The 134,309-nt window shown below is 33.9% G+C and overlaps 10 protein-coding genes, 1 long non-coding RNA gene and 3 pseudogenes across 12 annotated transcripts; 8 read left to right on the forward strand and 6 right to left on the reverse strand.

The window, feature by feature from the left end:
* Positions 1–10,083: 10,083 nt before the first annotated feature.
* On the forward strand, positions 10,084–12,553 carry LOC120185384 (ethylene-responsive transcription factor WRI1-like). The gene is made up of 6 exons (XM_039189619.1): positions 10,084–10,274; positions 10,346–10,428; positions 10,547–10,555; positions 10,638–10,726; positions 10,816–11,017; positions 12,033–12,553. The coding sequence occupies exons 1-6, from the start codon at positions 10,084–10,086 to the stop codon at positions 12,551–12,553; spliced, it is 1,095 nt and encodes a 364-aa protein (XP_039045550.1).
* Positions 12,554–12,882: 329 nt separating this feature from the next.
* Positions 12,883–14,384, reverse strand: LOC120185498. Its single transcript, XR_005522127.1, has 2 exons — positions 14,199–14,384; positions 12,883–13,168 (listed from the first exon to the last, which is right to left on the reverse strand). It is a non-coding gene; the product is annotated as an uncharacterized LOC120185498 (long non-coding RNA).
* Positions 14,385–15,273: 889 nt separating this feature from the next.
* On the forward strand, positions 15,274–18,253 carry LOC120185493 (protein RBL-like). The gene is made up of 5 exons (XM_039189693.1): positions 15,274–15,434; positions 15,516–15,614; positions 16,196–17,277; positions 17,351–17,600; positions 17,884–18,253. The coding sequence occupies exons 1-5, from the start codon at positions 15,416–15,418 to the stop codon at positions 18,081–18,083; spliced, it is 1,650 nt and encodes a 549-aa protein (XP_039045624.1). The 5' UTR covers positions 15,274–15,415; the 3' UTR covers positions 18,084–18,253.
* A 1,644-nt stretch (positions 18,254–19,897) lies between these two features.
* LOC120185496 (nuclear pore complex protein NUP1-like) lies at positions 19,898–21,590 on the forward strand. Its single transcript, XM_039189696.1, has 3 exons — positions 19,898–20,089; positions 20,206–20,487; positions 20,566–21,590. The coding sequence occupies exon 3, from the start codon at positions 20,710–20,712 to the stop codon at positions 21,367–21,369; it is 660 nt and encodes a 219-aa protein (XP_039045627.1). The 5' UTR covers positions 19,898–20,089; positions 20,206–20,487; positions 20,566–20,709; the 3' UTR covers positions 21,370–21,590.
* Positions 21,591–22,249: 659 nt separating this feature from the next.
* LOC120185494 (uncharacterized protein At3g28850-like) lies at positions 22,250–23,439 on the forward strand. Its single transcript, XM_039189694.1, has one exon. The coding sequence runs from the start codon at positions 22,302–22,304 to the stop codon at positions 23,433–23,435; it is 1,134 nt and encodes a 377-aa protein (XP_039045625.1). The 5' UTR covers positions 22,250–22,301; the 3' UTR covers positions 23,436–23,439.
* A 607-nt stretch (positions 23,440–24,046) lies between these two features.
* Positions 24,047–24,749, reverse strand: LOC120185497 (LOB domain-containing protein 1-like). Its single transcript, XM_039189697.1, has 2 exons — positions 24,576–24,749; positions 24,047–24,405 (listed from the first exon to the last, which is right to left on the reverse strand). The coding sequence occupies exons 1-2, from the start codon at positions 24,729–24,731 to the stop codon at positions 24,091–24,093; spliced, it is 471 nt and encodes a 156-aa protein (XP_039045628.1). The 5' UTR covers positions 24,732–24,749; the 3' UTR covers positions 24,047–24,090.
* Positions 24,750–25,860: 1,111 nt separating this feature from the next.
* LOC120185385 (UDP-glycosyltransferase 79B6-like) lies at positions 25,861–26,786 on the reverse strand. Its single transcript, XM_039189620.1, has 3 exons — positions 26,620–26,786; positions 26,177–26,583; positions 25,861–26,108 (listed from the first exon to the last, which is right to left on the reverse strand). The coding sequence occupies exons 1-3, from the start codon at positions 26,784–26,786 to the stop codon at positions 25,861–25,863; spliced, it is 822 nt and encodes a 273-aa protein (XP_039045551.1).
* A 2,240-nt stretch (positions 26,787–29,026) lies between these two features.
* LOC120185495 lies at positions 29,027–31,273 on the reverse strand (annotated as a pseudogene).
* A 17,170-nt stretch (positions 31,274–48,443) lies between these two features.
* LOC120185472 (protein tesmin/TSO1-like CXC 2) lies at positions 48,444–54,180 on the forward strand. 2 transcript variants are annotated; one of them, XM_039189676.1, is made up of 11 exons: positions 48,444–48,589; positions 49,414–49,577; positions 49,639–50,377; positions 50,541–50,628; positions 50,720–50,870; positions 50,951–51,025; positions 51,877–52,057; positions 52,749–52,844; positions 52,923–52,989; positions 53,275–53,410; positions 53,692–54,180. In XM_039189676.1, the coding sequence occupies exons 1-11, from the start codon at positions 48,524–48,526 to the stop codon at positions 54,023–54,025; spliced, it is 2,097 nt and encodes a 698-aa protein (XP_039045607.1). In that variant the 5' UTR covers positions 48,444–48,523; the 3' UTR covers positions 54,026–54,180. The 2 variants fall into 2 exon arrangements, with proteins under 2 accessions (XP_039045607.1, XP_039045608.1); XM_039189677.1 differs by having other exon boundaries at positions 50,544–50,628.
* On the forward strand, positions 54,054–56,456 carry LOC120185386. The gene is made up of 6 exons (XM_039189621.1): positions 54,054–54,093; positions 55,513–55,662; positions 55,777–55,857; positions 55,983–56,108; positions 56,203–56,277; positions 56,365–56,456. The coding sequence occupies exons 1-6, from the start codon at positions 54,054–54,056 to the stop codon at positions 56,439–56,441; spliced, it is 549 nt and encodes a 182-aa protein (XP_039045552.1). The 3' UTR covers positions 56,442–56,456.
* A 1,350-nt stretch (positions 56,457–57,806) lies between these two features.
* Positions 57,807–61,503, forward strand: LOC120185387 (annotated as a pseudogene).
* Positions 61,504–82,107: 20,604 nt separating this feature from the next.
* Positions 82,108–83,957, reverse strand: LOC120185433 (annotated as a pseudogene).
* Positions 83,958–87,408: 3,451 nt separating this feature from the next.
* LOC120185469 (probable prefoldin subunit 4) lies at positions 87,409–89,208 on the forward strand. The gene is made up of 3 exons (XM_039189675.1): positions 87,409–87,532; positions 87,634–87,747; positions 88,861–89,208. Exons 1-3 carry the CDS (start codon positions 87,524–87,526, stop codon positions 89,119–89,121), a joined length of 384 nt encoding a protein of 127 aa, XP_039045606.1. The 5' UTR covers positions 87,409–87,523; the 3' UTR covers positions 89,122–89,208.
* A 3,898-nt stretch (positions 89,209–93,106) lies between these two features.
* On the reverse strand, positions 93,107–101,907 carry LOC120185388. The gene is made up of 4 exons (XM_039189622.1): positions 101,845–101,907; positions 94,141–94,265; positions 93,647–94,008; positions 93,107–93,231 (listed from the first exon to the last, which is right to left on the reverse strand). The coding sequence occupies exons 1-4, from the start codon at positions 101,905–101,907 to the stop codon at positions 93,152–93,154; spliced, it is 630 nt and encodes a 209-aa protein (XP_039045553.1). The 3' UTR covers positions 93,107–93,151.
* Between the last annotated feature and the right edge of the window lie 32,402 nt (positions 101,908–134,309).

Consider the following 134,309-nt stretch of genomic DNA (forward strand, 5'->3'; position numbering starts at 1 on the left):
CATCTCCAAACCGTACGTTGGATAGTTCTTTTCGTGCGGTTTTAATTATCTCGATGCATAAGCCACCACTTTATCTTCTTGCATTAACACACATCCCTAGCCATTATGAGACGCATCACTATACACTACAAAGTTCTTGCCATACTCAGTTTGAACCAACACTGGAGCTTCTGTCAAAATCTTCTTTAACCTTTCAAAACTCTCTTGGCACTCCGGAGTCCACACAAATTTTATCTCCTTCCTCAATAATTTAGTTAGGGGTAATGCTATTATCGAAAAGTTTTAACGAACCTTCGGTAATAGCCAGCTAACCCTAAAAAACTCTAGACTTCTGACACATTCTTTGGAACTTCCCACTCTAAAATGGCTTTAATCTTTTGGGGATCCACTCGAATTCCTTCTGCAGAAATCACATGTCCAAGAAATGTCACTTCCTTAAACCAGAATTCATATTTGAGGAGTTTAGCATAAAGTTTTTTTCTCTCAAAATCTATAGAACAATCTTTAAATGTGAACTATGTTCTTCTTCTGACTTTGAATACACTAAAATATCATCGATGAACACCACTATGAATCAATCCAAATAGGGTTGAAATATTCTATTCATGAGATCCATGAAAGCAGTCGGTGCATTTGTAACTCCAAATGGCATAACAATAAATTCATAGTGCCCACATCTCGTTCTAAATATCATATTTGGAATATCTTTATCTTGAATCTTCAATTGATGGTAACCAGAATCTAAATCAATCTTCGAAAACACTGAAAGTCCCTTTAACTGATCAAATAAATCATCAATTCGAGGGAGGGGATACTTGTTCTTGATGGTCACTTTATTGAGTTGTCTATAATCAATGCAAAGACGCATGGATTCATCATTCTTTTTTACGAACAAAACTGGAGCTCCCCATGGTGAGACACTTGGTCTGATAAACCCTTTGTCCAGTAATTCTTGTAATTGGATCTTTAATTCTTGTAACTCTTTTGGGGCCATTCTGTATGGTGACATGGCAATAGGTGCAGTTCCCGGCATTACTTCAATCTGAAATTATACCTCTCTGTCTGGAGGCAAACCCGGTAACTCTGCAGGAAAAACGTCAGAAAACTCTCTGACTATAGGAATTTCTTCAATCCCCTTCTCTTTAGCTCTCACATCCAGCACACTAGCAATAAACCCTTGACATCCCTGTAGCAATAACTTATTTATCAATATCACTGATATTACATTAGCTAATGGGTTCCATCATTCACTAATTACAATAACTTCTATACCTTCTGGACTTCTCAACGTTACTCTTTTCAGTCTACAATCAACATTAGCATAATAACGATATAACCAGTCTATTCCCAGTATCACCTCGAATTCATCAAAAGGTAATTCCATCCATATTAGTAGGGAATTCAATTCCCTGAATCCATACGGGACACCCATGACACATCATATTGACTCGAGCATTGTGCCCTAACGGATTAGTCACTACCACCTCATTGCTAGTAGTTTCTAACGGAATATTCAATTCTCTCACTAACTTATTGCAAATATAAGAATAAGTAGACCCCGAATTAATCAGTATAAACACATTCTTTTCATACAACTGAAACATACCTACTATTATCTTTGGGTCATCTCTATCCTCGTTAGTCTTGAGATTATACACACGAGCTGTAGAACTTATCCCTTGTGGAGCCGATGACTCTGAGTGACTTCTTCCTCTGCCTCTACCTCTTCCCCTCTGGGTAGTCGAGGCAGACCTTTCTAGCTGAGCAAATTCACCAGCTAACATGGGACAATCCTGAACAAAATGCTCGATGTCTTCACATTTAAAGCAGGATCCAGAAATCATCTTACATATCCCCAAGTGATTTTTTTCGCAATGTGGATATTGTTTAACTTGACTCGAATTAGATCTCCCATCTCCAGATCCCACTGATCGTGTTTGTCGTCCCCTCATCGAATTTGATCCCCTCATGGAGGATGCCATAGACTCTGATCTCGCTTGGGGTCAAGAACCAACATCTCTACCCCTTTTTGATGGTGCAACACTCGATGATGCACCCGATCTTTTCGATGTCTGCGCTCAAAAATCTCTGAACCTCTCATTCTGAGCTCTTTCGAGAGCTTTAGCACGATTCACCACTTCTTGAAATAAAGATAAGTTCAACATAATAAGCATATCTTTCAAACGAGGACGTAATCCCTCAACAAACCACTCACAAGCATCCTTCTCTGTAGGAATTAATTCAGCAACGAAGCGGCTTAACTTGTTGAATTCACATTCGTACTCATATATTGTATGATTCCATTACTTCAGATTCATTCACTCTTGCTTCATCTGTCGAATAAATTGATATTTGATGTATTTATGCTTGAACTCTTCTAAAAACAATGACCAAGTTATTTGATCACCATATATTCTCAATGTAACGTTGGTCCACCAAATCTTGGCTTGCCCTCGGAGCAAAGAGACTACTCCATCCATCTTGTCAGCATCAGAACAATGAAGTCCCTCAAGCATAATTTTCAAGTCATTCAGCCAAAGGTCCGCAGCAACATGACCTTCTTCAGCTTCACCTCTAAACTCTGGTGCTCCTAAACCCTTCAACTCCTTTACAACATTCATTTTTGGAATTGAAGTAGTAGGAGGTTGGAAACACGCCAAGACAGCGTCCAACATCCTGAAGAACATATCTTGATCACTCACAGGGACTCCAGAAGGTGCATGTTCTTCACCTTGCCTGGCCAGGGCAGGTGAATTGCTACTTTTAGTGGGCATGCCATCTTCCGCTTCACTTCTAGAACTACCGTGTCTGGACATCTATAAAACATAACCATATCGTTCTATTAGCAAAACAACATACTTACTATTATATCATATCAGAAGTTTTACTATTTTGTTGGCATGTATACTATATAGGATACTCTAGACTTCGGTTTATACTGAGAATCGACTAAATCGTAGCTCTAATACCATTAAATGTAATACCCCCAACCCGTAGCCGACCCGGATACGAATCTGAGGTGTCACATTGACTTTTCAAACTTTGACTCTTGACGAAATTCAAGGAAATTTAAAACTTTCATTAAAATAAAAGTAGTTTATTTACATAAGTTGAACAAAATAAGCAAAATCAATTTGAGCATTCATAACTGACACATTTCTTTCATGCCAACATACTATACACAATTAACATATATACTTTATCAGTTACTTCTGATCTGATCTTCTAGTAGTGACGTTGTCCTTGCCACTCCTATTTCTGTTCTTCTTATTCCTTGGTACCTACGTATAAATTACTTACACGCTAAGTCACGGATTTAGTGAGGTATAAAATAAACATATAACAATATTATCATGACCATACACTACTATCAATCCACTAGTATATTACCATGCACATGTAGATATCACATCATGACATATGAGTATGATATGTATGAATGAACACTTATGTTTCATAAGAACTTTCTTTAGTTTATCTTGGGTGCCCATGTACATTATTGAGAACAGGAGGTACGTAAGTACATTGAGGTTATGCACAATGATGTCACCACAGCTCGAATAAAATCTCACTAGGAGCACTGAATATTTGTTCCGAATGACCACTATGTCCCGAAGGACCGCTAGTAATCCCTCGACTCTTGGATGCCAATTATACCTACAGCTCTCACATTAAGTAACATGGGCTTAATTATAATACAATTCTCATTTTCATATCTCTTCTATCACTTTTCACATAAACACATAATTCACTTCATATGAATACACATGATCATTTTCATTATTTCTCATACCTTAATGGATTCTCATATAATTGCATTCATTCAAATAAGTTCATATTAAAGCATGAATGAATTATGCATGAAAGCACTATAGAATTAATACATATATAAATATGCAGTACATGAATGTGAAATCATAAGTTTAACTATAACAGATAGACTCATCGTAAGTCTTATCTCAATACAATTTCATATAAGATATGCACTCACCTTAGCCTTGCTTGACTCGATTCTAATCTTTCGATTGTTCCAGAACAAGATTATGCTCTAAATATACATAGTAATACATTGATACTTATCAGTATACGAATTGATATATTCTAAACTATCACTCTTTAGGCTAAAAGGAAAGTTATTTTCATCTTTTAATGAAGGTATGTTCGATGCACTCTATAGTGTATCGATGCATTCATTAATGTGTGCATCGATGCACTATCTATGCATCGGTACACAAATCACATTAGATGTTTTCATCTTAAGAGGGTGTATCGATGCACTCCCTATGCATCGATGCACTAATAGCATTTGATGTTTATTTATTTGAGAGTGCATCGGTACACATTGAAAATGTACCGATGCACACAGCCCATAATTTTCCCTTTGAGCATGAAAATCACTTCATTTCCAGCTCAAAACTTCATATTTCACCTCCTTTTATATCTCTAACTTGCATATACCTACTTAAACTAATTTATACCTATTCAATATCTCTTAAACTTCAAAATTCAATCCTCCACATAAAATTCAAGAATCTCACTCAAATTCAAACATGTTCTAAATCTAATTCTAACACTTCATATTCCTTAATCAAGTTGGTGACAAGTCAAGTTCAACTTCCAATTCTCATTATGAACTTTATTTCAAAATTTCATTCAAGAACTCCTAACCTTTAATTCTTCCTACACTCTTCATCTTGTTTTTTTTAAGATAAATTAAGTTTTCCTTAAGTTTAATTAGCATCTAATGAACAAAAACAAACTTAAATCTCAACTAATAATCAGCTAATAAGAATTCTTACCTTTACCTTGGCTCACACGCACAAAGAAGAAATGAGGAGAAGAGTTGTCTGGAAGCTTGGATATTTGCTTCCTCTCATACACGTGGCCTCCATATATATCTAACCAAATTTAATTATTTTCCTTGCAAATGACCATTTTATCCTTCTATTCCTCATTCTTTTCAATTTGATCCTACACAATATTTTTCATATAAGTCTTTAAACTAATCAACTATTCTACTTAAATCACCAACTTCTGTAACTTTACAATTTAGTCACTAACCTGGTATTGAGGATGTTACACATATAGACCTGAAACTACTAGCATGGAATTTGGGGTGTTAAATATTCATTACTATCTTTATTCTCATTCTTTTTTTCCTAAATGATGATAAAAACATTCACATGCACGTGCATTAGGAATTTTTAATTTTTGATTATTTTGTTTTATAAATTTTAAATTTAATCTTAATCTTATCTAGAGGAGAGGAGAATGATAACTCTAGGGAAAACAAGGGAAGTACTCCTAGCAATTCTAGAATCCATGACCTAAAGGAATATGAGGGAACAAAGATGAGTAGCTTAATCAATATTTCAAATGTTCATACTCTCTATCTATATCTTTTTAATATTTAAAGTTAGGACTTATAGAACATATATGGCTGAAATTAAAAATTTAATATAAAAATTTTGGGTAAACTACACATTTAGAATTTATACTATTACTTTTGTTACATATTGATATCCAAACTATATTTTTTTTAAATAATATCTAACATTTAGTTTAGGTTTCAATTTGATATTGCATTATTAAAATTAACAAAATACTAATGTGGCATTTTTTTTCATTTTTCATTTTTTCAATGATAATGTGGAATTTTCTTATGGTGACACGTCAACATCACTGTTAAGATTTTGATTATGAGATGTTTAAATGAAATTTAAACTAAACATTAGATATGATTAATAAAAAAGGAAAATCTAAGCACTAAAATGGAATAAAAGTAATACATTAGGTCCAAACGTGTAGTTTACCCTAAAAGTTTTTACCTTTTTTTAGGATGGAATATTCGATATTTTAGTATGATGGAGTCCCTCCTCGTTAAAAATGTTTTTAAAAATTATTATTTTAAAGAGATTAAGTACTTTTAATATGGATGATTTTACCTAAAAATCACTGTGACATGTTTTAATTACCTGTCAAACATTTTTTCAGAAAATGTTACCGATCTAACATCATTTGCATCATCCGCGCCTTACCATGACGTGGCACCAACTCGGATAAATCGTTGAAGATGATTCGCGCCTTTTTGGGATGAGTGTTAGATCTGTAAAATTTTATGAAATGGTGTTTGACAAGTAATTAATTTCTGTTAGGGTGATTTTTGTATAAAAACACCATAAAATATTAAAGAAGTAGCTTTGTTTTTTTTTTGAAAAATATAAAATTTAATTAGCGATCATTTTCATTTTTCATCTTCTGGAAAATTAGGTCCTATGACCATAAAGAAAATCACTTGCCTTTCACACTTATCATTTTCTTCAAATAATTATTTTTTCTTTTTCTAATAATTTTTTTATTAAATCCTGAAAAAAAAGATAATAAAATACATTTTTTTCTTCAATAATAATAATAATAATAATGAAAAAATAGTGTCAATAAACTTTGTCTCGTCTCTTGATTTTGTCATTATTTAACTAACATTTTTATGTGAATACTTTTTTAAATTTAATTGAGCTTCAAATTTATTCTTAAATACGTTGAGATAATATATATATCGAGTATAAAATTCGTATAAATATATATTTTAATATGTTTCTGATACGATGATTGAATGGATAATTAGTGAATTCTTATAAACCACTGATGGTTTAAGAGGATACGCTACTTAAGGGGATGATGCACATTTAAATGTTCACTAACATTAACTCATTAAATTGTTATTAATGTGTGATGCTAGTAAAAGAATACAAATTAATGACTCAATTATCAAAATAAAATGAATTAAAAATATAATAATAATAATAAACAATTTTAAAAAAATCAATGATGAAAAACGCAATTATCAAGGTCAGCACTGGTCTAATATAGGGTAAACATCACTAGTTTATTGGTTAAATAATGGTAAAATCAAGAGACAAAATAAAATTTATTGGCACTATTTTATTATTATTATTATTATTATTATTATTATTATTATTATTATTATTATTATTATTATTATTGAAGAAAAAATGTATTTTATTATCTTATTTTCAAGATTTAATGAAAAATTTTATTAAAAAAATTATTTGAAGAAAATGATAAATGTAAAAGGCACATTATTTTCTTTATGGTTATAAGATTTAATTTTTAAGATAAGAAATGAAAATGATTATCTAATTAAATTTTATATTTTTTTCAAAAAAAACAAAATAAAGCTACTTCCTTAATATTTTTTTTGGTGTTTTTACAAAAAAAAATCATCCTAACAAAAATTAATTATTAAAATTTTATGAATTTAGCATCTATCACAGAAATATGCAGATATCATCCGTGCTTTATTCGAGTTGACGTCATGTCAGGATAAGACACGGATGATGATCAGTGCCTTTCTATAAAGGATACTAGATCATTAAAAAAATTTAAAACGATATCTCATAGATAATTAAAACCTGCCAGTGTGATTTTTTTTTTATGTAAAATCCCCTTTAATATGAATATACACATGTAATTAATGGTCCACTAATGAAATGTATTAATGATCAACTGATGGAACCTTTCCTAATAATTATCACATCTTTTCTATAATTGATTTCTGTACTTCTTTTTACTATTTTTTAATTATATTATATTTTAGATGACACAAAAATGTCAACAACACGTGGATTAGGTATTTTTTATTATTTCGATATTATATCATACTATATTTCATTTTTTATATTTAATTTAACTTAAAACTTATTAATTTGTCTGTTATAATTCTGTTAAATAATATTTTTAAATTATATTATATCAATGAAATATATTTGTCAAGTTAGAATTTTTATAATTCAATTATATAAAAAAATTAACCGATATTGAAAATTGAAAAAAAAATATAACTAATAAAAAATCAATAACTATAATTAATTAATTAATTTGATTTAACCGATATTTTAAAAAGCACGCGTATTACTTTTAAGATAATCATTGATGAAATTATTAGAAGGGTAAAGTATATAAATGGTCACTTAACTATTTAAATTCTTGTATTTAGGTCCCCAAACTTTTAAAACTTACAATACAGTCACCAAACATTTAGTTCGTTTGCAATATGGTCCCGACATAACGGTTGCTTCACTGCCATTAGGGTAAATTATATAAATGGTCATTGAACTTTTAGGCACTTGCATTTAGGTCCCCCCAACTTTTAAAACTTGCAACACAATCATCAATTACATTTTAAATCCTAAATTCCAAAATGCTTCAATTACATTCTAAACCTCAAATTCCAAAAATACTTCAATTACATACCCAACCCCAAATTCATAATCCATTTCAAAATCTACCATAACAAATTGAACTTTAAGCTACAACCTTAAACCCTCAAAATATAACCCTAAATACTAAATTTCCCCGCCAATTAACCCAACATAATCAATAACATTTAGTTCATTTTGGGTCCATAACAATAAGTGATTATGTTGGGTTTAGGATTTAAAAGTTAGATTTAACCAACTATAAGTGAACAATACTCAATTCGATTTGAAAAAATTATTTTTCGACTTGAAATGATTCAAAAAAATTGATACAAATTGACTTTGAGTTGTAATTTCATAAATTCAACATAAAAAATTTTAAGTTAAAATCAAGTTGTAAAATACAACACTAATATCTCAAAATTTTTAGTAATTAGTGGACTAATTTTAAGTTTGAGTTAAGTCCCTTGACTCTATATGATATATGTATATCACATATGAAAAAAATATGAAGAAATATATGTTGTATATGGTTAAGAAACTATTTAATTAGAATCAAATAATGTTATAGTATTATAAATATTTATAATTAAATTTAAACAAAAAATTGAAAATTCAATTCAATTCGACTTGATTTAAATTTTATAAACTCAAAAAAAAAATCTAGTCAACTATTTTATAAACTGAACTGAATTAGAACCAAATAATATTATAATATGATAAATATTTATAATTAAATTTAAATAGAAATTCGAAAATTCAATTCAATTCGACTTGATTTGAATTTTACAAACTCAAATCGAAAAACTTTTGAGTCAACTATTTTATAATCTGAATCGAGTATTTAGGTCCAACATAACTCTAAACCCAACATAATCTCTTGTTGTTCACTTATAGTTGGTTAATTTTTTTTGAAATGGTTATGTTCTGAGGGTTTAGGGTTGTTGTTTCAAGTTTAGTTTGTATTGGCATATTTTGAGAATAGATTATGAATTTGGGGTTGAGCATGTAATTGAAGTATTTTGGAATTTTAGGTTTATAATATAATTGAAGCATTTTGGATTTTGGGGTTTAGAATGTAATTGATGATTGTGTTGTAAGTTTTAAAAGTTGTGGGACCTAAATGCAAGTGCCTGAAAGTTCAGTGACCATTTATATAATTTACTCTAATGGAAGTGAAACGGCCGTTACGTCGGGGATCATATAGCAAACGAACTAAATATTTGGTGATTGTATTGCAAGTTTTAAAATTTGGGGAACTTAAATGCAAGCATCTAAAAAGTTCAGTGACCATTTATATATTTTACCCTTATTAGAATAGTTTATCGTCGTTTAGAGGAACAAGAGGATTCGCGATGGGATTCATTGGACAGACAGATTCTTCAAAGGTAAACATATAGTTTTGGTATTCGTGTATTTAATTTTTAAAATTAAAAATTTGGATTTAACTTTAAAATCGATACAACTTAATTTTTTTAATTTAAATTAGTACAAATTGATTTATTAATTTAAATTGATTTAAAAAGTAAATTCTAATAAACGTTTCTCAAATATTTTATTAGACCAAATTGTGTATTTTATGGATATAAATAAACAGAACATTCGACGATTTATTTGTGAAATGTTATAGAATAGTTGTTTATTAAGTTAAAAAAATGACTAATTTTTTTTTATGTTCATTTAATAAACAAAATTTATTCGGTTCGTTTATGTTCACAAATATATTCGTTTTTTTAAGCCAAATCTTATCGCATCATCAATATGTATGCATAAGTAGAATGTCATTAACAGGTAACCCTCAATCGTCTTAAGCTTATACATTGAACAGCACTCATTTTGTGCAGGGGGAAAAAAGAAAGAAGAAATGAAGAGGTCTCTAGATCGTTCTTCTAATGCTTCCATTGCTTCACCTTCGTCATCATCTTCAACTATACCCGTAATAATATCAGAGAAACCCAAGAGTAAAAGGGTTAGAACACACCAAAACACTCACGAGAAATGTAGCTCGAAAGCTAACTCTGCTAGAAGAAGCTCTGTTTACAGAGGAGTCACCAGGTGCGTAGAATTATGGGTTTTTTGGGGGGTTGATTTTGAATTGCATGTCTGATATTTTGATGTTACAAAAGGCATAGATGGACTGGGAGGTTTGAGGCTCACCTCTGGGACAACTCTTCATTGAATAACATCCAGAGCAAGAAAGGAAAACAGGGTAAGGAATTTTATGGTTCAGTTTCATTTCTGGTCCGTCAGTTCAGATTATTGACTCTGTTTCCTATTTTTATTGCCCTGTTCCATGTGAACGTGCATTTACACATTTGTGGCCTCAGTTTATTTGGGTAAGTCCTCCATCTTTCTAAATAATTCAGTAAATAAATTCACGGGGAAACAAAAAAAAAAGTGAATTGTGCTGATGTGCAGGGGCTTATGATAGCGAGGAAGATGCAGCACGGACCTATGATCTCGCAGCTCTCAAGCATTGGGGCACCCAAACCACTTTGAATTTTCCGGTATTTTTAAACATTTTACTTTTGGATTTGGTGTGTGGAAAAAAGCAAAGGAATTGCGAAAATGATGTGATTATATATATATAAACCAGATAGATCGATATGAGAAAGAGATTGAAGAGATGAAGAAGGTGACGAAGGAAGAGTACTTGGCTTGCCTACGGCGGCAGAGTAGTGGATTCTCGAGGGGAGTCTCGAAATACAGAGGGGTGGCTAGGCATCACCACAATAGTAAATGGGAAGCGCGAATTGGTCGAGTTTTCGGCAACAAATATCTCTATTTAGGAACTTACGGTCAGCTACTATTCCCTATCCCATTCTTCTATCCCCGTAATTCCCTTTTACTCATCATCTCACTCACCTATATTTTCCATCTCGGTTTCATTGTCCAATTCCTTTATTTTCTTAAAATCATATATACCATTATCATGCGTAAGATTATATTTTACTAGAATAGTGAATAACTAAATATATAATTTACCGTAACTTTCATAGATAAAATAATTTTACGAGAGTCTTCCCATGAAACGTGGTTTAAATTATTTAACTAAGAGATTCTTGGGGTAGGTAAATTTTAAATGTCTGTCCAGTTCAGTACGCCCGTTGGAGAAAGACATTTACCAAGCTGGTCAAAAATATACTAAAAATAGGGCTATACAAAATACACGTGTGTTAAGCACGTAACATCACTTTCCCATTTAAGCTCAAGCCGATGAAAATTGGGATACGACAACTTTTAATCCTGAATTTGGTTTTCTTTTTTAATTTAGTACCCAAATATTTTCTTTCCACGTTAGAACATATATATTTAGTATTTTTAACGATGTGACACTTTAATATTATATTAAATAATAAATCTCAGAATATCACATCATTAAAATAATAAAAATCTTATTTCAAAAAATAATAATAAAAATCTCAAATTCAAAATTAATATGGACAAAAAATTTGGGGCCTAGTTGGAAAATTGTCAATTTTAGTAATTAAGAGATGGCCAGCGGAGTTCGAAGCGGGGCAGAGATCACGTGCCTTGGGAAACAAAATGGGACCGATTTTCGAAAAACAAGTTTTCCAATTAAATTCGGGTTTTTTTGTTAGGTCGGGTCGGGTTTATGTCTTCCAAGCATGATTCCTTGTAGCAAGTTAATCCCGAGAGTTTTTAGTCAACATAATTAGGTATCGCATTGATTTAATAGGCATACAGACGTGTAAATGAGGGTTTAAAAAGTACATATAGTCATATACAGTATTTAATCGAGATTATTTTATCAATAGATTAAATATGTATACTGTAATCTCTGTTTTGAAGACACACAAGAGGAAGCAGCAGCAGCATATGACATGGCAGCATTGGAGCACCGGGGGGCTAATGCCGTCACCAATTTCGACATCAGCCGTTACATAGAACGTTTGAAGCAGAAAGGGATTTTGTTTCTTGATCAACCGCAAGGACAGAGTCCCGAATCGGCAGAAGCTCGACCGATAGAACCTGAAGAAAAAGAACAACCGCCGCAGGAACAGCAACAACAGCAAGGATTAGAAGAAGCTGTTGATATAACTCAGCTTTTTCAGTACATGCAAACGCAGCTGCCTCTATGTGTTGAAAACGCGACCATGTTCAGAACGGACACGACCGATGGCAACGAGCTAGCATGGAGTTTCTGCATGGATTCAGGGTTGACATCTTTTTCCGCTCCGGATTTCACTCTCGAGAAAGCTGGCAAATCACCAAACCTGTTCGATGATATAGCGTTCAACGATAACATTGACTTGATATTCGACTTGAGGCATGAAGATAACGCAGCCAAGTGGGAATGGCCCGTCGGATGAGGCAAGTTGAAGTAGGATTATATTCGTGTTCATTTGTTTATATTTGAAGGTGTTAATGTTCGATTCGTATTCGTTTAATTTTTCAATATCATGTTCGTGTTCGTTCATTTATTTTCAAAGGTATTCGTATTCGTTCATTTAACGCTCGTGAACGTGTTCGTGAACATGTTCGTTTAGAGTTCGTTTACACGTTCATGAACATGTTCATTTAGCGTTCGCGAATATGCTCGTTTATCGTTCGCGAACATGTTCATTTAACGTTCGTGAACATATTCGTTTGGCGTTCACGAAAATGCTCATTTATATATGTTCAAAATTGGTACTAAATACATAGAAAAAAATAAATTAAAACAGAATCACCTAATAAAACTTATATACTAATCCACAATAACAAAATACAACCTTAAAACATACTAGCAATGTTTAGAAACATCCATGAACATTTCCGCCTTAAAAAATAATTGAAAATAAAATGGAACAACCAAATCATACGAGTAGCAGCTTAGCAAAACGTCATCCGTCACATATCGAACAACACAGTCAAAACAACAAAATAAAATGGCAGGCACAACCAAAATATCCCTCCTAAATCGTTAGTCAATTCACCTGCAGAACCTAAGAAATAAAAACAAACATCAAGAATGGTCAAACAAAATTTGCAGCAACATAGACAATTATAAACATTTAGGGTATAAACAATTAGCAGTAACATAAACATTTAAAGTAAAGAATTGTAAAACGAAATCAGCAGTAACATAAACATTAAGAATAGTAAAACGAAATTAGCAGTAACATAAACATTTAAAGTTAGAGCACATAAGAGAATTATAAACAATTATAAAATGAGTTAGTATAATAATAATTACTAAAGAACTTCAACCCAAGTAATCTTTCTTTCACTGTTAAAAAAATTATCAAGAGATGCAACAAATCCTTGAGTTGAAGATGAAGTTAATTTTAATCCCAATTGAACCGATCTTGACTTCTCACTGTCATTCAATAAGATAATTGATGTTATGTAAATCAAACAATCGAATCAATCTCTACTTAATCATTTGCAAGCATCGCTGAGCAAAGAAATTTTACACTACATTTTACAATCTGTACTTAATCATTCAATAGTCAGAATTCAGAACCTAAAAAAATACATGAAGTAATCCAAAACTAAAAAATTCTAAAAACCTAAAATAAATTTTAGACACTAATAATTCGAATTAAAAATACGTGAAATAATTAGACACTAATCATTCAATGAGAAATTTTACATCACTGAGCAAACTAAAAAAATACGTGTAAGTAGTTAGATTATTATTTTAACCCGATTAGAACCTAAAATAATTCGAACTCAACAGGATTAAAAACTGAAATTTTTGAAAACAATAGCTAATCAGACTCGAACTGAACTAATTCAAAACTAACAAACTCCTCCAATTGAAAGATTAAAGTGTTATTTCAAATATGAATGGATCAAAAATCTAAAAACAAACGAGCTCAAAAAAGAATTTGTTCAACCCTTTGACTATTTACTTGCCCCAATATCAGTTTCCGGTCAAGGCATTAAGGCCAAAACTACTGCTCCAAATATGAATGGATAAAAAATATAAAAACAAATGAGCTTTGGCTTTTCGATTTTTACTATACATACCTAAATTTGTTTCTGTTGAAGACGTGTATCGTTGCAGCAGCTCAAATTCGTACAGTAGTCGACGACCGATTTGAGAGAAACGGGTAAAACACCGACGGTGTACAACACGACCTCACAGAAAGATCCAGGGTTTAATAAATTTCGTGAAAAAAATTAGGGAAAACAGAAAATAAACTTTTTAGAGAAGAGCGGCAGGCTGAAGGGAAAAGAGAGGAGAAAAGAATTTTGGAGTTATAATTAGGAGTAAATGGTAAAACTACACAGTTGGTGCTTAAACTTTTTAGGGTTCATAGTTTATAATTTAAGTTTTATCATGTATTCAATTTAGAATATATTTTCACTAATATTTAAAATGTAAAAAAATTAAACGAGCTTATTCATGAACATAAACGAACGATTTAATAAACGAGCTTGTTCATGAACATAAATGAATCGAACACACATTTGTTCATGTTCGTTCGTTTATTAAACGAATATTAAATTTTATTCATACTCGTTCATTTAACTTCATAAATGAACGTTAATTGAATGGTTTATGAACAATTCACCAAACACTCTGTTCATTTACACCTCAAGTTATAACACTCCTTAACTCGACACAATCACAAATTGAATAAAAAATGTCACATCAAACAATCAGAATTATAACTTCATCGAAATCATAACTGATTGAAACATCCTATCGAACGTTGGCTTAATACAAAAATAAGCGCTTAAAAATGTCTCGAAAAACGTTTGTGTCTAAAGAATTTTTCGTTAAAAATAGGCGTCTAAAGTTTTCTACGTTATATTATTAGGTGCCTACAGTTAAAAAAACATATAAGTGACATGTGTCACGTCTAAATTTTTTTTAAATATATTTTAAAATATTTTTAGCGAAAAATGTAACGGATAAAATTTCAATCACCTATTTTTAACGAAAAATTCTTTAGGTACTAAAAATTAATTTTGAGTATAATTTAGGGACTTATTTTTATATTAAGTCATTAACATTTGAAGGGCTAAGCGTCAACATACCAAACATATAGACTAAATTCTATGACGCACTATTGATCAAATAACATTCGATAGAGAATAAGGTAAACGTTAGGGTAAACAATTTTCAATATTCTTCCAAATTTAAGGGGAAAGGGTTTATTCAGTTGTTCTTCGAAAATTCATTCCTCTTTGGGTGTCTGTCTCAGTAGGAGCTTCAACCCCATCAAAAGCAGCAGAAGATGAATGCCCCAATTATTGGTAAGGCTTCTTCTCTCTTTTCAAAAATTACTTTTTTCTTGTTATTTTCGGCTTTCTAAAATTGGGTTTTATTTGGAGAAGATCCATTGCAAGGAGATTTCCCAGAGGTGATAGAAGAGTATCTGGAGCATGGGGTTATGAAATGCATTGCCTTTAATCGCCGTGGAACCCTTCTCGCTGGTATCTCTCTCTCTCTCCCCCCCCCCTCTGTCATTCTTTTAAAAGAAATTAACTGCTATGTATGTTGAGTATTTTTTTTATTGAAGTGCTATTTTCCCCTTATTCTCAAATGGGTGTGTTTCCTAGCGAATTCAGCTAGTTGGAGTTGCAAATTATATTCTTTTGGTGTTAAAGCTTACTTGGTTTCTATTGTTAACTACAATTTGCAGGAGGGAAAGAAAATCCATCAGTAATTGTTAATAAACATAACACTGTTTTTGAAGAAGAAAAACAGGGAAAATGTGATATCTTTCCCTCGTATATGATTTTGCTCAAACAGTATTTGCTTATGTTCTATATTCTTTCCAAGTTTTCATTTGATTCGGTTTCCTAATTTATGTTTAATTTGATAAGTTTATTTATAGCTGAAATGCGGGATATTTAGTTGGCTGGGGAAAGGATGATGAATTGCGGTTTTTGGTATTTTGAAGTATCACTCTTCTGACCCTTTTTCTGCCGAACCTGCGATTATGCGTTTAAGAAAATCATGCCTGTAATTCTCATGTCGTGTATATGTTTGTGGTTTTTGCGTTTTATGCCAGCTGGTTGCTCTGATGGAAGTTGTGTTATTTGGGATTTTGAGACCAGGGGCATCGCCAAGGAGCTTAGAGATAGAGACTGTACTGCTGCCATAACGAGTATCTGCTGGTCAAAGTATGGTCATCGAATTCTTGTGTCTGCTGCTGACAAGTCGTTGACACTTTGGGATGTAGTCAACGGTGAGAAGATTACTCGTATTGTTCTGCAGCAAACGCCTCTACAAGCTCGTCTACATCCGGGTTCTTCAACGCCATCTGTCTGCTTAGCTTGCCCCCTATCATCTGCGCCAATGATTGTAGACTTAAGTACCGGAGGCACAACTGCACTCCCAGTCACTGTTTCTGATATGGGAAACGTTGCTCCACTCTCTCGCAACAAGTTCCCTGATGGAACCTCTTATACACTGACTGCTGCCTGCTTCAACAAGAATGGAGATCTGGTTTATGTGGGGAACTCGAAAGGTGAAATACTTATAATAGATCAAACAAATGTTAAAGTACTGGCTATGGTTCCAATTTCCGGTGGTGCTATGATAAAAAACATTGTTTTCAGCAGAAATGGACAATATCTCCTTACAAATTCAAATGATAGAATTATCAGGATTTATGAAAATATTCTGCCTTTAAAAGATGGACTTGGAGCTCTTGATGACCTCAATAAGACCATCAAAGAGGAAGATACACTCGAGAAGCTGAAGGTTGTTGGATCCAAATGCTTGATTCTTTTTCGGGAGTTTCAAGATTCAATCACGAAGATCCATTGGAAAGCACCTTGTTTCAGCGGTGACGGTGAGTGGGTAATAGCTGCTTCTGCTATCAAAGGAGAGCATAAGATGTACATATGGGACAGGGCTGGTCATCTTGTAAAAATACTTGAAGGTCCAAAGGAAGCTGTGTTTGATTTAGCGTGGCACCCTGTCCACCCTATAATTGTTTCTGTTTCCTTGACTGGCTTGGTTTACATTTGGGCTAAAGACTACACTGAAAACTGGAGCGCATTTGCTCCTGATTTCAAAGAACTTGAAGAAAATGAGGAGTACGTAGAACGAGAAGACGAGTTTGATCTGGTGCCTGAAACTGAAAAGGTGATGTAAAACAAAGATTGTGCATGAATATTTTGCTCAACTTTTTGTTTCTAAAATGTTCTTTCTGTTGCAGGTGAAAGAATCGGATATAAATGAAGATGATGAAGTTGATATTGTGACAGTGGAGAAGGATCCCTTCAGTGATTCCGACAAGTCACAAGAGGAGTTACGCTTCTTGCCTGTCATTCCTTGTCCCGATGATCCCCGGCAGCAGGGCAAATGCGTGGGAAGTTCATCGAAGTTGATCGATAGTAATCATTCCGAATCCCCTCTCTCAGAAGAGAATGGACAAGCAGCCCACAATGCCTCGAGTCCACTTGAAGGTAAATCTCCCCCCTCAAATGTGATAAATGTTTTAATGTTCTTAGTCCAGATTAACCGGAATAGTATGATGGCTGTATAGAATAGTCGAGTTCATTGGTAGAATAGGTTCTCGAGTAATTGAGTTTAAAATCCAAATGAGTTGTTGGCCAACCTTTCGGGTTACTCTTAAGTTAGCAGTGTCGATGCCAACTTCATAGAAAATAGAATTCCCGACTTTGTGTTTTGATAAGTAATTATGTGTGTGGATTATGCTTAACACTATTATTTGTGTGTTTGTTACAGAGGACACAGGCGGAGGCAATCAGTCGAAAAGAAAACGGAAGCTGTCAGAGAAGGGGTTGGAGTTGCAGGCAGAGAAGGTGCAGAAGCCAATGAAACCCTTGAAATCTTCTGGTAGGTTATCAAAAGCAAAAAATAAATCTGTTGTTGATCAGGATTATGGCAATGGTTTATTTGCGGATGATGGATCTGATGATTACTAGGTTATCATAATTGTCCTTCGAAGGGAAAACTTGTTGATGGACAGCTTAGAGCTATGTATATCAATTTTCCCATTTTAAGAGATTGGCGAATGAGTTTACTATCCGTAGATGCACATATCACCTACACAAATGCTATGGTACACATGGTCAGGGCAACACTTGTTTTTGCTATGGTGGACATCAATACCTTAACACCAGCAGGCTGTTTGTCTTATAATCACATTTTAACAAATTTTGTACTTTTAGTATTTCTTTTCAAAAATTATACAATATTTTTTATTAATCCCAAGAATGAAGCTCTGGAGCAGAATCTCGACCCCGAATTCAACCGCTTCTTGCTCGAACCTGACAATCTCCACTCCCACCTGACTGTCTTGCTTTACCACATTGTGGCATCTACCACTTCCTAATTTTTTGGTAAAATGTTGCACGAATTCCATCGATCCCAGGTGATTTTAATGGAGGCATATCGAAGAACACAGCTCGCACCTCCTCATCTGATAGGGGCATGGCTAGTCTGTCCAACTTACCTTGCGATACACAAGGGAAAAGTCCTCGAGCATGGAAAAGTCTAGTATTCTGGTCACCCAAAGAGCCTAGTTCAAACCTGTTTTTCTTCGTCATAAGCTTTCTTCCTGATCTAAAACCACTTCTAAATATGTCCGAAGTCTAGTTTCAAGCTCACATAAGAAATCAGAGTGATAACTTTGTAACACTCTCAATATCGCTAATCCTGGCTATCAATAACCTTTTATTGTTTCATTTTTAATCCCTGTAGTAAACTTTTGCAAGTTTTTGACAAGATCTTTTTCCTCACGCCACATTGATTGCAAGAAATCGTGGAATTGCAGATGTTCGTTCCAGGCTGCAATGTATCGGAACGGGCGGTTTCGACCAATATTGAGCTCAACATCATGCTGAAGGAGAATCAGTCGATGGTCTGGTCCCATGCGATCGAGGTGCCAAACATGAAAGTTGGGGTATAAAATGCAAAATTTTCCTTTAGCTAAGTAATCTTGATTAGGTATACGACAGTCCTTGGTAACCCATATTGACGAAACCGTTTTAGAAAAGGGAGCGGTCTCGTTTCAAAATAATTTGATGAACGGTTAAAGATAAAATGTGGTTCGAGAAGTCGCCACTAATCTTTTATTGGGGTGTGATTATATATTTTTAAAAATTGAGCGATTTCTCTATGATGATCCCAACTTATATACTGATATATTTTTAAAAATTGTCATCACAGGATACTTTTCTTGTGCAAAGAACCAACATGGAACGTGAGAATCCCAGTAATCACACTGAGGAAGGTGGATTTGCTGAACTTGAGGAAATTTTGAAGCGCAAGACATTTACCAGACAAGATGATCTTTAATTGCATTCAATTGATGTCAAGCTGAAATGCATGGTTAATTGTGCAACTTTGTTTTAAGATACCTTTGCTAAATCAAGTTGGTGGCATTTACTCTGATAATTTGTAGTTTTTGATTGCATGCTCTTGTGCATAAGGATCCTGGAATTTCCTTCTCTCAGATTCCTTCACATGGAAGAAAAGCTGAGAATTTGAATCCGATTATATCTTTTCATGCATATGCTTATTCTAGTTATTCTTGCAACCTTCTGCTGTACTACCTTATTTCCAATCCACACACGCTGGTGTCATGCTCTGTGATTTTCTTTCATGTTTCCGCTTTGATGGGAATAAACTTTACCTGCCTTATTTTGGTGGGCTTATCATATTTCTTTATTTTTGACTAGTAATTCTTTCAACATGTATTTTCTTAGTTCCATAATGATTATTATTAGTCTTTTGCAGATCTGAAATTGATCATTTGACGAGTTTACTACATTCAAGAACTGTTGATTTTCCTGGTGGAAATGAAGAAATTGTGTCTAATGGGAAAACAGTTGTACAATATGGCAAGAAAGAAAAGTTTCCAGAGACCCCAGTTAGAGAAAATGGTACTGAGAACCATCTTATTTCCACACCTATTGTCAACTCAACTGTAAGTAGTTCTCTTTCCTTCATTTTGCTTTTGGGTAAAATATCCTTTAGTGTCTTTTTCTAAGTTTATTATTTTAAATTAAAAGATGGAAATAAAAAACTTCGATGGTGTTACAGGTCCTTGACTGCTGAGCTTGCAAAAGCTTACATGGGCAGTAGGCCTCAATATGTATCTGTGTCTATGCTTAGATTACACAAGCAAGTGCCTAAAGCAGATTCAGCTTTGCTTAACAATAAAAGTTTCCCTTCTAAGTCACCCATAAGGTCTTTTGTGCCAAGATCAGGCCATGTTGGGAGTCCTGGAAATGGTTTTGCGACCCCAAGATCATGGGGCAGGTCTGCAATATATAGCATGGCACGAACACCTTATTCCAGGTTAACTCAGCACTTGTCCTCAAGGTTCAACACTCAACAATCAGTTTCTCTTTCATAATTTCTTATTGTATTTCTTATTATAGTTGTTAACACCTTCCCAAGGGTGCTGGCACTTCAAGTGGTGCTTCTGGTGGACCATTATCATCGTCTCAAAGTGTATGGAAGCAAAATAGAATATCTGGCAGTTTCGTGTTTGGGTCATGAGCATCTGTAGCTAAACCTTTTGGTTCAGAGGCCACTTTTGGAATGAATTCTTCCTCTTCAGAAACAAATTCTTTGAGTTCTGGCAGTGGCATTGCTTCTGGCACATTTGGTTTCAGTTGGCAAGCCCCTAAGTCGCCCATATTTGGTTCATCATCATCGGGATTTTCCTTTGGATCATTGGCTTCTGTTACTGCCCCCAGCAGTGCACCTAGCCTCTTTGGGTCATCCACTGGTGCCTCCTCAAACTCCTCATTTTCTTTCACTTCAGCTGCAGTTGCTACTCCATCACAGCCTGTGTTTGGTAACTCCAGTCCAGGCGTGGTGTTTGGGTCAGCCCCAGCTGTATGTGCTACCCCATTGCAGTCTGTGTTTGGTATCTCCAGTCCCAGCTTGGTGTTTGGATCAACCCCATCCAGGAGTAATGATCAAATGGAGGATACGATGGCAGAGAACACTGTTCAGGCTTCACCGGCTGTTTCGACATTTGGTCAACCGCCATCTGGGTCTCCTTTCAGTGCATCAAACCCAGGAGGATCGACGTTTCAATTTGGAGCCCAACCAACCACACCTCATAATCCATCACCATTTCAGGCTTCTAGCAATCAGGAGTTAGGTGCCGGAGGGAGCTTCTCATTGGGGTCTGGTGGTAGTGACAAGTCCGCCAGAAGATTTGTGAAGGCCCGCAGGCAGCGGAAGAAGTAAAAAGGCACACGATGATCGTTGCTATGAGTTGTAACCATGTGAACTGCTGGCAGGATTGTTAAGGCAGTCTAGAACTTCGACTGCTCTGAGTATGCGTAAGCATATACAGTTTTCCAGTGTTTTGTTAGGGTTGTGGCAGAATCTGTCACCATTTTATATGGTGTTCCGAGTGAGCAGTACATTTGTACCAAGTTTTAATTAGGCGATATGAGAGCTTTTTCAGGTTTCAGCAATTGTGAATTGCTGTGTACCCTCATCTTTATTGTAAACATAAAAACGAGGGTACTATGCTTATGAATTTCATTTTTAGATCCCTCCACTTTCTTAATTGGCCCCAACTGTTTATTTCTTCCACTGTAATTTGGATAACTTTGTGTTTTTTAAACTAATTTAGTACTTGAACTTGCTAATTTTTTTATTTTACAAATGTGCTACTTTTACTGGTATTTATAGTTTTTGTACTGGTATTTGTCAAACATCAAACAACATAATTATACTAAATGTTTTAAATTATAACATGAAATTCACAATATACTTTTAAATATTAATTAATATATATACCAAAATATAATAATTTTTTAATTAAAATATTAATGTAACCAAATCAAAAAACGGAAAGCTAATGGAATAGGGTAACACACCCTCACAGGATCAAAGCAAATTATGACCGTTACTCACTCATTAACCCCATCTATATCTATGTCCCACGTGGAACAATCTTACGGCTGCAGTTGACCTTCCAGAGCATCGGATTCCAGTTTCCGAAATTTTAAAAATATATTCTAGCCGTTGGAAACTGGGGCCCCTTCTTGAAGCTTGTGTGTTTTGTTAGATTGATTGGAACACCAAAATCATCGATTTAGGTTGCCTTTTGTCAGGTAAATTGAGCATCTGGATCTTTTCTGGAGTGGAAAAATCAAAAAGGAAGAAGAATGAAGAGTGTGAAAGGAAAGCTCTTGAAGAAGCTTAAATCAATCAAACCAGTTGGTTACCTAAAGCCAGATCGTGTTCTTCAAGTGTTAGCAATAGATGGGTTTATGGATTCTTTCCCAAAATCATCGATTCCCGATGAACAACCCAAGTTGTTCACCAAACCATCAGTATCAGAGCAAGAAAACATCAAACAGAGCTCTGCAAGTGCTGTCGAGAATCAGCCTGAAGTCATTGATGTAACGGAGCTGATGAAAGATCTTGAAACCGACGACGATGATGAAGAAGAAGAAGCAGCAGAAATGGATTTGAATGAAGAGGTTGACGATAAAGAGAATATTACGCCACATGCTGAGAAAGAGAATGCGAATGTGAATTGTAGGCAGAGTACTCCCGCCCCGTTATCGGAGATCGACGTGTCGTGTTTTCGGAAGCCGGATTTGAATTCTTGTACCCTCTTCGACCCTAACCTACTGGCTGCATTTGAACAAGCCGTAAAGGAGCATATGAAGATGAATGAAGAAGAGAGGAGAGCAAGAATAGAGGAGGAGAATGTACTCGAGAAGAAGACAATAACCCTGGAAGACAACGATGAAAGCAGTAGAAAAGAAGCGGAGAAAAAGGCAAGAATCGATGACGATGATGCAGATGCCGATCCTCTATTACGATTCGAAGAGAAGTGTCCGCCCGGAAGCGACGGTTCCGTCATCCTGTACACGACAACTCTGAAAGGAATACGAAAGACCTTCGAGGACTGCAACAGCTTGCGGTTCCTGCTGGAGAGTTTCAGAGTGATATTCTACGAAAGAGACGTATCGATGCACGAGGAATACAGGGAGGAATTATGGAGGGTTTTGGGCGGAAAGGTGATGCCTCCGAGGTTGTTCATTAAAGGTAGATACATCGGCGGAGCCGACCAAGTTCTTACGTTGCATGAGCAAGGCAAGTTTAAGGTGCTCTTCAATGGCATACCTTTGGATACTCGTAACGGCTCTTGTGAAGGATGTGGTGGTGTTCGGTTTCTGCTTTGTTTCGCCTGCAATGGCAGTCATAAGATCATTTCCGATGATGGTTTGTCCTGTAAATGCACGCAGTGCAATGAGAATGGTCTGATTGTTTGCCCTCTTTGCTGCTGAATTTTTGTTTTGGGAGGTGTTATTTGTAAAACATTGTTTCTCCGATTCCTTAATTTGTTGTCTTTGAACATTGATGTAAAATTAAATCATAAATATATACTTATTTAAATTGTAGTTGTCATCGTGTTTTCGATTCTGTTACATTTATTACTATTGTATTAGAAATAGTTATTGCGGCAATTGTAAGTACGATTGTGGAGTAACAACAAAGACTAAAATGATTATTCATATTTTTAAGTGATTGAAAAAGAGACTAAAAATGATTAGGAAGTGTGACTATAAAAGGATTTTTCTATTTAAAAAAAGTAATTTGAGATTATTTTTAGATTGATTTGAAATTTAACTTAACGAAAGAGATGGTCAAAAGCTAGTTTGACAAATAAATGAATTTAATTTTTGAATTTTGATTATTTGAAGTCAAAGAAAAAAAATAGGTCACCTAAAAGTTGTTAAAATTTCAATATTGAGCATAGAAATACAACTTGAGCAACAAGGGGGCATATACTACTGCCTTGCCTCTTACTGTATGTTCCGGATGCATACATACAAGTATATATATTGTTTATATTATAAATCAATGGAGATGAGCTAAATATACTGATAACCCTCATATTAGTTCATTGTCTTTCAACTTTGTCCTCCTTTGGAGCATTCATCAAGTCCAAAGAGGCTCCCAAAGCGAGCCTAAGTAGTTGTGGTGGTCGTCTTCCATAAAGCTTGGGTGGGTTACGGAAGCGTCAACATGGGATTGCTGGGAATTGGGTTGAGGAGAGGAGTGTCCCATCTCCACCTGCAATTGCATGTTGACCACTTCAGCTTGAGCTCTGGCCAACTGTGCTTGCAGCTCATCCACTTGCTTTTGCAACTGGCAAATCGTCCCCGCACACCCATAGACCGGGTCACGGATCCTTGCGCTTGCCTCATAAACCATGCTGCTCACCGCATCCGACCTTTGACCCTCTGGAAGTTCCTGATAAACACACGAATGATTTACAAACTTTGATGTTACCTGTACCTTTAACAGCTAAAAGAAATATCTATCTGTCCATCATACCCAAAAGTAAAACAAATACATATGGTGTATAATTCTATTCATACGAGGGAATGTTAACTTGCAGGAGGAGACGATAAGTAAAGCACCTGCACGAACTTGATGATGTTGCTAGCCCCAAAGACACGATGAGCAATGGCGAACTTCGCTGGTTCGGTAGGAGGAAAATAAGGTGCCAATACACATTTATCGGCACACCTTCTCCTTAAAATCTTGCAAGCGGCACAAGGGCTAATAACCACCATCGGCTGAGGAGGGGGAGAAGGAGATTGAGAATAACATGTAGTGTTAGTAGTAAGATGAGAAATAGGAGTTGGATCGATGCATCCCATCCTAGAAATGAGATGAAAAGAGTTGAGTTGGCTATATTTATACTGCTAATGAAGCAAAAATTTGGTAGGCCATGTGGTATGAAAACATGACATCATGGATTACAGTATGAGATATGATTATAATATAAAAATCTAAGTGAAAAAATTATTAGATGGACCTGACTCACTACGTCATTTGTGGTCTTAACTAATTAGATTTGTCCACGTTATTTTTTTTAAGATGAATTTTCATATATTTTCTACATGTAAAATAAGAGTATGTAGTTATTTAAAAGTTACCTTTAAGATGGATGTACCTTATTAGTTGGGATTACGAATGACGTGGTGAACCTCATTCATCAAATAATTTCTCATCTAAGTGGGGCACGTACGTAACTACTTGTTGATGGCCTAGCCTTTCCCCAGAGACCACGTAGCCTAATGAGTCGCGGTTGTATCGGCAAAGTTATTGGGCTTGCTTGCCTTGCTTCTGCCAGCTCTCCCTATCGTTAATGACAACGACACAAGATCATTATAATTAAACAAATACTTGTTAAATACAAATTCGTTCAATTCAACTCGAATTTATACACGTTTTATCTAAAATCCGACGTGCATGAACCCTTATTTGGGCAAATCATACATTTAGTATCTAAACTATAATTTTTGTTTCACTTTGATACTCAAATTTTATTCTTTCAAAATTATACGTAACGTTTGATTTAGGTTTCAGAATTGTGCATATATAAAGTTAAAACAAAATAAAATTTGAGTACCAAGATGGCACTAAAACAATAGTTTATGTACTAAATATTTAGTTTATCCTAAAAACAATGATAGCTGTCTTTAAAAATATGATAATTTGAATTTTGGTACGAGAAATATTTTGTTTTACTTATGCTTTTATTAAAGTCAAGATGATAAGATATATTAATTGGTTGAGTAATTAAGGATGTTCACGATATCTTCTCATCTTATGCGAGTTCAAAGAGTAAAGGATCAATCTTTTCCTTGTTTGGGTATTATTTATATATCCATCTTGTTTTGCAAGTTAAGACTACTTTTAGACAAGATGATGCAGAGCTTGAATGAAATTGTTGATATATTCTTCATGAAGATAACTGCTACAAAGTGTTTGCGTAAGCTTGACATGGTTTGCCCTCAACATCTTAGCAGATTCATTGTCCTTGTCCATTACCAACTTGATGGCTTCATTCAATGACTCCTTTGAGACCCGTCTGTTTTTACCTCTCTCAACTTCACCACCGATCTTGAGTTCATTCACCGTCCACCTTTTGTTCAGGATTTGATCTGGAATTTGAGGAATCAACATGACCAGACAGTCACTAAGCAAAACTCCCACATCGATCCATACCCACAGTGGTTGACGAAACACCCGATGTTAGGGTGGTGCAACAACAGCTGTTGTGGAACCCAATAACCATGAACCAACCCTCTTCCTTCAACCCTCTCTACAAACCCCTCAGGAAGTGCTGCTTCAACAGTCGAGCATCCTTTGGGTGGCTTTAAAGCTACCAAAAACGGCAGCCCACATGACTCGAACCCCAGAACCAACTCCTGGAACTCATCTCTCTGCAACTCACTCTTGCTTCCGAATGCGCAAAACACCACAGACCCTAGCTCGAACTGGCTTAGCCAACAAACCCATTTCTCATCGAATCGTTGGATCTTTGTTTCAGGCAAACAAGGCCCCGATAACAAGACAGGCTTCCCAGATTCTTGAGTGATGTAGTCAAGAAATTGTCCCTCGAGTTCACGGTAAGTCCTGAAGGCAAGAGCGTCACTTTCAACCGAACTTCACCTCATCCGTTCTCCACATGACAGTCCACTCCCGAAATCCTCAGTGACAAACGACAATAAAGGAAGCTCTTCAGCTTTGAATCTCACAGTGGAAGAAGGGCTAAGCGCCTCTTCTACCGTCATTTCCTTGGTTATTTCCTTAGGGCTAAACGCACTCCCCATCCCCATTGAGCAAGCCACTGCATAGAATATGGGGATGATCCCGAGTTGGCGAACCAAGTCAGGGATCCAAAACCAGAAATCATAAAAAAAACACGCTAGGTTTCAGAACCTAGAAGATGGATTCAACTTTATCTTTGGTTTGGTCAACGGAAAAAGCAAGGTGCTTTTGTTGGTTCATGGGAACAACAGATGTTGTTTCAGCACCTGGAGGGAGGCCATCCACTTGAGGGACAAGGAGAGGGAATAATTGAATCAGGCTGGGGAATCGGTTCATGTTTTCAAGCTTCGGCTGAACTCCTTTAGGCAAAAGGAAGGATATTTTATGGCCCTTTTGAGCAAGCTTATTTGAGAGATTAAGGAAGGGGATGAAGTGACCATAGGCAACCCATGGAAACATGGCCACGTGAATCTTTGGAAAAATCAGACTTGCTCATCTTTTTTGCTGATACAATGGGTGATACGAGGCTAATCTGGTTGGCCTAAATTATAAACCCCAAGTTCTAGATTGCACAACAAATGCCATTTATATAAAGGGTAAAAAACACAAATGGTCCTCAACTATAAGGGTACTGCTTTGTTGAATCTATTGAATATTAAAAGTTACAAATTTATCCTTCTACTATAGGGAGCTATTTTGTTGAGTTCATCGACTATTAAAAGTTATAAAATAATTATCTATTCATATATTCTAAACTCATCTTTTTCCGCTAAAAAATTAGCAATCTCTGAGTTGAACGTTAACTTGTTGATTGAGATATGATAAAATATGATCTTAAGATTGTTTGAGTTGTACTTTGTAGATCAAATATTTGTTTATATTATATCGTCGAGCCAGTGTTTTAAATATTATGTCATCGAGTCAGTGCTTAAAAGCAACGGTGGTGGCAATAAACATCATTAAAATATGATTATATCAAATCTCAATCAGTAGGTTAACGTCTAGACGACTATCAATTTTTTAATAGAAAAGGACGAATTTGAAATATATGAATAGTTGGGTGACCATTTTATAACTTTTAATAGTCAGATAACTTAACAAAACAATGTTATAATGTCATATAGTCGAGAGATATTTTTATAACTTTTAATATTTGAAGTACTCAGCAAAATATCACCCTATGACTAGGGACTATTTATGTACTTTACCTTATACATATTAGTTAATTAATAAATTAAATATTAATAAAAATTAAATTATAAAAATTAAATTTAATATAATAAAATGTCCTCGTTAAATTAAAAATTTTATAAACATGATTAAGTAAAAAATTAGTGATTAAAATTAAAAATTAATTAAATAATAATGTCTTTATTTTATTTATAAAATCATAAATGATATATTAAATCAATAATTTATTATTATTATTATTATTATTATTATTATTATTATTAAACTGCCAAAAACATCTTTCATAACTTAATTTATTATAAATTTTTTTATTTATCAATCTAGGATAACTTTGTCAATGATAAATTGGTATCTTTTTAAACACTAAAGTCACTTGATAGGTTCATAAATTAGTTTTTATAAAGAAAAATATCTAAATCCATTCTTAATCTTACCTAGAAGGGAGGGAAAATAGGACTTTAAGGGGAAGAAGGGAAATATTCCTTGTGGATCTAGAACCCATGGTCTAAATTAGTGTTTTTTGAATTAATGTATTGATAAATTGCTTAATTAATGAGTGACATCAAAGTTCATTATAACTTTAATTATAGGAATAAAAACCTTAAGTATTAATGAACCAAATTGAAATCTGTTGTTTACACACCTAAAGCCTTCGAGTGAAGTGAATTTGAACCACCCAAATTTTGGGGCCCAAATGTATTATTCTTTTATACACGAGCCACAAAATTATTTTTTACTCTTCATTAAATTTCTCTTGGTGAGGTTGGTTAACAGTGAGTTGAATGGTAAAGAGTATTACCATGGTCTATTTGTCTCCCACTCTCAAAGCACAATGCAAACGCATATAGTGGAAGAAATTTTGTTGAATTTTAATCCAAATGTCAAAACTGAGCAGTGCATGCAAGATTGTGGGACTGATGTAAGCAAGATGCCAATGCATTATCTTGCTGAATTTCAAATTGGGTTTTGTCCATTTTCACTTAAATTTTGACTAAACAATCCATTCAAAAAATCAAATTTAAAGATCCATAAAGTTTTTTTTCTAAATGTAAAAATAAAACATTTTTCTTGTCTGCCATTTATAATCAGCCTATTTCAAGAAACTACAAAACCCCCAAACTGGAAATCAGTCTCCTGCATCAGTCACACCAGGGCTGTCCATTTCATAATCTTTTTTGCATAGAATAAGATATGTTGGCAAGAACATACGAGTAACAGGAAAAGCTTTTCCTAGAGCAAGGGAGAAAACAATATTCTAAATTAGACCTTACTTTGTTTGATTCTGAAACCCTCTCTGATCTTCTCGGCTTTGTTCAGGGTTCCATCTCGTTATCGTCCGTTCTTCGACAGTGTAGTGCTCTAAACATGAAGGAGAGTTCGCACCGAGGCCATAACTATTCACGATAACAATCAATAATGTTTTTGCAACACTTCCACAAAGGCGAACTGTACAATGAACATCTGACCACACTCTCAATCGACCATTTAGATCATTATCTCCTTCTGGTAGTGCCAGCACCGCATACTCAGAATGGACAAGACCCGGGTGGTGACGGTAGGCAACAAAGTCCACACCATACTGCAATCCTAATCTTACAACCCAATTTTTATGCCGAAGATGAGAATAAGCTTTGTAATGAATAGGAAACACAGGCTTTTTTGATTTGAAGTACTCCCACAGCTCTTCATTGCCTTTTAATGATCCGTCTTCACCGATGACTTTGAGGCATTTGAGTGAAAAGCACAAAAAAAGTTTCCTCCATATCCAGTTGAAACCATTGTTTGTCCTTTTGTGCTGTAATTCTGGGTCGACCAAAACATGCACGGTTGAGAAGATCAGCTAATTCAGCATCCACTTCAATGAGTACACTGCAGCTCGAGAGCAAACCACAAGTCTTGGTTTGGATCAAAGAGGAATGGAGTTGTGAGACAATTCTAGACATGGGATCAACACTAGTTTTGGCTTCTGAGCCTTTTCCTTTCCATCTAGGCTCATTTAGTCCTTCAATATATATAACAAAAACATAAAATGATTAGGATTCATGCTCACTTGAACATTTTTTCCTTTTTGATTATAGGAAATTTTGGACTCTCTGAACTAAATAAGAAAGTAATTCTCTCCAATATTGCTCTAACTCCTTAATTCTTCTTGAAGTTCTTGTGTCCAATGCATATCTAGAATGGATACATGGATATGAATGAACCTTGAAATACGTAGATAAACTTACAAGTGCTGAAAGGAGAGACTAAAGAATTATATATTCCTGTAAATAGTGATCAGTGACTTCTCTTGTTATGATAACCTTTAATATCAACAGCAGCATCAGTCAATGAACTCTAAAAAATCTTTATTCGTATATTTTATATTCGTATTTAATTGACGAATCTAGTGTTATAGCTACTCTTAAGAATCTCTCTGATCTCAGCACCCACATTTACATTCCTCTCAGTAGTATTTTTCCCTTCGTCAAAACATTAAGTGATTAATGTTTGAACTTAGGTAGCCCCTGCATTTTTTGTGTTTAAGCTCTTAACTTGTCACAGCTCAAAGGGATGCGATTTATGTCGATCAGTCATTACAAGGTAAGTGTTTTTCCAGTTGATGTGTTATATTTCTCTTATTCACTTGTGTTCATTTAAAAACCAGAAGAAATCAAGCCAAACACAGATATAAGTTCCAGTTCCATAAACGACGAAGAAAAAGTTCACATCTATGAAAAACATACCTGATTTTTCAGTGAAAGATGGATAACTCCTGAGATTTTGAATGGGTTTAACTGCTGCAACTCAAGTGAACTCAAATCTGCGTGCATTGGGAAATAGTTTCATCTCAATTAGTCCCACGAACCCATAATTAAAACACATTAATAACGCAATACAGCTTAAACACAGAGGTTCTAATGAGCTTCTGATTTTCTAATCTTCCACAAGTTTGACTTGGTCTTAGTAAACAAAAAACCACAGCGAACGACAGTACAACGAATAAAATCTTAACATTGAACACTAAACTTGAAATTAAATATAAAAGAAGGTACCGCCAAGATCTCAATGGATGAGCCTGTGCTTATGATGTGACAAAGATGAATTTTTGAAGGGACATAGACAGAAGTGGTAAAAGAAGAAACCGGGGTACAAGACATTGCTTTTGGGTTCCTATTAGAACAGATTGAAAAGGTTTCAGTGTTTAGAGTTTGATTTGGGTTTCAAATCTCTATCCATAGTTGATTCCATTGCAGTCGAGTCATGGATGAGTTTTTGGAGTTCTTTAAAAGGGAAAGAAAAAACAAACAGACAGCCGCAGAGAAGATGAACGGAAAATATAAATTTACCGGAGATACTGTCATCGGTGAGATACTGTTTCTGGGTATTTATATGCATTGAAGTAAAAATCAGATTATCTCTTATCGAATTGAAAAAACCCTAATTTAATTCAACTTATCGAATTGAAAGAACATAAATAGTTCACCAACTATATGATTTTATTTTATTGTGTCCTCTAACTATTATAAGTTATAAAGTGGTCCTCTAACTATAAGATATTTTTATAAGTCCCTTGACTATTAAAAGTTATAAAATAGACACCCGACTATTCAATATATTCCAAACCCGTCTTTTTCTGTTAAAAAAATGATGGAAATTTGAGTTGGATGTTAACCTTCTAATTGTGATATGATATAATATGGTCCTAGAATCTAAAACAATTATCATATCTCAGTCAGCAGGTTAACGTTCTACTCAAACTATGATTAATTTTTTAACGAAAAATGACGAGCTTAGAACACAATGAATAGTTGGTTGACCATTTTGTAACTTTTAATAGAAAGGAACTTTAAAAAACAATGTCTTATAATCAGAGACAATTTTGTAACTTTTAATAGTTAGAGGATTCAATAAAGTAATAATATATAGTCAAAAGACCATTTGTGTACTTTATTCTATATATTATATAATTCTTAAAGCTACCCTCATCAAATAAAATATAAATGTTATTTTTAAACATAATTAAAAAAATTAATTGATTATTAACAAACATTAATCTAATCGTAAATTTATTTAGAATAGATTTAATACAAATATAAGTCCTTAAATTATATTAAAATTAACTTTGGTGCCTAAATAATTTTTTATTAAAATTTGGTGCCTAATATTTTTTCCGTTATACTGTTAGGTGACTATCGTTAAAAAATTGTTAAGTGATACGTGTCACGTTTATATATTTTATTTTTTAAAATAAAATATTATTTAATTTTTTTAAAAAAAATTGAACATGAAACGTTTCACTAAACAATTTTTTAACGATATATACTTAAAAGTGTAACAAAAAAAATATTAGACACTTAGTTTTAACGAAGAAAATTTTACATACCAAAAGTCAATTTTGAGTATAGTTTAAACACTTACTTTTATATTAATTTAAAATATTAAGTTATTTTAAGACATGGTGTAAAAATAAGTGTCCAAATTATATTCAAAATTCACTTTAGGTGCATAAAAAAATTTCGTTAAAAATATGTAGCTAACGTTTCAATATTATATTTTAGGTGTTGGATTTTAAAATAATGTAAAATTCAACCGTTAAAGTGACACGTGTCATTTTAAAAATTAAATTTTATTTAAATTAAAATTTTAAAAATATAGTAATATTTAAAAAAATTCCCAAAATTTTATAAAATTACAAAGAAACCCTAAATCCTTAAAATATTTAATTTCAAACTCTTTTAGCTTCGTCGGCCTTTGTCAACGCTCTCGATTTCGCTGTCAGTCAAAACTCTACTGAATGAAACCGATATTATTGTTAAAATCCCTAAATCTTCTAAAAATCAAAACTCAAATTTCAAAATCCCACTTGGATTGGGAAATCTACTTACAATGTTCGTACGCGGGGTTAGCAGTCAAAAACGAGAAGAATGGGAGGGAAAATTACCATCGAGGGAGGATGAATTGCGGCTGGGGTGGGCAGGCACGGGGTTTAGGGTTTTTCTTATTAACTTTTTTAAAATTGATATTTTGTTTTTAAAAAGATAAAAATTTAAAAAAAATATAAGCATGACATGTCACTTAGGGTGCGTTTGGTTCACGGAATGTAAGATTACCAGTGAGAATATAAGATTGTCAGGGAATAAGATTACTGAGAATATTGTATTTTATGTTTGGTTGGTTTAGCAGGAATATAAGATTACCAGTGGGAATATAAGATTACCAGGGAATAAGATTACTGGGAATATTGTATTTTGTGTTTGGTTGGTTTAACATGAATGTAAGATTACATGTTTGGTTAAAAGAATAAAAGATTATTGGAATGTATATTTGACCAAATTATCCTTATTATATATTTGTTTTTTTAACAAGTTGGAAAATATTTATATATTTTCTTTAAAAAATTTAAATTCATAAAATTTATATATATATATTTTTTACAAAATTAAAAATATAAAAAAGTTTAATGAAAAGGTAAAATTTTATTTTAACCCCTGAGCTTTATATAAAATTTTAATTATAGACTTTTTTTGTAAATCTAAAATAGTTTAAGGATAAATTTGTAATTTAACATTCGTAGAATTTTTATTATTCAATGACAGAAGAATGATATTTTTGAAAAAAAAAATTAAGGGCATTTTAGTCCAAAACGCCGGTAATCCAACAATACCTAAAGAAAGGGAAGTGATGACATTCCCGATAATATACCCAAAAAAATATACTATTGATAATAAAACATTACTGGAATGAGATTCTCGGCCAACCAAACATGGGAATGTGGATTTCATTCCCATGGGAATCTCACATTCCTTGATACAAACACCCCCTTAATGATTTTTGATGACTAACTAGGGTTCATTTATGAGTAGTGGTACTCTAATCGACCTTATCGTACTTTCCCTCAGAACCTCTTGATTTGGAAAGGACGAATTTCTCTTTCTAGGTTCACTGACATTCTCAAAATTCATACTTTTTGCTACCATCAAATCTGACATAATCATCGTACCGCTTATCGGATATCTCCTGTGATGATCCTCAGTCCCAACTATTCGCATACGTCCTGGATTGAAGATGCTTTGACGTATTACGCTTAATATGGTTACACTTGATGTGCTCTGCTCTTACGAGTGTTTCTAGGTATTCTTGGTCATTTATGTCCCTCAAGGACTAGGTCTTACTATTATGGATCGTACTTGCTTTTATGAGCCTTAAATGAGTCAAAATTGAGCCTTAAACGAGTCAAAATTGACCATCCAAAATGAGTATTATCGATAGTCTACTTGGAGTATCGATATCCCTATGGGTATCTGTTAGGATTTTCGGAAGCTCGAAACGACAACCGGAACGATTTGCAAAGAGGGGTCGGAACGGTTTTGTGTTTAGGGAGTAAGGAGATTGAAAGATAGAGAATTGCACAACGATTTATAGTGTTCGACTTTCTCAATCAAAGTCTACGTCCACTACCTTAGCTCCTAACCAAGGATTTTCCAACAAATTCACTAATTTGTTCTTTCTTTTGAGGATAAAGAGTAACCTTACAAATTCCCTAGTTTTTCCGGGCTAAACTAGAACCTTTCCCTAGCTTTTACACGGGATTAGCTAGAACCTTTCCCCTTTACAAAAGGATAAAAGATGTAAACAAGAAAACCTCTCTAAGGTAGGTGTTTACAAGATTGAGCTCACAAGAACAAAATATTTACAAGAGAAAGATGAAATAAGAATGAAAAACTATTCTCTTGTGTTTGATTGCTTGGATAGTTGTTCTCTTACTTCTTCAAGTGTCCTTAGCTTGTATTTATAGCTTGGAATGTGTTTGAAGTCATATCTAGCCGTTGGGGATGTTTTGGAGCCGTTTGGGAATGATTTTTCTGCAAAAATAGGCTGCCCAGAATGGGGGGAATCGATACCCCTTCATAGGGAATCGATACCCCTTCATAGGGAATCGATTATTATGACCGTTGGGCTGATGAACAGTGAGGGAATCGGTACCCCCTTGGGGGGAATCGGTTCCCCTTTTACATACTGGAATTTTTGAGCCTCGGGGGTACTGTTCAAACAGTAATTTACTGTTCAAATAGTAAAATACTATTCATAAAAACATTTTTGTGCTCAATTTTAAATTAAAAGAACTTTGAATTATTTTTGTAAATTTTGAATAAATTCAATTAAGTCCAAATACATTTTGTAAATTCAATTCAAGTCCAAAAACCATTTTGCCTTAAATTGTTATATCGAAACATAGTTCAACGGTATCATTACCAAAAATGCATTCCGTTGAGAAAATAGGGCCTCAATATCGATACTCAAACCTTGAAATGGTTTATTTAGGCTTGAAAATTACTCATAAGCCATATCAAATGACTTGATTTGGTTTCTAAACTTATTTTAAAGCTTTAGTAAGATGTTTAGGGTCTTAAGGTATCATAAAAACATATTATTAACTCCTAAAACATGTTTTGCTTGAAAAATCAAAGATAAATCCTAAAATGTCCAACTCACCAAATCTTAGTAAATAATTGAAATTTATGAAAACTTAATACTCCAAAGGATTATAAATACACTACCTTGATGTTTGAATCCCGAAATGAACCTTATTTAGCTAGCAATCACCCTCATTTTTTAACTTGGTTGATTTTTCACCTTTTTTCCTCTAACCAACAAAGATGCAATAATTTATTAACATAAGAATGTTATAGGGAGTAAGAGGGACGAATTTGGAACTTATTAAAGTTGAGAAAATGAGATCTTACCACCACTTGATGTTATGGATACTTGGAGAGTGGAAGAAGAAGAGAAAGTAAAAAGTTGAAAGGAAAATGAGACACCCACATCCAAAATGAACTAAAACCCTAAATTTTATCTTCAAATTTATCTATGGTCTAATTACTCATTTGGTCCTTATAATTTGTCTCATATTTAAAAATCCCCTTTTTGTGACTAATTAAGCCCAAATCTAATCCAATTAAACCCAACTACTTAAATTATGAAATCTACAGGGTCCATTTACCTTTTAGGTAAACCCAAAACTACCAACTCATAATTTGGGGTGTTACACCACTAGAATTGTTTCACAGCCGCGATCAAAACCCAATCCCCCATCCACTGTGAAACTACGTCAATCGTCATGAAAAAAGCTGCGAATGATCGTCAGGTTTCTAAGTTTTTTGTAGTTTTCGGGTGATTTCGGCAGTTATAACCATTCGTACGTTATACGACTATCATCATTTAGTTCTTCGTCATGCTCTTAACAAAACCCGAACGGTGGTAACCCTTTGCTGCCGACAGTGAGAGGATGAGAAGGAAAGAGACGATGCAATAACATTTAATTCTTTTAATTTTTAATTTTCTTTTTTTAAAAATAATATTTTATTATTAAAATAATAATAATAATAAAAATATAACGGTATGCACCTAAAAGTGTAATGAAAAAAATGTAGTCACCTAAACTTGCAATAGAGAAAACGTTAGACACCTATTGTTAACAAAAAAATCTTTAGGCACCAATTCATTTTTTGAGGTATGGTTTAGACACTAAAAAGGTGTATTAAGCCTGACTTAATACACTTTTAGGTGCCTAAACTATACCTTAAATTGACTTCTGTGCCTAAAGAAGTTTGTCGTTAAAAATAGGCATAAACGTTTCCTCTATTACACTTTTAGGTGTCTACCGTTATATTTTTTGATTTTTCTAAGGCTTAATACACTTTTAGGTGCCTAAAATATACCTCAAACTGGCTTTTGGTACCTAAAGAAATTTTCATTAAAAAAAGTGTCTAACGTTTCCAATGTTACACTTTTAGGTGCCTAGACCGTAACAACAGTTAAATTTAGCCGTTATTTGGCACATATCTCACATATAAAATTTCAAAAAAATATTTAAAAAAGATTTAATATTATAATTAAAAAACAAAAAACCCTAAAATTCTATCATCGATCGATCACTATCGTTCCGTCGCCGTCATCGTTGACATTATCATAATCATCTCTCCGCCATGACCAAAACTAGTTCCCACTCACCATGAAACTGCGTCAATCATCATAAAAAACAACAAAGGGTCATTGGTTTTTAAAGTTTTCCTTTGCTATTTTTTACAATTTCGAGGGCAATAGTTGGCTGTACATCACACGACCGCTTGATTTCTTTTGATTAAAAAATAATATTTTTATTAGTAAAAATAATAAAAAATATAAATATAAACACCTAAAAGTGTAATAGATAAAACTTTAGACACCTATTTTTAACAAAAAATTCTTTAAACATCAAAAGTCAATTTGAGGTATAGTCTAGGCACCTAAAAGTGTATATTTTCAATATTTTTTTTAAATTTTATGATGTGATCCAATTCAGCGTCAAAAATGGACTTGCATCTCCAACCTTTCTCAATAATCAAATGGGGATTTTCTTTAACTTAATCTTTCTTTATACCATAGTTATGATAATAGCTTACATACATTATATTTATAGTTATGATGATATTATGAATGTATGAAGTTATTGTTATGAACACATATCTATATATTTATATTTTATATTACTTAGCTTATAAATGCTTTCTTTTGTAGGAATATGTTCGGCCACATGATGGAGATGACTTAAAGCTAGCATTGGAGTCAATGAGCTAAGGAAACATGACTAGGACGACTCCGGGACAGCTCAAGAACATTTTGGGACAAAGTTTCCAGCTGACCCCCGAGCTTATAGCTGACTTGAGCTGGACTTTTGAGCTAGCTAGAGGTCTCATTTCAGCTGGAGAGTTGCACTATCATCTTCACCACACAAAGCACTACATATATGGTCTAGGTTAAATTTTGTGGATTCGTACATTTTCGCGAAGAGTTTCCATTCCAAGAAGTGCCTTTTCACAAGGAGCTGCCCTAAGACTTATAAATATATCCTTCATCTATGGCCAGCTCAACTACAACTCAAACCCATGGGAAGTAGCTCAAATAATGAAAGGATGCTTCATACAAATGTGCCATTTCATAATTAGTTGTTGCCTCATTGATGACATGTCACCTAGACGTTAAATGGATGCCAAGTCACACCTAGTTGCTGATCATATTCAAGCCAAGGAGGAGCCACATCATAAACTCCCTATGCCGCCCATGTGAGTGCTTCATGACCAGCCCACACATGTGCCATGTGTGTGGATGAAATGGGTGCCAAAATAAAGAGGGTTCTCACTATTCGGCCAAAGCATCATCTTTGTTCAAAGTTGGCGCCAAGATGAAGAGCAAGGAGACCATTCAGCCAAGGACATCTCCATTCATTAAAACAACATGTATTTACTTTTAAAAGTTATGTATCTAGCCGAATGAACACCTATTTATTCGGCCAAACCTATGCAAGCCTATAAATAGGGCTTTGATATTCATTTGTAAGACAACCCTTTTTGATAATATAAAATCCTTGTGAGATTATTCTCTCTTCAAGTTCTTTTTAGAACTATGTCGATTAAAAAAGCTTTTCTAAAGTTTGTGGCGTCAATCCATTCCTTGATACTTCTGGTTCCTAGTTCATATAACTAGTGGGTCAAAGTCCTTACTACCATCCCTTATAAGACTTATAAGAAACGGGTCTTTGTTCTTTATAACATTAGTTTCTTCTTAGTTTTATAAGATACTATTTCCATTACCATATTTCCATCACCATCCTCCATCACCATTCGCGCCCATATCATCAATCATTCCATTACCATATCTTCACCATTAAATCATCCTTCATTCATCAACAAGGCATACTTCATTACCACTATTAGAGGCCGAAGTCAACATCACTTGAAGGAGATTTATTCAACATTTCCGCAGCCATCTTTGATAACATTCTATCCATTTCGATTCTTTCCATTTTCATTTTCATTTCTTAATTATCAAATTACTTAATCAATTCTTCTTATTTTTACAGATTACTTATAAATTTAAAGTGTAGCATTTGGTGTCTCTCCTAGATCGAGAAACAACAAGGTTGCCAACTTCTCTATTATTGAAGAAGCCTGGTTAGCCTTACATCAAGCGATAATCAGAGCTTTGTTGGATTGACAATCAAGTGCTGCAACAAAAACAACAAGAAAAAAAGAAAAAATAAAAAAATGCTCCTACAACAAATTTGGAGTGCAAAAGAAAGAAAAGAAAAAGAATAATCAAAAGCAGAAGAAAAAGTGAAGAAAAGTTGCAAAGTACACTCAAAGAGAAGCATATTACAATCTGCCCAACAACAAATTAGAAAGAGGTATCCTTGTTGTTTCTTGTGAAGGAAGATAGTAAGTGTTACAACTTGAGTTGTAAGTTATCTTCACTTTCTTATTATTTTATTTTCTTATTCTTTCATCTATTTTTATTCCATTACCTTATCATTTTCTTAAACCTTTTTCTATCCTACCCTATATCATAATCATTTATATCCCTAACTATTTCTAAACCGACGCACAAACTAAAGAGACTTTCTCAATCTTGAGTTAGTTCTTAAAAAGGACCCACAAGAGAGAATCGAGCAAAAAAAGGCATAAGAGAGGGTGAGATCAGAAGGGGGATAAAAAAAGCTAAGATATATATCCCCAAGTGCAAACACGAGTGTGAGTGGAGTGCAATCTGAAATTTTCTTTGGAGTGATCAAGTGAGGTTTTGTGAGTGTGCTGGTAAGGTTTCTAATTTAATTTGCACTAACCATGTCTCAAAGCCCCAGAGAAAATGCAGGAACACCAAACTTACAAATGCATGCACTCATTGGCGAAATGATGAGAATGTTTCGTGAAGAGTTTGATGCTCTTCATGAAAAGATAGATCAACGCCAGGATCTACCACCAGCACGTAATAATGGAGCCCATAGAAGACAACAACCACCACCTCCTAAAGAGATGTTCAAGAAAATGTAGACGATGGAGAACAAACAACATTCCAAGGCCCTAGACGTGCCATTGTTGATGACAATTTGAGCAATATCAAGATCAAAATTCCTCAATTCCAAGGAAAGACTGATCCTGAAGCCTATCTCGAATGGGAAAGCAAAGTGGAGCACGTTTTTAGTTGCCACAACTATTCTGAGATGAAGAAAGTGAGATTGGTAGCCATGAAGTTCATAGACTATGATTTAATATGGTGGGATCAACTTACCCTTAACCAAAGAAGGAATGGAGAAAGATCAGTCTCAACTTGGCATGAAATGAAATGTATTATGTGGAAATGATTTATTCCTGTTCACTATCACCGGAACTTGTTTCAAAAGTTACAGAATCTTAAATAAGGCCAGAGGAGTGTGGAGAACTACTACAAAGAAATGGAAGTGGCAATGATCCGAGTCAACATTGAGGAGGATTGTGAAGTAACTATGGCGAGATTCCTTGCTGGACTTAATCTCGAAATTACCAACACCTTGGAGTTGTATCATTATATCGAAATAGATGTGATGGTGCAAATGGCAATGAAAATTGAAAGGCAACTAAAGATGAGACATACATCTCGCAATATTACGCCCACACTATCCAAATGGAGTCCAAACAACATCAAGAAGCCAACTTCTCCTCCTGTCAAAGATCAAGCTGAATCTTCAAAGAATCAGCAAGTAAATAAAGACCCCAACCGAGGAAAGCAAACTACTAAATGTTCAAGAGACATTAGATGTTTTAAATGTCTTGGGAGGGACCATGTATCTATACAATGCCCTAACCGGAACACCATGCTTTTACTTGGAAATGGTGAAATAGAATCTGAATATGAGGAAGAACAAGAGGCATCCATTGAAGTCAATGAAGAAATCACTCTTGCAGATCCCGTTGATCAAGGAGAAGCCTTGGTAATTAAAAGAAGTTTGAATCTTCAAGTCACGGAAGACAATGCATAGCGAAAGAACATTTTCCATACCTGATGCCATGTGAATGAAAATGTATGTTTTGTTATTATAGATGGTGGAAGTTGTACTAACGTGGCCAGTACAATAATGGTGGAAAAGTTTGGTCTGAAAACAATGAAGCACCCGAATCCATATAAGTTGCAGTGGCTTAATGAACGAGGAGAACTCAACGTTAGCAAACATGTGTTAGTTCCTTTTTCCATTGGCAAATACAAAGATGAGGTTATGTGTGATGTTACCCCTATGCACACTAGCCATCTACTTCTTGGAAGGCCATGGCAATACGACAAAATAACTATTCATGATTGTTTTACCAATCAATACTCATTCAACCATAAAGGGAAAAAGATTATCCTTACTCCTTTAACGCCTAAACAAGTCCAGAATTATCAAGCCAAAATGAAGCAAAGTGTTGAGGCTATAAGGAAATGAAAAGCAACAACCATGGAGGAAACTGATTCGAGAACAAGTGCTTATTCTTCAAAGTGATTGATTCGAGAATGTTTATTGACAGAATGCAAGGTTAAAGATGATTATTCTAACTTTGAACATGCATATTTTTTATTTGACTTGCAGGATATACCAAAAGACGACATTTGCCAAAAGGAAGGTTTAGGAGACGTGACCTTTGGGAATTCAAAGGACGTGTCCATCGAACAGCAAAAGAACACCATTTTTCATTCAAAGAACGTATCTTTGGAAGAACCAATGGACGTGACCTATGAGGATTCAATGATCATGCCTATTGGAGTATTAAAAGACACCACTTTTGGGAAATCAAGGGACCTAAACATTCAAAGCAAAATTACATGGGCATATATCACTCAAAAGCCTATTGAAGGGATCTCAATTTCTAACGAAACAACAACTATGGAATAGAGGAATATTGAAAAGAAACAACCCTTCGATTTGAGAACAAATCGCTTTAAAGAAGAGGGGATGATGTGATCCAATTCAACGTCAAAAATGGACTTGCATCTCCAATATTTCTTAATAATCAAAGGGGGATTTTCTTTAACTTAATCTTTCTTTATACCATAGTTATGATAATAGCTTACATACATTATATTTATAGTTATGATGATATTATGAATGTATGAAGTTATTATTATAAACCACATATCTATATATTTATATTTTATATTACTTAGCTTATAAATTCTTTCTTTTGTAGGAATATGTTCGGACACATGATGGGAGATGACTTAAAGCTAGCATTGGATTCAATGAGCTAAGGAAACATGACTAGGACAACTCCGGGACAACTCAAGAACATTTTGGGACAAAGTTGCCAGTTGACCCCCGAGCTCATAGCTGACTTGAGCTGGACTTTTGAGCTAGCTAGAGGTCTCATTTCAGTTGGAGAGTTGCACCATCATCTTCACCACACAAAGCACTACAAATATGGTCTAGGTCGAATTTTGTGGATTCGTATATTTTCGCGAAGAGTTTCCATTCCGAGAAGTGCCTTTTCATAAGGAGCTGCCCTAAGACTTATAAACATATCCTTCATCTATGGCCAGCTCAACTACAACTCAAACCCATGGGAAGTAGCTCAAATGATGAAAGGATGCTTCACACAAATGTGCCCTTTCATAATTAGTTGTTTCCCCATTGATGACATGTCACCTAGACGTTAAATGGATGCCAAGTCACACCTAGTTGCTGATCATATTCACGCCAAGGAGGAGCCACATCATAAACTCCCTATGCCGCCCATGTGAGTGCTTCATGACCAGCCCACACATGTGTCATACGTGTAGATAAAATGGGCGCCAAAATGAAGAGGGTTCTTACTATTCAGCCAAAGCATCATCTTTGTTCAAAGTTGGTGCCAATATGAAGAGCAAGGATACCATTCAGCCAAGGACATCTCCATTCATTAAAACAACATGTATTTACATTTAAAAGTCATGTATCTAGCCGAATGAACACCTATTTATTCGGCCAAACCTATGCAAGCCTATAAATAGGACTTTGATATTCATTTGTAAGACAACCCTTTTTGATAATATAAAATCCTTGTGAGATTATTTTCTCTTCAAGTTCTTTTTAGAACTATATCGATTAAGCAAGCTTTTCTAAAGTTTGTGGCATCAATCCCTTCCTTGATACTTCTGGTTCCTAGTTCATATAACTAGTGGGTCAAAGTCCTTGCTACCATCCCTTATAAGACTTATAAGAAACAAGTCTTTGTTTTTTATAACATTGGTTCCTTCTTAGTTTTATAAGATACTATTTCCATTACCATGTTTCCATCACCATCCTCCATCACCATTTACGCCCATATCATCAATCCTTCCATTACCATATCTTCACCATGAAATCATCCTTCATTTATCAACAAGGCATACTTCATTACCACCATTGGAGGTCGAAGTCAACATCACTTAAAGGAGATTTATTCAACATTTCCGTAGCCATCTTTGATAACATTCTATCCATTTCATTTCTTTCCATGTTCATTTTCATTTCTTAATTATCCAATTACTTAATCAATTCTTCTTATTTTTGCAGATTACTTATCAATTTAAAGTGTAGCATTTGGTGTCTATCCTAGATCGGGAAACAACAATGTGGCCAACTTCTCCATTATTGAAGAAGCATGGTTAGCCTTACATCATTTTATATGCGTGACACATGTCAGATAACAACCAAATTTAATGGTGCTATGGTCCAAGCACCTAAAAGTGCAACGTTGGAAACGCTAGACGTCTATTTTTAGCGAAACCTTTTAGGCACGAAAAGCCAATTTGAAGTAGAGTTTATGCACCTAAAAGTGTATTAACCCTTAGAAAATTTTAAAAATATTACGGTAGACACCTAAAAGTATAACAGAGAAAACGCCAGTCACGTATTTTTAACGAAAAATTCTTTAGGTACCAGAAATCAATTTGATAGTTTAGGCACCTAACATTGTATCTTTTTAAATCTTTTTTTTAAAATTTTATATGTATGACACGTGTTAGATAATGATCAAATTTAATTTTCGTTACGGTCTAGATACTAAAAAATATAACGTTGGAAAGGTTAGACACTTATTTTTAGCAAAAAAATAGACATCAAAAATCAATTTGAAGTATATTTTAGACACCTAAAAATGTATTAAGTATTATTTAAAAGATCACCTGTACTAATATAACGATTAAGTTTGACAACACATGGACAACTAATTTTTATATAATATATTTAAGACAATTACATACACACATTAATATCAACAAACAAAAATATGAGGGTCTAAAGTATAGATAAAATTAAAAGCAAGTAAGATAATCAAACAAGCCCCAATAATATATGTGACGAAAAGTTTAATCCAAAGAAAAACCTACAAAAAAAACAAGACAAACTTATGAAAAGAACAAAATTTCACACTTTTTATTAGAAAAATAAAAAATTATTAAATAAAAATCTAAAATTTATAAAAAAATGCTAGAGAAATGAAAATGAGAAAAATAAGGAAATAATATAACGGGTGAGAAAATAATGAGAGACAAGACTAAAGCTTGATATATAATAAAAAAAAGTTTATGGGGTAAGTTGTAGTGTTTATTTTTTTTAAAGTAATTTACGTGATTATAAGATAATATTTATTTAGAGTTTTTCTAAAAATAACATATTATTTTTTACTACCGAGGTCATTCAATATATTTTTATTATAGTGTTTATGTTGGATATATTATTTTATAAACCCTTGTATATTGTAATAATAATAATATTAATTAAACTAATATTTGATTAACAGAGTGAATATATAATTAAATTTAAATAATAATATTTTTATTAAACTAAGGTGCTCCCTAAGTAATATATGGCATTATTAAATAAAAAACTCCAATTTATTATTTTATTGAAAAAACAACCATCAAACAACATTAATTAAAAAAATACATTTCAAACTGCACAAATAGGACTACCTCGCGTTCTACAAAACGTATTTTAAAGACCCCGCTTTCTACAAAACGTGAAATCCATTAACTTTTTAGATAATTTCATTTAATATTTGGATAAAAGACACAATAAATATATGTAACTTGCTATTTTGTAAAACGTTAGGTTTGACCTCGCTTTTCACAACAAGCAAGATCATCCTACGTGGATAGTTTATAGGTACCTTTTAATAAATGGGGGTTTTCATTTAATAATGTCGTAATTTATGCTCGAATGATTTTAAGTCATTTGATAATTAACGTGCTCAAACACCTCTATTTGTGGATGTTGGTGTTCATGCCTAAAATCTCTGCAAACAATAACTATCTTTTAGGCCCCGTTTGGTTCACGTTATCTTTCATTCTTGGGAGGAATGTTTTTTTCGGGGGTATTATTCCCATGTTTGGATGGGTCACATTCCCAAATACGGGTAATGAATGAATACCAACAGTGGTGTTTTGTTCCTGTTTTCACGGGAATGTCAATCCCCCATCTCCATTAGGTATTTACTTATTCTCGCCTCCGTTGTCTGAAATATCTTCTCCCATTTTCCTTCTGGCTGAAACAAAATCATATTCTTCTTCGATTTGGCCAGAGTTGTTGCAAGGAGATTCCATTACTGCTCCAACAAACTTCTTCTTCTGTGGAGCCGAGCAAGGAGAAATGAGGCCTCCGTTGTCTGAATCTTCTCCCATTTTTCCTTCTGGCTGAAACAAAATCATATTCTTCTTCGATTTGGCCAGAGTTGTTGCAAGGAGATTCCATTACTGCTCCAACAAACTTCTTCTTCTGTGGAGCCGAGCAAGGAGAAATGAGCCCGCAGACTGCTCAAGATGGATCTATTTCAATTACGTTAGTTGACCTTGAAGTTCTTGATTGTTCTATCTGTTACAAGGCCTTGAGTATCCCTATTTTTCAGGTTGGTCATTTAATTGTTGATAATTTGGTGGTTTGGGGTATGTGTTTCCTAGTCTTTGGTGAAAAACATTCAATTTTTTCGTTAATTTCTTTGTTTTATGGTGAAATGATTGGGTTTTAGGGTGGATTTTAATTTTTGGGACAAAATGGTTTCAGATTCCAGTGTTTCCTCTTTAATATGCAACTGGGTTTTCTTTATTGTTATTGGTGAAATGCTTCTAAAAGTTTGATTTTTGCTGATAGATTTTTGTTTGTTAGGGAAAACTTTTCAAATTTATCTATGTTTTCTCTTTTCAAATTGTTTGTTCTATAAATTTATATGAGATGAATCCTTTAACACTAGTTATTCATGCTAAACTTTGAATATTGACTTGGGGGATATGATTGGAGAGAAATTGCTTAGTTATAGACTTCAATTTATTAGTTGGTATAGTGGTTTTTATACTTTTTTTTTGTGAAGATAAGGTTTGTTCATTTAGCAAATCTGTTTAAATTCTATAATTGAATACTAGAATCAAAGTTTGTGACTGTTAAAAGGAACTATATAGATGGTGAAGAAAGTGATTGTTAGCTTCAGTGGCAGAGATGGTTAGTTAGTTGATAGATCATGAGAATTATGTGGAATTCAAATATTTATTGTTCCCTATATGAATTTGTAAGGGGAAATAAATGATATCGTTGTTCTGTGTTAAATCTAAGTTGCTATTTCAAAATGCATTGCAAGGTTTTTTATGTACTTGAAGGGTCTTTGGAGGGTCGTATCCATATGCTCATGTTGAATATATGTCGTATCCATAAGGTTTTATTCATTTGTTCATATATTAAATGCATCCTGATGAATTGTTGTGTTTGATTGGCAATTCAGTGTGAGAATGGGCATATAGCTTGCTCTACTTGTATTAAAATAAGGAATAGATGTCCATCCTGTTCGACTCCCATTGGCTATAGTCATTGCAGGGCAATTGAGAAGGTTTTGGAATCCGTCAAAGTGTCATGCCAAAACACAAAGTACGGGTGCAAAGAAGCATTTAGTTATAGCTTGAAGCAGAAACATGAAAAGGCATGTCCATTTGTGCCATGTTTGTGCCATTTGTGTATATAATATAGCCAATATATATGCTTAAGTTTAGAGTGTCATGGCTATTATCTTTTGTAAGTATGAACATTGTTGTTGCTTTTGATGGTTAATGTTATACTTAGTTTTGTTCTGTAAGTTAAACAAAGAATGTAAGCTTATCTCTTATATTTCAGTTTTCACTTTTGCTTTTCATTCTACTTGAACATGCTGCCTGCTAGTGTTCTCTGTCAGTCTATCTCATTTGAGATTTCTATCTGAAGGCTAAATTTATTGCTTCCCAGTGTTCCTCATAAATGTTGCATCCTAATTTATGTTATTGGGTATCAAGAATACCACAGGTTTTGTAAATATAAAAGAGATATTTCTATAGGAGCATTGTTCTCTGTCTAGTGATTTCTACGCATTAACTGGGATTCTGTGGCCCATTCTCTGGGCAAGCCAAGAGTGTTCTGGATCAATGTCGATGAATTTATGTACAAGGAACACTTCTGCTTGTTCGTTGTTCAGTTCTGTGCGGTTACGAAACCAGGTGACTTGAAGTGGAGATGACAATGTTCGAATAGAGTTGTACTAGCTCCAAAAATGTAGTCATGAACCACTGAAATGCTATGCTATTTAGACTCGAATGAAAATGTCGGATATTCGGATTCGATTTATCGATCAGTAGCTAAGTACCTGCCACCCTAGAAACCTGCAACTATAGAATGCACACCGATCTTCTGTTACCATGACTGCCACAGGTTGGCGTGAACCCTGGAAGAAAGAACAAAAAAAGTAATCAAATACCAACTATGTCTCATATTCATGTGTCGAATACGAGTGTTTAACATATACAGTTGGAAAATGTTCGTATAACGTTCGTTTATTAAGTTAAATGGAGGTGTCGGTTATTCGAACAACATTTAACTCGATTGATATATTTCCCATATTGTGACTTATCATTTATGTTCAGAACTTCTAAAACATTTGGCATAAGTGAGCATCATCTTACATTTTGGTAGGAGTAAAATGGTTCATCTATTAAAATTTTCATATGCTTATTTAGTTAAATGTTGATATAAAATTTTAATATATTTTTAGATAAAGAATGTAAAAATTAATATTATTTATAATTAAAATAATACATGATATATTTATTATTTTATTCTACCCATTTATCTTTTAAATTTTATAAAAAAATTATATATAAATTTTATTAAAAAGTATATAAATTTAAAAAAAAATATTTTCGATGATTTTTTTATATAAATATTTTCATTTAAATATTTAGAATTCCAATTGTTAAAACATATAGAACAAAGACAATTTGGTAAAATACATGTTCCAGTCATCTCTTATTCTATCAACTAAACACTGTAATCTTACATTCCTGCCGAACAAACCAAACATTGTAATGTAACATTCCCAGTAATATATTAGGTAATGTTACATTCCAGTAATATTATTCCCAAATATAATCTTACATTCCGTAAATCAATCGCGCCTTTAAAGTAACTTAGTTCATGCACCTATCAATTACATAACAATAAGTTGAATAATAAGAAAAATGGAATCGGAGGAGGAATAATAGTAATGAAAGCCCAAGATTCCCTCAATTCGTAGAAGACACTTCTCATCCAGAACAGACATATCACATTATGTCATGTGTGACGGGCTGCCCAATTTTGATTAGGTTTTCACAAGTTGAAAACAAAAAGAATTTGCTTTCATTTTCCCGCCTTCCCGCTTTCCCGATAAAAATTTTAGTTTGTTCAAAAAGAAAAGGATCATTGGGCATTTTCTCACTCTCTCGAGGCTCTGAGCTCTTAAGGCTTCCAGTTAGCCTTCAAAGAGCGCGGAAGTGAGATGAAGATGCGGCAACTTTGATGGAAAAAATGGATACACCAGATAAAACCCAGATCACTCCAACTTCTGATCTTTCCAAATTTGAGGTTTTTTCCCCCTTGTTTATTTTAAAAAAAATGAGTTTTTATTTCTTTTGTTCTTTTACTCATAAATGAAGTTAACACCCTTTGTTTTACGTGAAAGGTTTAATAAATTACATGCTAACTAAACTAGGTTTTTTTTTAATCTGTTGAAGTCTTTTTTGGTGTTACATTATAAGTTAAATTTGTACTCTTTTCATTTTCCGTGTTAATTTTGGATTTATTGGAGATTTTGCCTCCATTCTTGTTGTTATCCTTTACATCGAGTTTTGGGATAGATTACTGTTATAACTTTAGGTTGTTTGAGGGGAGGGGCACAAAATCCACGAAGGGAAGGTGGAATTTCTACTAATTTAACCAAACTTCAGTTGTGAAATGTTAGGGAAATTATTCAGTCTCAACCATTTATAGTGTTGGCATCAACCTGGAACTTGTTCGGAGTCATAGTAACTCAACAATTAATATTCATGGATGATAGAGATTTTGTAATTGACTAATTTTATACAAAGGAACTACAAGTGATTTGCACTTGAAAAGGTTGTGGATATTGGTATTTAGTTGCATGGAATGATATGGAAAGGATGTGTTCTTTCTAGTTTGGCTTTGATACCTTGTTTTCTAGTATGTTATTTTGAGTTTCATTTTTCTTGAAATTCCCATGTATGATACTTATTTAGACATAGATACAGAGATATGATCCTCCAAAAAACCCTCTAAATATGTGAGAGAACTTGAGTAACATAGTTTTCTAATGCTACCTGATCATTTGTTAATTAGGCTATTAAGGACTTGCGTGCTAAGTTTTAAACTTTTGTTTCTCCCTTTTGCAGGATTCACCTGTCTTTAAGTATATTGACAGTCTTTCACCTATTGAGCTAGCCAAGTCCAAGCAAACAGATAATGCTTTCAGTTCACTAGCATTTTTGTCCCCTTCATCTTTATTTCCTTCCCCACAGATCAGTATTCATAGGGAATCCCGTTTTTTGGTTAAAAGGTAAAACTAATCATTTCTGTTTGGTTCACGATTTCAAGTGTCTAATTGAGGTTTGTTTCAGGCATCATTTCTTGTCACCTTCAAATTCGAAAGCCCCCCAGAGAGGTCATGAATCTAATGCTAGTAAGGGGGCCTCAAAAGCTGATGAACGGTCTAACTTGTATGATGAACATCTGGGATGTCTCAAGAATGACTGTTTATCCAAAAGAACTAGCAGTGATCTACTCAATGTCCAACCGGATTTAGCAACAGAGTTTCCTAGAACCTTGAAATATGATTGCAGGAGTCCTGATGATAACATCGAGCTTCATGCTGAGATACTGAAAAATACAAGCATGGAAGTGGCAGGTGACGAGAGATCTCGTTTTCAACGCAATAGGGATGGATGGGAAAACAGGCAGGTTCAAGAAAGAGATTTGCGTAAAATATGCAGATTTCAGCATATTGAAAAATCAGCAGGATGCGACTGGGTAGCAGCTCTTTCTGATGTTGCTGATATGTTGACAATGAATTCATCTGTCATTCATGAAAATACTGATGGGCAGGATCAGAGAGCAGCAGATCCAGGGACAGCCTCTTTTATGTCAACTATCATGCAGTTCCCACTAGATAATGCCAATAAATTAGATATTGGAGAATCTGGTGATCCTAGTGGTTCTTGCAAACAAAATGAATTGGCAGAGCCAGTAACAGATCAGACGCAGAATATCCTTTCTACTTGTCTACTAGACAAACTAGTAGTTAGAGATTTAGGTTTGAAAAAGGATGATAAGGAGAACTGCAACCGGTCCAACCATCAGGTTAACTGAAAAAACCTATAAATTTTCTCATTCAAGTTCCTTATTGTTGTATGTTTATTAAGGATGTTTTCTATTAGTGCGCATCTTCTGAATTGTTTACACTATTTGTCCTTCTCGGTGCATTGGCACTTTTCTAGAATTGTACTTTACATTATTCTATCAGCAGGTTAGTATTCGACGGCGCTGTCTGGTGTTTGAGAAGTCACCTGGTTTTGGTTTGCACTTGAATTCACTTCTCAACATCACAAAAGGTTAAATTTCTTTAGTGTGAGGCTCTAGCATCTTAAAAGCAACTGAAATGCATGTCTGGGTCCTTGACTTCTTCTACTTATCTTACTGAAGATCAGAGTCATCTTAGTAAATCAACTCCAAGCTCTATGGACAGTGGTGGGGTTCCTGATGACAAGAGAGCTGCGGTTACAGAAAAATCTTCTGAGACACCTGCTACCTTTGGTGGAAATGAATTTGATCATAATAGTCCTGAAAAGAAGAGGCACGTATAAGATTACTAATTTTCTATATTTGCATGAAAATTACCTTGATATGCAAATTGATTTGAGTTTACTGGTGCAGGCAAAAGGTCGACCTTGTTGAGGAGAGTGCTGCATGCAAGCGATGTAATTGTAAGAGATCAAAATGCTTGAAGCTGTAAGTCTCATATTTATATAAACCTATATTTAGGGTCAGTGTGCATTTTCTTCTAGTGTTTCTCCAAGTCTATTTTGGGGGTAATTTCTCCTTTTCTGAGAATTAAAACTGAGGTGAACCAACAATTTATAACTTTATTTATGGTGCTAAAGATCTTTGGAACTTAGTTCTTACAAGCCTCTAACTGAAATATTTCTACCTTTCTAGGTATTTGTTTGATTTTTTTAGTGTCACATTGAATTTTTCACTTGTAAAAGTGAAGGGTTTAAAGGCTAGGAAATAAGGTGTTAGCCAGCTAAAGGTGGCTTACTGATTAGAAGTGCCAAGCTTACTGCTCATATATTGCTTTTATGGTTGTTTGAACAGATGTTGTTCATTTTCCTGGAAGTATCAATGTTCGACATTTGTGTCCAACACATTTTTGGACGTGTATGGGAAAATGATCCGAGGACTCTCTACTTACATAGAAAAACCTAAAAACATTAAACAGACCCGTGCAGATACATCAAGTAACAAAGGTTTACACCTAAAAAGAGGATTCAAGATTCTCAAAGCTACAATCAAGGGCTATAATTAATTTATAAAAAATACAAAACATTTTGGGTTAATGGTTAAAGCTAAATAAACAATCATTTTGGAAAACAAAACTTATTTTTGTTTGCCTTATTTATTCGTGCCCTCATTCTATTGCACATGAGTTGAATGATAAAAGTGTTTCATGTTGCTTTTGATTTCTAGAATTACTTAATGAATCAATTTTCAATAGCCTATTAAAATGAACACATGAAATGTAATTTGATGATCATGTTTACCTTGTTTTGAGTATGTAGATATTTATGTTTGTGATGCAGTTATTGTGACTGCTTTGCTGCTGGTCTATACTGTATTGAGCCTTGTGCATGTCAAGATTGCTTCAATAAGTCAATTCATGAAAACGTGGTTTTAGAGACTCGCAGACAGATTGAATCTCGCAATCCACTAGCGTTTGCTCCCAAAGTGGTTAGAAACACAGACGGTGTTTTGGAGTCCTTGGTTAGATTCTATCTTTATGAATATGCTTCTTGATAAAAAATTCTATGTTCTGACTTTTCATTTTTCTTAAGATACACCTTTTCAGACAAGGGTATGGTGACTCCTTCAACCACATAAATGAAAAAAAAAACTTGATATAGATTAGAGTCGTTAAGCTGCATTTTCATCACTTATTTTGGTATGTGACCTTTTTCTTGGTATATTGAATAAGGTGACTTGAGAAAAGGGTGATGAACCTTGCAGGTCGACACTCCTTTGGAAGATTAAAAACTTAGATGCTTTGATTCCTCCCCCCTGCGTGCGCATTCGCGGAAGTCTTCATATCTGATGCATATATTTCTCATCACAGATTTTTGTGTCTATCTTTTTTCTTGGTTTATTGATTAAGTCCACATGAGAGAGTGGAGATGAACCTAGGATAATAATACTCCTTTGGATGGTTAACAGCTATGTTGCTCCAACTTTTTTTTTCATTTTTCTCGAAGTACTTGTGTTTGATGCATATGCAGGCATGGTTATGGGAATATGTTCTTCCAAGACTCTACAAGTAAAAGGAAATCTTGAAAAAACTGAACATAAACTATGAGAAAGTGGGATTTAATGATGATTTTGCCAAATTTAAATAAAGCGCCTCTTCATTTTAGTGTCACTTCTAGTTTAATCACATAGAAAATGGTGGTTGCTCATGCAGGGTGAAACTAATAAAACTCCAGCTTCAGCCAGGCATAAAAGAGGATGCAACTGTAAAAGATCAAGTTGCTTAAAGAAATACTGTGAATGTTTTCAGGTTTGTTTATTTAGCTCATTCTGCATAAATTGCTTTCTTCACTGACCTGATATGGTTGTTTTCTTCTGTGTATTAAAGGCTGGTGTTGGATGCTCCCTCAGCTGTAGGTGTGAAGGTTGTAAAAATAGTTTTGGTCGGAAGGATGGTGAGTGTGTGTTAACTTAAAACCTGCTATTTTTGTATCTATTTGTGAGCATATTTTCATGTGTTACAATCATATTTATGATGTTATATATTTATATAAAATTTGGCAATTAACAGTGTACTATATAAATTTTAATATGTTTGTGCAATGTTATTTGGATTTGGGTGTAAGTGTTGGATGTGATTACTTCATAAAAATTGAATAGTTGAACTAAAATGATGTTCATATTTATGTTGTATTTTATTTATTTTTCATTTACCAACATTTTATTTTTTTCCTCACTAGGAGGTTATGATTCTGAATCTGATGGGGACAATTTAGAGGCCTGCGAAAGAAATGTGTCAGAGAAAAACTCAGACATTGTAATCAGTAAAGGTCAAGAGAATCCACATCTTTCAGTGCTTTCCCCTGATATTTCCAGGTATCATTTCATCTTTCTCCAAATGTTTTCCCCTGATATCTGTTTTCAAACATATTTGAACACACTGTTGACAGGGGACGAGTATAAAAGAACTTTTAACAAATGAATATACCTATGTCTAAAACTCATATTTGAACATGGATACAAGTACATTCTTCTAAATATATTGAAAAACTTCAAAAAAAATTGATTATATTCATATAAGACACGTTATAGAATCTGAGTAACATTGGGCTATCCTTATACTACTGTTCCTTCAAAGCGAGTATTTCATTTTGCAGGCGGCCATTTGCCTACACAGGGAAGCTTGCAACATTTTTTCCCCATTCCCTTAAATCATCCCTTCAGTTATGCCCTACTCAAGAACAGGGTTCATCAGATTCTTCGTCATGTCAACCCAAGTTCGATTCAAATCTCCATGGAATTCCAGAAAATGGAACTCCAGAGCTTGCCAAACATAAAGGCTTAACCCTCGTCTTAAAACCATCATCTCCCAACTGTAAAAGAGTTTCTTCAGCTCCAAAACATCCTTGCACTTCATCATCCCCTGCATGGCGTAGTAGGAAGTTGATTCTAAGATCCATCCCTTCTTTTCCGTCACTTGCTCCGCCATGAAAGCTCCAGACATTTCAATTTCTTCATCATGCTGGTTTCCAGTTTTCTCCAGCAATTGAATTTTGGAGGTAAGTATCTTTCCACATTTAGCAATAATGCAGACTTCCACTAGTGAAGTAGTTCATTTATTTGTTTGTATCATGCTTGTGTATCTTGTAATGTCATAATCATGGTTTGAATATTCAATTTCACAATGAATTTTGATTTGTTAATAAATTTGTGTGTGTATTGTGTTGGTGTGTAGTCGAGAATCTCTTAGTGATTTTATCGTAACAAGAAATGTGCCTAAATCAAATCAAATTTGGTTCAAATTCCATTTGAGATAAAGATTGATTTGAATTCAATCAAGTTCCACTACTAAAATTCAAGTTTGATTTAAGATAAAAATTGAATTGTTTGATGTTTAATCTTTTATATCCAGTGAATTATAATTTACAGTTCCAGGTATTTTATCAAGTTATTCAATAGCCTTTGAGCCTTTATTGTAAAAAAAAATCCATTAATATATTAAATAATTATTTTGATATATGCCTTTTGATTGACTTCCTAAGCTTAATCTTGAACCGAAGCTCAGCTTTGAAAAATTGTCATGTTAAAACAAAATGAACCACGTTGAAAAATTCTTCAATGAAGCAAAAGCATAGTATAAGATAAACCCATAAAATAAGACAACCATTATCTAATACATTAAGTTTATTCTTTATGCCGATGATTGATGTTGAAACTCTGATTTATTACTTGTGTTCAACAATTAACAAATGTAATATAGCAAACCAAAATTTTAAAACTTTTGATCACCCGATGGACTTAACCTCTACAAATCTCAGACATAAAATGGATGCTAATTCAAAGGGGACATTTACTAGAATAAAAAAATTACCGACAGATTCAACGTTCTTACAAAGAAACGGAACCATATCCATCATGTGATCTCACACACGTATGAATATTCCAATAAAATAGTATTGAGCATCGAAAGCTAAAATTGATTAAAACGACTGCAATTAGTATTCAATTCAAAGACAAGAAAATGAATGGCAGACTCTATTCCAAGTCTTTGTCTTGAATTTCTTCACCCTGCAGAAGCTTCTGCTAGGTAAATGCTGAAAAAACTTCTCTTTCTACCATTTCTTTTTCTTCCATGTTGTTTGGTACCTAAGGAAATTTCAGCTTATATATAAATACCCCTTTAATTAACAAACACTAGCTTCAGTTTCTTCTGTTTGAAGTGCATTCTCAGTCTCCCTTGGAGAATATGGCATCCTACAGAATCTTAGCTTTTTCAGCTTTGTTCTTGATCTTGTTGCCCATAGCTTTTAGTGGGGATTTGATGACTAATCTCCTGCTCTAGCTCCATTCTATGGTACTTTCATGTTTTTAGAGGTCATATCCTCATATTTATATCCGAATATGTATCGAATATCGACATTAGAATGAAAATCTAAGAATCTGATACACTTTTTTTTCCTGTTTTTGACGAAAAAAAGAGAAGTTGTGTGATCATGTTGAATGTGGAAGGGGAACATGCAGACCAGACTGGAGATACCCTTTGAGCTACGTCTGCGAGTGTGATCCGGGTTGGAAAATGAGTCGTGACGGCTACCTCTTTAGGTTTCTAGCATGCGTGATTCCCAACTGTAAACCAACTTTTCCAATCTTCTATCTATGTTTGTTTACATCATAGAAGATTATTATTCAATTTCATGAAGTTTGATTAAGAATGTTTATGGCATTTTTTGTTGTTGTTGCAGGCACTCTTGATTACTCTTGTCAACCAGCTCCTCGTCCTGTACCTCAGAGAGAAGTTCCTCGCAATTCATCGTTCTTCGATCGTAATCACTTGACATCTTAATCCATGTTCAATTCGAATTTTAAAATATGTATCAGACACGAATATGTTCGACTGAAAAGAAGCAGCCATAGTTTTACAGGTTCTTGTTTATGGTTGTTTTAACAGCTTGCTCTTGGACTTACTGTGGAGAAGGAACCTGCAACAGAACAGATACATACAAGCATGTATGCGAATGCAGACCCGGGTTTTCGAATCTTCTAAACAGAACATACTTCCCTTGTTACAGTCAATGTATGAACTAAAAACTCAAAATTTCAGTAATCATACTGATGAAGTTCAATGAAGAAACTGATCAATCAAGCTCATGGTTTTCTTTCTCTCTAAGGTACACTCGGATCCGATTGCTCCCGCCTCGGGATTACGGTCGAAGATCAGCAAGCGACACCGGATGGTGGAAAAGGTGAAGTAACAGTGTAAACTTTGTAACAAGTTTATGTCAAAATATTTGTTATGTTTCAGACTCTGATATCTTAATGTTGTGTATCAGCCAACACATTCCTTCCAGGGAAGCTTCATTGGGTGGCTATTTTGGTGATGTCCATGGCTATGGCTCTATGGAAGTAGCAGTAAATTAGACCCTCGGTCATCACCAGTCTTTATTATCATCATTGAGAGTCGATTATCCCTTATACGTTTGATGTGTTATGTTGATTTGATGATTCTGATTAATTCTTATATATATATATATATACATATGTATATATTCATTTCTGTGTAATAAGTTAGACCTGGTGTGGGACAGTGGGGTGCTGCTTTATACTGGACTCTATTGTCTATTTTAGTTATTTTTTAGTGTATATACCGTCTTCTTTTCTTATTTCATATTAAATCATCTATAATTTGTCTGAAACATACTATTCTAAGCAACAAAATTCGATAATATTATTTTAAGGCTAAACTATACAATTGATCACTTAACTATTTAAACCTTTTACTTTAACTACCGATCTTTCAATTTTATCAATCAGACTACTAAACTATTTATTTGTTCTCAATCAAGCCCCTTTCCGTTAACAATTAAAAGTTTAGGTGACGTGACAGTTAAATATTTTGGTATAATCACACATTTGGTTCTTGTTATTTACATATTTTATCGGTTTAGTCATACTTTTTATAAATTAAAATAAATTTAATCCTTCAATCGAATGATGCCACGTGTCACTAACGCCACATGTTACTAACGCCACATGTTACTAACGCCACATGTTGTGCCACATGTCACCATTAAGTTGGAGGATTAAATTTATTTAATTTAATATATTTATTTTTGACCAATCAAATGATGACACCTATCACCCTTTAGTTGAAAGAAAATAAAGCAAAACAAATTGGGGCAAAAAAATTCAAACCTCAATCTCTTGGTAAAAAGTATGTACCCAACCATTGAGTCAAGATCAATGTTTGATTTAAATAGATAATATGATGTATATATTTTGTATCTTAGTGTATAAATACTTAAATTCATAATATTATATATATATAAACTTTAAAAAATATTTTTTATATTAACTTATTAATTACATTTTATTTTTAACTTAATTTAAAAATATTTTATTTTTATGTTAATTTAAAAAATTTATTTATGCTCAAATATTTTGAAGTTAAGATAAGAATAAAATATATTTAATAATTTAAAATAATAATATAATGTATTTAATAAATTAAGATAAAATATATACATTGAAAATTTAAAATAATAATAGAATATATTTTAATAGTTTAGATAAGAATAATATATATATTTTTAACTTAAAATAAAAATAAAATATTTTTAAATTAAGTTAATTAGAATGTATTTAATAAGTTAATATAAAAAATTTCTTAAAGTTAATGTATATAAAAATATTATGATTTTAAGTATTTATATATTAAAATATAAAATATATACATCATGTTGTCTATTTTAGACCAAACATTCGTCTTGGCTCAATGGTTAAAAGATTAGGTAACGTGACAGTTAAATATTTTGGTATAATCACACATTTGGTCTCTCTTATTTACACATTATCTCGATTTAGTCATACTTTTAATAAATTAAAATAAATTTAATCCTCCAATCAAATGATACAATGTGCCACTAATACCACGTCATGTGCCACCATTCAATTAGAGGATTAAATTTATTTAATTTAATATATTTATTTTCAACCAATAAGATGATAACACGTGTCACCATTTGGTAGTAAAATTGAACAACTAAATAGTTTAGCGGTCTGATTGATAAAATTGAAAGATTGATAGTAAAAGTAAAACGACTAAATAATTAAATGGTTAATAGTATAATTTACCCTTATTTTAAAATAAATTTATCTCAACCAGTGTAAAAATAAAAATAGATGTCACCCTGCAATATTAACATGATCTTTTAAATTTCTTAATGAATCTCAATGTTTATTTTAAGTCCACTCCTAAATAACATTTCTCGAAATAATAAAATAAATATGCGTACCAATAAAATATAAGAAACATCAAACTTAACATAGTTTATTTATAATTGTAATTACAATTTTGTTTTTAAAAAGGTATTTATAATGACAATATGATCCTAAAATTTGTGTGCTGCATACCTTTACAAAGAAAAAAGAGATTAACTTACATTTGTTTAGTGTTAATGCTCTCAATGCCTACTTTCTTTTATTATGGTTAAATATTTAATGTCTATATTTTCACTTTGATTTTTACTTTTGTTATTCTTTAAGTCTAAAAAAAATAATTGAATTATCACAATATATCATTAATTGGGAAAATTCTATGGTTATCGACGAATAGTGATGAATACCACTAACAACGAGCACCATTAATTTAATTTATAAAAATTTAAATTCTAAAGGACTCAACCTATAATTATAAATTAGTTAAAAATTTAAAGATAAATTATTTAAAAATAAAGGATAAACTATACCAGTTACCACCTAACTATTACCCATTTTCATTTTGACTAATATTTTTGAAATTTTGTCATCAAGTCACTCAACTATTTAAATGTATTCAATTAAGCCACTTGCTAGTAACATTTAACGGAGAAGCAGATGTGACAGTTAAAATATTTAATATAATTACACATTTGATCACTGTTACTTATATACTCTATCAATTTGGTCCCAAAATTTCAAATTAATTTTCTTATATAACAGGAACACGATTTTAAGCTAAATTTTGTGTTAGACTGTGAACCAGCATGTGAGAAAATTTTGTCTCTAAATTCTGTGAAAATGTCGTACATAGCGTATTGTACACTTTTCAAAAGAGGGTGCGTGCCTTTAATACACAATTAATTTTATTAATTGAAATAATGAATAATAAATGAAAAATACATGAAATATTTTATCATGACATAAAGCTCATTTATCGATCTATTTACTCAAACTTTTTTCTTTTTTTAATCTTATAAATATTCGAACCTTACTTGTTTAATTGACATATTTAAATATATTTTAAAAATATAACTTATTTTCATAAAAATAGAAACATCTTATGAAATCTGTTTAATTGACATATTTAAATATATTTTAAAAAAATAGAATTTATAAAAATTAAGATTAGATTTGATTTAAAAATATAACTTATTTTCATAAAAATAAATATAAAAGGGTATTTGTTTGGTTTAGATCTATAAATTTAATAAAATTTAAAATTTTATATATTTTCTTATGATTTTTCATATTTTTATATCGATATTGGTTTTTATTATTGAAAATGAAATTTTATTTCTAATTTATAAATATATTTCTAATTTTACAAATTGAGAAATGAAGATAGAAATACTTTTAGAAAATTTATTGGATATCACTATAATAAAAATTAATATTATTTTTTAAAAAAGATTTAACTTTATATAATAGAGAATATAAAATTCTAAATAAATTCTACATTCTTAAAAGTTTTAGGAAAAGTCCTCTTTACTGAACTTAACGGCACCGTCACCGGATCCCAACTCCTTGAAATCGCTGACTCGAAAGCCTCCAGTTCGCTCTTTGGCCTCTCATTGCCTCAAAACATTAAAGCTTCCGCCCTTTCTCGTGTCATCGCAGGAGCCGTTGATGATGGCGTCACTTTCCGCAGCCATTGCTGATGAGATGAAAGGTAAAAGATGATCAAGTCAACTATGGTTACTTTATAGTTAAGATAATTACATAAAGTTAAAACCTTCTAGAAAACTTTAAACTGTTTGGTGATTTTATGATCTGGGGTTTTTTTTCTGCTGGTTATTTTGACTAAACTATAAACTTTTGGGGTTATTTTGATTTTAAACTATTGAATTTGGGTTGATTTGTTTAGATGATCCATTAGTGGTGTCAGTACTGGATGGGAATACTTTGAAGATGTTTTTGGAGGATGAAGATGATTATGCCATGTTAGCAGAGAATTTGTTTACTGATATGGATATCGAAGATAAAGGGAAGATTTGCAAGAGTGAGATAAGAAATGCCCTTGTTCATATGGGCATCTAAATGGGTATCCCTCCATTTCAGGTTCCTCTTTCCATTTCCATATTACTTTCTTGTGTTGTTTTAATGTATGTGGTGAACTGGTGTTCCGATCGAATATTTATTCCGCGAAAGTTCGAATATCGTACTCATGGATTTAGCTTGGTTTGAGCTTATGAGGATAGCCATTTAGGGATCATATAAGGTCTTTTATCCATTCCCTGTGTCAATGTGTATGTCCCCCCTTCATTCTAAATGGCATGTTGTACACCATAACTTGAAACCCGGAATGACTAATGCTATGTGAGAAGTGGATATCTTACACCGTAACTCGAATGTATTAATGAATCTGATATTTGTGTTGGTTCCCAATGTTTAAACAGAGTTTACTCCGCTAAACGACATCTTGAAAAAGTATGTTGTTGAATTACTTCAGCCGATTTTGCAGGAAATAGCTGATGCATTGCCTGAAAAGCATGTTGTTGTTATACATAACATCAAGGTTGTCAATGGTTCTGAGCTAAGAAAGGTAGATCACGAGCACGATCTTTTTCTTCTTCTTTTATTTGTAGTAAATGAAGATCGGAGAGCATATGCTTTTTGAATTTCAGCATGTAATCGCTTCTTAACGTTTTCAATCATTTTCGCTTGAGAAAATAAAGGGAAACGGTCTGCATCCAAATGCTTTTTGAATTGGTGTTTCATTTTTGTTAAGAATTATCGAGTTTTCGAACACAAGGATGACTTCTGATGTCTACTAGTCCGGACATTGCAGGTCTTGGCAGATGAGAAGCAATTCAATGATGTCGCAGAGAGGGTTTTGTTGGAAATAGAAAGCGAAAAAGATGGGCTACGTAAGACGAAGCTAATCAGGAGTTTCTTAGAGAAACATGGAAAAGATTTCTGATTGCCACCATCGGAATCCAACAAAGCTGTGGTTCTTCTATACGATGCGGTATTTTCCGATATCGAGAATGAGAAGAGCGTTGCACGAGCGGACAACGAATTCAGGGAAATCGTGAAGGACATCCTCGAGAAGTTTGTAGAACAGCTTGAAGCTAATCCCGTCTTTCGTGACCTTGACAATTAAGGGAGTGGTCGAACTATGAAGCAAATTCTTGGGGTCACGGAGGCTGTTCATATCTATCCGACATTCACTTCTCTCTACAGTGGTTCTCATAGATTATACAAACTATGCTTATAAATAATGATGAATGATGATTATGTTTATATTAGGTATTAATGGAGGAGAGCAAAGGGAAAACACAGATGGTGTAATTTACACTATTACTTAACAATGATAGTTGTTATAATGATTTGGTTAATCGTTTTGAAATAATTAATGGTTGACACTCGTCGTTATGATATAAAAATAAATATGCTAAATCCCAATAAAATGAATAAGATTTGATGATTTTCTCGCTTTTGATATGGCTTTAGGCTTGATTTGTAAAAGAAATTAGAGGGGAGATTTGGAGAATTAAAACGAAGTAATAAAATTGATTGAAATAAAATAAAATAAAATAGTAAATAAAGAAAATAAAATTCAATTGGTAAAAATCAGTCTTGGGTTAAAGTTTTTGCCTCTATTTAAATCGATCATCGAATATGATTTTATCTTCGGGCTCACGATGGTTATAGTCTATAGGGCCCAATCCCTATAACTTGTTTTTCTCTCAAATGAATTGAGAATCTCTAAAATCAATTTTTAGATCTCGACTCTTTGTGAGTTAATAGCGGCAATCGCTTATTAATTCAACACCTTTAAATTCTGGAAAAACCTTACTCGGATTCTATCGTCTCAATTGAGAATCTAACCCGATTTCAGTTTTTTTAAAGGTGCGTTTGGTTCACGGAATGTAAGATTATCAGTGGGAATAAAATATTACAAGGGAATAAGATTATTGGGAATGTTACATTACTATGTTTGGTTGGTTTGGCATGGTTTGGCAGGAATGTAAGATTATTGTGTTTGGTTGAAGGAATAAAAGATTACTGGAATGTATATTTTACCAAATTGTCCTTGTTTTATATTTTTAACAAGTGAAATTCTAAATATTTAAATAAAATTATTTATATAAAAATTCTATTTGTTGATAATATATACTTGGGTATTTAAATATAATGTATTGTTTAATTTCAATTAATATTAAATTTTACATAATTTATGTAAAAATATATTAAAATTTTACATCAACATTTAACTAAATGTTTACATTGGAAAAATTCTTCATATATTAAAGTTTTTTGAGTAAAAATCTAGATTTTTAAGCGTGAATAGTAAAAACGAAGATGATGTAAAAATTTTGATACATATTATTGGGGTAAATAATTAAGTTTGAATGAAAAGGATTTTATTTTTATTTGTTTATTTATTTTTATAAGTATTTATGTTAATTTGTATTCATTTAATTTTTAGTATTGTCTTTGTGTTCGTTTATTTATTTTTTCGGAGAACTAACAAGTATGCCCCTAATTATTAACCAATATACACTATATAAACAATGCACTCCATTATGAAGGGTCAAAACCTCAAAAACTAACTTTTCAAATCCATATAAACGCTCTTTGTTTGTTCAGAACAATATACCCGAGTAATGTGAAGCTTTCCCAGAACACTGCCAGAATGATAAAGGTGCGGTATTCCAGGCTTGACTTCAATTCCTAGTATAAAAAAGAAGTAAAAGCTTATAATAATATATGAAGAATTTGAAGTTTAAACAAATACATCTGGTTTGGTTACTGGAAAATGACAAGAAAACGATAATGAAACTTGGGTTTAATTTCAAAAGCTCGATCCAAACCCATTATCATAATTCAATTTTCTCAAATCGTTCCTCTACAGTTTACCATAACCGAACAATGGAGAAAGGAAATCTAAAACATATAAAAATAATAAGAACTAAAACGTTTTGTTCAAGAGCTAACCCAAGAAACAAATACAAATAAGAATTGTTTGTTAGCATTGTTCCATAAGTATAAACAAATTAAGATGATCTGACCTGGATATACAACTTAAAAATAGGATAAAATATCATAGAAGAATCAATTACTAAACAGTACAAACTAACCCTTGCAATGTCTTCCAAAAACAAGTGTTAATGAATAACCTAAACATTACAAGTGTAGCACCATATCCAAAGTTGCGACACACATGGTAGGAGAATCATCTGATGATATAGCCACATCCAAGAGTAAATCAGATAGCAAATTTCTGTGGCATGATCACCATGACTGGAAGAAACATGGTAAAAGCGATGAAAACGAAGAAGATCCCACTCGCCAGAAATAAACCAAAATAGACAAGTGCTTTTCCTGAAGGAACACTACTCGTGGTAGATTGGAAGTTCCCCGGAATATCTCTCATCCCCTTTGAAACATTGGAGCACAAAGAACCAAACCAAATATGAAATAACAGGATAAAAACATAATCTTAGGACATGTACCTATCCATTTTTGTTGAACTTTTAATGGGAGAAAAACAACTTTGCATGAGTTTTTGTTCAAAGATCCACAGGATAGAAACTGCTCTTCCAACTATTAATCGAAACCGAAATTCAATTCTAATATGCACTTTTTGAAATAAAATCACCTTGATTATAAAAGGATGGTCGATTACCGATCCTCGATTTCTAAAAACTGAAAAATGTAACCCTTGAGGGTATGAATCATTTTTCGATTCTTACAACTTAAAATTGAGTCATTGCTCTAGCCCTTGGCTATAGAAAACTTAGCTATAGAAAACTTAGCTAAGTATTATAGAAATCATAAGCATGGTAGAAATCATACTTAGCATTTTGAAAGGAAAAAAAAAGTAACTTGAAAAGTAAAAAAAAATTAAAACTTTTATAAATTTAAAGGACGAAAGAAACAAGATTTGAATGAATTCTGAATGAAAATCGATAGTTAGAGGCTTACCCCAATGGTATTTATAGTCCTAAAAATAGAAAATAATATTCAAATAAAAATAATTCCTAAAAATAAAAATAAGATAAATCCTAATTTAGAATTAAAATTTGGCTAAGTCTCATTCTCCAAGCCACTGCTAATTGGATCTTTTAGAAGCTGTTAACTGTGCCTTCTAGAAGCTGTTGACTGGGTATCATATCACCTACCACGTCAGTTGTCACATCATCGCCATGTCAACTGCCACATCATCACCACATAAGTTACCACATCAACCGCTGACTAGATGCCATATCGGGTGTGTCATGTCCCAAGTCGTCTCCACTAATCCGACCATGAATTTAGAAAAATAAAATATTGTATAATTTCGTTATTCTTAACATAATTTATGGAATTCAATGTTCTGTATCGAAAATGAATGAAAAAGATTAAGTTAGCAACTAAAATTATCTAATCAATAGTAATTAATTATAAATAATGTATAATTTAAACTAATCAATGGTTAATGCAGTATTATGATAATAAAAAAACATTTAGTCTTTAAACTATAATTTTTCTCAACTTAATTCATGGACTTTTTTTCTGTTCATTAGTCTTGGTCATGACGATGCTCTCTAATTTACTATCAAGCATAGATTCCATTAATATTTGATTATTGATACTGTGAGATTGGGTCAGATAATCGTTTTAAAATTAAAAGTTTATATAATTTAAAAAAAAAAAAGAATTATATAAAGAATCTATATTTTAAAAATTTCAATTGATGATTATAGATGACAAACGGGCGGATCGGGAGCGGATACTCCTCCCCTATCTTCAAACCTACCTAATATTTCAAATCTACCATCACCCATGATGGGTAAAATTTTTCAAATCCAAACCCCACGCGAGTACATTCTCAAATCTATCCCCACACCTACTACCCAACTGGAGACGTATCCGGCTAGACCCGCCTGACAACAACCTTAAGTTATACATAAGCAACAAATATAAAACAAAACACGTCCATTAAGAAGCATAATAATAGTCTCTAAAATTATACCTAATTTGGTTAAATTATAAGTTTTTATCTTATACAATATTAAGATTTATAAATTAGTCTCTAAAATTATACCTAAATTCATAATGATCCAAAATTTAATGGGTATTTAGTGGGCGGGCGGATGCGGGACGGGTAAGGTCTCAAACCCATCACCCGCCCACTACCCGCGACGGGTACCATTTTTTAAATCCACACCCTCCTACTACCCACTGAAGTTATACCCATCCCCGCCCCAATTAGAGCGGGTACAGTGCGTAATCCACGAAATTGTATCTGTTTTCCATCCCTATTGATGATATGGTATGATCTCATAATGCCACATTATCATACCTTAACATAAGTTAAGTTTGGGATTAAATTAGAAGTTTTGGGACTAATGTGAACCAAAATAGTTCAAGACCATTATAACATTTAAGGGGTACAAAATGTTCCTTTATTCCTATATATTTTTATATAAAAAATATGCGTCGTTATTTTCACAATTTTAAATAGAAAATATTTACTTTACATTACAAAAAGTTTGAATTAAATTAAAATGATTGATTTGGTTCAAATAATTTGAACCTTTCGGCTTGTGAATCGACACTCGATTCTTAATGGATACTTTTAGGGATTGGGACAATGACATTTTCAGCCCTATTAATTAAATCTTATTCGATTTAAATTTTATCTTCTATTTTTGAATTTAAATACTAAATAAGTCTCGGTTTGTTCGGAAAAAGATAATTTAATATTTTTAATATTCGATTATAGTTTTCGTCTTTGGATATAACTAAATTATAATGAAGTTGAAATCAAACAAAATATAATAGAACCAAACAACTCATATTCTTGTTTTAGAGTTGTCTTTATATTCATTCGAATACGTAATAAAGATATGTGGTACTTGAAATAGAAAAGAAGAAACTATGAGAAGATTATTGTCGTAATCGATTTTCGTCCAGGCACGAATTTTTTTTACTTGGCGAGAAAAGTGATGTGAATAAATGGTTTTTAAAATGTTTTGGGAGTCGCCATCGGCCTTTTGGATCAGGTAGGTCGAATACCTAAAAATTATCTTTTAAAAGAGTTTTTAAGAAAACATCAATTAAAAAATAAACTGGTGTGTGTTTTAACCAAAATTCGTTCTTTTTAATAATAAAAAGTTATTCGTGGTCGATTACGTTTGGGGAAGGATTAGCACTCCCACAACGCCCAAAATTGGTACTTATTAATTATAAATTGTCTCTATTATTGGAAATTTAAAAATTCAAAAATATATTTAATTCATAATCATGTTATTTCAAATTTATTTATAATTTTAAGAAAATCTATTAATTTTTATATACATAAATAAGATTTATTTATTTAGAAATATCAGAAAAGGGTTTTTAGGTGCTTTAAGACAACTCTTTTTTAATATTAAAAATAAATAAATATTAATAAAATTTCTCTAAAAATAATTAAAAGAAATTAATATATATAATTTATAAAAGTAAAATATTTATTTATTTAAAAATATCAAAAAATAGACATCTAGTTGTTTTAAGACTGCCCTTTCTTAATATTGATAAATATATTAAAATATGATTAAAATGATTTAAAAATAATATATTAAATTTATAAATAGGAAAATAAATAAATATTATTTATATATATATTTACATGACTAAATAATAATAATAGTAATGATAATTAAATATATATAAACATAAACATATAAAAGTAAAATATAATTAAACAATGTTTAAAATAAATAAAATTAAAACTATAGTATTAAAATGAATAAAATAATAAAACTTGTAAAATAAATGAAAATATTAAACTTAGGGACTAAATTATAATATTTTAAAATTAGATACCTAATTGATAAATAATTATTTAAAATTATAGTTGCCAAACATGCCATTTTACCTATTAATTAATTTAGTGACTAAATTAAATTTATATAAAGCATCAGTTATTAAATGTAAAATACTAAAATTCGCAGATCTAATTCGATTTATTAAAAATATATGTATTAATAATGTAATTTAATCTTAATTAATTAATTGAGATTAAAATAAATATTATCAAAACCTAAGGGACTAAATCACATATTTACCCTAATTATGTAATTGCTGTCAAGGACTAAATTATAAATAAGTAAAATTAAAATATCGAATTAAAATGATTATAATTTGATTTAAGTGACTAGAATGCAAACTTACAAAATTAAAGGTATTGCGGAAAGGGTTTGACCATACCCAAAAGTACAGATACACCCTTCCCCAAAACGACGTCGTTTGGGGAGGGGTTTATAAACCCAAAAACCGGCTCCCTATAAGCCATTTTCCTCATTTCTTTTTTTTTCCTGGTTCTCTCTCCTCAGAGATAACTCTCACTTCTCTAAATACATTCATCGGGGAAGAGAGATGGCCACTCGCCGGCCGCCATGCTCCGGCGATAATGGTCGCCGCTGGTCACCGTCGATGGTGGCCGGAATTTCCCAAATTATTCAAATCGTAGATCCGATGGTCGTAAGGCCAATTCTGACCTCCGTTTCCTCTAAAAAAAACCCTAGATTTTCGTAGATCTAAAATTATACATTAGGGTTTTCGAATATTTTTAAAGTTTAGAGGCCGATGGTCGTGTTCTTTCTCGGTAAGTGCTTCTTTTAGGTTTATTTTCGATTGTTGATGTATGTTGTTGGTTGATTGGTGGTTCTTGCTGCTGTCTATTGCTCTTGGTTGCTGGTTTTTGCTTGCTGGGTTCTCTCTGTTCTTCCTCACCTCCTTTTTTGCAGGTTCGGGTGGCCATATTTATAGGCCACTATGTATGCCCTTCGGACCAGATAATGGAGCGGTCTTCGGTGAGTCACCAAGCTATGGCGGTGACTCACCATAGAGCTTCAACGTGGGTAGCCATCTGGGTCTTTTGGAGGCTTCGAAGAGAGTGGCAGAAGCTGGCTGAGGCACCTGGCAGTGGCATCGTCGGCAGTGGCGGTTGGGAGCACTTGGCAGCAAAGGTTGAAGCGTCTGGAAGCTTGGAGCGGCGGCGACCCTAGGGTTAGAAACCCTAGTAGACATGATATAAACCTAGAGGGTTGGGTTGTTTGTTGGGCTGGTTCTAGACTGGATCGGGGTCTGGGCCTCTAATGGTAATTGGGCTCCGAGATTTGTAATATTAAATGGGTCTGTTGTAATAATAAATATTTATAATAAAAAATAAATAATATAAAGTAATAATAATAATAAAATAAAAACTAGTGTCTTCAGCTGCCCCTCTTTGCTCATTCTTATGTTAATGAGAATTGGGCAAAGACGAAAATACAATAAGTTTTTTTCATTTGACTTCACTTGATTAGGATGTAAATGTTAAACAAGTTCTTCTTTGGGATTAGTTCTTCTCATTTTGAACTTTTCCACTGAGGATGACAATTTATCTCCTTCTGTGATGCAATCTAGCAAAAAGTTGAATAAGTTCTTCTCATTATGAACTTCTTCTTCCTTCTTTAGTTGAGTTCTTCTCATTATGAACTCCTTCTGGAAATGTTGATCTTCAAAAGAGGGATTGTTGATTCAACTTCATATGTAACGAATTAAATCAAGGTTGAATAAGTTCTTCTCATTATGAACACTTCTGGAAATGTTGATGCTGATCTATCTCCTTCTGTGATAGAGTCGTGCAAAAGGTTGAACAAGCTCTTCTCATTATAAACTTCTTATTCCTCTTCAGATAAGTTATTCTCATTATGAACTTTCTCTGGAAAAGTTGATCCATTGAGTGATGAATTCAACACAAAGGTTTGAACAAATTTTTCTTATTATGAATTTCTTCTTCATTCTTCAGATGAGTTCTTCTCATTATGAACTTTTCCTGGCAATGCTAATCCATCAAGTGATGAATTCGGCAAAAGGTTGAACAAGTTCTTCTCATTATGAACTTCTTCTTCCTTCTTCAGATGAGTTCTTCATTATGAACTTCCTATGGAAAAGTTGATCCATCAAGTGATGAATTCAAGCAAAAGGGTTAAACAAGTTCTTCTCATTATGAACTTCTTCTTCATTCTTCAGACGAGTTCTCATTATGAACTCTACCTGGAAATGTTGATCCATCGAGTGATGAATTCGAGCAAAGGTTGAACAAGTTCTCATTATGAACTTTTCTTCTTCAGATGAGTTCTTCTCATTATGAACTTCCTCTGGAAAAGTTGATCCACAAGTGATGAATTCAAATCTTTGCTAAATCTTTGAAATTCCTGTCAATATTTAACTTGGATAAAATGAATGAAAATGCACTTATTTTGCAAATGTCTAAATATGATGCATGAATGTTAGTTCATCTTTATTTGATTTCAAAGTGGTGAACTCGGTTTCATTCACTTGGTCAAAATGTCATTTCAAGCTGGCATTTCTGATTGGAAGAGTAATCTTTCTGTCTATTTTAAAGTCAAGAAGAAATGTTTCATCTGTAGAACTCTTGCTGTAATCATAATTATGACCTTGATGCCTTATTTGTCTTGGATAAAACCAACTTTCTTTGCTTGGACTTGTGTAGAAATCCAATAAAGCTTTCATCTTTGAAAAGAGAATCTATCATCTTTGAAGAGTGTAGATGTAGACATGCCTAACTCAGCAGGGATTAATTAGGAGAGTAGAGTCTGTTCTGATTGACTCTTGAAACATCATAAGGAAGATTTATCCTAATTTCTTTCATGTCTCCACATCTAATTGGATCTCGAGCAGAGCCACTCAAACCATCATGTCGAGATGCTAACAACAACCTGTCGTTCAACCTCATTTGGCTCCACTAGTTTCTTGTTGTTAAAATTTCTGCTTCCCTTATGTGGAAATAAATTTTTATCATATCTCATTTCAAAGCTTGGTATTGAAGAAGACAGACTTCATCTTGGATCCATAATTGGAAATGCCATATGATTACAATATTGGTTCAGCACCATACTGGTTCTTAAAACTTGACATATTCATTATTTCTTATGGCTTCTGCTCAGATGCTTGTAAAACATTTGACAACACATTCATCATCTCATGTGGTTATTCTCAGATGTTTGGTCAGGGGAAGCTCTTTCATAGTTGTTCAGAACTTTTGTATGAGTCACAAGACCACTTGAGATCAAAACTCAATAGGAATAAGTGAGATGTTGGTGTGTTTCATGACCAAAAAGTTGGTCAAATTCACAAATATGCTAGTACTGAATTGAATAAGAGATACCAACTGATTTTGATATCATCTCGGGCAAGGAAAAGTGTGATACTGATCACGTTTTCTTCCGTGATGAGCATTGTAGGAGGTAGAAACACCTCAGCTATAGGAGCCATGTACAGAAGGAGGTCCATGGAATTCTTGTTGTCGTAGATGAAACTCACATGATAAACCACATAGATGAAAACTCAGTTCATCTTGGTTGGCAAATAACCCCAGTAATAACGGGAATCAGGGTAACATACGTAAGCTGAGCTTCTTTATTCAATCTCATCAAGTAAACGAAACTTATGTGAAAAACAGCTTCATAAGCCCAACAGTATGGTTAAAACTAACTACCAGGAATCTCAAAGAAATATTTCCAATCATCACCAACACAGAAAATGCAAACTTCAAAGCCGAGATCTTGAGGAACTGAACCCTAGATCGAATGGTCTTCCTGGGGGTCATCTTTATCCATGCAACCGTGATGTAGCTTAAAGAACACGTTGTCATGTGATACATGGTTAAGAGATTGGGTATTTGAAACTAACTACCAGGAATCTCAAAGAACTATTTCCAATCATCACCAACACAGAATGCAAACTTCAAAGCTGAGATCTTGAGGAACTGAACCCTAGATCGAATGGTCTGCCTGGGGATCATCTTATCCATGCAACTGTGATGTAGCTTAAAGAACCATTGTCATGTGACACATGGTTAAGAAGATTGGGTATTTGAACCATACTTGCTGAGTAGATATTTGTTAACAACAGACCCTAATAACTGCATGAGATGAAGTAATTATCTATCTCATTGGAAATATTTGCTCAAATCAATGATCTTTAACACATGATGATGTGGGCCTTCAGCATGCCCAACATTTGCTGATATGAACGTTTAAAATACACCAATTCATGATTATGTTTGAAATGGGCTTTCAGCATGCCCCAACATTTGCTGCTTGTTAATCTGAGCCTTCAAAATGTCCCACATGGATCTGTCTGAAGTAAACCTTTAAAATGCCCCAACATTTGTTGTACAGATGTTAAAAGTGTGCTCAACATTACTTCTTGTGAGATGAGCCTTCAAAAATGCCTAAATATTCATACTGACGTGAACCTTCAGGATGCTTCACATAAAACATTTTTATTTGAAATGGGATTTAAAGATACCCCAATGGATTGGAGGGATCGTATAAATCGCTGGTAATTATTACAAGCTGACACAGTGAACCTTGTTTTCAGTGAAGGCTATTTCTGGAATATACTTTCTGTGGGAGAGAAACCAATTTATGTGAACAATAATCTGGTGCAATAGCAGACTACATATACAGTGGTACAAGCTCTTGAAAAATCCGCACCCTGCAACATGTTGATTCTGATAAGTACTCATCTGATTATGAAGCGATCTTTCAGGATGATTTCACATATATTGATAGTTTTCTGATACCGAGAAAATCCTGAATTCTAATTCTGATGAGAAGAATGAATTGTTATACTTGATGAAAATAGGGTACTCAGAGGCTGAGGTTTCAATAGCCATGAAGAGATGTGGTCTGGATTCATCAATTGCAGAGTTGATAGATTTTATATGTGTTGCTCAAATAGCTAAGACTGATGACACACTTCTTCCGATAGGATAGGAAACATTATATAACAAACCCCAATTACAAGAAAAGGAAAAACTTGGGATATGATTTTCTTAGAAAAGAAGAGAAGCGGAGGAAGCTTGAAAGAATATTCTTAATGAAGACTATCATGCAATTCATCTTCTAAATCCAATGATTAGTTTTGGGGTCTATCGAATCAGATCATAACTCAAAGAACACTTCCAGAAGATGCTATTATGCCTCTTTATTTCTACTACGAGAATGTGATACTTGCTCCAGTTAATGTTTGGACCGAAATGTCACGGTACTTATACAATGTAAAGCCAGAATTTGTAGATTCGGAGTATTTTTGTACTGTTGCACGGAAAAGGGGCTATATTCATAATCTGCCAATTGAGAACAAATTTCTTCTTATTTCGCTTTCTCCATGCACCATACATGATGATTTTCCATTGACAAAAACAAATGGTGGTCTTCCTTCGAGTGTCCAGAAGTATGTTCTTGATGAGTGCCGGAAAGGAATCTGGTATGGGTTAGAAGGAATAAACTTGTTCCCTTGAACCCGATGAAGTGGAAATGCTTCTGGTTTCCCTAAAAACCATACACGAGGAGAAGGATCTACTAGAGACATGTTCCATGATGGGTGGTCTTCCTTCGAGTGTCCAGAAGTATGTTCTTGATGAGTGCCGGAAATGGAATCTGGTATGGGTTAGAAGGAATAAACTTGTTCCCTTGAACCCGATGAAGTGGAAATGCTTCTAGGTTTCCCTAAAAACCATACACGAGGAGAAGGATCTACTAGAGACATGTTCCATGATGGTATCAATGTCCTGTCTCTTTTCTCTGGGATCAATGATGCAGAGGTTGCCTTCTACTGTCTTGGCATACCTTTGAAAACAAATGTGCAAGAACTGAATGGTGATTGATTGGAGCAATTGATGAGTAGATTTGGCGAATTCGACCTTGTTGTCGGTGGTATCCAGTGTAACAACCTTTCCGAAAGAAATAAACATCATCAGAATGAGCTAGACAATTTTTTTTGGTGCATTTCGTTGCAATGACTGCTACAGTGACTGTCTCTTCTGCTGCTTCAAGATAGACATGTCTATATCCACACTTCTCAAACCATGGAAGGGTTTAGTTCAAATGGGCTATAAGTGTAAAATCTGTTCCAATGTCTATTTGTGTCATAAGTTCTCAATTTCAAGTTCAACAATCTTCTGAAGGATATAATGGATATAATCCTGACAAGGAAAATGATCGACATGGAAGAAGTAGCAATGATGTACCAAGACTTGAGCAAGTATCACAGTATAACCCGAGTGCAAGTGGGGGACTTGTTCATTCCCATAATACACTTTATGGGACTTATAGCTCTGTCATGTAATCTTCTAGAGAACATGGATTGATGACTGGGGAAAATAATTTGTATGGTGATGCTTATCGCCCTCAGCATGAGATAAGTGCTAATCTTTCTTGATGGATTGCTAATGATGTCACATGAGAGCGTCACAAGTTCAATTCTCCAAACTTTCTGGCTTCTCAGACCACTTGATTTCAAGTGTGCTTCATCATTTTGGTCTGACTTATTCTTTCTCTTCAATAGAGGAGAATTTTGTAAAGTATTGCTCCTTATAGGTTCACAATAAAATCAAATCATAAAACATGAGTTTAATGAATATCAAATAAATCAACTACACTTTTAAATAAAAAAAATATAGTCCTATGGCAAGTGTTAAAATTATTGACTGATTTAAGGTGTAGGTTGATTCTGGTAAAGTAAGGTATATCAGGTTAATCCAGCATATATGTCTCTTTGAACTTCCACTATCTTGAAGGAATGGTCGTTATGCTCATTTCATAGAGATATTTCTTGGTTCCAGAATCTCAGGAACGTCTTTGGGATGTACAGTGCTTCATCAAGAGCTTAAGATCGTCTCTAATGTCGTTATTGCACCATTCAATATTCGAGCCGCCTTTTTAGGTTTTCAACTCAAATCCTCCTTTGGTTCCAAGATGTTATTTAAAAATTTATATCTTGAACACCCCTTTTATCATTTTTCATATCATGCATTGAATATTTAAAACCATTTTTTCCAATAAAAATCAATCCTGAGAGGTGGAATAAAATCTGAAGATAGTTTCTTTCACATAAAAATCCATGTATGATTAGAATGGACTTTTCAGGTATGTAACATAGGCCAAGGCTCATGGTTACGAAAAAAAGGGATAAAAGGCCCAAACAAGTGTTTAAGGGTAATTGAACCAATGATCAATTCATTCTGATGCCTTCAATCTTGCCTTGCTTGACTTGGATCTGCTTTGCTAGGGATTTTTCCATAAGATTCATTCATCTCCAGTATTTCTTGTGCTTCTTGTTGAATATGAATCTTTGAACTAATTGCACTTGATCAACCTTGTAGCTTGAGGCTCAATGAGTCACCCATCTTGATTCAATTTTTTTTTTTTTTCTTTCTTTCCTTTTTTTTTTTAATTTTTTTAATTTTTTTGATGAATGAGTATAGGACTTTAATTGCTTTGAGCACCTCATTTTTTTCTTGCATTTTGGAAATTCTTTCATCTTGTCTGGATTGATCTTTAAGCTCTTTGTATTTGATCTACCTTCTAGTTCAAAACTCTCTTCATTTCATGAAGATTTGCCTTTGTAATTAACAATATTTATCTCTGTGAGCAGATTTCCTTCTTCTTGCCCCCCAATATGGAGGGTGATCCTTGGTTAGGGTTGAATCAGAAAAATATTATAGGCTTAAAAGGGGACAACAAGGGATATATATATATATATATATATATATATATATATAATATATATATATATATTTGAAAGGATAAATGAAACAATGTCGTTCGTGATTTCATACACAGAAGCCTTTGTAAAAAGAGTTATCTCCAAGGGGATGAATATTCGAGATTAATCTTTATTTACATGAAAATAATATAATTAATGCATGATATAATTATTCAATTTTTTTTGTATGCCCCAATCACTTGAAATTATCTTCGATAAGTTGATCCATGATGCCTCATCTCATCTCTTCTTGCAGGAAGATTCACAGATAATTTGAAAGTTTGGTTCTTTTGAGGTCTTTTGATTTCACTGTATAAAAATGATGGTTTTTTATTTGGAAGGAAAAATGTGTGACTTTTGAAGTCGTGTATATGGTGGAGGGTAATGAACCAATCAACTCTACCCAAGAAGTTAAGCATCTGGATTTGGTGTCTTAAAAATAGGTAGAGACATGACTTCAGAGTTTCAGATAAATGTATGATCAATATTTGGTTTTAGTAAGGGTCAAGTAGTTAGCATTGGATGGGATATGGAATGTATAATTTTACCACTTGCCAAAGATCTATAATTCTTGAAGAAGAATATTTAATTTACTTGATACTAAAAAACTTCAAGATTAAAATTTGATTATTTGCTCATAACCATAGAAGAAACACAAATTTATTTATTTTACAAAAAGTGAAGAAAGGAACAAAAAAATCATATTCAAACAAGATACTAAAAATAGAAAGTACTACAGTGGTAGATAACCACTTCCACTTGTTTATTTAGCTTGCATCTATCATTTCTCGAATGTTGGGTGTGTACTTGGCCCATGATTTTCATCTTTATTTCCCCCCCCCATTTCTTGATCATTTCTTGTGTCAAGACTCCCTTGTCAACGAGCGTCTCTATTTCTTTTAACAGTGACCAACAATTCCCTGTTGAATGCCCAGATACTCCCAAGTGAAAATTACAGAAACTATTTTGATCATACCAATGGGCATAAGGCTTGGGTACCACTTTCACCAATCTTTGTGTAATGTATTGGCCTTTAACCGAATGAGGGTACAGATCTGAGATAGATTCTTGAAACGCCTTCAGAGTTTTTCTTGCTCGAGAGATTATCACTTTCTTTGATCGTTCTGAACGACAAAATGTTCTTCTGTGATCGAGGGGGTTCTGAATGCTCATTTCAGCTACAACTGGATTAGTATTAACCAGACTCCTTAAGTTGCCCTTTTCCTTACTAGTTTTCAGAAAATCTTATATAGGTATTTGAGGTGTCTTCTGGGTTATATCTGCCCCATTCTTTCTTAGACCTATGGGCCAATCTTGAATTACCTCCATGGGACACTTTTGATTTCTTTTCCCATTTTCTCGCGCCCGATATTCTTCGCAGGATTTGGTTACATTAGTCTCTGTTGAAGTAATGATTTCTAAACATTGAACCTTAACCCCTTCTTTTATCTTGCATTTTTGAATTGCTTTCTCTAAAGGATCTTGGAAATTTTTTTCAAGGTTACCAGGAACCTTAGCTGAACAATTTGGAATTCCATTTTTGGTTTATCTAAAGAAAATCCTTATAGGTCCAATTCTCATTTGGAGGCCACTGTGGTTGAACAAGTCGTGAAGTAGTCAATCTGGTTGAGAGAATTTTTGGATGCAATTTTTCACTCGAACAGTGGAAGGGAGGAAATTGAAAACCCTGCACATTCTTTTTCTTCTTGATCACTCTATAAGGTTTGGCAACACGTTTAACTTAACAAGAGCTCACCGTATTAATCTCGGGTTCTTTCTCAACGTCAGTATTGTCAGAGCCTCTTATCTTGCCATTTTTTGATAGCCATCTCGATCATTTCTCCATTCATGATGATGTTAGAAAAATTATTAGTGGCAACCCCTATCATGTGATTAATATAGGGAAATTTTAATGTACTGATGAACAAAGTAGTGAACTCCTTTTCAGTCAATGGTGGATGCACTTGAGAAGCAACGTCTCTCCATCGTTGTGAATATTGTCTAAAGCTTTCATTGCACTTCATATTCATGTTTTGCAACATTGTTCAATCGGGGGCCATATCAGCCATGTGTTTGTATTGACCCAAAAAAGCTTGAGCTAAATCCCTCCAATAAAGTATTTGAGTACGTTTTAGCTGATTATACCATTTGGATGCAGACCCACATAAACTATCTTGGAAACAGTGGATCAACAACTTTTCATTCTCCACATAGCCAGTCATACGACGACAGTACATAGTGATATGATATGAAGGGCACGTGATCCTTATACTTCTCAAAATCTGGAACTTTGAAATTTGGTGGGAGAACTAATTCGGGGACCAAACTCAGTTCTTTGGCGTTAAATCCATAAAATGACTCAATCGTCTCTCTAGAAGCAGCACAAAATTCATTTGGCTTCAACCCAGAAGTAGTAGGACAATCAGCGGGGAACGATGCTCCAATTTGATATTGTGAGTTCTTAACAGCGAAATGAGTTGGTGATTGAATTTCCTGATGTACAAAGGTGCGCTCAGGAATATGAACAGGTGTAACATCCAAAGGATTTGTGGGGTTTTCAACTAGACTTTTCCTAGTGGTCAAATGCTTTCCAATCATTTCTTCCATCTTGTTCAGTAGATTGATCTGAGAATTTACGATATTAGCTTCAACTTGTACCAACTTGATCCTCAATTCTTCTTGTGTCTCTTTTTGCTCTATCTCAAATTTGGCTAACCTATCCTCAGTTTCTTTAGACATTTTTCTTGTGTCGTGCTAAGCGTTCTTGCTACAAGGAATAACCAAGATCACTTCGGTTGAAATCTTTAATTTAATGAATGAATATTTTAATGATGTAAGTTTGAAACTATAGATGTAACTATGCAATGATGCAAATGAAAATCAAATATTCAAAAATAAGAATGCAAATTATGCAATACAAAAGCAAACAACAAATGCAAAATGCAAATGAATGTATGAAAAGGTGTTACTCAAGAGTGATCATCTTAGAACAGATTTCACTGAACACACAAAAGTTTCCGTGCATCAAACAAAACTTTTACATATAGGGGACAACTTCAATCCTAACTTCAACAAAACTTTATATATAGGAGATAACTTTCCCGTTTTCTTCTCTAAAGCCAAGTTAGTCTATAAGCTTATGGGTCATATTGCTTGTCTGGACTACAGCTTCTTCCGTGATACTCTCTTTCATATTCTGTATCAGTTCTCAGAATTGCCCATTTTCCCTTGTAAGAGAACCTTTGTGTTCAAGAAGTTCTTGGACAAGATATTCATATATGTTGCAGTTCTTTTTCAGTTTGGTGACCCTTGTTATCAACTCTTCTGGGGTGTTTCCTATGCCAACATTTTGAAAGGCTTTACTGATCTTTTGGAAATATTCATGCATGGTTTCCACTTTTATGCTCAATTTCTTGTTTTGATCCTTCAAAGAACATGCTTGAGCTTCATAAAAACCACCTTTATTCTAAATGCCCTGATTGATGCTCTTACCATAGACTGCTTTTGGTATCAATCTGGCAGGATCTTTGTGGAGTACTTTTGGTATTAATATAACATGATCTTTGTGTGCATTGCTCTTTTTCATCCTTGGAGTTTCCTCCGGATGTCTTTCCTTGGCCGCATCATATTTTGTTTGATCATAAAACTTTCTGTCCATTTACGATTTCTTTCCAATTTGATGAACAATCTTTCAAGTCAACACCTTTTGATTATGCCATGCAATGCAAACAAATAAATCAATATAAACAAGTTAGAGAAAAATAATGAGAAAGAAAAAAATAAATTTTTTAGTACCAATTAAATGAAAGAAAAGATCTTATTTAATCAAGGTATAAATCCTAACCCCATGCTTTCTAGTTCCATGCTTTGTTTGGGAAAATTAACCTAACTGCATGATTTCTAGTTCGCATGCAAAAGAAAAGTGAATCAAAATTAAAAGCTATAGCTTATTTCTACTTTGTGTACACCTACGGACAGGGTTTCAGTATTGTCTTAGATCAGGAGAATTTCTAGGGTTTATTATATGCAGGGTTTCAGTTCTAAGAGTAAATGTACCCGAATTGTCCTTGTTGGTGCCCCCTTCGGCTGCCAAACCCTCAATCCTAGTCCATCACAGACTTAAGCGGATCGAGTTCAATTCAAGGGGACACATTTCTCTATGCCTGACACGGAGAATAAATTCTCACGAAGACATAGATCATATGAACCCCGAAAGTTACTTGCTAGGTCTGACACGGAGAATAAATTCTCACGAAGACGTCGCTTTCACTCTCACTTAAAAGGGACAAGCTTGATTATAAAACTTATGTTTGTAATGCAAGTGTTGTGTATGAGGAGAAAAGTTCAAACCTCTAACAGACAAATAAATAATGAAATTTAATACATTAAAAATAAACTAAAACATTAATAAAATAATATATATAAACATTAATAAAATAATATATATAAATTTTGAAAAGAAAGAATTATAAATTAAATATATGAATTTTTAATTTCTAATTAATAGAGACAATTTGTAATTAATTTCAAAGTTTGACTGGTCCCCAGCGAAGTCGCCAAGATGTCGTAACCGGTTTTCGCCCGGGCACGAATTTTTTTTACTTGGCGAGAAAAGTGATGTGAATAAACGGTTTTTAAAATGTTTTGGGAGTCACCATCGATCTTTTGGATCAGGTAGGTCGAATACCTAAAAATTATCTTTTAAAAGAGTTTTTCAGAAAACATCAATTAAAAAATAAACTGGTTGCGTTTTAACCAAAAATTCGTTCTTTTTAATAATAAAAAGGGATTCGTGGTCGATTACGTTTGGGGAAGGATTAGCACTCCTACAACGCCCAAAATTGATACTTGTTAATTATAAATTGTCTCTATTATTGGAAATTTAAAAATTCAAAAATATATTTAATTCATAATCCTGTTATTTCAAATTTATTATTATAATTTTAAGAAAATCTATTAATTTTTATATACATAAATAAGATATTTATTTATTTAGAAATATCGGAAAAGAGCTTCTATGTGCTTTAAGACAGCTCTTTTCTTAATATTAATAAATAAATAAATATTAATAAAACATTTCTCTAAAAATAATTAAAAGAAATTAATATATATAATTTATAAAAGTAAAATATTTATTTATTTAAAAATATCAGAAAATGGACATCTAGTTGTTTTAAGACTGCAATTTCTTAATATTGATAAATATATTAAAATATGATTAAAATGATTTAAAATTAATATATTAAATTTATAAATAGAAAAATAAATAAATATTATTTATATATATATTTACATGACTAAATAATAATAATAGTAATGATAATTAAATATATATAAACATAAACATATAAAAGTAAAATATAATTAAACAATGTTTAAAATAAATAAAATTAAAACTAAAATTAAATGAATAAAATAATAAAGCTTGTAAATAAATGAAAATATTAAACTTAGGGACTAAATTATAATATTTTAAAATTAGATACCTAATTGATAAATAATTATTTAAAATTATAGTGGCCAAACATGCCATTTTACCTATTAATTAATTTAGTGACTAAATTAAATTTATATAAAACATCAGTTATTAAATGTAAAATACTAAAATTCGCAGACCTAATTCGATTTATTAAAAATATATGTATTAATAATGTAATTTAATCTTAATTAATTAATTGAGATTAAAATAAAGATTATCAAAACCTAAGGGACTAAATCACATATTTACCCTAATTATGTAATTGCTGTCAAGGACTAAATTATAAATAAGTAAAATTAAAATATCGAATTAAAATGATTATAATTTGATTTAAGTAACTAGAATGCAAACTTACAAAATTAAAGGTATTGCGGAAAGAGTTTGACCATACCCAAAATTACAGATACACCCTTCCCCAAAACGACGTCGTTCGGAGAGGGGTTTATAAACCCAAAAACCGGCTTCCCTATAAGCCATTTTCCTCATTTTTTTTTTTTTCTAGTTCTCTCTCTTCAGAGAGATAACTCTCACTTCTCTCTAAATACATTCATCGGGGAAGAGAGCTGGCCACTCGTCGGCCACCATGCTCCAGCGATAATGGTCGTCGTCGGCCACCGTCGATGGTGGCCGAAATTTCTCAAATTATTCAAATCGTAGATCCGATGGTCGTAAGGCCGATTCCGACCTCCGTTTCCTCTAAAAAACCCTAGATTTTCGTAGATCTAAAATTATACCTTAGGGTTTTCGAATATTTTGAAAGTTTGTAAAGGCTCCGATGGTCGTGTTCTTTCCTCGGTAAGTGCTTCTCTTCTTTAGGTTTATTTTTCGGTTGTTGATGTATGTTGTTGGTTGATTGTTGGTGGTTCTTGCTGCTGTCTATTGCTCTTGGTTGCTGGTTTTTGCTTGCTGGGTTCTCTCTGTTTTTCCTCGCCTCCTTTTTTTGCAGGTTCGGTGGCCATATTTATAGGCCACCATGTACGCCCTTCGGACCGGATAATGGAAGAGGTCTTCGGTGAGTCACCAAGTTATGGCGGTGACTCACCATAGAGCTTCAACGTGGGTGGCTATCTGGGTCTTCTGGAGGCTTCGAAGAGAGTGGCAGAAGCTGACTGAGGCACATGGCAGTGGCATCGTCGGCAGTGACGGTTGGAGCACTTGGCAGCAAAGGTTGAAGCGTCTGGAAGCTTGGAGCGGCGGCAGCGCTAGGGTTAGAAACCCTAGCAGACATGATACAAACCCTAGAGGGTTTGGGTTGTCTGTTGGGCTGGTTCTAGATTGGATCAGGGTCTGGGCCTCTGATGGTAATTGGGCTTCGAGATTTGTAATTGTAAACGGGCCTGTTTGTAATAATAATAATATTAATAATAAAAATAAATAATAATATAATAGTAATAATAATAATAAAATGAAAAAAACTAGTGTATTCAATTATGAGAGAATATCCGTGGCAATTCGCATGAATATGATGTTTTGGCAATATATTCTGTGGGGACCAGCAACGAAGCCAATTTCATCCATCAGCTTCTGTGAACAGACAAAAAAAACCCAGCAACTTGATCAAGTCCATACCACATGGTTTCTTAGGTACGAATCCATTACGAATTGATGCTCGAACAAAGAAATGATGTTTTATTTAAAGGCTAAAAAAGCCTTGGACATCATCTTACAACACCGGGGTAATAACCATGGAAAGCTAGATTTGAAATTCAGCGGGAAGCTTAAACGCTTTCCGCTTCCACAAAGAACAATGGTGCACAAACCACAGTACCAAAAGTCTATAGTAAAAAACGAAACCAGATGATGCATTCCCACGTTCTATGCCAATAAAACTTGGCTTTAAAGCAACTACAAAGGGCTTTACTTCTTCATTCTTTGCCGTCGGCTGCACGGAGTGAGCCCAGCTGGACCGGTGCTTGAGTTCCCACGACCTTAGATGACCCGTAGATCAACAGGTCAATGCCTTGAGCCTTCTCTTTCTCGATTGTTCCTTGATCCAGAAGTATGTAATCCTCAGCCCATCCTACAGGGAAAACAACCACAACATTTGCTGGAGTTGAAGGTCGTGAAAAATATTCGTAAGCTATGAAAATCACGAAAGACAGCACAAGTCAGTTGCCTTCTACCTCATTGTAGGGGCCCAACCGAGTTTTTCTTTGATCAGTGCGTTGTCTGAATTTCGACCTATGACACCCTCTGGACCAGGGATATGGTGGATTGGAAGGTTTTTATCCTCAAAGCTAAGAAGAATCTCAGCCCAGAGTTTTAAAAAACGGTCCGCGACCGCGATATAGCGGTTTTGCCGCCATCCGAGTTACCCGCAATGGCCGCAATAGCATCCGCGACGGCAGCAATAGCGCCCGCGACGGTCGCAATCACGATAAATCCGAAATAACCGAAAATGCGACCACGACCACGATTTGAAACCCTGTCCAGTCATCTCATTCATGCTAACCATCTCATCACTTCCAATGTTCACAGGTTCACGGAAATCCAACTTCGTCAACCTAGAGACATTAATTAGAAAAAAAACATTAAGCAATAAGAAGGCTATTTTCACATTCAAAGTTAAAACAGCAATTTCAAACCGAAATCTGCAAGTTTTTCATATAACATTACAGAATTATGGCTAGAAGCACATTACACAAATTACATATTCCTTCCTAATTTTTAGTATAAGCCAATTCATGCAGATCGATGTATATTAAAACCAAAACTCCTTGGATTTTCCCTTTAAATTGTTGCCAAATGTATGAGTTTTGGGTGGAGCTATAAAAAATGCCAAACTTTACCCAAGTACACCCTCAACACATTCATCGATGAAGGTGAAGGACCGTGTCTGAAGACCATCTCCCCACATCTCGAACTTGTCGATGGAAGTAATAGCCTTTCTGCAAAATGCAGCCGGAGCCTTCTCCCTTCCACCTAAAAGACGGATATAATGGAAGTGACAAATTTAGTATGTTCCAAAAGCAGCACATACACAAGCACTCACCAGAAGTAAAAAGTACCTTCCAATACGGCACTCGATTCCAAAGTCTTTGGTGTAGTGCTTGAAAAACTCCTCAGTTGCAAGCTTTTCCAAGCCATAAACATCTTGAGGCTAAAACCGATATTTATGAAGTGAAATCAGTAACTACGCCATACTAATCAATAAAAGTATAAGACTATGGATAGTAGTTAATGACCAAGATATCGAGTTTAAAACCAACTGTAAACTTAAAACAGAACTGCAATGAATAAATGCAAAACAATAATGCAAAAATCCAACAAACCTCTTAACTCCACTGATCCTAGCAGCCTCAAGCATGTTGAAACTGATCATAGTGTTGTTGTACATAATGACAGAGTGGTTCTACTGAATGAAACCCATACCGCTCATATCGGCAGCAAGGTGGAAAACATGATCCACTCCCTTGGTAACCTTCAAGCAATTCTCCATGACTCGGAGATCGACAAGGTGAAATTCATGACAAAACATGTCTTCTGTCATGTGCTCATTCTTCTTCCAGTCAGAAGCAATGTGGGAAGCAATGAAACCGCCAGCACCAGTGATGGAAATCCGGAGTTTCTCAGACTGCCTGTAAGGCTCCCTCTCCAGGGCACATAGGTGTAAGCAGCATAGCTGGACCCATCAGCACTTCCCATCGCATACACTCAATGATTGAACCTCCATTAGTACAGCAAGATGTAAATGAATAACCATATTAATGCTATATACCATCATATTTCACACAATGACCAATTAAGCATGACAAAACAAAGATCAAAACAAAGAATAACAAGTTGAAAATGCTACAACCTTACAAATTAAAAGTGTAAGGAATCTCCAAGTTTTGGGGGAAACAAAAGAAAAATAAGTATTACAAAGAGAGAAGATATAAGTAATCCAAGTGATAAAGTTAATACAAAAATTCAAGCTTTCATATAGAGAATCCTAAAATATCATTTAGTTAGTAGAACCGAATTGGGTGAAGAATTTTATATTAAAAATAAAAAGTCCTAATTCAGAATAAACGTGTGAAAAACAAATCACTGCAATCCTCCGAAGTAAAAAAAAAAACACACACACACACACACATCTTAACTAGCAGATCTTACATTTTTTTGAAGAAACTTGAGAAATCTTAAGCAATACAAGCTACTGCTAAAATCAGATAATTTACTCAAACTCTAAATTATGCATAAAAGGGGGAAATCAAGTACAAAATTTAAAATAATGTGAATGAATCTTCTTTAGCTTCAATGAAGGCAGAGGGTCGATAAACATGAAACTTCTATTTCCTCATTCTTTTTGCGATTTACCTTGATATATACTATTTTACATGTATATTATGTATATATACACCATTTACCTTGATATATATATATATATATATATATGTTTTTTCTTATATATGTGTGTATAAAAACTATAATGTCGACTGCAAGTGGAGGATACGAGTTTCGTTCTTACAACAGAGAATGTTATGGAAAGTGACAAGGTTCAACGAACAACACACATGTACGTTGAGCTCGTTGACACAAGACCAAAAACACTTATACTCCGTTTTCATATGCTCATATGTGAAGCTTTTGGTAAAAAAATCTAAGGATCCCAGCTTCACTGATTGTGGGATCCATCCGGAATATATTTGGTTATATTCTGTCTTACTACAAGTTGTGGACGGCAAAAAGGAAAGCAATGGCACTGTTGTACGACAATTGGAATTAATCATATAATGAGCTACCACATTTGTTGCATGCAATGTAATTTTTTATCCATGGAACCATTGTACGGTCTTATACTCATCCTACGACCATGTAAACTGGAGAAGTTATCCCAGGAAATAGAGTTTTTAGTGACTCTTTCTAGACTTTCAAGTCAACAATTGAAGGGTTTCGCTTTTGCAAACAAATGATTCAATTGGATGAGACTTTTTTGTATGGGCTATACAAACACATCCTTATGATAGTTGTTGCACAAGATGGTGACAAACATTTTCCCCATTGCCTTCACCATTGTTAAAAATGAGTCGGACGAAACTTGTAATTTCTTTCTTTCCAACTTGCGTTCCTATGTTGTCACTCAAGATGGAGTTTGCATGATATCTGACCGTTCACCTTGGTTGTTACGATGCTAGACCGAGAAGTAGGTTGTCACCTCCCCATGCATATATGACGCATTGTATACGTCATATTGCCTCTAATGCTATGACGATATTTAAGAACAAAGATCAAAAATGAGATTATCAACATGAGTAACATCTACGTTTTTTTGTCATTTATGTTCTTCATTTATTATTCTCTAATCCAATTATTTTTTCAAGATATGCTATACTACAATCAAACTTTCGTGTGAGCTTAGAAATTTTGAGGAGATACAGACACGATGTTTATAACTTTGCAGCTGAAATACTTCGAGAAAGATGGTCATAGACATATGATGATCAGGATCAACGTTACGGGCATATAAGAACCAATCTTGCTGAATATATCAACTTCATGCTTAAAGGGGCTCGACATATTCTAGTAGTATTGTTAGGAAGACTTACTTCAGGTTGGGTAAAGTTGAGGCAGACAAAGGTGCACAAATACAGACCATGATCAATGATGGCTGAAATTGGGCTCCAAATTTGAAGAAGACAATGAACAAAAATCAAACGCATGTAACATCAATGTTTGTTCATAATTTTTCCAAACTTAATTCTGATTATGTTGTCCAAGAACTTGTTCAACCACGTGAGTGGGGATTCTACCATATACACCAGTAATATCAATAGAAGATGATGTGATTACTGTCGATTTCAAGCTTTTATATAGCCATCGCTCACGGTGTTGCTGCATCATGTGTGTATGTTAATGTTGACCCATACTCTTATGCTAATGGTTGTTATAATCTGCTACTATGCGCAATATATACAATTGTGAGTTTAAGTATCTCTCAAATGATGCTTACTGGCCACCAATAATTTCTGAAGAATGGTTGCCAAATCCACAATTACGAAGAAAGTTGAAGGTCGATCTGAATCTAGTCGAACTCATACTGATATGATGATCTTCAACGAGAGCAAGGTCTACCAAAGCTATGTTTAACTGTATAGGTGAAGGTCATAACAGGAAAAATTGTTCACATCTTCCTAAATATCGACAAGGTAAATAAAACATTCATATTATGTTCCTATTGTTGTTGTATTTTTTGGATTATTTATGAACATCATTAAACATTTTTTATTTTTTAACTTTTCATGTATAATATCAAACTATTCATATAACTTTTAACTAAAAACCAATACATTTAAAACATTTTTTCAACATAAAAATCAACTTTTCATCATCATCTTCTTCTCAATTTTTACACTATTATTATTATTATTATTATTATTATTATTCCTCTCTATAGTTTTTTGCTACGTCGGATTGTTAAGTTTTCACACATCTTTTTTTCTTCTCAATTTTCATCTCCTTTGTTGATTAAATATTTACTTTATTGCCTCGTTTACTCACTCCTCATCTGAAGACAAGTTTAAATCTGAATTGTCGAAGTCGAGTAACAGACCCAAATAGATTGTTTGAAAATTTTCGTAATATTATTCCCACAAATGCATGATTGATTCCCATATAAATTCTATCAACTCAACCCCAGTCCTATTTATGAAAATTTATCAAATGTCCGCTGAAACTTGTCACGCCCATATGACGAGTTTCATCAATTCAAAATTTACCATTGGCCAACGATTATAACACTTGTTATTAAACCAAAGGAACTCGTTACCTCAACAAGACGAGTTTCATGATTTTTTAATTAATTAAATAAATAATGTAAAAAAAAAATATTATTATAATAGAACTCGTCACGTTGACATAATAAGTTTCGAGAAAAATAATGAATTATTGAACAAAACAAACTGGTCTAATAAAATTTTTCCATTAGAACTTAACGTCATGACTAGTTCAATGAAAGATTGTAACAAATGTTGTAGGTCCCGAAATAAATTTCTTTATAGCCTATTGAGCTAAGTTTTTCGGCCGGTAGCCGTAGTGGCGAAAAGAACCCGTAGACTTATATATTCAAGCTTCTGCAGTGAAAAAGCCCAATTACGTTATTCATAGACAAGCCCATAACTGTCGAGTTCAAAAGCTGTAAGAACCCGAAATTGAGTCACTTCAGGTTGTTCAAATCCGAGAGAGGAGCTGCACTGTTCGTTTCTTCAGTAAAATCAATCGATCCAAACATGCAACAGGTATGGTATTATCGAAAACCCTTCTTTTCGTTAGATCTTTTGTTTGTTTCTTCGTCTTTTTCATTCATTTTGAGATTCTAAAACGAAAAATGATCTCCAAGGGTACTGGAGCATCTGAAACGGAGGTTACCTGGGAAGACCAACAGAACATTAACAAATTTGGAAGATTAAACAATCGATTTCATGAGCTGGAAGATGAAATCAAGTTTGCCAAGGTATTGTTTTCGTTTGGTTTTTTTTAATATTTATTTTTCTTTTTGGATATTGACTATTTAGTTTCGTTTTGAGGTGGACGGGTCTTCAGATTTACAGAAAATCCAACTTCAATTTTGGCTAACTTGATGTTTAAGTTCGTTTACTTGTGATTGCTTTTTTGGGTTAGAATTGGGTTATTTTTAACAAACACACGCACACGGATAAAGCAAAACACTAAATTGAATTTCTCCCTGCATCATTTCGTTTGGGGAAAAAAGGTTTCTTTTTCTACTGTTTCTTTTTCTACTCTCACTACATGTTTCATTTATCCTAATCTTAAATATCCTTATGTAGTATTTGTTTTGCTGATTCACATATCTTTTGACCATTCCAACAGATAAAATTTGCTTCCGTGGTTGAATATAGATTGTGGGAAGAAAATAAACTGATTTCTGGTAAATTGAATAATGTTACCTGCCCAAATTAGGAACTGGCATTAATGTCAATACTGATATGATGTCTCCTCTCAACTCTTAGTCTCTTCTTTTCTTCTTCAATATCTTTTCCCCCTTGCAAATTACCTTGTTACTAGTGGATATTATTTCGGCCCAATCGGTTAAATCCCTTCCGGGAGCTTCGCTCTCAAAAGTTGAATTTGGATTTCAATAATAGTAAGTTGTGTGATAAATTCATAAATGTAACATTCATGATTATTTCTTGAATTCATGGATGTTTATTTTGTTGTGAAATTGATATTTCTTTTGGCATTTGTGAAATTGAAATTCGTGTTCTTTTTTTTGAAGGATGAAAAATTAAACTGAGTTAATTGGATAGAAACTGTGGTTACATTGTGAGAGATTTGATATGTTAAAAGAAAAACTGCAACTGCCTCTTCTCATTGATTAGTCTTAAACTTGGTCTTCAATTCTCCTTTTCCTAAAACTAGTAGGGTATGGCCTGCACTAGAACCTAATACCTGATAATATAGTCGAATTTTGTTGCATATGACCAAACTGCAGTTGTTGTCTTTGTTTTCGTGTTTTGGAAGCTGTTTTAACTCCATTGAAATGTGGGTACAATCTTATGTGGTTACATTTTCTGACAATAGCTCTCTTTTCCTTTGTTTTTCCCAGGAAGCAATTGATAACCTGGAGGATGCTAGTAACGAGTTGATTCTAACTGACGAGGAAGTAGTACGGTTCCAAATTGGAGAAGTCTTTGCTCATGTTCCCAAGGAGGAAGTGGAGACCAGGATAGAAGAGATGAAGGAAGTGAGCAGCAATAACTTGGAAAAACTCGAGGAGGAGAAAGAATCGGTAGTGGCACAAATGGCCGAGTTGAAGAAGGTTTTGTATGGGAAGTTCAAGGACTCCATCAACCTAGAAGAGGATTAATACGCTCGGTTGGTTTTTCTTTTCCTCCAAGTTTGATTACTACTTGCTTTATGATTGATATTAAAGTGTTAGCCATCATTAATTTCGATTTTAAGGTTTGTCACCCCATTCTCCTCCGGGATTTCCTCTTTGGCATAAACCTATAGACAAATTTATGAATGAAATGAACTTTTGAAATTGTTGCTTCACTATCTTATACTTGAAATTTTTGAAATTTTTGGGTTTCTCCGGTTCAACTATGACTATGGTTCTTGATAGGACTACATTTAACACTAAATTGATGGATGGAGCTATTGTTAAATTGCTTATTATCTGATTAGTAGACCACTTTGAAAGGGCATATACATGAAAAAATCTCCAGGTTTCAAATAGAAATGTTGCAAGAAATAATCAATCATTTATTAAAAATAATAATAAAGAACAGATCTAAATCATCTTTATATCACTTCATCTAAATCGTTATGTTGAACAACATCAACTAAAATCATCAAATGTTAGCAATTAAACAATACATTCCCACCGCAGCCCATATTTCCCAGGCCGAAAACGCCTCAGTGGAGTTGTTTACATCAGAGAAAATACGAAAAAAAAAGTGGTCGTAAATCTCAGGGTTATTCAGCAGTAGGGGTGCACAAAAAATCCGAATATCCGAATATCCGAAAAAAATATCCGAAACCGGATCGGATTTTTTTAAACCGGTTATTTTAACCGGTTTGGAGAAAAAAACCTAGACCGGTTTTTTTACCGGATAAAAAACCGGTTTGAAAAAACCGTTAAAAAACCGGTTTTTATCCGAAAAAAAAACCGTCTGGTTTAAAAAATTAGCCGTTAATATAGCCGTTTGTGACGTTTTGACTTTTTTTTTTTAAAAAATTACCATTTTACCACCCTAAACATGTATAAATAGGTTGGGGATGTATTTGGTTGATTACAACTTTCTCAAATCTTATTACACAACACTTAAACATCTCTCAAATCTTAGTTTTGTAATTTTTTATTCATCATGAGTAACACTGCTGAATCTTCCGTCGGGGGAAACCTTGAAGTCGTGAGAGTGATCGACACACTCGAAACAAAGATATTTGGGATCACTACGATTATGTGAGATGTCAAATGGCTCGAGGAGGGCGCGTTGTAAACTTTGTCTAAAGTTTCTTGCATCGGAAGGAAACACAACGTTGAAGAACCATTTGACAAAATCATGCAAGGCACTTCGCTCAAGATCGGATCCTAGTCATCGAATCTTACACCGCAAGGTGGTGTTTTTGTTTACGACAACGAAAAATTACGAGAAGCGTTTACAAAGTTCGTGATTACAAAAGCATTGCCGTTCGACCACTTTGATGATGAAGATTTCACTACAACAATTCAACAACTAATGCAACCACGTTATCTCAAGTAAGTCGTTACTACCCTTAGAAGAGATGCTATAAAAATGTGGCGTACGGCGAGGAAAAAATGATTTTAGGATTCCAAGAACACCGTTATGGTGTGTCGCTTACATGTGACGTTTGGAGTTCCCCTCATAATACCGGAAATTCTTTTTTAGCCGTTACGTCACATTGGTTAGATCAAGATAATTGGCAAATGATGAAAGAACAATCGCGTTTGAATTATTCGTGAGCCGCATACCGGTGCTAATTTATTTACACTTTTAAAACGGGTAATTTGTCTTTATAAATTAGAAAATAAAGTTTTTTCTATATCTTTGATATGCATCGAATAATACAACGCGATTCCAAGATTGAAAATATATATTCACCGATTTTAGACGGTGCGTTTTTTCATACCCTGCGTTGCACACATAATTAATTTATCCGTGCAAGCCGTTTGGAGGTTATTGAGCCAATTAGATTAGAATTTAAAACAATGATAAAATCGATTTCTTTGTACAACAACAAAAGACTAAATGATTATAACGATTTTGTAAGTCTGTTAATAAAAAAGCTTTGGGTCCTAATTTGGATTGTCCAACTCGTTGGAACTCAACTTGGATGATGATGCATACTGCCTTAAGGCAAAGGGAAACATTGCAAACATTTCACGATCGCTTTTCGAGAGGGGTCATGTCCCAGACATTTAGGGGTCATGTCCCAGACATTTATCCGGATTCGAGTTGGGAAACTATAGCCAAAATAACCGATTTGCTTGAGGTTTTTAAAAATGCAACAACTTTTTTATCCGGTGTTTATTATTCTACTAGCCCGTTGGTTCTTAATCAAATATTTTTGTTGGCTACCCGACTAATGACTTTGAATTTGAAACCGAAGTTTTTCAAGAAATTGGCTTTGCAATGAAGGAAAAACTTTTAAAATATTTTAAGGAGATTCCCCCTATTTTTACTTGTGCCGCCGCTTTAAACCCAACGTTAAATGTTGGTGGGGTTGAAACACTAATTGAACAAATTGCGTTTGCTTTTAATCTAACCGATGATGAACCCAACTTTGTCCAAAACCAAATAAATTATTTTAACAAATGTTTTCGAGATGTTTGCAATTTATTTAAATAAATACGGATCAAGTAGTGTAATACACGATCAAATGAGAATGAATGCAGAATCATCTAGTAGACGCCCAAGTAACATAAATTTGAATCTTTTTAACACTCTTGTAAATTCCCAATCCAAACGATCACGTACTACCACCCAAGTAGCGAGTTGGGAAATTATATGTCATGCGATTTCTATCAAAAATGACATTTGAAGAGTTTGAAAGTTTGGATATTTTGGCTTGGTGGAAAGAAAAGGAATCACAATTTCCGATTCTAGCCGCCATGGCCCGTGATTTACTAACCGTCCAAGCTTCTACGGTAGCTTCGGAATCCGCTTTTTCTGTTAGTGGCAGGGTTATATCGCAACGGAGATCAAGACTAAGTCCCGAGTCGGTGGAAGTATGCATTTGTTTAAAGGATTATTTGGATGGAGCGGCTCGTAAGCAACATATCACCACCCTAGAAGATGCAATTGATGCCGATTTGGAAGCAAACTTACACATTGAAGAAGTCGAACTTGGAATATCCCCTCCAAACGAAGAAGGCGAAGATGATGAAGAAGAGATGGCAATGTAGTTTATTTTATAACTTTATTTCAATTATCGTAAACTTTGTTTCAATTATCGAACTTGAAGTTTTTAGTATTTGATTTATCGAACTTGGAAGTTTTTAAGTATTTGAATTTATCAAACTTGGAAGTATTTAAGTATTTCAATTATGTTGAGTTAATTAAGTATTTCAATTAAGTATTTGAATTTATTGAACTTGAGGTTTGATGCTTTCTCTTTGATTCTCTCTTGATTCTAGTTGCTTGATTCTTGTCTTTGATCAATGACTTCTAAGCTTGCTTAAATACACCTTGAATCACTTCTGAACGTTAGTGATAATTAATGAAGATAATATAGCCGTTTAAGTGTGAACATTTAATAAAAATGCTTAGAGCGTGGGGGAATCGGTACCCTCTCATAGGGAATCGGTTCCCTAAGTGTAAAATTCAAATATTTCGACCGTTGAATAGGGGGGAATCGGTACCCCTATGGGGGAATCGGTTCCCTCCGAGCATTCTGGAAATCTCGGAGCCAAACCATTCAGTGAGGAATCGGTACCCCCTTGGGGGGAATCGGTTCCCTATGAGCAATCTGGAATATTAAAATCGGTTTTTTTATAACCGGTTTTTTAAAAAAACTGGTTTTTTTAAAACCGAAACTGGTTACACCGGTTAGGATATCCGGCCCTCCAAACCGGTTAGAAACCGAACCGGTTATTTTATAAACCGGTTTTTTTTCTATGGGAAAAAACCGGATCGGATAAAAACCGATCCGGATCGGATTGAAATCCGAATTATGTGCAACCCTATTCAGCAGTAACCTCTTTATAACCAAACATTTCTTCACGTCCAGAAATGCAGCACCGTTTCCCTTGATTACACATTTTTTTATTCATTTTTAAAAGGATATCCTAAAATAGTGAAGTCAATTTCTCTCTGTTTCCTGGCTTTTTTTTTCTGACTCTAGACCTGTACAAAGCCAACCCCACTACTTCAAGACGACTGCATCACGGAGCATGCCACTGCTTGCGCCCAATGCCTTAGCTTCGTCTTCACTTGCTGTGGATCTTCCCCTGTAATTTGGAAATTGTAGCATTTAATAAAATATTGCAAGCAACCCAATCAACTTTACCTTATTTCTTACTTAACATTTTCCTTTATCAATTAAAGGTGGCCATTGTTTGTAAATTTAAAATTCCAAACTTTCAAAACCTATTGAGAGGCTTAAATGGTAAGAGAATGTTGTTTTTTTCGTAAGAATCCCATGTTTGAGTAGTTTTGTATGCAGGGTGTACATTGTCGACAACTAAAAATAATTTTAAATATAACCACTAGGCTAATAAAAAATAAATCCACAACTTTCTTAATAAAATATAAATCACTTTGAAGGTGATTGCATGAACCGAAGTTAAAGCTGGGTTCACCTATGACCGTATTTTGCTTTCTATTTCATTTGGTTTTATGTAGTTTAGACTTTGAAACATTTACCGGGGCTGCAAATTTTCCAATCTTGATCACTCTTGGGACTTCCAAAAGACGATTTCAACGATGATATCGATGACGATCGTCGGCTATGAGGTGTCGAAACCGGGCTAGGAGAAAGCTGACGATTTACAGCAAAATATAGGTCTAAAGCAGGCAATGTATTGCACAGCTTTTGCCCTTCTTCCTCATTGAATCCGAATCCGAGCTCAATGCAACCTTTCAGTTCATTCAAGTCTTCGTCGGTTATCCCATTCCGTTCTGCCATCCCGGTTTTCTTTTTCTCCTGACAAAGAATTTGTCGTCGCCTTCTCTCCCACGCAATGTCCCTAGAAGTTTCCAGCATCGACAATTGCTTGGATAGATATCTCCTGTTTTTCATCAACGACGGCACCGCTGTCATCCGTTGCGGTTCCTCGATGTTCTTGCCTCTTTCATGATGAAGGATCCGGTTCCTACGCTCCCAATGGATGTCTCGGGATGTTTCGCACATCGATAACTGCTTCGACAAACATCTGTTGTTTTTCATCACTGGCTTCAAGGGCATATGCTGAAGTTCTTCGGTATCGGATTCGTATAACGACGTTGATGATGATAAAGATGATACGTCCACCATTTTTTTAATCTATAATCAACAGAAGGGAAAAAAAGGAAACAAAACAATAAGCTTCTTTGTCTCCTATCTTGTCCCTAATAAATGGAACGAAAACAGAAGCTTATTGTCCCTTGGCGGCCACGATGAACTGGGAAAAAAAGCCGACGAGAAATGAGGGACGAGGGTGGGTTTCTGGATGGATATAAAATAGCTATATATTGAGATTTTCGGGGCTTGTTTGTGTTATTCTTTTCTTTTTTGCTTCCGAACAACTTTCGATTGGTTAATGAAACAACACCAGCCCAACCAGGTTGATCTGGTTAGGATTTTAGAGTGCTTTAATGGAAAAACTAAGGGTTAGCATCTGTTAAGGATTTGATTTGTTTTTCCACCATTCATTTATAACTATCGGTTTTGCAAATTCCTCCAACGACATGTTTATATTTGGCGAGTTAAAAACATTGTTTTGAAAACCGGACCGGACCGGTTCAACCGGGAACCGTTGCCTAGTCCGGTTCAATCTAAACCGTTTGAACCGCTGAACCGTTCGAACCGGACCGGTTGAAAACCGGAAAAAACCGAATTTTTTTTTAAAAAAAATTAAACCAAACGTCGTTTGTTAAACGAGCCAAGTCGAACTCGAGTATTGTTGAGTTCGACTCGAACTTGAAAACTTTAAAAGTAAGCTCAACTCCACTCAAACCCACAAGTTAAAAATGATCAAGTTCAACTCGAACTCGAAATATAATATTGAAACTTGAACTCAAAAAGGCCTGAACTAAAAAAAAATTTAGAAGCTCAATTGAAGCCTAAAATTCGAGCTTGATTGAAGTGAAAGGATAGTTCACTCAATGCTCACCAAAAGGCTCCATGATTTTGAATACCAAATTACCTCTATTATTTATAGAAGTTAGTTGTGATGCTCTTCTATGTTTCTTAGCAATGTGAGATTGTTTGTTTCTATTTTTACTCTTTAGACTTTTGGGATGTTCTTCTATGTTTCTTAGCCATGTAAGATTGTTTAAAAAAAATTAAATCAAACATATCATTTGTTATGATTTTTTAGCCCAAATTTATTTTTTAATTATAGTTATATAATTATATTTATTATTTAATATGTTTTTTAAATATTAGTTGTAGTAATTTGATTATTTTGTTTCACTTGATTTTATGGTTTTAATTTATATGTTATGACTTGCTTTGAATATGACTTGTGATAAAAAATTATTTTTTATTAATATTTTTAGTATTTTTATTTAATTTTTTAAATAATTATGAAGTCGTCCTGTTCTTCCGATCGATCAAACTGATTGAACCAGTAAATCGGTAGCATGAACGATTCGCTAACCGGTCCGATTATGAAACCATGGTTAAAAACACCATTTTTGGACATCGGAATGTTTGGTAGAGGCTCGCCTACATTCTTGTTAGATTCTCAGACAAATCTGTTCATCGTATATACTGTTTTTACAGTGCACAGCTGCATTTTCTGATGGTTTAAGGGGAAAAGACCCCTAAAATCACAGGACAATGACATTGACACATCTATGTTTCTGTACTTTTTTTGCAATCGCAGTTTGTACTGCAGATTTCAATTTAATAAATTAATTCCAATTAATATGTTACTTTTTGATAAATAGAAATCAAATTCTATTATATTTATTGCATACTTAATAAAATATTATTTATAAAAAAAAATAAAAACACTTAAAAATAAAACCACGATATGTAAAACTAAGTATGAATAAATATCATAACAAAATATTAACTTTTATTTGTGAAAGAAGTGGTAATGCTATTAAGCTTCTGATACAACTTTAAGAGCAAGATAATTAGGATAATTAATCACAAGAAAAGGAGACCGTGGCCATCAAATATCCTAGCGAGAAGGAGGCGACGCCCCACGGAAAGGGCAACTCTCCATCCAAACAACCGCACACGGGGTAAGGTACGGAGCCACAACCTAAAAACGGCCAGATGTTGTCCCTGAGTCCGTGATAGGTGCCATACGAATGTTCACTCCACATAAAATATCAAACTTTAAATAATAAAAGTCTAGCATTTTTTTGTTGTTGTTGCAATTGAACCAACATATATCACGTAATATTAAAAGCTTGATTGATTTTTAACGGTTTTTTTAGATGCTAGCTATTAGAATAAAAAAAATTACGATAAAGTATACAAATGGTTCCTCGATTATAGGATATTGGTTTATTAAGTCTCTCGACTATTAAAAGTTACAAAATAGTCTTTTGATTATAGAGTGTTACTTTATTGAGTCCCTCGAATATTAAAAGTTATAGAATGATCACCCGACTATTCATTATGTTCCAAACTTATCCTTTCCGTTAAAAAAGTTGACAGGATTCTGAGCTGAACATCAAACTGTTGACTGAGATATGATAAAATATGATTCCAGAATCTCAAATGACCATCATATCTCAACCATTATGTTAACGTCTAGCTTAGACAACCGCTAATTTTTAACGAAAACACTGTAAAAAATGTGTAATTGTTGATAGAATTTCTGAGGGAATTTATGACGAAATTTGATATTATTAACAAAATTTATGAGGGAATAGAGTGGTTAGTAAAACGTTATCGAAACTAAAATTTCTGACGAAATAAAGTAATCCGTCAGAAATACACTGACAAAAATCCATCAGTAAATTTACTAACGAAACATTTAAAATCCATCGAAAAATTATATACATAAAATATTATATTTTACGTTTTTGACATAATGAATATTTTCTGTCGGTATATTAAAAAAATAAAAAACTGAATTTTTTCACTCCCTATGGATTATATCTCTTCAGTCGGAAAAATTAAATCTTTTTTTTAAAATGAACTAAAAATTCTCGAGAATATACCCGGAAAATTTTCATTCCCTCCAAAATATTATAAATCTATTTTTATTTAATTAATTAATGTAACAAAAATTAATAATTAATATAATTCAAATAATTACATTAATTTAAAAAAATGGATAATAATAATAATAATAATAATAATACTTCTAACAAGTGCAAATTGTGTATTGATAATTTAATAAGAAAACAATAATATATTGTAAAAAATTAAATTCACCATATTAGCCAAGACTAAATATGAATTTACTACAATATGAATATTTGGTTGTACACTATACATAAAAAATAATACAATATTCAATAATAAAAAGAATAAAATATCTCATTTGCATATTAAAGAATTATTATCATTTAAAAATTTTCAAACAGACTACAAAATATAATGAAGATGTTAGTGATTAACTAAATGATAATAAAAAAGAAGATGATAAAAAAGAAGACGAAATTAAGAGATGAATTTTTGTTGAAAAAAATGAGATAATAAGAAGAGAAGAAATGAGAAGAAAGAAATGAGAGAAAAATGAGTTTAGAAAGATTTAAATAAAAAAAATTAGGGTATAATACATGTATATTTTAAATTTTATGTTTCCATGAAGGGAAATTGGAGGAAATGAGAGGGTAAGTAAAAAAACATCTAAATTTTGTGACGAACATGTGAATCCATCATAAATTTTATGTTTCAATGGAGGGAAATTGGAGGAAATGAGCGGGTAATTAAAAAACTTTAAAATTTGTGACAGGTCCACATGTTCCATCACAAAATTAAAATACTATTAAAATTATCAGATAAAATAAAAATAGAATAATAATTCTTTTGATTCTTTTATAATCTATTCATGTATTTATATTGTGCATACTTCTAAAGAAAAATTTTTATTTTATTTTTTAAAAAATAAACAAGGTAGTCGTGGGCTAGGAAATTGTTGGACTAGGAAAAAATTCAGAGAAGTGGAAGTTGGAACTCAAAACTAAAAAAGATCATCAAGTTAAGAACGTCAGAGCTGAAAGAGAATGTTGGGTTAGAGAACTAGAGGCAGAGAAGAAGAAAAGAGATCAAGAGCTCAAAATAGAGATGAAGTCCTGGGCTCGTGCACTTAGTGGTGAAAGAAAATAAGCAAATGAATTGATACAAAGTAACACCCTGAGCAAGAAGCGAGAAGAGGAGCTCACTTTTGGAGTGCAGGGGATGCAAGCTAAGATTGCGGAGCTCAAAGTTGAAAATAAGAGCATATTAAGCGCGCTAGAAGAGGAGAAGAGAAGAGTCGAACAATTAGAAATTGAGAAAAGTAATATGTTTAAAGGGTTTAAAATGGAGGTGAATAGCATGCTAAGTGAACTCGAGATTAGAGGACGAAGAATAGAGGAGCTCAAAGATGAAAAGAGGTGAAGTAGTGAAGAGTTGAAATTAGAAAGACATCATCAAGATCATGTGCTCCAAGGTAAGCAGGATGAAGTTTTCCTTTGGATACAATAATGTAGAAAAAAATGAGTGAATAGAGGTTTTCAATAAAGAGAAACAAGAGATGGAAGCAAGGCATGAGGAAGAGTTAGCTCAAGCTCAGGCTAAGAATGAAGAGTATAATGCTTACATTTCGCAACTCAAAAATTCTTTATTTACGGAGAATGGTCAGCGCGGGCCAACAGATCTAAGGGTTAGCATCGAAGAGAATACCACTTTGTGAAGAAAGGTTCGTGACTTAGAGGATGCTCTGTGAAGTTGTCAAGTACATATCACTAGTCTTGAGCACACTATCCGAAGCACCATATAGCATTGATAGAACGCGAATGATCACTTTGAGGACTGGAAAACAAATGTGAATCATGTAATAATCGAAACCATAAATCAGTTAAGTGGTATTGTAAGGCAGTTAGGAGATATGGATATACAAGCAAGAGTCATCTAGAGCTATACAAATCCAGCATCAGTTTTGGGAAAAAGGGTCACTTGGCTTGTCAACGAGATAATGGAGTTGAATACTAGGGATAATCATTTTCTATAATGGATTCATCTTGTAATGATGATGTTTTTTTCCTTAAATGAAAGTTGTTCTAAGACTGATCACATTTTATGAATCAATACCTTTCTATGTGCATTTGCACTTTATTTAATGTTCACGTTTTGTGTTATGCATTTTATTTGCACTTTTACAGTTATTTGTTTAGCATTTTACTTCCATACAATTTATATTCATCGTCAAAACATTGAAATTAACAATAAAGGGTACACTACATAATACTTGATTCTAAGCACTCGTATAATACCAGAAAAAGGAAATGGACGAGAGAATCACACAGATTGTGAGAGCCCAGCTCAAAATAGATGGGAACTTTAGGAAAGCTCAAGAGGAAGTGTGTGAACAAATGCTAAAATCCTAGAATGATCTTATAACACTCCCAACCCGTATCCGCCCCGAATCCGAGTCCAAGGTGTCACATGGACTTTTCCAAACGCTTTTCTTTACAATTAAGCAAAATCTTAAATTCTTCATTTAAGAAAATGAATACTTTAATTAAGATCAATTAGATTTATAAAACATATCAGAGCATATTCAACTCAAGTCTAATAGTACATGCCAACTATATTCAAAAGAATAAAATACATTAATCATTACTTTTCTGATATGAACTTCGTAAGGAAGATTCTGACCTGTCTTGCTCCTCTTAGCTTATCTTCTCGCTTTCCAACCTACGTTTGAAGCATTCACACGCTAATTCGATGATTTAGTGAGGCATATAAAACTTATAATGCACTTTATAACATTTAACAATGCATGCATGTTTTATTCTATCATGTTATACAAAATCACTTCATTTCATCATATCATATAAAATCATATCATATAACATAGCAAGAAATACATACATACACATAAATCATTATTAATAGTGTTATCTTTTATTCACATACTTTTATACTTAACCTTCTTAATCAAGCACTATACACACAACATCATATCATTTCTATAACATTTTTCATATCACAAGCATATATTTGTTATTATATCTTTATTAGCCCATGTACACATGTGAGAACTATAGATATGTGAGTACATAGAGGTTGTGCACATATGATGTAACCACAACTTGTGTATATGGTCCCACTAGGGGCATATGAATTTATCCCGAAAGACCGCGTAGAAATGTCCCGAATGACCATTATGTCCCGAAGGACCACATAGAACCCTCGACTCTTGGCATGCCAACTATACCTCTAGCTCTCATTACACATAACATGAGCATTGTCACTTATGTCATTTCACATATACACATTCATATCACATATTCCTAAGAGCTCATAGTCACGTAGTTCACTTACACATAGATCATTTCCATATAATTCACATGTCACATATATCATGACTTAACATATGCTTGTATTCTTTTTCACATAATCACATATACCTCTTCTCTTATATCTCATGTAACCATATATATCTTATTTCATAACATCTATCATATATACATACATTCACTTATCTCATATCATATAATATAGATTTTGTCCTCTTATGTTCATATGACATATAATGCATACAAGTCATATTCACACAATATCAATCTTAATCATTATTCTACTTATGCAATCATATATATATATCATATAACATTCTTCTATCTCATAGTTATATATTATATTATATATACTTGTATTCACATAGTTTATATTCTTCTTTTCTAATCACAATTATCTGGTTTAATAACATATATCATATATGTATATAATAAATAATTATATCATATCTTATAATTTATGTTTCACTCTCTTATATTTACATAAATCACGTAACCTATGTCATACTTATGCACATATATGAATCATAACAAACACATGCTTGTATTCATGAATTCATACACTTTAATATGTAAATAGACTCACATGACCTCACTAGTCAATACCGATCTCTTATCTTTTCCTCGATGACTATTACTTGTCAACTTGTTCGGACCTTGCTCTCGATCAATATCTACACGAATACGAAATTTAATGAATGTCTAGATTCAAATTACTTGCTACGATTCATATCAATACAAACTAAATAAAACTCCATTCAACTTTCCAACTTAAGTAGTATCGATACTACCCTCACAGTACCGATACCCCTATGCTAGGGTACCGATACCTTACCCCGTACCGATACCAAATTAGTTTCGATGTTCCCTGGTATCGATACCCTCCACATAGGTATCATTACCTCTTCCATATGGTATCAACATTGTTCATACTGGTATCGATACCCCATGAATCAATTCCTCATAATTTGCCTTGTAGTATCGATACCCACTCAACAGGTACCGATACCCCTTACCTAGAAAATGCTTCTTAGCCCAAAAATTTCCAATACTTTACTTAATTCTCTTATATAACCTCCTTTTAGCCCTTTAAACTTAACTACAATTATTCTATCCCCACTTATAACACTTTAACTCATCTTAATATCCAATATTCTATCTTAAATTTGGAAGCCAAAAGTCTTACCAATTTATCAACATGTTCTAAATTCGTTTCTAACACTTTGAATTTCTTATTCACACCTATGAAAAGTCAAATTCAGCTTCTAATTCCATTAACTCATTCTTTTTCAATAATTTAATCAAAACGCATTTTAATTAATCTCTCATAACTTATCCACTTTTGAGTTTTTACTTCTCCTAAAGCTTCTTTAAGCTTTCTTAATACCCAAAGAGTTAAAACCAACTTAAAAGTTCAAAGAACAAACAACTTGAAATCAACTTACCTTAAAATGAAGCTTACGGGAAGAGGAAGAAGTAGAAGAAGAAGAAGTTCCAGACTTTTCCATTTTCTCACCCAACTCCACGTGTTTATATCACTTAAAGAGGGAAGATAAAATCTTTCCTTTGAAAATACCATAATAACCTTCCATATTTCCTTCTTTTCTAATCAGTCCTACCTAAATAAATTACGATTAAATCCCTAAACTTTTTACTTATTTCGAAATTGAGCACCAAATTTCCAAAATTTACATTTTAGTCACTGACCCGATTATTGGGATGTTACAAATCTCCCCTGCTTTAAGAAAATTCATCCTCGAATTTTCATTGCACACATTGATAAGAACATATCTTCTAATGTTCTCATGTTGCTTCCTTTACTTAATCTTTCATTCCTTTAGTTCTTTAACTACCTTTTTCCTTTATACATTCATCTACTGTCACTTATCATATAAACAGTAACCAGTAATCTCAATCCTTTCCATTCCAAAATCATGAGTCAAATTGCTTCATTATTAATCTCTAATTACCTTACCACAATAACGAAACCTTTTATTCTTATTTCATCTTCATCCAATTTACAATACTCATATTCTTTTATCATCTAAAAGATAACACTCTTATCTTTAACAATTTAATCAAAGAGAAATATAATCCTTCAATTGTATTCAAACTTCCTTCATACCTATAAATAAATTCTTATCTCTTTAATTACACTTATATGACTAATGAACACATCCTTGAACCAATACAGATCACACTTAACTAACTATCTGTCTATGCTTGGAAATAAACGTTATAGCAAATTCAACTTCTTGAGATCTTATTCAAAGGTTTTCATAGCTTTAAGGTAACCTTACTTATTTTCTCACTTCTCTAACAAACTCTTATCTTACTTGATCCTTTAAACTCTATCATTTTAATTTCTTTCTCCATTTATTCTTTCATAATCAAGATCTCCTTATAACATAACTAAACCATATCTTTCCCTCGTGTTCTCATACTCTTTTAATATCACTTATACTTATCTCTGATTACCTATCTTTATTACATCTTCGTAACTCTTATAATCCATATGAATTGCCCAAAATCTTGTTCTTATACAAAATCCTTATTCTATTTACAATATACATATTCTACTACTATCTTTAGCTTCATTTGGATACAAAAATCCTTATCTTCTTAGCTATACCACCTTTACATAATCAGAATACATCACCATATCCTTATCCACATTATACTTGATTAACTTAGCCTTATATCTTTTCCAAATCTTACAACTCTATCACCTTTACTATTACAGCTAGTCAATAGCAACTGTTCAATCTAGGGCGCAAGCCCTAATCAACTAATCATATACATCCTTTCCAATCGGGATTATTTCAATGATAGTTTACTTAACTTATCAAATCCACATTCATTCTCATACACCATGCAATTTATGTTGTTCAAACTTAACATTCTAACTTCCTTTGTCTTATAAACTGATCACCTATGTACCTATTCTTAAACTCTTCTTTTCAATCCTTAGCTTCACTCAAACATACGAATCCTCACCTCTTTCACTATATCACGTTAATATGATCAAAATATACAATTGTATCCCTATACATTTCATATTTGGTTATCTTAACCTAACAATATCTTAAAATCTTATAACTCTAATACATTTTTTATCACATTATCTTGTTAGTCAATGCTAACCATAGTACTTTCACATTATCTAGGGCGCAAACCCTTATCATATCCACACTCTTACTTATACACAATACTTTCAAATTCATAACTCTGGTTTCATTTATCTTATAAACTTGTCGCTGATGCACTTATTCTTGAACTCTTCTACAAATTCTAACCACATCATTTGATCTTTTAACATTCTTATGGTGACACTTGTTCACCATATTCTATCTTATCCATGAAATAACGAAACTACTTCCTATTACTTTTCAGATTCAAAATAGTAGAAACCCTCTAATGCTATTCTAACTTGATTTCAACTTTCTGTAATCCACCTTTGATCTTACGAGGCACTTCCTAAGGTGTCCGCTCTTCATCCTGCCTGGCCAACGAAGGTGAATTGCTATCACCATCAAGTCTATCAACTCTCACTTCTTTCGAAACTCTCATTATCATACTTCTATTATAACGTAATAATCTAATTCTATTAGTAAGACAACACACTCCTTACACTTTCAGATCAAAAATTTCACTTTGAGTTGATATGTACACATTTTAAAACTCTTTTACCTTTGGTTTAAGCCTAGAATCGGCTAAACCTTAGCTCTTATACCATTAAATATAACATCCCTAACCCGTATCCGCCCCAGATCCGAGTCCAAGGTATCACATTGACTTTTCAAAACGCTTTTCTTTACAATTCAACAAAATCTCAAATTCATCATTTAAGAAAATGAATACTTTACTTTAATTAAGATCAATTAGTTTTACAAAACATATCAGAGCATATTCAACTCAAGTCTAATAGTACATGCCAACTATATTCAAAAGAACAAAATACATATTAATAATTACTTTTCTGATATGAACTTCGTAAGGAAGATGTTGACCTGTCTTGCTCCTCTTAGCTTCTTTTCTCGCTTTCCAAACCTACGTGTGAAACATTCACACGCTAAGTCGATGACTTAGTGAGGCATATAAAACTTATAATGCACTTTATAACTTTTAACAATGCATGCATGTTTTATTCTATCATGTTATACAAAATCACTTCATTTCATCATATCATATAAAATCATATCATATAACATAGCAAGAAATACATACATACACATAAATCATTATTAATAGTGTTATCTTTTATTCACATACTTTTATACTTAACCTTCTTAATCAAGCACTATACACACAACATCATATCATTTCTATAACATTTTTCATATCACAAGCATATATTTGTTATTATATCTTTATTAGCCCATGTACACATGTGAGAACTATAGATATGTGAGTACATAGAGGTTGTGCACATATGATGTAACCACAACTTGTATATGGTCCCACTAGGGGCATATGAATTTATCCCGAAAGACCGCGTAGAAATGTCCCGAATGACCATTATGTCCCGAAGGACCACATAGAACCCTCGACTCTTGGCATGCCAACTATACCTCTAGCTCTCATTACACATAACATGAGCATTGTCACTTATGTCATTTCACATATACACATTCATATCACATATTCCTAAGAGCTCATAGTCACGTAGTTCACTTACACATAGATCATTTCCATATAATTCACATGTCACATATATCATGACTTAACATATGCTTGTATTCTTTTTCACATAATCACATATACCTCTTCTCTTATATCTCATGTAACCATATATATCTTATTTCATAACATCTATCATATATACATACATTCACTTATCTCATATCATATAATATAGATTTTGTCCTCTTATGTTCATATGACATATAATGCATACAAGTCATATTCACACAATATCAATCTTAATCATTATTCTACTTATGCAATCATATATATATATCATATAACATTCTTCTATCTCATAGTTATATATTATATTATATATACTTGTATTCACATAGTTTATATTCTTCTTTTCTAATCACAATTATCTGGTTTAATAACATATATCATATATGTATATAATAAATTATATCATATCTTATAATTTATGTTTCACTCTCTTATATTTACATAAATCACGTAACCTATGTCATACTTATGCACATATACGAATCATAACAAACACATGCTTGTATTCATGAATTCATACACTTTAATATGTAAATAGACTCACATGACCTCACTAGTCAATACCGATCTCTTATCTTTTCCTCGATGACTATTACTTGTCAACTTGTTCGGACCTTGCTCTCGATCAATATCTACACGAATACGAAATTTAATGAATGTCTAGATTCAAATTACTTGCTACGATTCATATCAATACAAACTAAATAAAACTCCAATTCAACTTTCCAACTTAAGTAGTATCGATACTACCCTCACAGTACCGATACCCCTATGCTAGGGTACCGATACCTTACCCCGGTACCGATACCAAAATTAGTTTCGATGTTCCCTGGTATCGATACCCTCCACATAGGTATCATTACCTCTTCCATATGGTATCAACATTGTTCATACTGGTATCGATACCCCATGAATCAATTCCTCATAATTTGCCTTGTAGTATCGATACCCACTCAACAGGTACCGATACCCCTTACCTAGAAAATGCTTCTTAGCCCAAAAATTTCCAATACTTTACTTAATTCTTCTTATATAACCTCCTTTTAGCCCTTTAAACTTAACTACAATTATTCTATCCCACTTATAACACTTTAACTCATCTTAATATCCAATATTCTATCTTAAATTTGGAAGCCAAAAGTCTTACCAATTTATCAACATGTTCTAAATTCGTTTCTAACACTTTGAATTTCTTATTCACACCTATGAAAAGTCAAATTCAGCTTCTAATTCCATTAACTCATTCTTTTTCAATAATTTAATCAAAAACGCATTTTAATTAATCTCTCATAACTTATCCACTTTTGAGTTTTTACTTCTCCTAAAGCTTCTTTAAGCTTTCTTAATACCCAAAGAGTTAAAACCAACTTAAAAGTTCAAAGAACAAACAACTTGAAATCAACTTACCTTAAAATGAAGCTTACGGGAAGAGGAAGAAGTAGAAGAAGAAGAAGTTCCAGACTTTTCCATTTTCTCACCCAACTCCACGTGTTTATATCACTTAAAGAGGGAAGATAAAATTTTTCCTTTGAAAATACCATAATAACCTTCCATATTTCCTTCTTTTCTAATCAGTCCTACCTAAATAAATTACGATTAAATCCCTAAACTTTTTACTTATTTCGAAATTGAGCACCAAATTTCCAAAATTTACATTTTAGTCACTGACCCGATTATTGGGATGTTACAAATCTCCCCTGCTTTAAGAAAATTCATCCTCGAATTTTCATTGCACACATTGATAAGAACATATCTTCTAATGTTCTCATGTTGCTTCCTTTACTTAATCTTTCATTCCTTTAGTTCTTTAACTACCTTTTTCCTTTATACATTCATCTACTGTCACTTATCATATAAACAGTAACCAGTAATCTCAATCCTTTCCATTCCAAAATCATGAGTCAAATTGCTTCATTATTAATCTCTAATTACCTTACCACAATAACGAAACCTTTTATTCTTATTTCATCTTCATCCAATTTACAATACTCATATTCTTTTATCATCTAAAAGATAACACTCTTATCTTTAACAATTTAATCAAAGAGAAATATATAATCCTTCAATTGTATTCAAACTTCCTTCATACCTATAAATAAATTCTTATCTCTTTAATTACACTTATATGACTAATGAACACATCCTTGAACCAATACAGATCACACTTAACTAACTATCTGTCTATGCTTGGAAATAAACGTTATAGCAAATTCAACTTCTTGAGATCTTATTCAAAGGTTTTCATAGCTTTAAGGTAACCTTACTTATTTTCTCACTTCTCTAACAAACTCTTATCTTACTTGATCCTTTAAACTCTATCATTTTAATTTCTTTCTCCATTTATTCTTTCATAATCAAGATCTCCTTATAACATAACTAAACCATATCTTTCCCTCGTGTTCTCATACTCTTTTAATATCACTTATACTTATCTCTGATTACCTATCTTTATTACATCTTCGTAACTCTTATAATCCATATGAATTGCCCAAAATCTTGTTCTTATACAAAATCCTTATTCTATTTACAATATACATATTCTACTACTATCTTTAGCTTCATTTGGATACAAAAATCCTTATCTTCTTAGCTATACCACCTTTACATAATCAGAATACATCACCATATCCTTATCCACATTATACTTGATTAACTTAGCCTTATATCTTTTCCAAATCTTACAACTCTATCACCTTTACTATTACAGCTAGTCAATAGCAACTGTTCAATCTAGGGCGCAAGCCCTAATCAACTAATCATATACATCCTTTCCAATCGGGATTATTTCAATGATAGTTTACTTAACTTATCAAATCCACATTCATTCTCATACACCATGCAATTTATGTTGTTCAAACTTAACATTCTAACTTCCTTTGTCTTATAAACTGATCACCTATGTACCTATTCTTAAACTCTTCTTTTCAATCCTTAGCTTCACTCAAACATACGAATCCTCACCTCTTTCACTATATCACGTTAATATGATCAAAATATACAATTGTATCCCTATACATTTCATATTTGGTTATCTTAACCTAACAATATCTTAAAATCTTATAACTCCAATACATTTTTTATCACATTATCTTGTTAGTCAATGCTAACCATAGTACTTTCACATTATCTAGGGCGCAAACCCTTATCATATCCACACTCTTGCTTATACACAATACTTTCAAATTCATAACTCTGGTTTCATTTATCTTATAAACTTGTCGCTGATGCACTTATTCTTGAACTCTTCTACAAATTCTAACCACATCATTTGATCTTTTAACATTCTTATGGTGACACTTGTTCACCATATTCTATCTTATCCATGAAATAACGAAACTACTTCCTATTACTTTTCAGATTCAAAATAGTAGAAACCCTCTAATGCTATTCTAACTTGATTTCAACTTTCTGTAATCCACCTTTGATCTTACGAGGCACTTCCTAAGGTGTCCGCTCTTCATCCTGCCTGGCCAACGAAGGTGAATTGCTATCACCATCAAGTCTATCAACTCTCACTTCTTTCGAAACTCTCATTATCATACTTCTATTATAACGTAATAATCTAATTCTATTAGTAAGACAACACACTCCTTACACTTTCAGATCAAAAATTTCACTTTGAGTTGATATGTACACATTTTAAAACTCTTTTACCTTTGGTTTAAGCCTAGAATCGGCTAAACCTTAGCTCTTATACCATTAAATATAACATCCCTAACCCGTATCCGCCCCGGATCCGAGTCCAAGGTATCACATTGACTTTTCAAAACGCTTTTCTTTACAATTCAACAAAATCTCAAATTCATCATTTAAGAAAATGAATACTTTACTTTAATTAAGATCAATTAGTTTTACAAAACATATCAGAGCATATTCAACTCAAGTCTAATAGTACATGCCAACTATATTCAAAAGAACAAAATACATATTAATAATTACTTTTCTGATATGAACTTCGTAAGGAAGATGTTTGACCTGTCTTGCTCCTCTTAGCTTCTTTTCTCGCTTTCCAAACCTACGTGTGAAACATTCACACGCTAAGTCGATGACTTAGTGAGGCATATAAAACTTATAATGCACTTTATAACTTTTAACAATGCATGCATGTTTTATTCTATCATGTTATACAAAATCACTTCATTTCATCATATCATATAAAATCATATCATATTACATAGCAAGAAATACATACATACACATAAATCATTATTAACAGTCTTATCTTTTATTCACATACTTTTATACTTAACCTTCTTAATCAAACACAATACACACAACATCATATCATTTCTATAACATTTTTCATATAACAAACATATATTTGTTATTATCTTTTTATTAGCCCATGTACACATGTGAGAACTATAGATATGTGAGAACATAGAGGTTGTGCACATATGCTGTCACCACAACTCGTATAAGGTACCACTAGGGGTATATGAATTTATCCCGAAGGACCACGTAGAAATGTCCCCGAAGGACCACATGAAACCCTCGATTCTTGGCATGCCAACTATACCTCTAGCTCTCATTACACATAACATGGGCATTGTCACTTATGTCATTTCACATATACACAATCATATCACATATTAAAATAAGCTCATAGTCACGTAGTTCACTTACACATAAATTATTTCCATATAATTCACATGTCACATTTATCATGGCTTAACATATGCTTGTATTCTTTTTCACATAATCACATATACCTCTTCTCATATATCTCATGTAACCATATATATCTTATTTCATAACATCTATCATATATACATACCTTCACTTATCTCATATCATATAATTTATATTTTGTCCTCTTATGTTCATATGACATATAATGCATACAAGCCATATTCACACAATTCAATCTTAATCACTATTCTACTTATGCAATCATATATATATATATATATATATATATAACATTCTTCTATCTCATAGTTATATTATATTACATATACTTGTATTCACGTAGTTTATATTATTCTTTTCTTAATCACATTTATCCGGTTTAATAACTTATATCATATCTTATAATTTATGTTTCACTCTCTTATATTTACATAAATCACGTAACCTATGTCATACTTATGCAAATATACGAATCATAACAAACACATGCTTGTATTCATGAATTTATACGCTTTAATATGGAAATAGACTTATTGCAAGTCTTATTTCCATAAAACTCGTATACCTAGTAATAAGCACTCACCTGGCCTCACTAGTCAATATTGATCTCTTATCTTTTTCTCGATGACTATTACTTGTCAACTTGTCCGGACCTTGCTCTCGATCAATATCTACACGAATACAAAATTTAATGAATATCAAGATTCAAATTACTTGCTAAGATTCATATCAATACAAACTAAATAAAAATCCAATTCAACTTTCCAACTTAAGTAGTATCGATACTACCCTCACAGTACCGATACTCCTATTCTAGGGTACCAATACCAAAATTAGCTTTGATGTTCCCTGGTATCTATACCCTCCACATAGTTATATATACCTCTTCCATATGGTATCGATAATATTCATACAGGTATCGATACCCCATGAATCAATTCCTCATAATTTACCTTGTAGTATCAGTACCCACTCAACAGGTACCGATACCCCTTACCTAGAAAATGCTTCTTAGCCTAAAAATTTCCAACACTTTACTTAATTCTTCTTATATAACCTCATTTTAGCCCTTTAAACTTAACTACTTTTATTATATCCCACTTATAACACTTTAACTCATCTTAATATCCAATATTCTATCTTAAATTTGGAAGCCAAGAATCTTACCAATTTATCAACATGTTCTAAATTTGTTTCTAACTCTTTGAATTTCTTATTCAAACCTATGACAAGTCAAATTAAGCTTATAATTCCATTAACTCATTCTTTTTCAATAATTCAATTAAAAACTCATTTTAATTAATCTCTCATAACTTATCCACTTTTGAGTTTTTACTTCTCCTAAAGCTTCCTTAAGCTTTCTTAATACCCAAAGAGTCAAAACCAACTTCAAAGTTCAAAGAACAAACAACTTGAAATCAACTTACCTTAAAATGGAGCTTACGGGAAGAAGAAGAAACAGAAGAAGAAGAAGTTCCAGACTTTTCCCTTTTCTCACCCAACTCCACGTGTTTATATCACTTAAAGAGGGAAAATAAAATCTTTCCTTTGAAAAGACCATAATACCCTTCCATATTTCCTTCTTTTCTAATATGTCCTACCCAAATAAATTATGATTAAATAACTAAACTTTTTACTTATTTCAAAATTGAGCACCAAATTTCCAAAATTTATATTTTAGTCACTGACCTAGTTATTGGGATGTTACAGATCTGATAGAGAAGTTAGCAAGAATACTACAGGAGAGAAACATAAATCGAGAATAAACTCCAGTTGTTGGTGCTACTGCCGAAAACCCAATATATCCCCCAGGTTTTGCACCACAAGCAGACTGTAGAAAGGCTTCAGTTGTTGGTGTTATTACTGAAGGAACCCGTATACCCTCCAGGCTTTACACCGCCTCATATTAGAGTACAACAAGAAGCGACTGCTCAGCTGGGAATGGTGCACATAAACTTACCTAACACCTCTGTAAACCAACAACAAACTAAAGATGTCCTAGATTTCGACGAATAGGGCAGAAAAGAACCAAATAAACAATTAGAAGAAAAATGGAAACAACTGAAAGAATAAATTTAGGCCATGGAGGAGGACAATAGCATGTATGGGATTGATGTTAAAGAGTTGAGTTTGGTTCCTGATCTGGTGTTACCTTTAAAATTTAAAATTCCAGAGTTTGAAAAATTTGATGGCACAAGATGCCTTTTGCACACATTACGATGTTCTGTAGAAAAATGACGTGCTATTTAGGGGATGATCAACTATTAATCCATTGTTTTCAAGAGAGTCTGACAGGATCAGCCATCCGGTGGTACAATCAATTGAGTAGGGCTCAGATTAAATCCTGGAAAGACTTAGCCAAAGCTTTTCTGGAATAATATAAGCATGTAAAAGACGTGAGGCTAAATCGTATCATGTTACAGAGCATGAATAAAAGGTCTAACAAAAGCTTCAGGCAATATGACAGAGGTAGAGGGATGTGGCTGTACAAGTTCATCCGCCTCTTGAGGAAGAAGAAACCAACATCTTTTTTATAAACACTCTGAGAACTCCATTCTTTGGCCACCTCATAGGAGATTCATCCCAGAGTTATGCTGATGTGGTCACAGTAGGAGAGATGATTGGGATAGTGATAAAAAGTAGGAAACTTGATCTAGGAGAATTTAATAGGAAGCCACCAATGAAAAGAAATGATAATGAGGTTAGTAATATGAGGAAGTATGAATCCAACAATATTATTGTAACCCGACCTCAAGCCATCGGGTCTTCTGCACAGAACTCTACCAAACAAGAGGCAAGAGAACTGAGACAATAAAGGGAAATGCCTCAATTTGACCTGATCACCATGACATACAAAGAATTATTTTAGATCTTGTATGATAAGCATGTGGTGTCACCTTACCACACTTTACTGATGTAGCCTCCCTACTCTAAGTGGTATTATACCAATGCCCAATGCGAATATCATGCAGGGGCTTCAGGACAATCAATAGAGAATTGTATTACTTTTAAAAAGATCGTTCAAAGGTTAAGGTAGAGGAACGTCATCAACTTTGGTGACATTAAACAACCAAATATGGCTCAGACCATGCCGGGGCAGGTGTCAATGCAATTATCAAGGAAAGAGGAAAAAGATTATAACCGAGGTAAATGAAGTGAAGTCACCCATGCATTGGGTATGGAGGAAGATGACCAAGGTAGACTTACTAGTCTCAAATGTAGTTGACAGGAGTAAGAAGGCATGCCCATACCACAACTGTGAGGATCATTCCGTACAAGATTGTGTTGAATTCCGAGCCTTTATGTAAAGGCTGATAGATAACAAAGAAATGAAATTTTACCAAGAAGCTGTTGAGAATGAGGAAGCAGAGATTTATGTGTCTAAAGATTCATCTAAAGGAGTCTACAATACCAAATGCCCTTTGGTTATCACGCCAAAAACACGTATGGTAGATAGGGTAATCCCTAAATTGGTGATCACACCCCCATCTTCTTTCCCTTATAAGAACAATAAACATGTCAGATAACTCCATAAAAAGACTCAATTTGTAGTCTTTTCACTTAAGTTATTGCTCGTCTTAACAAAGTATGCACAACATTTTAGTTGCATTTAGGTTATATTTGCTTGTGGTGGATAAGTTTTGTTTCGGCAAGATTTATTTGGTTTAACTGATGTTCTTGAGAAGAAAGGGTTTGTGTATGTGTAGGAAATTTACTTAGGAAGAACATTTCAGTTGCGACAACGAAATTCGTAAGGGCCGATGAAATAAAAGAAGATAAAGAACGTGAGGAGCAGATTTATCTCGCCAAGGTAAGGTTAACTGGAAAGTCTGAAGTGGGCATTACGAAATTGCCTATGTCATAAGCCATCATTATGACTTCCTTCACGTGCAAACAAGCCCTCAAAATTCTGACAGCCACCATCTACCTTTCTTTTTTAGTATGGACAAGATAGCAACAATTATTTAAAGAATCTGCACCTCATGCGAAACCCTAGGAGATTCCCCTCTATAAATATCCAGTTGTAGCCGTCAAAGGGAGAAAAAAGTTAGATCTTTACTGAAAGTGTGAGCGAGCAACTGCAGTGCTTCCCCACCGTTTCCCAACAGACCTTCCTTGGTGTCCTCCACAGCCAGACTGTAGCAGAGTAATGGTTAGGTCTCGAGAGAGGCTGATCACCAAGGCAGGCGGGGTGCTGATCAGAATTGTCACGACATAGCCCCCAATTTTGGGAGTCGTTCTTCCTTTGTTCTTAATTTCTTTATATATTTAGGGTTATATTAAACGATGATACTTGGATGACTTTTTGATAGCACCATGACTGTCTTACTTGGTGTTAAACTTTGTTTTGCCTAGACAATTATTTTCTGCTTAATGAATGATGAATTATGATTTTCTAATGATTGTTTTGTTCATTGTTTGAATATTTTACCTTGACACTATAAGATCTTCGAGAGATTGACTGGGGCCTTGGTGAAACATGTCTTGGCAATGTAAGAGCGTCGAGAGATTTCCTTTTGTCTAGATATTGTTTCTTAGATTCAATAGAATTAAGACAGATCTACATGAGCAATGGAATAGATCCAGGATGGTGATGTTCTAACTTGTCTACCTAAGAGATAAGGAGCAGGTTTCATTTGACTAAAAGGGATAGACAGTAGAGTAGGATAGTTCACGCTGAGAGGTATTATGACAAACCAAGAGTTATAGTTAACGATGAGTAGTATTACCATAACAATCGTATGAGAATACCTAGCAATTCTGTTGGGTAGCTTAAGCATATCATAATAATTCATTCTAGTCTTAGAATAATTGTTTTTCAACACAAAAGATTAGCATAAGTGCTATGTGGTAGGTCTAAATATTCGAGGTTGTTTAAATTATATTTGAATCAACATTTGCCTTTGTTTTATTTTATTTTATTTCGATAATTTGTGTATTTATTTTGTCTCGACCAAACTTTTCTGCAATTATACTTTATCGTATTTTTTTATTTTATTGATAATAGTTTTCTAGTTTGACAAGACAGTTGAATTAGCTTGTGACAACTAGTTCTGGTTATGGTGAAGCTTAAAACATTAAACCAATCCATGAGGAGACGATAACTTGCTTACCTTATATTACTTGATTCGATTGTGTATACTTGCATAGAATTACTTGCCTTAACATATACATTTACAAGCGATCAAGTTTTTGGCGTAGTTGCCGGTGATTGACAACTGACGAAATTTTTAATTTTTGCCATAACAAGTTTTTCTTGTCACCTTATATCCACTTAGTCTAACGTATTCTATTATTTTCTTTTATAGGTTTTTATTATTGCATGACCCTGAGATCCGCTGGTAAACCATAGGAACCATTCGACCCTGAAGTTAAACAATCATTTAGACAGAGGCGACGTGACCAATGAACTAGAGAATATCTAAACCAACTACAATTACAAGGTAACAACATGGGAGATCACGATGATCCCGATGTAGCAATTAATCTTCAAGTTGCAAGACCAAGAGCAATACGAGACCATTTGAATCCAATTCTTGATGACCTTAGTCTAGGCATCGTGGCACCTGAAATACAAGAAACTCATTTTGAGCTTAAACCGGCGATGTTTAATATTCTAAATTTCATCGGCCAATTTGGTGGTTCACATAATGAGGACGCTAGACAACATATTCGTGCCTTCCTTGAAGTATGCGATTCATTCTGACAACAAGGAGTGCATGAAGATGTACTTAAACTAAAAATTTTCCCTTATTCCCTAAGCAATAGAGCAAGAGCTTGGCTCAGTGGAGTTCCTTCAGGATCAATAGAATCATGGGTAGATTTATGCAAGAGTTTCTTACTCAGATACAATCCTCTCAATATGAATACACAACTCCACAATGATATTGCAAGTTTTCTCCAAGGAGACGATGAATCAATGTACGAATGTTGGGATAGGTATAAAAGTTTACTTCGTAAATGTGTCAACCATGGGTTTTATGACTGGAATCAAGTAGTAATGTTTTACAACGGTGTTAATGCACCAACTCGAATGATATTATATGCCTCAACAAATGGTACTTTACTTGACAAATCACCTGAGGAAGCCTTTTTTATACTCGACAGGATAGCAAATAATGACTATCAATTCCCAAAATACAAGATTGGGAACTGGCAGAAAAACATCTAGAGCATATGAATTAGAGGGTAAGGATTCAGTAGCGGCTCAACTTTCTGCCATAACTAATATGTTGAAAATTTTACAGCGTCCTAATGAGGTAAGAGAAGTCAAGGCCGCCAATAACGCATGCATATTTTGTCATGACAACTATCATGAGAGTGAATGTCTGGAAAATCATGAATCCACCAATTTTGTGGGTAATTACAACCGAAACAATAATAACCCCTACTCAAACACATACAATCCTGGTTGAAGACAATATCCAAATTTTTCATGGAGTAATTAAGAGAATAATAACAATCAAGCAGCTAGTTACAATAGGACACATCAAAATAATTCAGACTATCAACATTTTCAGAATCAGCATCAGCAGCTGCCCTGTCAAAACAATAAAGGTACAACTTCTTCCTCTAATACTAATTCTAATATTAACTCCTTGGAGCTGCCATTGCATGAATTTATGGCCTCGACAAAAGATTTCATGGCCTCAACAAAGACCTTGATGCACGAGTATTCAACAACAATTAAAAACCAAGGAAATTTGTTACAAAGCAAAGCTACACTTTTGCAAAGCCATAGTTCTTATCTAAGAGCATTGAGAATCAAGTGGGCCAAATTGCTACGACATTACACTCTCGTCCGCAAGGAAATCTCTCTAGTGATACTGAAATCACTAAGCATAATGGAAAGGAGCAGTGCAGTGTGCTTACACTAAGGAGTGAACCATATGTTAACCAAAATAACAAGTTTAGGGGAAACAACTAAACAGTTCTTTCCATGGCATAACACAACCAGATGATCGAGCGGAAATTGAGGAACATGATGAATCACCCGAAGAGAAGAAAAAGGATGAAGACTTAGAACAACATCATCCAGATAACGAGAAATTCATGGTCAATGCCAGAAATTTCTCAGCTCCATCGGCTGAAAATGTGAGACCTCCACCACCGTTCCCTCAACGATTGAAGAAACATAACGATGACAAATAGTTCAAGAAATTTGTTGATGTTCTGGATCAGTTATATATAAATGTGCCCTTACTCGAAGCCATTGAGTAAATGCCTTCCTATGCCAAGTTTCTTAAAGACATCGTTACAAAGAAGAGGAAAGTAGAACATGTTGCCACGAAAATAGAAATATGTTCTGCAATAAGTAAACTCCCACCAAAAAGAAAAGACCCCAACATTTTTATAATACCATGTTCAATTGGTAATAACTTAGTAGTACGAGCTCTTGTTGATTTAGGATCAAGTGTGAACTTGATACCAAAGTCCATATTTATGAAACTAGAGGGATATCACGCTTGTCCAACAACAGTTATCCTACAGCTGACCGATCGGTCTTATATACGACCCAAGGGTAGAATAGAAGACGTCATAGTAAAGGTGAAAAAGTTCATATTTCCAGTTGATTTCCTTATCTTGGACTGTGAAGCCGATGAAAATGCAACTATCATCCTGGGACGACCCTTTTTAGCCACTGAAAGAATCCTAATAGATTGCGAAAAGGGAGAGTTCACAATGCAAGTAGGAGAGCAAAGCGTCACAATCAATGTCTTCAATTCTATGAAATATGTGGACGACTCGGAAGAATGCCAATGTATTAGAAAAGTGGACTCAATAGAAGAGGAAGAAAAGGTAATTCTCGACCACGATGAATCCTTAAAGCTAAACAAATACAACGATTTGTGCCATGACCCTCTAACCGTGATGCACGAACAAGAAAACCTTGTCCCAAGAGAATTATTGTCAGAAGACGAATCTGAGAGTTATAGCCCTGGCAACAGTAATCTGAATAAAGAACATAATGGGTTCCTTGAAAATGACACCAAGGCATAATATGAAGAAAAAACAAAGGAACAATCGAGGCTCCTTCATAATAGATAAAGTATGAAATTTGAACCATTAGATTTTGATAAAGTTAATTCTCCATAATCATCTTTACAACATGCACCCAAATTGGAACTTAAAACTTTGCCATCACATTTGAATCATGCATACCTAGGAAGTAATGGAGACTAATTTGTTGAATGTTTTGTCACAGTACAAAAAGGCTCTCGGATGGACAATGGAAGACTTGAAGGGAATTAGCCCTACCATATGCATGCACAAGATTAATTTAGAAGATAACCATAATACTTTGGTAGAACCTCAAAGATGGCTCAACCCAATCATGAAGAAGATAGTCATGAAGGAAATTATAAAATGGCTGGATGCGGGAGTGATTTACCTTATATCCGATAGTTCATGGGTCAACCCAGTGCAGTGTGTGCCGAAAAAGGGTGGTGTGACCGTGGTTAAAAGCGAACATGATGAGCTCATCACTACTAGAACAATCACGGGTAGGGCGCATATGTATGGACTACAGGAAGCTCAATAAAGACACAAAGAAATACCATTTTCCCCCTCCCTTTTATAGACCAAATGCTCGATAGGTTAGCGGGAAAACATTTTATTGCTTCCTCAATGGATACTCAAGATATAATCAAATAGCCATAGCACCGGAGGATCAAGAGAATACTACTTTTACATGCCCATATGGTACCTACGCATTTAGATGAATGTCGTTTGGGTTGTGTAACGCTCTAACTACCTTCCAAAGATGCATGATGGCCATATTTTCAGATATGGTGGAAGAATGCATGAAAATATTTATGGTTAATTTCTCCATCTCAGGTGACGATTTCAATCGATGCCTTGGAAATTTATCAAAAGTATTGAAACGATGTGAAGAAGCCAACCTAGTACTAAATTGGGATAAATGACATTTTATGGTAACCGAGGGAATAATGTTGGGTCATAAAATTTCATGTCAAGGCATTGAAGTCGATAAAGTCAAGGTGGAAGGAATCGCAAATCTTCCCCCACCTACCAACGTAAGAGGTGTACACAGTTTCCTTGGACATGCAGGCTTCTACAGGCGGTTCATAAAAGTTTTTTCTCAAATCTCTAAACCCTTGTGTCTTTTACTTCAACAAAAATCATCCATTTAAATTTACTAATGATTGTTTGAATGCCTTTACAGATTTGAAGAAAAAACTTTCAACAACACCAATTGTTGTCCCACCTGACTGGAACGAACCTTTTGAGCTAATGTGTGATGCTAGTGATTATGGAGTCGGAGCAGTGCTAGGGCAACGAAAAAGTAAAATCTTTCATATTATCTGCTATGCGAGTCGTACTCTTAATGATGCAAAAGTAAACTATACCACCACTGAAAAAGAACTTTTAGCAGTAGTATTTACATTCGATAAGTTTAGGCCATATCTCATAGGCACTAAGGTAATTGTGCATACAGATCATTCTGCCATTAAATATTTGATCAATTAAAAAAATGCAAAGCCAAGACTAATCAAATATATATTATTACTACAAGAGTTTGATTTAGAGATCAAGGATAGAAAGGGTACAGAAAATCAAGTAGCATACAATTTGTCTAGACTAGATAACAAATCCTGATTGTCAAGACATAAAATAAGTTCGAGAGGATTTCCCTGATGAGAAAATATTATTTGTCACGTTGTGTTGTGGTATGCTGACATAGTTAATTTTCTTACTAGTGGTATTGTTTCTCCTGATTTATCTAGCTAGGGCTGGAAAAAGTTTCGACACGATGTGCGACACTATTACTGGGATGAACTGTTTCTATTCAAGAAATGTGGAGACCAAATTATCCAAAGACGCGTTCTAGAAGAAGAGCGCAAAGAAATTCTACTTCAATGTCACTCGTCACCATATGGGGGACACTTTGGTGGAATGAGAACAAGGCGAAAGTACTATAATTTGGATTCTATTGGCCAACCTTATTCAAAGATGCACATAAATTATACAAGTTATACGATAGATGCCAACGAACAAGAAACATATCTAAACGACATGAGATGCCATGGAAAAATATTCTGGAGGTTGAACTTTTGACGTATAGGGAATAGACTTCATGGGACCCTTTCCCACATCTTTTAGAGATTTTTAAATCCTCTTGGCAGTGGATTATGTATCCAAGTGGGTCGAAGCCTTGCAACACCTAAAAATGATTCCAAAATGGTGCTTAAATTTTTGCACAATAACATATTCACACGTTTTGTAACACCACGCACAATTTGATAATAAATTAATCGCCAAGGCATTGAAACGATATGGAGTGCGACATAGGATTGTTATGGAATACCACCCTCAGACTAATGGACAAGCCGAAGTATCTAACCAAGAAATCAAGTAGATCCTTGAGAAGGTGGTCAACCCAAGTCAAAAGGACTGGTCACCAAAGCTAGATGAAGCACTATGGGCTTATCATACAACATTCAAGACACTGCTAGGAATGTCCCGGTTCAAACTCGTCTATAGTAAAGAATGTCATCTACTTGTGGAGCTTGAACATAAAGCTTACTGGGAAATCAAAAAGTTGAACATGGATGCTCAGCTTGTTGGAGAAAGAAGACACTTGGAACTGAACGAGATGGATGAATTCAGAGCACACGCATATGAAAATGCACGCCTACATAAAGAGAAAACAAAACGATGGCATGACAGAAAAATATTGCCCAGGCAATTTAATTCTGGACAACAAGTACTGTTCTACAATTCACATCTCAAGTTATTCCCAGGCAAGATAAAGTCACGATGGTCAGGACCGTTCATCATACATCAAGTTCATAAAAATGAAGCAATAGAAATCAAGAACCAAGACGATGGTTCCATTTTCAAGGTGAACGGGCAGAGGCTAAAGGGATACAAAGGAGCCCCAGTCATGTGAGACAAACCGACATCAACGACAAATGATGCCTAAGAGTTTATCTTACTTACTTGAACAAAAATCGTTGCCTCGACAACAAAAATTTGAATTTTATACATAAATAAATTAAGTTATTTTATACACACATTATCTGTTTTGCTTTATTTTACTTTTTCTCTATTTATTGCAGGCATGTAGAGTACACGTTGTAGCATGGGGAGATAGTTCACGTATGAAAGGAGAGAAACCCTATGGCAATAAATTGGGTGGCAGAATTAAGGAGGGAAAGTATCTTTTTTCCCCAACTTTACGTCCAATCAAATATCATGCAATTAATACCGTATCTTTTCCCCTCTTGTTTTAACCGAATTACCCCAAAGAAACCACCCATTACTTTCCAGAAAAACCACCCTCAACTCTATCTTCTTCATCGTGTTTCACTCTCTCTCTACAACAAGAATTTTTTTTCTTTCAACAATTTTCCCATCGTCGCCGCTAAACCCACTTCACCAAACAAGTATCATGGCCAGATCAGAAAAAAAAACCTAACCCCAACACCAAGCTTTGAGTGTTTCCAAACAGCCGAAGCCGAGGCATATTTCAAAAACCTCCAAAAATGACAAGTGTATTTTAAAGATGGGTTTGTCTTTCCATCAAAGAATGAAGAGCCATTTGGATCGAAGGTCATGGACGTGATTCGGAAGCACAACTGGGAGAAGTTTGCTAGCCACCCCAAAACTGTAGCACCAACAATGGTCAGAGAGTTCTACGCCCAACTCAATACATTTTTCAATGAGTTGCTCCCGATCACGAAAGATAACATGTCGCCTTTCCCCAACGTCATTCTGAAACACACTGCTAGCAATAGTACATTCCACACCTCGACATCGAATGTTCCCCCAGAAGTACCCACAGACGTTCCACCACTGGCCACCCATGTCTCGCCTGCACCAGAGGAAGGCTATGGCGACACAGACGAGTTCCTCAGCTCCTCCTCCTTTTCAATCTCTAAAAGCACTCAATATATTCCACCCAACTTCTTCACTGATGAAGATTTCACTCCAGCCCCGACGCAAGTTGAGCAAGCTCCAGTATATTCCCCCGTCCGTCAAGTAACGCTAGTACCTGAAATAGCTCAAAGCCAAGCTCCAGTTCCTGCACAATCCACTCATACCGCAGACCAACCAACACCAGTACGAGCTCCGAGCAGCAAGAGACTTATCAAGAGAATGGCAGACAGTGTCCTTCAGCCATCACCCTCGATGATAGTAGCAGTAGATTCGGGATCAAAGAGTCCCTCTCCTCCTAAATGACGCAGAACAAGGGCGTCCAGTCAAGCCACACCACCACAGTAAGATCTCATTTTAGTTTTTTTTTTATTTTCATATTTGCATATAGATTCATGTAGTTTAAGTTCTCATGCATTGAGGACATTACATCCCTCAAGTTTGGAGGAGGTATTGTGCCATACTTTGTTAAAAAACAATTGATGATATTTAGTTGAAAATTTTGGTTGTCATGACATAAGCATGTTTGGTTTATTATTTGGAATGGATTAGGGATGCCAATGATGAATGCATAATTTGATTGCCTAGGCCAGAACTATTATAGAGACTGTATAAAGAAGAGAACCAACCCTAGGCTTGATTTTTGAAATTTACAAACACGATTGTAGGCTATCTCTGCTTAAGGTAATCAGTAAAAGTTTTAGGAAAAAAACTTTCAACTTGCTGAGACATCGAAAATATTTTAAGGTTATGGTTGAACTCCCTAGTGTTTAAAACTTGAAAAAAAAATAAAAGGGACACTCCTCTATGTAAGGGCATAAACAGAAAAACTCCATAAGAAAATTGAGAGTTGCCGAGGCATATGAGTAAATGAAAGTAGTCACAGGATGACTCTACCCGACTAGCTTGGGGTAGAAGTTATGCTCTCTTTCACCTAGAGTGTGGGAAGGTAGGTGTGATGAGCTGACATAAATAACTAGGAGTATAAACTAAGCCTGACAAATAAATTGATGCCTTGACAAACCAGAAGCACTTACTTTAAGTTTTCTAATTACCTTAATGCATAGACTGATAACAATCACGCACACACAATAGCAATGAATCCTGACTAGGGAAGGGACTTGACTGATATGACCATCAACATGTTGAGGACATTTTTTTTTGCTAAGGGCTAAAATCTCAAACCATATGATTTTCTTAACACTACTTTGCCATGACAATTTTAATTTTCTTCTAGTTATGGTACATTTCTTGAGGACAAGTAATATCTTAAATTTGGGGGTGTGATAACTCCGTAAAAAGACTCAATTTCTAGTCTTTTGACTTAAGTTATTGCTCATCTAAACAAAGTATGCACATCATTTTAGTTGCATTCAGGTTATATTTGCTCGTGGTGGATAAGTTTTGATTCGATAAGATTTATTTGGTTTAACTGATGTTGCTGAGGAGAAAGGGTTTGTATTGATTGTGTATGTGCAAGAAATTTACTTAGAAAGAACATTTTAGTCGAGACAATGAAATTCATAAAGGCAAATGGAATAGATAAGATAAAGAACTTAAGGAGCATATTTATCTCACCAAGGCAAGGTTTATCTGAAAATTCTGAAGCGGGTATGACGAAATTTCCTATGTCATAAGCCAGCTGTACGACTTCCTTCACATGCAAGAAAGCCCTCAAATTTTTGACAGCTGCCAGCCACCTTTCTTTTTAGTATGGACAAGATAGCAATGGTTATTTAAGGAATCTCCACTCATGCGAAACCCTTGGAGATTCCCCTCTATAAATATCCAGCCGTAGCCACCGAAGGGAGAAAAAAGTTAAAGCTTTACTGAAAGTGGGAGCGAGCAACTGTAATGCTTCCCCACCATTTCCCAACCGACCTTCCTTGGTGTCCTCCATAGCCAGACTGTAGCAGAGCAATGGTCAGGTCTCGAGAGAGGCTGATCACCAAGGCAGGCGAGGTGCTGATCAGAATTATCACGACAGAGTCCTCGGTTTTGGGAGTCGTTCTTCATTTGTTCTTAATTTCTTTATATATTTGGGGTTGTATTAAACGATGATACTTGGATGACTTTTTGATAGCACCATGACTATCTTACTTGGTGTTAAACTTTGTTTTTCCTAAACAATTATTTTCTGCTTAATGAATGATGAATTATGATTTTGCTCATGATTGTTTTGTTCATTGTTTGAATATTTTACCTTGACACTATAAGAGCTTCGAGAGATTGCCTAGGGTCTTGGTGAAACATGTCTTGGCAATGTAAAAGCGTTGAGAGATTGTCTTTAGTCTAGATATTGATTCTTAGATTTGAGAGACTTAAGATAGATCTACGTGAGCAATAGAATAGATCCGGGATTGTGATGTTCTAACTTATCTACCTTAGAGATAAGGAGAAGGTTTCATTCGAATAAAAGGGATAGATGCTAGAGTATGATAGAAAACGACTATAGTTCACGTTGAGAGGTATTGCTACAACAACAGTCTGACAAACCAAGGGTTGCAGTTAACGCTGAGTGGTATTGCCATAGCAATCGTCTGAGAATACTTAGCAATCTTGTCGGGCAGCTTAAGCATGTCATAATAATTCATTTTGGACTTAGAATAATTGTTTGTCAACACAAAATATTAGCATAAGTGCTCTGTGGTAGGTCTGAATATACGAGGTTGTTTGAATTATATTTGAATCAACGTTTGTCTTTGTTTTATTTTATTTATTTCTATAATTTGCATATTTATTTTGTCTCGACCAAACTTTTCTGCAATCATACTTTATATTATTTTCTTGTTTTATTGATAATAGTTTTCTAGTTTGATAAGACGGTAGGAATTAGCTTGTGACAACTAGTTCTGGTTTTGGTGAAGCTTAAAAAGTTTCAACCAATCCCTGAGGAGACGATAACTCACCTACCTTATATTACTTGATTCGATTGTGTATACATGCACATAATTGCTTGCCTTAGCATATACATTTACAAGCGATCAAGGTCTCTTGGAGATTGGGTGCCAGTTGGATAACGAGGGTATTTCAGAGGTCGCCAAAGGAGAAGTCGATGAGGTAGGACACTTCACCAGACGTGGGAGATATTATTCTCCTAATCAGACCAATGAACCTGAGAAAAAAGTTATTGCTAATAAAGGGAAGAGGGTCGAGATACTACTGAATGATGATGAGTCGATCAGTAATGAGCCTGTAACGGAAAATGAGGCTATAGAGTTCTTGAAATTTTTAAAGCATAGTGAGTACAGCATCGTTGAGCAGTTGCACAAGCTGTCGGTTTAGATCTCGGTACTAGCTCTTCTGTTAAGCTCTGAGGCATACCAGAATGCCTTTTTAAAAGTCTTAAATTAGACTTTCGTACCAAAAGATATGACAGTGGAAAATATAGGCCGGTTAGTTGCGAATATCTAAGCCGATAATTTCATCTCTTTCTCCGATGACAAAATCTCGTCCGAGATGGTTGGCAAACCCAAGGCCCTGTACATTACCATTAGGTGCAAGGGGCATGTGTTGTCCTGGGTGTTAATCGACAATGGCTTGGCACTAAATGTAATGTCATTGATAACCTTGAAAAAGTTTCTAGTCGGTAGTGCACACATGAGAAATTGCCAGAGTATTGTCTGAGCGTTCAACAGAACAAATAGAGAGGTACAAGGGAAGATTGATATCCCTTTAAGCATAGACCCATCAACTTACGAGGTCAAATTCCTTGTCATGGATATCTTGCTAACCTATAAACGCATATTAGGAAGGCCGTATATTCACCAAGCGAGGGCAGTGCCATCAACACTGCATCAGAAACTTAAGTTTATGATCGAATGGAGGCTGATTTGTATTAATGTCGAAGAGGATATTATTGCTTATGTTTCCACCACTGCTCTTTTTGTGGAAGTAGATTACGATGCCGTTGAATGCTCCTTAAGATCCTTGAAATTAGTTAATGCCACATTCGTGGCTGAGGGGAGAAGGATATTTAAGCCCAGGTTGTCTAACTATACCCGAATGAGATTAAAGCTGACTTTTGGAAGAGGGGTTAAGGTCGGGATGGGGATAGGAAACCGCCTACATGGATCAGTCAATCCAGTTTGTCATGTCATCAAGAGGGACCACTTTGGTCTGGAATACACCTGACCTTGAAGGAAAAACCGAAAGGTATTCAAAAGAGCCAGAAGTTTAGGAGAACAAGGCTAGCCGGGGAAGATATTAAGTGGGAGCCTTTGACTTTTCCGCCATTGGGTGACACCTTCATATCCGGGGGCCATATGTTTCAGGGAGGCCAGTTATCTAAAGAGCCAGTTATTGAGAATGCCTTGAGGGATTTGGGCATAAATGTGATATCCAAGGATGAGATTGAAGAAGGAAGAGCTGTGTGCATTTATCATGCACCTCCGGGCTTCGTGCTAAACAATTATACTGCAGAAGAATTACATGTAGTTTAAAAAACTTTTTCAAAGTAATGCATAAAAAACTTTCACTATTGTCTGAAACCCGAGGCAACAATTGATCTTTTTGTAAAGGGTTAATCTATTTGGTTTTAAATATTTAATGAACATTGCATTAATGTCAATTCACTAAGTGGAAAACATTCTCTCGTGCAATTTTTTTTTCATTTTTCATTTATTATTTATTATTATTTCATTCTATTTTAATATGTGATAAGTCTTCCCTTGTATGTGTATATGTATATATATATTATTATTTTGTTTGTTATTCTTTCAGGACCTCCAATATCAATAATATGAATGCTGATGACTCTGATCTAGAGATAAATTTCAAGCCGCCCATATGTCAAGGGAAAGTCGAGGGTTATGATAATGATGAGGAATGTGACTTACCTTATGAACTGCTAAAAATGGTGAAAATGGAGGATAAGTAGATTTTTCCTCATGAAGAGCCCATTGAAATTTTAAATATGGGATCTGATGAAAATAAGAAAGAGATAAAGATTGGTACCACCCTAGCTGCCGAGGGACGACAAGGTCTGATTGAGTTGCTTCAAGAATACAAAGATGTGTTCGCTTAGTCATATGAGGATATGCCAGGTTTATATACTGAGTTAGTGGTACACAAATTACCGATGAAGCCAGAATGTAAACCGATACAACAAAAGCTCAGAAGGATGAGACCCAAAATACTGTTGAAAATTAAAGAAGAAGTTCGATGATGGGTTCCTGAAAGTAGCCAAGTATCCGGAATAGGTGGAAAACATTGTTCCAGTACCCAAAAAGGATGGGAAAGTTCGCATGTGCGTTGATTATAGAGATCTTAACAGGGTTAGCCCGAACGATAATTTCCCTTTGTCGCACAAAGACACCCTGGTAGACAATGCTGTTAGAAATTCCCCATTTTCATTTGTGGATGGGTTTTCAGGTTACAGTCAAATAAAGATGCTTCCATAAGATATGGAAAAGACTATGTTTGTCACAATGTGGGGTACGTTTTGCTACAAGGTGAAGCTGTTTGGGCTAAAGAACGCAAGGGTAACCTACCAAAGAGCCATGGCAACATTGTTCCACGATATGATGCACAAAGAAATAGAAGTCTATGTCGATGATATGATTGTTAAATCCAAAACAGAGGAAGAACACGTAGAAAATCTGAGGAAACTCTTCCAAAGATTAAGAAAATGCCAGCGAAAACTCAATCCAAGGAAGCGTATATTCGGGGTAATATCTGGGAAACTTTTGAGGTTTATAGTGAACCAGAAAAAGATTAAAGTAGATTCAGATAAAGTAAAAGCTATTCAAGTTTTACCACCCCCACAAACACAAAAAGAAGTTCGAGGATTGTTGGGAAGGTTAAACTATATTGCCTGGTTTATTTCATAATTAACCGAGAAGTGTGATCCCACTTTTCGCCTTATCTGTAAATATAATCCAGGGATATGGAAAGATGATTGCCAATGAGCTTTTGAAACAATAAAGAGATATTTTTCGAATGCTCCAGTCTTAATGCCACCAATCTCAGGCAAACCAATAATTATTTACTAGTCAATATTCGAGAATTCGATGGGGTGTGTATTAGGGTAGCATGACCAACGCGAGAAAAAAGAGAGAGCAATCTACTACCTCAGCAAAAAGTTCATTGATTACGAGGCAAGATACTCACCAATCAAAAAGTTGCGTTGTGCTTTAGTTTGGACTACCCGAAGGCTTAAACAGTATATGTTGTATCACACTACTTGGTTGATCTCTAGACTTGATCCTATGAAATACCTAATGGGTGTACCCTTTTTATCTAGGATATTGGCTCGTTGATATATTTTATTGTCTGAGTTTGACATCCAGCATGTAATCCAAAAAGCAGTTAAAGGGAGTGTTATAGCCGATTCTATTGCAAGCGGGACTTTGGAAGAATATGAATCACTGAACTTTAATTTCTTGGAAAAAGATTTTATGGTTATTTCAGCTAAAGAGGCAGTTTCCTCTACTGATGAATATTGGAAGATGAGTTTCGATGGTGGCTCGAATGCCTTGGGACATGGGATTGGGGAAAGTTTGGTCTCACCTAATTGAGAACACTATCATTTCACCAACCGTTGAACTTTGATTGCATAAACAATATGGCTGAGTATGAAGCATGTATTATGGGTCTTAGAGTTGCCATTGAGTGTAAAGTAAAACACTCAAAGTGTATGGGGATTCAGCTCTGGTAATTTATCAACTTAGAAATGAATGGTAAACGAAAGAATCCAAGTTGGTGGAATATCGTAAGTTGGTCTTGGAGCTCATTAAAGAGTTTGAAGAAGTGACATTCTATTACCTCCCTAGAGAAGATAATCAAATGGCCTATGCTCTAGCCACTTTGGCAGCAACCTTCCAAGTCAATAAACATTCAAGTATGATGCCCATTGAAATGCAAGCTTATGAGTATCTAGCTCACTATTCGAAGAATGGCTTTAGGATATGTGCTTGATGGTGAGATCTTGTACAAGAGAAGTCATGATCAGGTTTTGTTGAGGTGTGTGGATGCCAAAGAAGCTAAAACATTCATTGAAGAAGTGCATGAGGGAGTAAATGGTACCCATGCTAATGGGCATAAAATGACAAGACAAATAATGAGATTTGTGTATCACTTGTCAACCATGGAAGCTGATTGTATCAATTATGCCAGAAAATACCACAAATGCCATATTTATGGAGACAAGATTCATACCCTCCTCATCCGTTGCACGTAATGACTACTCCGTGGCCATTCTCTATGTGGGGCATGGATGTCATTAGGAAAATTTCATCCAAAGCTTCCAATGGTCATCGTTTCATAGTGGTGGCAATAGACTACTTCACCAAATGGTTAGAAGTGGCTTTCTATGCAAACGTCACTCAGTCAACAGTCTGCAAATTCATAAAGAAAGAAATTATTTGCTGGTATGGGTTACCAAAAAGGATCATCACTAATAATGCCTTGAATTTAAACAATAAGATTATGGATTTAGTATGTAAGCAGTTCCATATAAAACAACATAATTCCACCACTTATCACCCAATGATAAATGGGGTAGTAGATACAGTCGATAAGAACATCAAGAGGCTCATAGAGAAAATGACTGAGACTTATAAAGACTGGTGTGAGAAGTTACCATTTGCTCTGTTTGCATATAGAACTTCAGTGAGGATGTTAACTGGGGTAACTTCATTTTCTTTAGCCTATGGGATGGAAGTTGTGTTACCCATCGAGGTTGAAATTTTGTCACTTTAGGTGCTTTCAATTTAACCTAGATGAAGCAGAATGGATACAAGTCAGGTATGACCAGGTAAATCTGATTGAGGATAAAAGGTTAAAAGTTATCTGTCATGGGTAAATGTACCAGAAACGTATGATGAGTGCTCATAACAAGAAGGTTCACCCACGAGAGTTTCAGGAATGAGATATGGTACTTAGAAATATTTTGCCAATTCAGAAAGACTTTCGAGGTAAATGAATGTCAAATTGGGAGGGACCTTATGTTGTAAAGAATGAATTTTTCGGAGGAGCTTTGATCATCTCCAAAATGGACGAACCAGAATTACCTAACCCTGTGAATTTTGACGTTGTCAAGAAATACTTTACCTGAATAATGAAAAATGAAAAATGAAATAAAAAATAAAAAGAAAAGGAAAAGAAAACAAAGAAAGAAAGAAATAAAATGAAAAGAAAAGAAAAGAAAAGAAAAATGAAAGAAAAGAAAGAAAAATGAAAAAGAGAATAAACAAAATAGGGGCTCAAGGTGAAAACCCGAAAGGGCATCTTGAAACCAAATGAGGTCTCAAGTTGAAAACCCGCAAAGGGCGGCTTGAGAATTATTCAAATTCAGAATTCATGCATGGTGAAGGTTGTGAATTAGTCTTAAAGACTTGAACTGTGACATCAAATGATGGTCAGGGTTAAGACTGAAAATTAAAAAGTATTGAATAATCAGAAAAGAAATGAAAACGTATAAGATTCAAATACTGGTTTAAGGCATCCAACATTCGGGAAATTTGGTAGTACAAGGGAAATTTCAGACCCTTGTGCTTTGTCACCATCCTCAAGATCCCTTTGACAGAAACAACACTTGAGTCATTCTGCAGCGTGCAAGTTCAAAAACATTCTTATTATTGATATATGAGGACGCCTAATGTGTTTTCTTTTGATTATTCCAATTAAAAGTTTTCCATGTATTTACCTAAAAAAACTCTTTATTTATAAATAAAAAGATGTTTTTTTATTAAAACCATGTTGCAAGCATCCTAATTGAAAATAAAAACATGTAGATTAACTTGGAAAACATGAGATCATAGTGTATTATTGTACAAAAAATTTCAGAAAAGTGCAGGTATTCTAAAGCTGAAAATGACTTTAGCATGAGGCTTACATAATGTTGGGCTACATAAAGTTAGAGTCTTTGGACGTAAAAGCTCAGCAAGGTAGGATAATCCAAGAGGTTTGTCACTAATCAAGTAGCTGGTCATGAGTAGTGTTTGGGTTCAATATTAAAGAGAATCAGAGTCACGTTTTACCAAAAAGTGTCCGACCAGGGTTGTTAGTCAGGGTGAACTACTGTGTATTTCTTGTGTCCAAGATTCGATTGAATTACAAGGTTGTCGAGAAAAGAGTGTTCTCGTTTGAAAAGAAAAATACCCTAAAATGAACTACATCATTGCACACATTTTAGGCATAAATAGAAGCATGACATAAAATGCATGGTAATGATAAATGCAATTGAGTACTTACAGGTTCTCCAAAGGGAAGTGATGGAGATGAAAGGACCCAACATAAAAGTAACCGATTCAGATTTCTATGTTTGGTGGTGGAAAGACAAGCTCCCACAAGATAAATCACTCTCCAAAGATTATCCTCCCAAGACTTTCATGTATGATGTTTTCGAATGCTCGAACACATACTAACAAGGGTTAATGTTTAATTTTCAGATTTGATATTCTTGAAGGCAAGAAAAACAAATCAAACTTGATTCAATCTTCCCTAAAGAACAGTGGAATAAATCAAAGTCCCCAGATATGATTTTCCCTCAAGAAGAAGTTGAACATATCCATCTCTTTCAAGATTTGATATTCCCTGAGTAACAGTAGAACAAGTTTACCTCGATTCAATCTTCCCTGAAGAACAATGGAATGAATCAACATCCCCAGATCTGATTTTCCCTCAAGAAAAAGCGGAACATATCCCTTTATTTCAAGATTTGATATTCCCTGAGTAACAGTGGAACAAGTCTACCTTGATTCAATCTTCCCTAAAGAATAGTGGAATGAATCAAAGTCCCCATATCTGATTTTCCCTCAAGAAGAAGCGAAACAAATCATTCTCTTCCAAGATTTGATATTCCCTAAGTGACAGTGGAACAAGTCTACCTTGATTCAATCTTCCCTGAAGAACAGTGGATTGAGTCAATGTTTCTTGATCTGATATACCCTGGAGAAACAGTGGAGCAAATCTCTCATCAGATTTCAAAGCATGGAGTCGACTGACAAAAACTCGTTGTCTCTTCGTCTTTTCCCTATTCTTGTTAACACAAGAATGGGCAAAGAGGGGCAGCTGCTGACAGTGGGTTTCATCCTAATTATTATTGTTATTATTATTATTATTATTATTTTATTAAATTATTATTATTACATTTCATTTACAGATCCAATATCAGCCCAACTACAACAAACAACCCCACCCGGATCCGGTTATAACCAAGCCAACCTGAAAGCCCATTTAAGAGCCTAACCCGCTATGATTTTTTGTTTTGGACCAACATAGCTCATCATCTCAAACTGTTCAATCTGATTTAGATCCAACGGGCCGTATTTCACTCTTTAGGGTTTCTGTTAAAACCCTCAGTGCCGCGCATCTATGGACGCACGATCTAGACCCATCCAATGGTCCAAATCTACCATCGAATCTAGGGCTCCCTTAGTTCTCACCAGCTTCCGCCGCCGTGTATCCCTTCAGCCATAAGCGTCGCAATGCTCTGTCATTGTTGAGACATAGGACAAGCCCCCATCCTCTACCATTGCAGGATATGCCTTTCTCCTTTGTAAGAATGTCGAGAGCATCCCGTGCACGCAAAAAAGAGAAGAAAATGAGAATTAAAAAGGATATTAATCCTATAATAAGTGGGAATAGAGAGAAAATAAAAAAAGAGGGAGAGAAAAAAAGAAATGAAAAAGAAAAAAAAGGAAAAGAGAACAATCGAACCAAAGAAGGAAAAGAGACCCACCCTTAGCAAGATCCGACTGTTGTTTATCTCACCAGAGCCGATAAACTCTGTTATCGAAGGTAAAGCTCCTACTTTTGGGATTTTGGGCTTCAATTTTCGATTTTTAGGGGTAGCTTAAAGTTTCATTTTTTTGAAGGATTGAGGGGAATATAGGAGAGTTTTGAGTTGTTTCTCTCTTTTCGGGACGGATGAGAGGGATGGGGGGGAGAGAATTTTAGGGTTGAAAGAAAAAAGGGAAATGAGGAATGGGGAAGGGAATGGCCGATTTGGCCTTTGTTATCCCCTTTTAAATCAAGCATGAAACGGCGTAGTTTTGAGGAAGGGTTTAGCGTGTAAATATTTGCAAGGGATAATAGCATTTTTAGTCATTTCGACTTTGCAATCTCCTATTTTGATTATTGATTGAAATTGTATGATATATTGTTTTGAGCTTTTGTTTTTCTTTTTATGATTAAGTCATCGTCTTAAGTGTTATGTGATTTTACTGATATTCGACTTTGGCTGATATAGTTGCAAATCTTACATTTTAGTCATTGTTTGTACATGAATGACTTTAGGTAAAATTATCGATTATCCTCCCTAACTCTTGTTTGTTTTAATTTATGTTTTAAATTTTTCCCGTATTCTATTTTAGTCATTTCCTACTTGTTATATTATTTTTATGATTATTTTAATTTGAATGCCTTACTTTAATAATTTTCATTTTTGTCTTGGATGATTGAAGTTGGTTTATTTACGATTGTAGTGCCTAACTTGTAAAATATTTGCAATGGTTGCCTTGATTTCTTGTTGGTTTTATAGTTTAATCCCTGAAGTCACCATATTTATTATTTTGATCATTCATTTACATATTTGTAAATTTCCTGTTAGTTGTAATACTTTTCAAATATTTTTTATGAGGAATTTATGGAAACCCGTCTTAATTGACAAGGAGTGTGTTTCTATGAATTGTTCGAACAAAATAATACCTTATATATTGTAATGAATTTGTTTTTTAAAATATCTTTAAAATATGTATTTTATCTAAAAGCTAAAACAATGTTACTTTGTACGGGGAATCCATGGAAATGTGCCTTTACTGACGAGGATCATGTTTCCAATGATTGTCCACATAAAGTAACACATTTTTATATTCGAGTTTATATATATATATATATATATATATATTTATTAAAAATTAGGACAATATTATTTTGTATGGGGAATCCATGGAAATGCCCCCTTAGTTGATAATGAATGTATATTCGAGGATTGTTCGTACAGAATAATACCCCTTATATATTTTTTCTTTTCTAAAAAGGATCATAATTTAAATGTATATTCGAATTTGCCAATTTTAATATTTAGATGATGTATAATCGCTTAGGTATCGATTTCGGGCGATGTGAGGGTGTTAATCCTTCCCTACACGTGATCGACTCCTGAACCCTTTTTTCAAAACAAATTTCTGGTTAAACACATACCACTTTTTATCTTTTAAAATTATTTTTTCTTAAAATTATTTTAAAGGATATTTTTTAGATATTCAACCTACTCAATCCAAATGTCGATGGCGACTCCAACTTTGTTTATTTATACATTTATTTTAAAAATCAATATTTTCCAAGATTAAGTTGGACCGATCTCCACCATAGCCTCAAAAAGCTTAAGGACCGTTCCGACAACTACTTTAAGTCCAAGTTCAGATAACATTTTTGTATTTTGGGCTGCTTTAAATCCGAAATTTGTTAACAATTAAAAAATAAAATGTCATAATAATAAAAATATATAAATTATAAATTAAAGTTAATGAATTCAATTAAACATGTCATTAATTCATTACACAACTAGTCCAACGTTGATGTAAGTTGGTGCATTAAGCATACAATTTTGAAAAATGTAGGTACATTTTCCCCTTTATTTTTATCTTCTCCAAATTAATTTCGAATTATAGGATTTTACCTTTAAATATGATAAATTTGTCATAATTTTTTAGGATAAAGTATACAAATGGTCTCCAAC

The sequence above is a fragment of the Hibiscus syriacus genome, unplaced genomic scaffold (genome assembly GCF_006381635.1).
Source record: "Hibiscus syriacus cultivar Baekdansim isolate YM2019G1 unplaced genomic scaffold, ASM638163v2 tig00113123_pilon, whole genome shotgun sequence".
NCBI lineage: Eukaryota > Viridiplantae > Streptophyta > Magnoliopsida > Malvales > Malvaceae > Hibiscus > Hibiscus syriacus.

Bases quoted from the DNA above. Each gene is read 5' to 3' on its own strand.
- LOC120185384 (XM_039189619.1), top strand. From the start codon at position 10,084: ATGAAGAGGTCTCTAGATCGTTCTTCTAATGCTTCCATTGCTTCACCT. The intron at 10,275-10,345 runs GTGCGTAGAATT...ATGTTACAAAAG, and splicing joins GTTTACAGAGGAGTCACCAG to GCATAGATGGACTGGGAGGT. The intron at 10,727-10,815 runs GTATTTTTAAAC...TATATAAACCAG, and splicing joins AAACCACTTTGAATTTTCCG to ATAGATCGATATGAGAAAGA.
- LOC120185493 (XM_039189693.1), top strand. The intron at 15,615-16,195 runs GTATCTCTCTCT...GTTTTATGCCAG, and splicing joins CCGTGGAACCCTTCTCGCTG to CTGGTTGCTCTGATGGAAGT. The intron at 17,278-17,350 runs GTGATGTAAAAC...TTTCTGTTGCAG, and splicing joins TGGTGCCTGAAACTGAAAAG to GTGAAAGAATCGGATATAAA.
- LOC120185496 (XM_039189696.1), top strand. From the start codon at position 20,710: ATGAATTCTTCCTCTTCAGAAACAAATTCTTTGAGTTCTGGCAGTGGC.
- LOC120185494 (XM_039189694.1), top strand. From the start codon at position 22,302: ATGAAGAGTGTGAAAGGAAAGCTCTTGAAGAAGCTTAAATCAATCAAA.
- LOC120185497 (XM_039189697.1), bottom strand. From the start codon at position 24,731: ATGGTGGTTATTAGCCCTTGTGCCGCTTGCAAGATTTTAAGGAGAAGG. The intron at 24,406-24,575 runs GTGCTTTACTTA...TGTGTTTATCAG, and splicing joins ACATCATCAAGTTCGTGCAG to GAACTTCCAGAGGGTCAAAG.
- LOC120185385 (XM_039189620.1), bottom strand. From the start codon at position 26,786: ATGGGGATGGGGAGTGCGTTTAGCCCTAAGGAAATAACCAAGGAAATG. The intron at 26,584-26,619 runs GTGAAGTTCGGT...TCTTGCCTTCAG, and splicing joins TCATGTGGAGAACGGATGAG to GACTTACCGTGAACTCGAGG. The intron at 26,109-26,176 runs GTGGGTATGGAT...CTCAAATTCCAG, and splicing joins CGGGTGTTTCGTCAACCACT to ATCAAATCCTGAACAAAAGG.
- LOC120185472 (XM_039189676.1), top strand. From the start codon at position 48,524: ATGGAAAAAATGGATACACCAGATAAAACCCAGATCACTCCAACTTCT. The intron at 50,871-50,950 runs GCACGTATAAGA...TTACTGGTGCAG, and splicing joins AATAGTCCTGAAAAGAAGAG to GCAAAAGGTCGACCTTGTTG. The intron at 52,990-53,274 runs GTGAGTGTGTGT...TTTCCTCACTAG, and splicing joins TAGTTTTGGTCGGAAGGATG to GAGGTTATGATTCTGAATCT.
- LOC120185386 (XM_039189621.1), top strand. From the start codon at position 54,054: ATGCTGGTTTCCAGTTTTCTCCAGCAATTGAATTTTGGAG. The intron at 54,094-55,512 runs GTAAGTATCTTT...GACGAAAAAAAG, and splicing joins CCAGCAATTGAATTTTGGAG to AGAAGTTGTGTGATCATGTT. The intron at 55,663-55,776 runs GTAAACCAACTT...TTGTTGTTGCAG, and splicing joins AGCATGCGTGATTCCCAACT to GCACTCTTGATTACTCTTGT.
- LOC120185469 (XM_039189675.1), top strand. The intron at 87,748-88,860 runs GTATTGTTTTCG...TGTTTTTCCCAG, and splicing joins ATGAAATCAAGTTTGCCAAG to GAAGCAATTGATAACCTGGA.
- LOC120185388 (XM_039189622.1), bottom strand. From the start codon at position 101,907: ATGGAAAAGTCTGGAACTTCTTCTTCTTCTACTTCTTCCTCTTCCCGT. The intron at 94,009-94,140 runs GTTATCGATGTG...GAAAAACAGGAG, and splicing joins AACAGATGTTTGTCGAAGCA to ATATCTATCCAAGCAATTGT. The intron at 93,232-93,646 runs GTAAATGTTTCA...TCCAAATTACAG, and splicing joins TTGGAAAATTTGCAGCCCCG to GGGAAGATCCACAGCAAGTG.